Genomic DNA, 142,715 nt, shown 5'->3' with positions numbered 1-142,715 from the left:
CCATGGTTACAAGAGCAACCCCTCCCCCCACAGTGTGCTGAGTTACTATGAAAGGATATTCAGTATGTTGGGTGAACTAAATGCATTTTCTAATTATCTACTGAGTGCATGCATGTGCATGTATGTACAAGGGTGTTTGCATGTGTGTGCACATATATGTGAAGGCCAGAGGACAAACTTAGGTGTTGTTCTTCAAGAGTTGTCCACCTTTCTTGAGGCCTAGAACTCACTAGTAATACCAGATGAGCTAGCCAGGGAGCCCAAAGGTTCCTCCTGCCTCAGCCTCCCCAGAGCTGGGATTATAGATGCACAGCACCACATCTGGCTGTTTTATGTGGGCTCCGGGCATCAAACTCAGGTCCTCATACTTGCATGATCCCGTCTGTCCAGTCCTTCAGTTTATCTTTTTTTTTTTTTTTTCTTTTCAAGGTAGGGTCTCACTCTAGCCCAGGCTGACCTGGAATTCACTATGTAGTCTCAGGGTAGCCTTGAACTCCTTCTACCCCTGCCTACGGAGTGCTGGGATTAAATGCGTGAACCATCACACCTGGCAGTTTATCATTCACATCATGAACTGAGGACCAGAGCTGGGGAGATGGCTCAGCAGTTAAAGGCACTTTCTTGCAAAGCCAGCTGTCCTGGGTTTGATTCCCCAGTACCCATGTATAGCCAGCTGCACAAAGTGGTGCGTATGATGACGGGAGGCAGAGTCAGGAGAAAATGAAGCTCACAGGCCAGCTAGTCTGACATTTAGAATCAATTTTTCATCACTGAGTGTTCAGTAAGCTTACTGTTGCCAACTTTTTTGTATTTGCCCCATTCAGCTAAGTGATTCCACATGGGGCTCTGGCTCACAGTTTCAGAGGCTGGAACTTAAGCCACTGAGTTTTGCTTTTCTTTGTTGGACAGCCCAAGAAAATTGATGCAGGGCATAGCCACCGCTAAACCCAAACTTAATGCTCATGAGCTCTGTGGTGGCTAAAATGTAAAGTGTGCCCCATGTGTTTGGAATACTTGGTCCCTAGACAGTGGCAATTTGGGAAAGGTGTGGAGCCTTTGGAAGGCTGAACTTGCTTGAGGAGGTATGTCACTGGAGGCAGACCTTGAGGTTTATTAATCCAGCCACTGGGTGTTCAGAGCTAGCTCATGCTGACAACTTCCTGCCTGCTACTCTGAAATGTGACGCCCCAGATGCCTGCTCTGCCAATACTTATCCTGCCATGATAAAACCACACACACACACGCACCTCTCAAAACTGTAAACTGAAATAAATCCCTTCCTCCTGTAAGCTGCTTTTGGTCAGGTATTTTGTCCTAGTAACAAGAAGGTAACTGCTGCAGGCTCTATGCTCCATGACATTTAAACTAGTTACTCAAGTAAACAAGGTGCTTTACCAAGAGGATGGTTAGATCCTCATGTGACAGGGGCCTGGATATTTAGAATGTTCACATCACATGACTCATCCTGCTCTTCAGTCAGCTAAGAGCACTCCTAGAATAAATGTCCAAACCCACCAGTCGCCAGAACCTTTCATGGAAAGATGACCACAGCACAAAGCGTTTTTTGCTAATATTAACTTTGATCTTATTTCAGATCAATGAAGGCAAAACCCAGGAGGCCCCATAAATCCCATGGAGCCTGTCCTGGTTGTCAAATTACGCCCTGACAAAGCTTCTGGTGGCTAATGATGTGGCCGTCACCCAGCGTGAATGTGAGGATGGCTTCTGAGAGCATTCGGACCACTGTGGAGACACTTGTCATGCAATGTCACCTGGGGGCTCTGTATCTCTTATGAAGGGTGATGCTTTGAACTCACTTGTCTCTTTAAAAAATTATTATAAGGACAAGTTAAAAATAAACAAAGATTTCCATTTATAGGCTACTTACTGTCCAAGGACCAAGATTGATGGTGAGTGGCAAGTTTTTTGTGAAGATCTTCAGTAGTTAGCCCGATCAGCTGCCCGGGGAGTCTAGAGAGATAATGTCTTTTCACATATAAAAGATCCTATTGATTTCCTGTTAGTATTATCCTGAGAATGTGCCATGTGTATCTATGGAGCACAGACAATCTTCCATCACTTGCTTTATGTGAAGAGAATGGTTATTGTATCTTTTTCCATAAAATATAATCTCTTTTTCTCTTCTAAAAAAAAAAAAATATCTACTCATCCCCCAGGGAATTTCCAGCTGTAATCTATGGAAGTGAATTGATTTTTTTATTTTATATTTTTTGATTGTGCCAGAATTTTTATATTTGGTTTTTCTACATTTTCTCACTGTCCTCTGGAGTCTGCCTTTGCTAATTTATTATCTGAGCTTTTTTGTTTGTTTGCTTGTTTTTGTTTGTGGGGTTTTTTGTTTTGTTTTTTTCTTGAGATAGAGTTTCTCTCTAGCCCAGACTGACCTGGAATTCACTATGCAGTCTCAGGGTGGCCTCCAACTCACAGCAATCTTCCTACCTCTGCCTCCCAAGTGCTGGAATTAAAGGTATATGCTACCATGCCTGGCTGAGCTCTTCTAAAAATAAATTTAGGACTGGAGGGATGGCTTGGAGGTTAAGGTGTTTGCCTGCAAAGCCAAAGTACTCAGGTTCCATTCCCCAGGACCCATGTTAGCCAGATGCACAAGGGGGCATATGTGTCTGGAATTCGTTTGCAATAGCTGGAGGACCTGGTACCCATTTTCTCTCTCTCTCGCTTGCTCTATTTCTCTCTCTCTCCTCTCCCTCTTTCTCTGCCAATAAATAAATAAATAAAAATAAGATATTAAAAATAAATTTAAAAAAGACTCAGTCCCATTGATACAAGCAATCACTTACATGATGGTGGGTATGAGATTGTTTGACTTGGCCAGACTGGAACCTCCCTCCTTAGTCCCTTTTTGAGGTTGGGTACCCAGCAGGATTAAAATGCCCAAGCCAGGCGCTGGATGGAGGGAACATTGTTGGTGCTCATTGGGGTTCTCAGGGCTGTGAACGGACAGTCTTCAGAATAAATTAAGATACAAGCAGAGTTCAAGAGATGGCTCAGTGCATAAAAGGGCTTGTGACATAAGCATGAGGACCTAAATTCAATCCCCAGCACCCACGTAAAAAGACAGTTGTAGCTTCCTATAGCCCCAGCACTGATGGACACAGAGATAAGAGATCAGCCAATCTAACCCCCCACAAAAACAGTGAGTAAGAGACTCTGTCTCAAGAAAATAAGGTGGCACGGGGCGCAGTGGTGCAGGCCTTTAATCCCAGCACTCGGGAGGCAGAGGTAAGAGGATCACCATGAGTTTGAGGCCACCCTGAGACTACATAGTGAATTCCAGGTCAGTCTGGGCTAGAGTGAGACCCTACCTGAAAAACACGGAGGGGTTAGCGAGATGGCTTAGTGATTAAGGCTCTTGCCTTCAAAAACAAAGGACCCAGGTTTGATTCCACAGAACCCATATAAGCCAGATGCACAAGATGGCCCATGTGTCTGGATGCCCTGGAGCACCCATTCTCTCTCTTTCTCTACCTGCCTCTTTCTCCCTCTCTCAAATAAATAAATAAAAATTTTAAAAAAGGGTGGAGAGGTGGCTTAGTGGTTAAGCGCTTGCCTGTGAAGCCTAAGGACCTCGGTTCAAGGCTCGATTCCCCAGGACCCACGTTAGCCAGATGCACAGGGGGCACACGCATCTGGAGTTTGTTTGCAGTGGCTGGAGGCCCTGGCGCACCCATTCTCCCCCTCTCTCTCTATCTGCCTCTTTCTCTCTCTGCCTGTTGCTCTCAAATAAATAAATAAATTTTTAAAAAATTTAAAAAAGAAAATCAAAAGAAGAAGAAGAAAATAAGGTGGAAGAGGGATAGAGGAAGATACCCAGTTTTTTCCTCTGGTCTCTATGGATACGTCCATGTCTGTGCACACACATCTGCATATGTACATGCATACACCACACATCCCACAATACTACACCACACGCATACCAACAACTTAAAAAAATGTACAAAGCAATCAGGTGTGGGTGATAAATGCCTGTAATTCTAGTACTCAGAAGACAGAAGTAGGATCAGGAGTTCAAGGAGTCCCTCAAGTACAAAACAAGTGGGAGACCAGCCTGGGCTACATGACCAAACACCCCACACCACCAACAAAGATAACGTAAACATCATGCTCAAAACCAGGGCTTCCTAAGCTCGAGAGTTTGGCAGTGGAGAACCGCAACAAGATAGTCCCACCCAGTCCTGGTACGTAGAGTTTGTGTACTGTACTTCTGGCTATGAAGTCTGGCCTTGGAATTCTCCCTCCGCCTTTCCACTATACGGGATGCCTCTCATTTCTCTCATCTACAGTTTCCCCTTCAGTCTACACCATGACAGCCCCTTTCATTCCTCCTGCCCTGGTTCTTCCCTCTTGCCTGAAGTCCCATGGCACTTGTGGGCTGTACCATGCCCGCCAGCATAATCTGGGCTTGTTGCCAGAGCGCTCTTTTGCAGCAGTGCAGCGGCGCCTCCTGTCCAGACTCTGCCCTCTTCCACCCTCTTCACTTCCACACTGTGCTTGGTGCCAGCCACCTTCACTTACCACTATTGCCAAACGTGGTAGTTTATGTTGGTTGTCAAGTACACAGAACCTAGAAGAATCACCACTGAGAGATGATCTTTTTTTTTTTTTTTTCAGGTCTGGGTAACTTTATTCAAGATTTTGACAAAAAGGAAAAAAAAAAAAAAAGATCCCCAAAGTAATATAAATTGAGACACTCTTAAAAAGTTGGGATGTGCTGTGCAATTTCTAAAGAAAACTAATTTCAGTTTCAAGTCAGTATTAAGTAAAAAACTGAACAAATTTTGTAAATCATAAATACTGTTTTCCCTAAGTTCATGATATTTTCTGAGACATGTTAACAACTTAGCTTTCTTTTTGTTGATACTAACATTTGAAATAATTTTAGCATGGTTTACATCCATAAGATCTAATTTTATACCTATCCTGAATATCTTATTGTAATTAAAAATATAAATTCAGAGGCTGGTAATTAATAAATTGAAATGACATGAAGTCAGGTGTGGTAGTACATGGCCTTTAATCCCAGCAACTCAGGAGGCAGAGGTAGGGGGACTGTCGTGAGTTCAAGGCCATCCTGAGACTACATGGTGAATTCTAGGTCAGCCTAGGCTAGAGTGAGACCCTACCTCGAAAAACCAAAAAATTTAAAAAATAAAAATAAAAAAGAAGAAGAATTGTTGGTATTAGGTTATATTTAAAAGTGTGATAGAAAAGGAGATATAAAGGGAAGAGAAAGGAAGGAAGGAGGGTACTTAATAGGTTGATATTGTATATATGTAAGTACAATGATTGAGATGGGGAGGTAATATGATGGAGAATGGAATTTCAAAGGGGAAAGTGTGGGGGCGGGGAGGGTATTACCATGGGATTTTTTTTTATAATCATGGAAAATGTTAATAAAAATTAAATTAAAATAAATAAATAAAGTGTGATAGAATTCAACACTGAAAAAAAAAAAAAAAAATTCAGAGGCTGCATCCCAATTATTAAAGGTAGAAGTGAGACTAATAGAAAATTACCACTGAAGCACCACAGTAACTGTCACAAGGTAAGATCTGCCAACAGATAGTAAGAAAAGTGGGCAAATTTTAAGCAGAAACAGGACATTTGCATAGTCTCAAAGTCTCTCTAGTGAATCTTTAGTAATAATATAGGAAAACATGGTAAGCTTATAGCAGAGAATCCTAGCAGACACCTCTTGAGCGTGGTGATCAATAGTAACACAAGAAACACATCACAACATCAGGTATCTAAAAGAGATGATACTTTAAAAAAATTTTTTTTATTTATTTATTTGTGAAAGAGAGAAAGAGGCAGAGGGGAGGAGAGCAAGAGAGAATGGGCACACTAGGGCATCCAGCCACTGCAAATGAACTCCAGGCACATGTGCCACCTTATGCATCTGGCTTATGAGGGCCCTGGGGAATCAAACCTGGGTCCTTAGGTTTTGCACGCAAGTGCCTTAACCACTAAGCCATCTCTCCAGCCCTCCTTTTTAAATTTTTTTTTAATTTTAGAGGTAGGGTGTCACTCTAGCCCTGGCTGATCTGAAAGTAACTACACAGTCTCAGGGTGGCCTTGAATGCATGGCAATCCTCCTACCTCTGCCTCCCAAGTGCTAGGATTAAAGGTGTGTGTCACCATGCCCAGCTTTAAAAAAAAAAAAAAAACATTTTATTGACAACTTCCAGAAATACAAATAATATACTATGGTCATAATCCCATCCCACTTTTTCCCCTCCAAAATCCCCTCCCCGAACTGAATCCTTTTTCTTCCTAACTAATCTCTCTTCTGTTTTTATATAATCATTTTCCTTCCTATTATGCATGTCTTGTGTAGGTAGCATCAGCCACTGTGAGGTCATGATATCAAGGCCACTTTGTGTCTGGAAGTCACTATTGTAAGCACTCCTCCTCTTCTTTGGGCTCTTACATTCTTTTTGTTGTTGTTGTTGCTGTTAAGATTATACTAATATTCCCTCTTTTCTACCCCATTCCACTAAGGATCCTCCTCAGAGGGATTATTGGTATTCATAGTGGAGTCAGTCTCTGTGGGGGATGGGGAAACCATGCCTCAGAATATTCCAACCCAACCTGTGGCTCTTACAATCTTTCTGCCCCCTCTTCCACAATGTTCCCTGAGTCTTGGTAGCATGTTAGAAGTTTGATTTGGTGTTGAGTTTTCTGTAGCTTCTGGATTTCCAGTTTTATGAGTTTTGAGTGACCACATTATCCATTGCCATCTAAGAGATGATCTTCATTAGGGTAATTGTGGTGGGAAGAGTCATCTCAACTGCAGGTAGCACCATCCCATGGGCTAGGACAAACATCCAACCAGACATAGTTTATGGGAGGGAAGGATTTATTTTAAGCATACAGATCCAGGGGAAGTTCCATCAATGGCAGAGGAAGCTAGGTCCCTTTTACAGATCCAAGCACAGAGACCACCAACAGCCAGCACCTCAAATACAAACAGCCAGCGCTCAAACTGCCCTCTCCACACCTTTGGGCTAGAATCAAGATCTGCTCCCAAACACACCTTAGGGCTAAATTCAGATCTGCCCCCAGGGGCTCAAGGGGAAGTTTAATCAAAAAGATTGAGACAGGCCAGGCATGGTGGTGTACGCCTTTAATCCCAGCAGACAGAGGTAGGAGGATGACCAACAGCTTGAGGCCACCCTAAGACTACCAAGTGAATTCCAGGCCAGCCTGAACTACAGTGAGACCCTATCTCCGAAAACCAAAAAAAAAAAAAAGACTGAGGGCTGGAGAGATGGCTTAGCGGTTAAGCGCTTGCCTGTGAAGCCGAAGGACCCCGGTTCAAGGCTCGGTTCCCCAGGTCCCATGTTAGCCAGATGCACAAGGGGGCACACGTGTCTGGAGTTCGTTTGCAGAGGCTGGAAGCCCTGGCGCGCCCATTCTCTCTCTCTCCCTCTATCTGTCTTTCTCTCTGTGCCTGTCGCTCTCAAATAAATAAAAAAAAGACTGAGACAGGCTGGAGAGATGGCTTAGCAGTTAAAGCACTTGCCTGCAAAGCCAAAGGACCCAGATTTGATCCCCCAGTACCCGTGTAAGCCAGATACACAGGTGGTACATACGTTTAGAGTTCGTTTGCAGTGGCTAGAGGCCCTGGCATACCCATTCTCTCTCTCAAATAAATAAATGTAAATAAAATAAAATAAAATAAAATGACTGAGACTATGGAACCAGACATTTAAACTACAACAGCTAGGGTCCTGGACGATATAAAAAGGACAGACACCAGGCATGGTGGCACACACCTTTAGTAGAGATAGGAGGATTGCCATGAGTTCAAGGCCACCCTGAGGACTAGATAGTGAGTTCCAGGTCAGCCTGGGTTATAGTGAGACCCTACCTTGAAAAACTAAAAAAAAAAAAAAAAAAAAAAGGAGAGAGCGAGCAGTCCTTGCTGTCTGCTTCCTCACTGTGGACTGAATGTAACCAGCTCAAACTCCTCACCATGATGGACTATAAACTGAATAACCCTTCCTTCCTAAGTTGCTACTGGTCAGGTATGTTGTCCCAGCAACAAGAAAGTTACACCACATTACACCAGTGAACAGTACCTGACCCCTTGGCTCAGATGTGAGATGATTATATGTTGTGAATTGAAGTGTTTTTACTATACACACATTCTTTTCCCCTCTTACAGAAACATAATGGTTAAAATTATGGAAAACAGAGACTTTTAAAAGTTTTATTTATTTGCGGGGTTGCTTGCTATTGCAAAGTCCAGACATACATGCTACTTTGTGTATCTGGCTTTATGTGGGTACCAGAGAATCGAACCTGGGCCAACAGGCTTTGCAAGCAAGTGCTTTTAACCTCTGAGCCACCTCTCCAGCCCTATCAAAGACTTTTAGTATTTTCTTACTATTTAGCTGGGCATGGAGGCGCATGCCTTTAATCCCAGCACTCAGGAGGCAGAGTAGGAGGATCACCAAGAGTTCGAGGCCATCCTGAGACTTCATAGTGAATTCCAGGTCAGCCTTGGCTAGAGTGAGACCCTACCTTGAAAAACAAAAAAAATATATATATATATACATATTTTCCTACTATCATTCTTTGGGATAAAAGTATCAAGTTAGTATATCATTGATTGGATTATGTTAGACTATTTGGTGTTGGGGTTTTATGATATTTTTGATTCTGAGGGGCGCATTCTAACCTGGGCTCCTGAGAGCTAAGATTAAAAGCATGAGCCACCATGCCTGGCTTTAGAATATTTGGGAATTGCATTGCTCTTTGAGTTTCTGACATGAATTTCACTTAAAAAAAAAATTTTATTCTTTTTAAAAAAATATTTTTTTTTATTTATTACAGACAGAGAGGGAGGGAGAGAGAAAGACAGAGAATGAGTGTGACAGGGCCTCTAGCCACTGCAAACGAACTCCAGATGTATGAGCCACCATGTGCATCTGGCTTACGTGGGACCTGAAGAATCAAACAGGAGTCCTTAGGCTTCACAGGCATGTGCCTTAACCACTAAGCCGTTTCTCCAACCCAAAAAGAAATTTTAAATGAATTTTGAATTAGGATTAGGATAGAATTTCCAACAATTTCTGAAATGGCCCTGCCATTTTATACTACATACTTATTTGAAGTGGCATTTTCTGCTCTGATGAGTATAAAATCAAAATATCAATCAACTAAAAAATGTTGAAGATGCTCGGTATCCTGCAGTGCCAAATTATCAGCCAAGATTTGTTTATATAAAACTAAACAAACACATCCATCTCATTAGTATGCAAATTTACTTTTGTCTTTAATAAATGGTAAAAATCAAATGTATATCCAAGACTGGTTTTAAAATAAATTTCTGCTTTATTAGCAGGAAATACTTGGTTATTATACCTATTTCATATGCCTGTATACTTGGGCTCATTAGTAGAAAAAGTTTAAAAAGCTCTGGCTTTTTTCTTCACTTCCAGTTCTGGAGGCCAGAGCCTGGACATCCCATTCCAGGTTCAGGGGGAGTCGAGCTTTCCCCAGCTCCATGGGAGGGGCCTTCCTGCCTCTTCCAGCTCTAGTGATTACCTGGTGCCATTTGGCTTATGGCTAGATCACTTCTGTCATGAAGACACCTTTGCCCTGAATGTCTTCCCATCATCTTCATTTTCGTGTGTCTGTATCCAAACATCTCTTTTTATAAGGACACCAGACATATTGGATTTTATGGTCCACTCTAATAACTTCATTTTTAATTTCATTACTTAAAAAGCCCCAACTTCAAACACACTGACATTATCAGTCTCTGAATAGGTCTTCCTTCAACATATGAATTTTTCAGGTCCCCAAGTCAACCTATGACAGTCCACCAAAAGCTTACCTTCTTCTAAATGCCAACTAGATCACTCCTAATGTGATCAGGTTAAATCAGGATTCACAGCCTTAATGCAGTTGATATTAAATCCAAAGGATCCTTTGTTTTGTGTTTTTTGTTTTGTTTTGTCTTGTTTTTGAGGTCTCACTCTAGCCTAGGCTGACCTGGAATTCAATATGCAGTCTCAGGGTGGCCTTGAACTCATGGAGATCCTCCTATCTTTGCCTTCTGAGTGTTGGGATTAAAGGTGTGTGCTGGGATTAAAGGAGTGCATGACCAAGCCCAGTTTTAAAGGATCTGTTTTAATGGAGCAGGGGGAGGAGCTGTTCTATGCATTAAGATCTCTGGTTGCTACCCAATAGATGGCAGTAGTCACTGTACTCCCCTCACAGGAACCCCGGATGTCTTCATATAATGCCAAATGCCCTCTGAGGGGCAAAATCAGCTTCAGTATAGAAACCTTGAGTTCAGTGAAATGTAGGCCAAGTTCACAGAGGCTCTACAAATAGACTGAATGCATGTGGGAGGCCACGGTGGTCACACATCGATCAAAGGGTGTTTTCTAAGAGGAATGGACCCTGAGCAATTACCTAAGTGTCTGTACCCGTTCATCAATTTAACAAGTATTTACCGAATGCCAAGTGTATGTCAGAAGCTGATCTGGGCACTACAGGAAAAACAGGACTGTGGAGATTTTCTAAGCCCCTGCCTTCAACATCATACATTTTAATGGGAGAGATTAAAAATACACAAGATAAATAAAATAGTATATTAGGTTGGTGATACATATAAATGAGGGGGGGAAAAAAGTGAAGTATGGAGACCATGAAGCGTTGGGGTGTTGACAGTTCCATACGCTGGCCTGGCAGGGCTCACAGAGAGATGAGTGTAGACCTAAGGAGGAGGGAGCCTCACACCACGAAGGGTTTAGTGCAGAAACACTGTCGGCAGAGGAAACCCTAAGGCAGAGACATCCCAAGTGTGTCTGAAAAGCAGGAGGGACAGCCAGAACAGAGAGGACAACAGAAGGTAGCTGGGAGATAAAGTCAATGAGGTCATGATAGGAAGCAAGTACAGTACCCCGTTATCCACGGGGACATGTTCCAGTACCCCCAGTGACCGTCTGAAACTGCACATACTGAAACCTAAAGACACTATGCTTTTTTTTTCCCCTATACATCCACACATATAGTAAAGTTTGCTTTGTAAATGACACACAGTAAAAGATTAACCACAATCACTAATAACAAACTAGAGCAATTATAGGAAACTGTAGTAAAGGGCTGGGGAGATAGCTTAGTCTGTAAAGTGCTTGCCTTCCATGTTAGTTACTTTCCTGTTTCTGTGACCAAACCTGACAAGAAGCAACTGAAGGGAGGTGTGATGGTTTGAGTCAGGTGTCCCCAGTAGACTTGTGTTCTGAACACTTGGTCCCCAGCTGATGGCCACTTGGGACGTTGTTAAAGGAGGTGTGTGCCAAAAGGAGGTGTGTGCCACTGGGCTGGGGGTGGACCTGGAGGTTTATTAACCCTTAGCTTGCCAGTGTTAGTTCGGGTCACTCTCCTGCTGCTGCTTTCCACTTGCTGTGACAAGGAGGTGATTCCAGCTTCTGTTCTGCCATCTTTCCCCTGCCATCATGAAGCTTGCCCTGGACACTGTAAGCCAAAATAAATTCTTTCCTCCCATCAGCTGCTTTTGGTCAGGTGTTTTGTCCTAGCAATAAGAAGGTAACTACAGAGCTGGAGAGATACCTCAGCAATTAAGGTGCTTACTTGCAATGTCTGAAGGCCTGGGTTCAATTCCCCAGGACCCACATAAGCCAGATGCACAACGTGACGCATGCATCTGGCATTCGTTTGCAGTGACTGGAGGCCCTGGCACACCCATTCTCTCTCTCTCCCTCTCTGTCTCTCTCCCTCTCTCTCTGTGTGTGTTGGCAAATAAATAAATATTTTAAAAGAAGAAGGAAAAGAAGGAGGAGTAGGTAGGAGGATCACCATGAGTTCGAGGTCACCCTGAGACTACCAAGTAAATTCCAGGTCAGCCTGGGCTACAGCGAGACCCTACCTCAGGGGAAAAATAAAGAAGCAACTACAACAGAAAAGAAAGGGTTTATTCTGGTTTACAGTTTCCAGAGGATACTTTCCATCATAGCAGGAAGTCATGGCAGCAGAAGCAGAGCCCATCGCATTGCAGCCAGAGTCAGAAAGCAGAGAGAAACAGGAAATGGAGCCCGGCTATAAAACCTCAAGGCCTCAAGGCCTATTTTCAGTAGCCCACTTCCTACAGCAAGGCTCTTCTTCCTAAATGTTCCACAACCTTCCCACACAGTGCCACCAGCTGGGGATCAATTGTTCAGACACACGAGCCTATGGAAGACATCTCACATTAAACCACAACACCTTGCAAGCATGAGGTCCTCAGCGCCAGCCACAGAAGCCATGTAAATGATGAGCATGGCAGCACCTGTCTATATTTCTAGTGCCGGGGAGGCCGAGAAATGTGGATCCTTGAACTTCACCGGGCAGCCAGTCCAGCCTAATTGGTGAGGTCTAGGCCAATGACAGCTGACTTTCAAATGGAGACAAGTGACCAATAGGGTAGCACATTCAGTGTGGATACACCTGACAGAGGGAGGCTTCATATCTGTCTGGGACAGAGCAGGAGAGGCTCAAGATTTTACCACATTACTCAGGAAAGTGTGTTCTTTAAAACTTGCTTTTTTCTTTTCTTTTTTTTTTTTCTTTTCTTTTGTTTTTGATACACTATTTATTTGAGAGTCAGAGGGAGAGAGAAAAAGAGGGGAAGACAGGGAGAGAGAATAGGCGCACCAGGGCCCCTAGCCACTGCAAATGAACTATAGACGCAAGAGCTACCTTGTGCATCTGGCTTATGTGGGTCCTGGGCAATCAAACCTGGGTCCTTAGGCTTTGCAGGCAAGCTCCTTAACCACTAAACCATCTCTCAAGCCCAAAACTTTCTTTTTTCTGAAACTTCGCATTTAAGATTTTGTACCATGATTGACTTTGGATAATCAAACCATAGAAAGCCAAGCCACTGACAAAAGGGGTTTTGTGTCATGAAGGGTTGTGGTCATAGTAAAAGCAGGTGATGAGTGTTGGCATACCAGAGGAGCTGTGACTAGAGACTTACCTTCCCTGGTGCTTTTCACTCTAGAAGGGACAGAATGGGCAAGGCACAAGTTTGAGCAGAGAGTAGTTACAGTCTCCAAGAGAGAATCAATGATCCATGGGCCAGCATGGTAGGTGTTATCAATTACTTCCTCATTACTGGGACAAAACACCCAACCAGGAGCAGCTTATGAAACCCTACAATTTCATCATGGTGGGGAAGGCATGACAGGTGGACATCACATCTCCACATTAGCAGGAAGGAAGTATAGAAAGTGAGCTGAGTATGGCAAGTGTGGCTGGGTTATACCACCCTGAGGCTGGCCCTCACAAACACACTTCCTCCAGCAAGGCCCCGCCTTCTAAATGCTCAATGAATTTCCCAAACAGTGCCACCAAGTGGGGATTAAGTATTCAAATACATGGGGCTATGAAAGATTTTTACATTCAAACCACTCTAATGGGTGGTGTCTGATGATAGAAACAATGAGATTTATTGATCTTGTCTTCTTCAGCAAAAGTAGAATAACTTTTTAAATATTCATTTATCTGAAAGAGAGAGAGGAAGGGAAGAGAGAGGAAGAGAGAACATGGACATGAGTGAGTCTCCTGCCACTGCAAACATGCTCCAAACATATGCACCATTTTGTGCATATCTAGCTTCACATGGGTACTGACTGGCAAATTCAAACCAGGCATCATGGTTTGCAAGCATGCACCTTTGATCACTGAGCATCTCTCCAGCTCTAGAATAACATTTTTTGTTCTTTTTTAACTTTTATTGACAGCTTCCATAAGGATAGACAATAAAACTATGATAATCCCCTTCTTCCACTCCCATCCCCCCTCCACTTTCAAATCCAACATCCATTGAATCTCCTCCCCTGAAGCAGTGAGGTTCACATTGCTGGTAGAAATCACCCAACCAAGAGCAGCTTGTGGGGGAAAAAAGAAGAGGTTTATTTTGACTAACAGGCTCGAAGGGAAGCTCCATGATGCAGGGAAGGTGATGGCATGAGCAGAGGGTGGACATCACTCCCTAGCCAACATCAGATGGACAATAGCAACAGGAGAGTGTGCCAAACACTGTCAAGGGGACACTGTCTATAACATCCATAAGCCTGTCCCCAACAACACATTCCCTCTAGGAGGCATTAATTCCCAAATCTCCATCAGCTGGGAACCTAGCATTCAGAACACCTAACTTTATGGGAGACACCTGAATCAAGCCACCACATTCCATCCCTGGCCCCCATAAACTGCTAATAATACATGATGTAAAACGCAATACATTCATCCAACTTTAAAAGTCCCTATAATTTTTATTAATTCCAATGATGTTCATACATCCCCATAAACCAAGGTCTTTCAACTCTGACCAGAATAGTCCATCAAGCTATATCTATAGCACTGCAAGGTATCTCTTAGGCCAAGGTTTCAAATCCTTCCACATTCCTCTTGAAAATGAGCTCTAAAAGGCCAAATCACACAGTCAGGTGTCTAGCAGCAACCCCCATCTCGTTACCACTTTACTGTTGCAGTCAGGTTCACATTGCTGGTAGAAATCACCCAACCAAGAGCAGCTTGTGGGAACAAAAGAGGTTTATTTTGGCTTACAGGCTCAAGGGGGAAGCTCCATGATAGTAGGGAAAATGATGGCATGAGCAGAGGGTGGACATCACCCCCTGGCCAACATCAGGTGGACAACAGGAGAGTGTGCCAAACACTGGCAAGGAGAAACTGGATATAACACCCATAAGCCCAGCCCCAACAATACACTCCCTCCAGAAGGTGTTAATTTCCACATCTCCATCAGCTGGGAACCTAGCATTCAGAACACCTAAGTTTATGGGGGACACCTGAATCAAACCACCACATCCCCCTTCCACTTAGTCTCTCTTCTATTTTGATGTCATTATCTTTTCCTCCTATTATAAAGGTCTTATGCAGGTAGCTTCAGGTACTGTGATATCATAAATATTAAGATCATTTGATACAAAAAAAAAGATCATTTGTGTCTGGAATATTGCATTGTAAGCAGTCCTACCCTTCCTTTGGCACTTAAATTCTTTCCGCCACATCTTCTGCAATGGGCCCTGAGTCTTAGAGGGTATGATAGAGATGTCTCATCTGAACACATAGAGTAACTTCTAATGGAGATAGGAAATTAGCAGAAGGAACAGTGAGTTTTGGAAGAAATATCAGAAGACTGATAAACTGGTAAATTATGAACAACATAAACTTGGCATGGTGGCACACACCTTTAATCCCAGCACTCGGGAGGCAGAGGTAGGAGGATCACCATGAGTTCAAGGCCACCCTGAGACTACATAGTTAATTCCAGGCCAGCCTGGGCCAGAGTGAGACCCTACTTTGAAAAACAGAATAATAAATAAATGAAAGAAAGAAAAAGAAAAGAAATAAATATGTATAACATAAAATTTATCATCATTATAGTTTGAGATCTGAACTATCCCCTGAAAGCTTATGTGTTGAGAGCTTGGTCCCCAATGTAGCAGTGTTCAGAAGTGAGACCTTTGGGAGGTGATTGAATCATGAGGGCTATAACCTCAGCAATAAATTGATTCATTGATAAATCCATAGCTTAATGGGCTATTAGAAGGTAGTGGAAGCTTTAGGAAGTAGGACCTAATTGGAGTAAGTAAGTCACTGGAAGTGTGCCATTGAGGGGTACATTTTGTCCCTTTGTCTCTGTCTCTCTTGCTCTTTTGTTATTTTTTTTTTTATTTTTGAGTGAGAGACAGAGAGAGAGAGAGAATGAGTGCACCCGGGACTTTCAGCCGCTGTGAGTGAAATCCAAATGTGTGAGCCCCCTTGTGGTGCATGTGCAACATTGTGTTTGTGTCACTGTGTGTCTGGCTACGTGGGACCTAGAGATTGGAACATGCATTCTTGGGCTTCACAGGCAAGTGCCTTAATGGCTAAGCCATCTCCCAACCCTCTTTTATTATATTTTTTCAGACAATGTCTGGCTATGTAGCTCAGGTGGCCCTGAACTACAACTGATGATCTTGGTGACCCTACTTGTGTCAGCCTCCTCTATGCTGGGCTCTCGTCTCCCTCTCCTCTCCTCTCCTCTCCTCTCCTCTCCCCACGTTCTCTCCTGTCATGCTGTTCTGCTGCACCATGAAGCCAGATGTCTACAGCCTGAAACCCTGAGCCAAAATAACCCTTTCTTTTTTAAGTTGTTTGTCTTAGGTATTTTGTCATAACAATGGGAATCTAACCAACCCAGCCATTCTAAATACATATGCGCCATGGTGCACATGTGGAGGTCAGAGGACAACCTCAGGCTGTTGGTCTTCTCTTTCCACCTTGTTTGAGTCAGGATCTCTGTTGTTTGCTGGTGGGAAGGCCAGACCAGCTGGCCTGTGAGCTTCAGGGTTCTCTGACTCCACCGCCCGTTGCCATAGGCACATTAGGATTACAGATGCATGTGCCACTGCAGGTGCAGCTTGATATGAGTGCTGGGATCTGAACTCTGGTTGGCAGACATGCAGAGCAAGTGCCTTTACCTACTGAGCTATCTTTCCAGCCACTCTACTTTTTAGATATTTTTATGTATGTATTTGAGAGAGAGAGAGAAAGTATGAGCATGCCAGGGCCTCTTGCCACTGCAAACGAATTCCAGATGCATGTGCCACTTTGTGCATCTGGCTTTACATGGGTTCTGGGGAACCAGACTTGGGCTGACAGGCTTTGCAGACAAATGCCTTTAATCACTGAGCCATCTCCCCAGCTCCATACGAGGTGGTATCTCTTAGAAAGTAGGGGAGCAGACTTCAGTGACCTAAAATCTCTACCTGAGCTCTGCCACCAAGTCACATCTCAGTGACACAGAACCAGTTAGAGGAATGATTAAAGCCCATTTCTGTTGATAGCTAAGCCACCTTGGAGAAGCCTACATGTGTAGCATCTGGCAGGAAGCAGATGTGAGTTCACAGTCGTGGAAACAAGCGCATAGCGCATAGCCTAGGGCCCACTTGTCTCCTCTGCTCACTGGTTCTGATTCACTAAACAAATGATGGGTCTACATTGGTAAAGGCTTTGGATGTGGTATTGCCTGCCAGAATTTATATCTCACCTGCCCTGCAGGGACCATCTGCTTATTTACAGCACATCTCTCTTCACCTGTTGACATCTATACACGCATGCCAGAGCTAAGAGAAAGCTTGATGAGGACCTGGGGTGTTCCTGTGGTGCTCCAACCCTACATTAACCAGGTAGGCTGGCATGTGGTTGAAACCACAGAGTTGTGGGTACATATTCCAAAGTCCCTTGGGGTGTCTTCACAATGAATGAAACTCCATGGCAAGCAAAAACAATAGCCCTAGTTTGATTCTAACATTTACATGTATATCAGCATCATTCTATCCCAGCTTTTCGTATCCATGGAAACCATTTATGATCTCACATACACACACACACACAAAGGATATTGGCCAGATTGCAAAAGGAAAGGTGCCAATAGAAACTAGTTTCCCAGTGAACTTCAGATAGAGGGAAAGATAGGAACTGCACCCAGGCTTAGTTCTGATGACATGGCCAGCAAGGTTACCCTTCCAAGTTGGCCTGAAACTCTGTATGTAGCAAAGGATGACCTTAACTCCTGACCCACCTGCCTCCATCTTCCTAGGACTGGTATTACAGGTGGACACCATCATGCCTGGCTGTCCCTTTGTTTTTCATCATTCTTTTTTAAATATTAAATTATTAGATAGAGAAAGGGAGGGAGGGAGAATGGGCACACCAGGGCCTCTAGCCACTGCAAACAAACTCCAGATGTGTGCACCACCTTGTGCATCTGGCTTATGCAGGTCCTAGGGAATCGAACCTGGATCTTTAGACTTTGCTGGCAAGTGCCTTGACCACTAAGCCATCTCTCCAGCCCTTTCATCATTTTTGCAATGGCAAGACCTGATACACACACACACAAACACACACACACACACACACACAAACACACACACACACACACAAACACACACACAACAAACACACACACATTCTGTCTCTCCCCTTGCAAGTAAATAAAATAAAATATTTCTAGTTAGTTCATTTGGGCTGGGGAGATGATGTAGTGATTTAAAGTTCTTGTTTGCAAAGCCAGCATCCACATAGAGCCAGATGCACAAAGTAGTGGCACATGCATCTAGAGTTCATTTGCAAGAAGCCCTGCTCTCTAGCACTCTCTATCTCTCTCTTCCTTCTCCCTCTCTCTGCTCATGAATAAATAAAAAAATATTTTAATTAATTATTCATTTGTATGTGTATGGGTGCACAAGGGTCTCTTGGCACGTCTAAAGAAAGCTCTGAAGCCGGGTGTGGTGGCGCACGCCTTTAATCCCAGCACTTGGGAGGCAGAGGTAGGAGAATCACCATGAGTTCGAGGCCACCCTGAGACTCCATAGTGAATTCCAGGTCAGCCTGGGCTAGAGTGAAACCTTACTTCGAAAAACTAAAAAAAAAAAGAAAAGAAAAAAGAAAGCTCTGAGCTGGGCATGGTGGTACATGCCTTTAATCCCAGCACTCGGGAGGCAGAAGTAGGAGGATCACTGTGAGTTTGAGGCCACCCTGAAACTACATAGTGAATTCCAGGTCAGCCTGGGCTAGAGTAAGACCCTCCCTTGAAAAACCAAAAGAAGAAGGAGGAGAAGTAGGCTCTAAAAAGAAAAAAGAAAACAAAAGAAGGTTCTAGGGACTAGAGAGATGGCTTAGTGGTTAAGGCACTTGCTTGTAAAGCCTGATGGCCTGGGTTTGATCTCCCAGTACCCACTTAAAGCCAGATGCACAATGTGGTGCAGCGTCTGGAGTTCATATGCAGGGGTAAGAAGCCCTAGTGTGCCCATTCTCTCCCTCCCTCTCTCTCTCTCTCTCTCTCTCCCTCTCTCTCCCACTTTCTATTTCTGCCTCTCTCCTTGCAAATAAATAAAAATTTTTAAAAAGAAAGCTTTATGTGGGTGGCTGGGGGACTGAACCCAGGTTGACAGGATTTGCAAAAAATTACCTTTAACTATTGAGCCATCTTCCTAGACCCCTGTCTTTCTCTTACAAAAATACTTGTAGCCAGGCACAGTGGTGCACACCTTTAATCCCAGAACTTGGGAGGCAGAGATAGGAGGATCGCCATGAGTTTGAGACCATCCTGAGACTACATAGTGAACTCCAGTCAGTCTGGACTAGAGTGAAACCCTACCTCAAAAAAAAAAAAAAAAACCACTTGTCATTGGACTTAGAGTCCCCCATCCACCCTAAATTCAGGGTAATCTCATCTAGAGTTCCTGAATTATATCTTCAAAAATCTTCCCCCTTGCTGGGTGTGGTAGCTCACATCCTTAATCCTAGTACTTGGGAGGCTGAGGTATAAGAATTAGAAAGAGTTTGAAGACACTCTGGCCTTCAGAGTGAGTTCCAGAGGCTGGGGAAAAAGCTCACTGAATAAAAGCACTTTCCATGCAAGCCTGAGTACCTGAGTTTGGATCCCTAGGCCCCATGTAAAAGCTGAAAGCCATAGCAGATGTCTGTAATCCCAGCCTATAGAGGGAAAGATGGTGGCAACACAGGAGAATGTTCAGAAAGCTTTCAGAGCAGGGCTGGGGAGGTGACTCAGTGATTAAGGCACTTGTCTGCCAAGCCTAATGATCCGAGTTTGATTCCCCAGCACCCATGCCAGATGCACAGACATACGTCTGAAGTTCATTTGTGGGTGGTTAGAGGTTCTAGTGCACCCATTCTCTCTGCCTTTAATCCCAGCCCTCAGGAGGCAGAGGTAGGAGGATCGTCATGAGTTTGAGGCCACCCTGAGACTGCATAGTGAGTTTCCAGGTCAGCCTAAGATAAAGCAAGACCCTACCTCAAAAAAGAAATAAAGAAAGCTTACAGACCAGCTAGCCTGGCAAATACAGTGATAAACAGCCATGGGACCAATGAGAATGGGAGATTTGCCTCAGAGGAAGTGGAAGGGGAGGCCCAACACTTGAAAGTTGTCCTCTTACATGTGCTCAGTACACGTGCATGCCACACACATGAAGTCACATACACACACAGACTAAAGAAAAACCTTTCCTCAAATTATTCCTAGGTTCTGGACATGGACATATCTTTAGGTTGGCTCCATTCAATCTACCACATTTACTTAACAGGAAACTGCCTGGCAGCTGCATTGATGCCCATTCTGAGCACTGAACAGAAGACCCTTTTGGGCCTTGGGACTTTGGCCAATTTTAGAGGAATGGAAGGACCAGTTCTAAGACCCTGACATGGCAGGAAATCTGGGGCGTTGCCATGGTGATTCCAAACCTTGAAACCCTTGTCCTTTTGTTTGCAAGGAATTGGAAACTCACACCTCATGTGAAAACCATGACTTCAGCAGGTGGGCTAATCCTGGAGGCAGGCCTGGCTCAGAGGAAGAACACCCTTGGTCTTCCTCAAGAAACGCACCTTTGATGTGTTTGGGTTTTTGTTGTTGTTGTTGTTTTTCTCAAATGACCACTGCCGTTGGCTTAGCAACTAGGTTACACTTCCAATATCATCAGACACATTTGGAGCGGGGAGGACGGAAGAGTTAGGAGGGGACAGAAATGCTCTCCCACTTACCAGCCTTCCCCACTTCAATTCAGAAGAGATTTTGAGAGCACGGCACACCACTGGGCGCCGGCAGTAACAGGGACTGCGAGAGGCTTGTCATGATTAATGTGATGCTGCTAGGCCCCCATCTACTGCAGGGGCGGGCGGGGGGCTGGCAGAAGGAGCAGGCAGCAGGCAAGAGCCTGGTTCTCCAAGAAGCTGAACGATCCTGGAGAAACCCACCCTTTGGTAGCCCTTCCCGGGCTTCTCATGTGAGGGAGCAGGTGAACGCGAAGCCTGAGCGGGCTCATCAGCTTGTCAGCCTGGACAGGATTTTGGCGGAGGGCTCTGATGGTAATTTCCTTCTCTGTGAAATAAAGACTGGGGCGACATGTCTCTCATTCATGCATCTATCATCGCCTTCAAGACTCAACATCTTGACTCCAGGAGCATGCTGAGGCCTTGTGTAGCATGCTGTGGCCTGGAAACATGATGACTTTGCATTTGTGGCACTGAGCCCCTGAGAACCTACCAGGAAGGAGGATGTGGAGGAAAACCCTCTCCATCTTGACTGTTTCACAGCAAAGGCACTTTTAGCTCCTGTAATCCTACAGAGCCTATAACGCCATGTAGGTCCATAATACCTATAGATCCCTATGTAGGCCCTAGGAGACTGGGTTTGGCTTAATACAGGAAATAGGGACCCAAGAAAGCAGTGCTGTAGAAGGTTAACATTCTGTTATGTCTGTGGAAGGAGGTCATGCACTTTTTCTCAAACACTTGGACTATCACATACATGTCCACAAAGACTACAAACAGAGCCATCTCTGGACAAGTCACTGAGGCAGGTGCCATTTCCCAAAAAACCTTTCCCCCTCTCTTCCTTAAACCTCCAAGTGCAGTTTTCTTTGCCTACTTCTGCTCTTTGGGACCACAAGTCTGCCCTCTGCTGGTGGAGGGACATTTGAATAGTATGCCAGTTGGGAAGGGGACCTTTGTTGAGGCCTACTCACCAACATTTTACCCCATTAGTAACACAATAGTCTTTGTATCTTCTAACTCATAGCGATTTTACTTAGTAGTCAGAACCATTGAGCCAGGCCATATAATATCCCCTGCCTTTGAGGGTCTAGACAACCTTTCCCCACACTACATACCTCAGCAAATTCTAACATAAAGCCAGCATTATCATCCACAGTTAAGCACACCATGTAAATTAATCCAAAAGAGAATAAACAGGGCTGAAGAGATGGCTCAGCATCTCTTAGTTCTTCTTACTCGAGCATGAGGGCCTGAGGGGGCCTGAGACTGGTGAGTTTGATTCCACAGAACCCACGTAAATAGCTGGGCTTGACCACACACATCTATAACCCTAATCCTGTGGGAAGCAGGAACTGGAGGAGCACTGGAGCACACAAAACCACCAAAGGTCTGGAATCATTGAAGAGACTCTGACTCAAGGAAACAAGTGGATGAATGGTGTATGGGGACATCCAGTGTTCTCCTTTGACCTCCATGTGCACATGTGGGATACCACATCTGCACACATGCACACACACATCCATGTTATACCTAATACATACACACACACACATCATATTACCTAATATATACATACCATGTATCTAACACACATACCATATTATACCTAATACACAACACTATTTATACCTAATACACAGAAGCACACATCATATTATACCTAGTATATACACATACACACTATATTATACCTAATACACATACACACACATTATATTATACCTAATACTCACACACTATATTGTACCTAATACGCACACATACCATATTATACCTAATATACACACAATAAAAAAGAAAAGAGCATAAATAAATAATTGTAAAGTTAGTAAAGAAAAGAAAAAACCCAAGTCTGAATCCCAACTTCTCTATTCACTAGCTTAGTGAGCCCAAGCAAGGACTTAACTTCTCCAACCCTAGCTTGCTTAAATGTAAAATGAGACTGTGCAAATATTCTTTAATGGGTAGTTTCAAGATTTTTCTTTTTCAAGGCTGATGATGTAACTCAGTGGTAGCGTGCCTTCTTCACATGCATGAAGCCCTGGGTTCCAACCTCAGCACTGAAAACAGAAAAAAAAAAAATTGATGTTTCAATTCATTTCATTTTAGAAGCTAGAAAATATTGCTTTGGGCTAGGCAGATGACTTGGTGGATAAAGCACTTGTCATGAGTAAGTGAGTTTGGTCCCAGAGCCCATGAAAAACCAGATGCTATGGTGCCAGGGTCTGTAATTCCAGCATGCCTAGGGCAAGAAGGAGGTGGAGATAAGAGAATTCCCAGAAATTTACAGGCCAGCTAGCCTGATGGGTTTGCATTGGTGAACAATAAGAGACCCTGCTTCAAACAAGATGAAGGGCAAGGACTTGTAACCAAAATTATCCCCTGACCTCCACACATGCACTATGGCACATGAACACCCACAATCATACATGAATATGCACACACACACGCATGGTAGTTAGAATGTAAAATGTCCCCTATAGCCTCATGTGTTTTTGATTAAGCTTGGAACCTTTAAGAGGAGGCGCCTTACTGGAGGAGGTGTGTCGATGGAAACGGACCTTGAGGTCCAGCCCCACGGAGCTTTCTTAGCTGGTTCATTCTCTCTACTTCCTGATGATATGACAACATATGACATTTGCCTGTCCTTTCCCTACCATGATGATGATGTGTCCCCTTAACACTATAAGCTGGGAACAAACCCTTTCCTCCCATAAGCTGCTTCTGGTCAGGTGTTTTGTCCCAGCAAGAAGGTAACTGCTACACCATCTTAACCAATTGGGGGGTTTTTGTTGTTGTTTTGGTTTGGTTTGGGGCTTTTGTTTGTTGAGATTTTTTTAGCGGGAGAGGGGATTCAAGGTAGGGTTTCGCTCTATCCCAGGCTGACCTGGAATTCACTATGTAGTCTCAGGGTGGCCTCAAATTTATGGTGATCCTCCTACCTCTGCCTCCCAAGTACTGGGATTAAAGTCATGCATGGCTTGTTTGGTTTTGAAGGCAAGGGTCTCACTATGAAGCCCAGTCTAGCCTCAACTCATAATCCTCCTGCTTTAGCCTGAATGCTAGGATTACACCATGCCCAGTTCATGTGGTGTTAGAGATGGAACTCAGTGCTTCTTGCACTGTAGGCAGACACTCTACCAACTAAACTACCTCTGCAGCCAGAGCCATACCAATTTAAGTGGTAATTGATTTGTTTAGGTTTCTTCAAGGCAAGATCTCATTCTAGCCCAGGCTGACCTAGAACTCACTCTGTAGCCTTAGGCTAGCTTCAAACTCTCTTCTACCTCAGCCTTCCATGAGCTGGGATTCAAGGTATGCACTACCACACCCAGCTCAAGAGACATCTCTCGCCCCCTGCCCCCCCCCACCCACCCAAGAAGGGTCTTACTCTAGCCCATACTGAACTGGAATTCACTCTGTAGCCACAGACTGACTCCCAACTCACTGCAATCCTTCAACCTCAGCCTGCTTAGTGCTGGGATTAAAAGCATTGACCACCACACCTGGTTTTATCTTAAGCATCTTTGGTATACAGTTCAGTACAACCAACTTCTATAATTTTATTTAATTATTTATTTCTTTTGCTTTTTTTTTTTTTTTTTTTTTTTTTTTTTTTTGGTTTTTCAAGGTAGGATCTCACTCTAGCCCAGGATGACCTGGAATTCACTCTGTAGTCCCAGGCTGGCCTTGAACTCACAGCAATCCTCTACCTCTGCCTCCAGAGTGCTGGGATTACAGGCGTACACCACCACACCTGGATACTGGAATTCTTTTTATAACATGGTGGGGGGGGGGTGCGTGCTCATGCACATGTGCGCGTTCTTCAGGGCCTCTTTCCACTACAAACAAACAATCAAATGCTTACACCATGTCCTGTGTCTGCTTTATGTAAGTACTGGGGAACCCGGGCCAGCAGTTTTGCCAGCAAGTGTCATTAATCACTGAGGCATCTCTATAGCCCCCAGAATTTTGTTTTGTTTTGTTTTGTTTTGCAAGGTAGGGTCTCTCTCTAACCCAGGCTGACCTGGAATTTGCTCCATAGTGAATTCCAGTTCAGCCTGGACTAGAGTGAAACCTTACCTCGGTGAGGGGAGGGGGACAGGAATGGTGGCATGCACTTGTAATCCCAGCACTGGGGAGGCAGAAATAGGAGGATTTCTGGGGCTTGTTGTCCACCCAGGCTAGCCTAATTAGGCAAGATCTAGGCCAGTGAGAAACCCTGTTTGAAAATAATAATAATAATAAATTTAAAAAGAAAAAAATCCCAGAGCTCCTTACCTGGCCTTCTCAGCAACCCCACCACTGAGTCTTACCAAAAGTTTATTAATATAAAGGCTCAACAGAAAGATTCTGCCTTCCTAATACAGGTGTGATGGCGCACGCCTTTAGTCCCAGCACTCGGGAGGCTGGGGTAGAAGTATCACTGTCAGTTTGAGGCCAGCCTTGGCTAGAGTCTACATTGAGGGGAAAAAAAGGAAGATTTTGCCATGCAGATAACAGCCTAGCTAGATACCAGATGCTGTACCAAAAATGGTTATTTTGTAAAGTCTGGGTACCGAGGAGCTATGCCCAGCTTCTTCCCTCTCGTGGCTGTTACCTGCTGACAGGAGAAAATGGACTCCCTTTGTGAAAACCAATTCACCCAAGAGGAAAAAAAAAAAAACAACAACAACAACAACACCCTACCAAGCTAACATCTGCAGGACCCACCAGGAGAGTTTCAAACAAACACATGTTGAATAAATACCCACTTAAGGAACCCCAGAGCTTTGAGGAGATCTCCACCCAAAAAAAGACCAAAATAATCACAAGGGGGAAATTGTTTTCAGAAATAGAAACAATGAGGGAGTAGAATAAAACTTAAATATAACTTCAGAGGAATAGATAAAACATATAGCATCTGTTATGTCTGAATATATAATGTCCCCTATAGCCCATGATTTGAATGCTTGGTCCCAGATGGTGGCATTACTTTTGGAAGGTCTGGAAACTGGATGGTAGGGTCTAGTTGGAGGAAACAGATTGTCGGGGATGGGTTCTTGAGATTATATGATCCCTGATTACTTCCTGTCTCACTCTCTGCTTCCTAGCCCATCACAATGTGAGCTGAACTACTCCGCCATGCCTTCTCCACCATGGTGGGCTCACCCCTCTGAAACTGTGAGCCCACATAAATCTTTCCTCCTATACATGGTCCACATCAGTTAATTTGACCCCAGAGGTGGAAAAGTAACTAAAACAGTACCAGTGAAACTCTTAAAGAAAAATTAATCAAGCCGGGTATGGAAGCACATGCCTTTGATCCAGCACTTGGGAGGCAAATGTAGGAGGATTGCTGTGAGTTTGAGGCCAACCTTGAGACAGCCTGGGCTAAAGCAAAACCATACCTCGAAAAAAAAAAGTCAGGGCTAGAGAGGTGGCTCAGAAGTTAAGGCATTCGCTTGCAAAACCTAGTAACACAGGTTCAATTCCTCAGTATCCACATAAAGCCTGATGCACAAAGTGGCACATGCATCTGGAGTTCGTTTGCAGTGGCTAAAAGCCCTAGTGCACCCATTATCTCTCTCTCTCCTTGGAAACAAATAAATTAAAAAAGAAAAGAAAAGGGCTGGAAAGATGACTTAGTGGTTAAGGAGCTTGCCTATGAAGCCTAAGGACCCATGTTTGACTCTCCAGATCCCACATAAGCCAGACTCACAAGGTGACACAAGTGTGCAAGGTCGCACGTGCACACAAGATGCTGCACACATCTGGAGTTCAATTGTAGTGACTTCCTCTCCCTCTCTCTCTCTCTCTCTCTCTCTCTCTCTCTCAAATAAATTTTTAAAAAAGGAAAATCAGAGGACAGGAGGGGTATGAGAAAAATTTTAAGTATATAGATTTTTTTTAAGGATTAGAAGATATAATTGACATTTCTAACAAAAGGCTAGGAAGATAAATAAGCTAAAAGGACAGAAACAATGGCAATTCAGTCCAGGAGTTTCAATAACACAATAAAGAAAGTTTAAGAAGCAGCCAGGCGTGGTGGCGCACGCCTTTAATCCCAGCACTTGGGAGGCAGAGGTAGGAGGATTGCAATGAGTTCAAGGCCACCCTGAGACTCCAGAGTTAATTCCAGGTCAGCCTGTACCAGAGTGAGACTCTACCTTGAAAAACAAAAACAAAACAAAACAAAAAAGAAGCAAATATATTTTGCAGAAGTTGTAGACACAAGTCTTATAGTTAAAAGAGCATTCTAGGGCTGAAGCAATGACTTAGTGGTTAAGGTGCTTGCATGTGAAACCTAAGGACCCAGGTTCAATTCCTCAGCACCCACACAAACCAGATGCACAAGGATACGCATGTGTCTGGAGTTTGTTTACAGTGGCTAGAAGCCCTGGCACACCCATTCTCTCTACCTCTCCTCCCCCCCTCACCCCCGCCAATAATAAATTTAAAAAAGAAAAGAAAAGCATGCTAAAGTTGGGTGTGGTGGAACTTGGGAGGTGGAGGCAGGAGAATCAAAAATTCAAAGACAGGCAGGAAATACTATTCAACAGTCAAGGCACTTGCCTACAAAACCTAAGGACTCATGTTTGATTCCCCAGTATCCATGTAAAGCCAGATGAATAGTGGTGTATGCATCTGGACGTTGTTTGCAACAGCTAAAGGCTCTGGTGTGCCCATTCTCTCTCTCATCTTTATCTCTCTGCTTGCAAATAAATAAATAATATTTGTTAATTAAAAAAAAGTCAGCTGGGCATAGTGGTTGCGCATGCCTTTAATCCCAGCACTCGGGAGGCAGAGGTAGGAGGCTTACCATGAGTTCAAGGCCATCCTGAGACTCCATAGTGAATTCCAGGTCAGCCTGGGTTAGAGTGAGACCCTACCTTGGAAAACCAGGAAAAAAAGGTGTGTACCACCAAACCCAGCCATACCCATATGTTAATGCTACTCTCGTTTTGGTTACAGAAGCTTCTCTTTTCAGATGGTGGTGACCACTGGGATGATCAAAAGGCACCATAGTGCTGAGAAGTGACAGATAAGTGTGCAGCACTGAGACATCTCTATCACACCTTCCAAGGCTCAGGGTCCATTGCAGAAGAGGTGCCAGGAAGAATGTAAGAGCCAAAAGAAGGGTAAGACTGCTTATAATGCAATCTTCCAGACACAAAGGGCCTCCATGTCCTCTCAGTGCCTGGTATTACCTAGACAAGACCCCCATAATAGGAGGGAAAGATGATGACATCAAAATAAAAGAGAGACTAATTGAGAGGAAGAGGGGATATTATGGAGAGTGGATTTTTTAAAGAATTTAAGCTGGGCGTGGTGGCGCACGCCTTTAATCCCAGCACTCGGGAGGCAGAGGTAGGAGGATTGCCAAGAGTTCAAGGCCACCCTGAGACTACAGAGTTAATTCCAGGTCAGCCTGGACAGAGTGAGACCCTACCTCGAAAAACCAAAAAAAAAAAAAAAAAAAAAAAAAAGAATTTTATTTATTTGTTTGTTTGTTTATTTATTTGCAAGCTGAAAGAGATAGAAGACAGAGGGAGAAAATGGGCATGCCAGGGCCTCTAACCCCTGCAAACAAACACCAGACATGTTTACATGGGTACTTGGAAATTGAACCTTAGTCCTTTAGCTTTGCAGACAAGTGCCTTAACCTCTAAGCCATCTCACCAGCTTTGGAGTGGCTTTTTGAAGGGTAAAGTAGGGGAGGGGAGAGAATTATCACCATTTATTATCTATAATTATAGAAGTTGTCAATTAAAAAAAGAAAAGCCAAAAAAAAAAAAAAATCTGGGCCTGGTGGTGCACACTTTTAATCCCAGCACTCAGAAGGCAGAGGTAGGAGGATCGCTGTGAGTTCAAGGCCACCCTGAAACTACATAGTGAATTCTAGTTCAGTCTGGACTAGAGTGACACCCTATCTTGAAAAAACAGAAAGAAAGAAAGAAGAAACAAAAGTGGGAGGGCCAACACCCTCCCCCCACACCCGCAAAAAATGTAGGCCTAAAACAAACCCTTTCTTCCCATCATCTCCTCCTGGTTGAGTGTTTTGTCCAAGAAATGAGAAGGTAACTGGTCTAGACTCTGTCTCAAAAAGAAAAAGGAGCCTACTTATTGAATGTCACAGTAGATTTTTAAAGATCCATATAAAGTATACAGAACATGGAATTTTAGAACACAAGGAATAAAAATGGTAACCAGAGTGTAGATTAGTGGTAGAGTGTTTGCTTACCATGCAAGAAACCCTAGGTTCCATCTCTAACATCACCAAAAAGGAAAAAAGGGGGAAATAAGTGAAAATAATACTCACCAAAAGAAGACACAGAAGAGGAGCAGAGAAAGAGGAATCTACAAAGCCTTAGTCATTAAGATAGAATCAGTTGCATTACTGACAATACAGGAAAGTTGAAGTGACAAAAATGCCAACAAAATTCTATGGAGAAAAATTTTCATAGCTTAGACTTTTAAAATATTGGGTTTTTATATTTATTTTATTTTATTTTTAGAGAGAGACAGACAAACAGAGTGAGAGAGAGAGAGAGAATTGGCACACCAGGGCCTCAGCCACTGAAGTTGAACTCCAGATGCTTATGCCACCTAGTGGGCATGTGTGACCTTGTGCTAGCCTCACCTTTGTGTTTCTGGCTAATGTGGGACCAGCAGAGTCAAACATGGGTCCTTAGGCTTAACCACTAAGCCATCTCTCTAGCCCTAAAATGTTGTTTTGTATATTGGCAAGCAGAGAGAGATAGAAAGGAGACAAAGAGAATGGACGCAACAGGGCCTCCAGCTACTGCAAACAAACTCCAGATGCATGCACCACTTTATGCATGTGGCTCTACATGGTACTGGGGAATTGAACCCAGGTCATTAGGTTTTGCAGGCAAGTGCCTTAACCACTAAGCATCTCTCCAGCCCCAGCCTAGAATTTTATACCTAGCCCTTCTATCTACCTATCTACCAAATATAATTAGACTAAGGGCGTCCATGGCCTCAGAAACAATGAGAAGATGTGTTCCTAAAACAATAGCACAAAAACATAGGGAATGAAGCATGTAGGAAATAGGGGTGCCAGAACTACAGAGAAGATCTGGGTCACATTATAGTGATAGAGTTAGGAAGATTCATAATGAAGCAGGCTGTATGGTTGGGTTCCATATATAAAATTCCAAAAAATGTACATCAATTAAGAATGGTAGGAGATCAGTACTTACCTGGAACTGGGGGTGATGAGAGAGATAGGTTATAAGAAGCATGATGAAATTTAGGGGGTGATGGGAGTGCTCATTGTTTTAACTATAGTAATGCATCCATGGATGTGTACATATACCTAAACTCATAAAATTATTCACTATAAAGACATGCTGTTTTCACCTTAATTATACCTCAATAAAGCATTTTGAAAAATGGGCTGGAGGGCTGGAGAGATTGTTTAGTGGTTAAGGCTCTTGCCTGCAAAGCCAAAGGACCCAGGTTCGATTCCCCAAGACCCACGTAAGCCAGATGCATAAGGAGCACATGCATCTGGAGTTCATTTGCAGCAGCTGGAGGCCCTGGCATGCCCATTCTCTCTCTCTCTTTCTCTTTCCCTGCCTATTTCTCTCTCTCTCAAATAAATAAAGAAAAATAAAATATTAAAATAAGGGCTGGAGAGATGGCTTAGCAGTGAAGGCACTTGCCTGCAAAGCCAAAGGAGCTCGATTTGATTCCCCAGAACCCATATAAGCCAGATGCATAAAGTGGCACATGTGTCTGGAGTTCATTTGCAGTGGCTGGAGGCCATTCTCTCTCTCTCTCCCCGTGTCTTTCTCTCTCTCAAATAAATAAATAAAAATATTTTAAAATAAATAAATAAAAATTGGCTGGAGAGATGGCTTAGCAGTTAAGGTGCTTGCCTGTGATGCCTAAGGACCCAGGTTCAATCCCTCAGTACCCACATAAACCAGATGCACAAGGTGGCACATGTATCTGGAGTTCATTTGCATTAGCTGGAGGCTGTGGTGCAACCATTTTATCTCTCTCCCTTTCTTTATCTCTCTCTCTTCCTCTCTGCCTTGCTCTCAAATAAATAAATAAAATATTTAAAATAGGAAAATAAGAGAACTGGTGAGAACAAGATTTGTCAGAAGGGACAATTCACAAAGAAGTCACAGATGAGGCTGCAGAAATGGTTCAGCAGTTAAAGGCACTTGCTTGAAAATCCTATCAGCCCAGGTTCAATTCCCCAGTACCCACGAAAAGCCAAATGCACAAAATGTGTCTGGAGTTTGTTTAGTGGTAAGAGGCCCTGAAGCACCCATACTGTCTCACTTTCTCCCTCTCCCTCACCTGTCTCTCATGCTTGTAAATAAATAAAAATTTTTAAACTTTTTAAAAGATGCAGCAGATTTTAAAAGGAGAACGGCTGGGGAGATGGCTCTGCCAAAGCCTTCTAGCCCTAGTTCAATTCCTCAGCCCCAATGTAAATCCAGATGCAATGTGGCACATGTATCTCTGATCCCCATGCTCCTATAACAATAGGAGGTGGAGCTACATGAATCTGAAGCTTGCAGGCAGCCAGTCTGACTTTTGTTTGAGTCTAACAGTTCATTTGCAGTAGCAAGAGACCTCTCTCAAAAAAGGTGGAGCAAAAATACCTCAAAGTTGTCCTCTGACCTTCAGACATATACTGTGGCATGCATGCACATATAAACACATAAATAAATACATACATATATATTTGTCAAAGATAGGAAAGCAAGAGAACTGGTGTAGGGCAAGATTGATTAGATGGGGCTATTCACAAAGAGGCTGTTAAGACTCAAAGAGGAGAGGAGGAAGAACAAGAAAGGGAAGAGAACAAGGGAAAGAGAGAAAGAGTATGGAAGGGGAGAGAAGGCAAAAGAGAAAATGACAGGCTTAGGAAGAGTGCTATGTGGGATTGGGATCCCAGACAAAGTAAAGATAATCATTTTACAACAGTCATCATAGAAACCTGAGGGAATATAATTACATTTCAAAATTTTGGAAAACAAAATAACAGCCAAAGTGAGTTTCTTAACCTTTTAACTTAATATTCTTTACTAATAGAGATCTTCAGGTAAGCAAATTTTGAGAAAGTTCTCCAAGAAGTAAGTCCCCTTCCCCTCCCCCCGCCACAACACAGAGGAATTCCACAGGAATTTTTAGGCCAAAGATCAATCAGAAATCCAGTACAGGATAAAGAATGAAGGTGTAAAATAAAAAAAGAATGAAGATGCCTGGGAAGTATTTTGGACTCAAAGATCCATAAAGGGCTGGAGTGATGGCTTCGTAGTTAAGGCCTTTGCCTGCAAAGCCAAAGGACCCAAGTTCAGTTCCAGAGTACCCACATAAAGCCAGGTGCACAAGGTGGTGCATGCAGCTGGAGTTCGTTTGCAGTGGCTGGAGGGCCTGACGCACCCATTCTCTCTCTCTCTCTCTGCTTCTTTCTCTCTCTGTCTTTCTGTTGCTCTCAAATAAATAAATAAAAGTAAAAGAAGTCATAAGGGCAGAGGAGATTGCTCAGTGGTTAAAGATTGAAGGTGCTTTCTTGCAAAGCCTGTTGGCCCAGAGTTCAATTCCCTAGTAGCCACATAAAACCAGATGCAAAGAAGATGTATCTGGGACCCCCAAACATGTCAGGGACAATTTGTGTGTGGGTGCACACACACAGGTGTGTGTTTGGAAGGCAAAGGACAACCTTGGGTGTCCTTCCTCTCAGGTGCTGTCCATCTTATTGAGACACGGTCTCTCATTGGCCTGGACCTCACTAAGTAGGCTACACTGGCTGGACAGCAAGCCAAGGGTCCTCCTGTCTCCACCTCCCAAGCACTGGGATTACAAGTGTATACCACCACATCTAGCTTTTTCTCATGGGTTTTGTGGGGATGAAACTTGGGCCCTCATGCTTGCAAGGCAAGCACTTTACAACTAAGCTTTCTCCCCAGCCCAGCTCCACCTCTTAAAGGTCCCACAACACCTGCCACTGGGGCCAACCTTCCAACACACGAACCCTTGGGGAACAACCCACACCCAAACCATAGGAACAGGTAGTCTGCGTCTGACCACATTGCTCTTGTCCTCGTCCAAGGTCACCATCATTCCTTCCCTAAGACACTGCAATAACCTCTAATGGCCAGGGCATAGGGGGATGCTTCCATTCCTGGGGTCTACTCCAGTCTCCCGAGAGTGACCTGGTAGGGGGGGAAAAAAAACTAGACCATGTCACTTTCCAACTTAAAACCCACTAATGGTTCCCTGTTGTGATCAAAATAAAATTTAAATTCCTGGGCGGGAAAAATGGCTCAGTAGTTAGGTGTGTTTCCTGTGCAAGCTTGAGGGCCTGAAGGGGTCTGAGACCACCTGAGTTAAATCTCCAGAACCCACATTAAAAAGCTAGCTATACAGATGCACAAGGAGGAGATATTTGCAGTGGCTGGAGGCCCTGGTGCACCCATTCTCGCTCTTTCTCTCTCTGTCTTCCTTCCTCTCTCTCTCTCTTTCTATCTCTCTCTCTCTTTCTCTCTCAAATAAATAAATAAATAATTTTTAAAAGTTTTTTTTTTAAAGGCTAGGCATAAGGGCTACAGCGGTGGCTTAGCAGTTAAGGTGCTTGCCTGAGAAGCCTAAGGACCCAGGTTTGGCTCCCCAGAACCCACATAAGCCAGATGCACAAGGTGATACATGCACACAAGGTCATGCACGCTCACAAGAGGTGCACGCATCTGGAGTTTGATTGCAGTGGCTAGATACCCTCGTGTACCAGTTCTCATTCTCTCTCTCTCTCACAAATAAATTTTAAAAAATTAAAAAGCTAGGCATAGCCACCCCTGTCTGTAACCCCAGGCCTGCAGGAGAGGATAGAATGGGGAATTTCTTGAGCTCATGAAAAATAAAAAAAAAGGAAGGCTGGCATAGTGGTGCACAACTACAATTCCAGCATGCAGGAGGCTGAGGTAGGAGGATCGCTGTAAGTTCCAGGGCAGCCTGGGCTAGAGTAAGACCCTATCATGAATAATTTTTTTAAAAAAACTAACAAGCTCTGTATCATTAAGAGACTCCAATTCAAACAAGAATGAGTAGAAGATGGGCTGGAGAGATGGCTCAGCAGTTAAAGGCACTTGTATGCAAAGCCTGACGGCCTAGGTTCTATTTCCCAGCACCCACGTAAAGCCAGACACATGAAGTGGCCCATGAATTTGGAATTCATTTGCAAAAGTAGGAGACCCTGGTGGGTGTGTGTGTGTGTGTGTGTGTGTGTGTGTGTGTGTATCTGTCTGTCCGTCTTTCTGTGCCTTTCTCTCTCTCTCAAGTAAATAAATAAAAATAGTTTTTAAAAGATTGTGTGGAAAAGCAGGCATGGTGGTGCACGCCTTTAATCCCAGCACTCAGGAGGCAGAGGTAGGAGGATTGCTATGTGTTCATTGCCACCCTGAGACCACATAGTGAATTCCAGATCAGCCTGGGCTAGAGTGAGACCCGACCTTGGGGGGGGGGGGAGGGGAGACTTGGTGGAAGAGTGATGAAGCCCAATACTCCAGCCAATGCAGGTGAGCACACCCTGCCACAGGCAAGCACATAGAGCCACCAAGGGTACATACATACACATACACCACACACACAAGCAAAATTATTTGAATTGCTGTTCAAACATTTAGTTTCCTCCATGACTCACCCTAGTTCACCTCTCAGAAGCTTTTCCCACTATGTTCCTCCACCTTCCCCTTCAGGACCCACGGGGCTCTCTGACTATCTGGTAAGCACGCCAACTCCCCCTCTCTCGGAACTTCTGCACTGGAAGGTTCTTCCCCCAGGTCTTGAAAAGCCAGCAATGCAAAGTTCCATCTGCAGATACACTTTCCCCAATCAACCAGCACTAGGTTCACTTCCCCATTTTGTCTTTTTTTTTTTTTTTTAGTATTTATTTGAGAGTGAGAAAAAGAAAAAAAAAGAAAGGTAGAAAGAGAATAGGTACACCAGGGCTTGGAGGATCTCAGGATGGCCTTGAATTCATGGTGATTCTTCTACCTCTGCCTCCCCAGTGCTGGGATTAAAGGTGTGTGCCACCACGCCCAGCTCCAGCCCTCATCTTGTCTTTTACTTACAGCACTTACTGCCATAAATTATCTGGTGTATTCACTTGTTTCTTGTCTGTGTGTATGACAGCACACACACACACACACACACACACACACACACACACAACGTTAATTCTAAAAGCACAGAATGCAATAGTGGCACTTCTGTCATGATAGAAACCAACTGCCCTCTAATTGGACTGGAGGCCTGCTCCATGGGAGGGAATACATCCCTAATACTGAAAACTTAAAACAGGGGTAGTCATGAGCCCTAGGGGGCGTAACATCTGCTGCTGTTTGGCTATTTTTTGCATTGCTGGCTTTTTTTTATTCTTATCAAACTGCCCAGTAAGCACTTCTCTTAATGTTCATACCCATATGTTAATGCTACTCTCACTTTTGGTAGAGAACCTTCTCTTTTCAGATGGCAGTGACCTTGGGACGACTCAGAGGGCATCATGGTGCTGGAAAGAAGTGACAGGAGTGTTCAGTACTGTAATATCTCGGTCACACCTTCCAAGGCCCAGGGTCTATTGGGGAAAAGGTAGCAGAAAGAATGTAAGAGCCAAAGGAAGGGTAGGACTCCTTACAACGTGTTCCCCCAGACACAAAATGGCCTGGATATCCATGACCTCACAGTGCCTGACACTACCTACACAAGACCATCAGAATAGTAGGAAAAGATGATGACATCAAAATAAGAGACTGATTGAGAGGAGGAGGGGAAATGATAGAGAATGGAGTTTCAAAGGGGAAAGTGGGGGAAGGGAGGACATTACCATGAGATATTGTTTACAATTATGGAAGCTGTTAATAAAAATAAATAAGCCAGGCGTGGTGGCGCACGCCTTTAATCCCAGCACTCGGGAGGCAGAGGTAGGAGGATCACCGTGAGTTCGAGGCTACCCTGAGACTACATAGTGAATTCCAGGTAAGCCTGGACTACAGTGAAACCCTACCTCGAAAAACAAAAATAAATAAATAAATAAAGCCAGGCGTGGTGGCGCACACCTTTAATCCCAGCACTCAGGAGGCAGAGGTAGGAAGATTGCCATGAGTTCGAGGCCACCCTGAGAATTCCAGGTCAGCCTGGGCTAGAGTGAGACCCTACCTTGAAAAACCAAAAATAAATAAATAAATGCACAGAAGCCAATTTCCTCTGTGACTTGCTGAACCTCCATTGTACATCCTGGGACTCTACTTCACACTTGAAGATAAGGAGGACAGACATAGTAGGAGAATGAGACATTATAGGACATTAAAAAGAGGTAGCCAGGAAAGGATTGTCAAGTTACACTAGGCCCAGCAGAAGTTGGAAGTATGGATTTCCTACTTGCAAGACTCTCCATCTACTCTGTCAGCCTGGGGGGAGTGAGAAAAGTTGATGACAGAAACACGCCAAGCTGGGAATGCTGGTGACAGACAGAGCCCCAGGCCAAGCAAGCTACCACAATTGAAGCTACCACTGGAGGTCCCTGCTGGAAAGCAATCGGGCTGCGTCCCGCTAACGGAGCCAATGGATGAGACAGGAATCTTATAGGGCCCAAGGGAGATCCAGTCCCTAGAAATGAAGGATGGATGATATTGCCGATAAACAATTTTGCTGAGATCCAAAGGCAGAAGCTCTAAACCAGAGCTTTGGCAAATGCAGGCTTTGTAAGACTGGTGAGTCTAGATGTGTATCCCTGTGTTAATGTAGTGTCTCAGCTGCCACCCAAGGCCACCTCTGGGCTCAGACTCTCAACCAGTGTGACTCAGCCTCTCCGGGCTGCTGTCTCCGCAGAGACAGGTGCAGCGCTTCCTCTGGGTGACCCTGCTGCAATTATCATTGTGACTAAAGATGTCCGTGACAAGTTGGTGATTGCTTAGGGAGCAGATAACATCAGGAAAATTTAATTCTTGTGTGCCTGCAAATTCTCCCTCCTCTCCTGTAGCTCAGGATTTTCTTCTATCTCTTTGTTAACAGGGCTATCAGCACTCATGAGGGACAGAAAGAATGGACTATGAATGGCAAGCAAGCACTAAATCCCAGCCAAGACTCAGCGACAGATGAATAATAAAAAGATTATAGGTAATTTCTCCTCCTGAATTACAGACAGGGGGTGTGGATTCAGCTGGCTGGAGATGGGGCTGCCCACACCTTCTCTTAGACTGTTGTTCTGGGCAGGGGGAGGAGGAGAGGATGGAAATGAAACAACAGGGTGAGGAGAGGATGGAAATGAAACAACAAGGTGCCCAGTGTGTTAGTCAGCTTCCTGATACTGTAACAAACACCTGAGAGCCAGCCTCAGCTTACAAAGAGGAAAGGTTATTTTGGCTCATAGTTTTGAAGGCTTCAGTCCATGACTGATTGGCTCCATTGCTTTGAGCCTGGGGTGACACATTACATGCAGATGCATGTGGTAGAGAAAGCCCATTGACCTAATGAGAGCCTGGAAATAAAGGAAGTGGGAGGAGACCAGGATCCCACAATCCCTTTTGAGAGTTATGTCAACAAAGACCTATGACTTCCCACCAGACTCGACCACTTTATAAGTTTCTACTGGCCAGGTGTGGTGGTGCACACCTTTCAGCCCACCCCTCAGGAGGCAGAGGTGGGATTACTGAGTTCAAGGCCAGCCTGGGCTACAGTGAGCCCCTACCTAAAAAAAAAAATAAAATTCACTGTTTTCCAACAGTGTCACACTGGGAAACAAGTCTTTAACACATGCAGATGTGGGATATTCCCAACCCAAAGCACAACCCTCTGATGAACTAGAATTTCAGATAAATGATTACTGAGCATAATATATGCCCCCAAGTAATATTAGAATACCTAAGCTAGAAAATTACTTGTTACTAATCTGATATTAAAAGTTCTGGGCTGGGGAGCGGGGCTGGAGAGAAGGCTTAGCCGTTAAGGCATTTTGACTGCAAAGCCAAGGATCCCAGTTTGACTCTCCAGGACCCACATAAGCCAGATGCACAGGGGGCGCATGCATATGAAGTTCGTTTGCACTGGCTGGAGGCCCTGGCGTGTCCATTCTCTCTCTCTCTCTCAAATAAATAAATAAAATATTCTTTTTTTAAAGTTCTTGGCTAGGTATGGTGGTGCATGCCTTTAATCCCAGCACTCAGGAAGCAGAGTAGGAGGATCGCCATGAGTTCGAGGCCACCCTGAGACTACATAGTGAATTCCAGGTCAGCCTGAGCTAGAGTGAAACCCTACCTCGAAAAAAAAAAATGTTTTGGACTGAGGAGATAGCTCAGTGGTTAAAGGCACTTGCTTGTAAAGCCTAATAGTCCCAGTTCACATAAGCCAGATCTCCGAAGTGGTCCATGTGCTTGGTGTTCATTTGCAGTAACAAGAGGCCATGACATGTTCTCTCTCTCATAAATTAGTAAAAATATTTTTAAATTTTTAATAAGGCATCTTGTATTTCATCCGGCAAGCCTGCCTCCAAGACATGCTAGAAGGGAGGGTCCCCAAACTAGACTGATGCATCAAGTCAAGGAACTCCCTGAGTGTCTACACAGAGTGACTAATTGGGGAGCCAAAATATTTAAGGGTTATTCTGAATATGAATGACAATGGAGAAAAATGTCCTTATGTTTACTACTTTAAGATGACAGCCCAGGGCTAGAGAGATAGCTCAGTGGTTAAGATGCTTGCCTGCAAAGCCTAACAACCTGGGTTTGATTCCCCAGGACCCACATAAGCCAGAGGCACAAGGTGGTACATGCATCTAGAGTTCATTTGCAATGGCTAGAGACCCTAACATTCTCTCCCTCTCTCTGTCTCTCTCTCTCTCTCTCTCTGCCTCTCTTTCTCTCTCAAAATAAATAATTTAATTAATTTTTTTAAAAAAGGAAGGGGCTGGAGCTGGTTCAGTGCTTGCCATGCGAACATGAGGATGTGAGTTTGGATCCCCAGCACTCACATAAAATGCCAGGCATAATGGTGTACACTAGTAACCATAGCACTGACTAGAGAGGCAGAGACAGAAGGACCCCTGGGACTTTCTAGCTAGCTAGTCTAGCTGAATAAGTCAGTCCCAGATTCCATGAAAGACACTACCTCAAAAAACTAGAATGGGGGCTAGAGAGATTGCTTACTGGTTAAGGCACATGCCTACGAAGCCTAAGGACCCAGGTTCAATTCTCCAGGTCCCACGTAAGCCAGATGCACATGATGGCACATGCATCTGGAGTTCATTTGCAGTGGCTAGAGGCCCTCTCTCTCTCCCTCTCTCTGTCTCTAACAAATAAATTAATAAAAATAAAAATCTTAAATGTATTCTTTGAAAAAATAGAGTATAATAGGGCTGGAGAAATGGCTTAGCAGTTAAGACACTTGCCTGCAAAGCCAAAGTACCCAGGTTCAATTCCCTAGGACCCACATAAGCCAAATGCACAAGGTGGTGCATGCATCTGGAGCTAGTTTGCAGTGGCTAGAGGCCCTGGTATGCTAATTCTCTATCTGCCTCTCTCTCTCTCTGTTTGTCTGTCTCTCTGCTTCTTTCTCTCTCTCAAATAAATAAAAAAGTAAAAATAACCAGGTGTGGTGTCACACACCTTTAATCCCAGCACTTGGGAAGCAGAGGTAGGAGGATGGCCATGAAGTTACCAAGTGAATTCCAGGTCAGCCTGGGCTAGAGCGATACCCTACATTGAAAAAAGAAAGAAAGAAAGAAATTTCAGCTAGGTGTGGTGGTGCACACTTTTTTTTTTTCATTTTCCACAATAGTTGTATTGAGGAAGTAAATGAATATTCATATTTTGTGTTCATATACAAATTCAGGTTAGGTTCTAGATTCCAATATTTGTAAATATTTTTTTTAATTTTTATTAACATTTTCCATGATTATAAAATGTATCCCATGGTAATTCCCTCCCTCCCCACCCCCACACTTTCCCATTTGAAATTCCATTCTCCATCATATTACCTCCCCATTACAATCATTGAAATTACATATATACAATATCAACCTATTAAGTATCCTCCTCCCTTCCTTTCTCTACCCTTTATGTCTCCTTTTTAACTTACTGGCCTCTGCTACTAAGTATTTTCATTCTCACGCAGAAGCCCAGTCATCTGTAGCTAGGATCCACATATGAGAGAGAACATGTGGTGCTTGGCTTTCTGGGTGGTGCACACTTTTAATCCCAGAATTTGAGAGACAAAGGTAGGATCGCTGTGAGTCCAAGGCCACCCTGAGACTACATAGTGAATTCCAGGTCAGCCTGGGCTAGAGTGAAACCCTACCTTGAGAAGCAAACAAACAAAATTCCCAGCACTCAGAAGGCAGAGGTAGAAGAAGGATCTCTGTGAGTTCAAGGACACCTTTAGACTACATAGTGAATTCCAGGTCAGCCTGGACTAGAGCAAAACCCTACCTCAAAAAAAAAAAAAAAAAAAAAAAAAAGAGAGAGAGAGAGATTTTTTTTTTTTTTTTTCCTGAGGTAGGGTCTCGCTCTAGCTCAGGCTGACCTGGAATTCACTATGTAGTCTCAGGTTGGCCTTGAACTCCCAAGTGCTGGGATTAAAGGTGTGCACCACCACGCCCGGTAAGAGAGAGATTTTGTCGGGCAAGGTGGCATATGTCTTTAATCCCAGCACTTTGGGAGGCAGAGGTAGGAGGATCATAGTGAATTCGAGGCCACCCTGAGACTAGAGTGAAAAAAAAAAAATGAGAGCCTGGGCTAGAGTGAGACCCTACCTCAAAAAAACAAAGAGAGAGAGAGATTGCAATAACAGTTGTAAGTGTGTGTGTGTGTGTGTGTGTGTGTTTACTCATAATACCTTTTATAAATATATTGGGGTTTTTTTCACCCCTAAATTTGCAGGTTGCTTTGTGGCTTTATCGAGTGCAAGAAAACACAAGTTCAAGGTCCTTAGTGAAAGTGGCCTTTTGTCAGCTGCTCTGGCTTGAGTAGTGTGTTAGATGTGTGTTTTTAACTGATAAATTTGTACAGCCCTTGGTTTCCATTACTTTGCTCATCACAGATCAGGGGTTCTGGAGGGGAGAAACAAAACAGCCAATCTCTGAAATAAATACATTCCTCAAGCCTGTGGTATATTGAAGTAAGCCCTCCATTTATCACAACCACTTTCCAAGGAACCATAATACAAAATATTGTAGGCCCAAGAGAGGACAGAGAGAGAGCATCTCTGAGTCATTATTTATTTTGTCTGAATGGTGATAAAAACCAGGTCATTCTCAATCATAGAAACATAGACCTGGGTGTAATGAAACATATGTTATGTGCTATTTATGTAACTTCCAGAAGCTATGCTTTCCAAAGCAGAGGAGGAACAGCAAAGAACTCCTCTCAACAAGTGAGCATTACAGCCCACTGAATGTCTACAAACCTAAGGGGAAAAAAATGTTGCTAGGCTGTAGCATCCTCCCCACCCCTTGCCACCTCTAAGAAATTCTCAGAGACCAGCAAATGTCAGCACGTAGTTTAGAACTAATCACAGCTCTGCAAAAGGAAAGAAAAGCCGATAAAAACTACTGGAAGAACTGATGGACCATGAGTGACTGTGGATGCTTTTGTGGGAAAGCCTCACCTAGCTAAACAAATAGCTCTTCATTTACAGCCTGGCCTGACAGCCTGCTGCAGACCCACGACTGACTCCCCACTTCTAAACAACTGGCCTTGGCACACCTAGGTGCCTCGTGCAGGAAGATCCTAAGGGGACTGGGCAACTCAGAAAGGACGCTACACATATCCAGATGGTGCACATCTGGTCAAAAATTAGGAAGAGAAAGAAATCAACCTCTCAAATCCATGGACAGGTGTTGGGGCTTCCCAGGAGACCAACTTATGAAGGGCAACTCCGATGGCTGTGAACTGATGGTGTGAACAACACAGGTTCTTGAGCAACCATAAAGAACTGCTACAGGTCAGTGTGAACCCACAGGCGGAAGGAGCATGAGCTGCTGCCCACTTTCTCTTTATAACAAAGACACTTCGATTATTTAGATTATTGTAACCAAGACATCTTTAATAATGCACCAAACAGCAGGCACCAGGTTGAAATCAATTAGACTCCACTGCTAAATTATAAGGGAGAAATTTACAGCAGAATGGCTCTAGGTTAGGAACCGCAGGTAGACACGCATGCCAGACACAATTATATTAAGAACCAAATGGGTATTGCCTCCTCATTTACGTAGCAGAAAGGATGGCCAGGTGCTCCTAAATATAGGATAATAATATAAAAACACTAAAATGAGAAGGCTCATTCTCTGGACAGAAAGGGGTGGGCAAGAGAAAAAGACAATGGAGTAGGACAAATCCCATTTTGGAAGGTTTACTGGACAAATACAAGTCTATTAGTTGGGGCCACCTGTAGCCTCAGGCCTGGATGTACCCTCTGCCCAGGTGGGAATATTTAGGCTCCTGGTGCCAGTTCCTTCCCCGGGAGTTGATATTGTAGAGGCCGTCTCAACAGAGCATAAAGGGTAACAGAGTCGGACCTTAGAGATTCTCTTTCGAATCCAGAAAACCCCCTCGGGTGTCGAGCCAACATAGAAGGTCTGCATGAGCGCGGCACGGTGCACGTGCAGGGTCACAGCAGCAGTCCCAGCCTCTTGGCGTCGGTTCCACCTTCCGCCGCGCGGGGGCGCGGTGCGGTTGCCAGAGTGCGCAGGCGCGCCGCCCGCAGGCGCAGAGGCAGCTCCGGGCCGCTAGGGACCGCTGTGCTGCCGTCGTGAGCCTCGCGGTCGCCGCCGCGCATCACCGGGACCTTCTTGATCACGGCCTGGCCGGTTTGGCGGGGTGAAAGGTCGCGAAGATGGCGACGGCCTTGAGCGAGGAGGAGCTGGACAATGAAGACTATTACTCGTTGCTGAACGTGCGCCGGGAGGTGAGACCTGCGGCGGGGTGCTGTCGGGGCCGACGTCCGGCCCGGTAGCTCGGGAGGGTCGGACTAGCGGTTCCCGGCCTGCTCGGACACCGCTCCGCCCGCGAGGCCGCGTGACCCCGCCGCCGTGCGCGCTCGCCGGCCGTCCGGAGCTGTCCTCCGCACCGCCCAGACCCCTCGCGCCGGGATGCGGGGCCGACCTCTGCCCCTGGCTGTGCGCGGCGTCCAGGCAGGACCAGAGGTCCCCGCCACCGCCCCAGGGGACAGGGACCCTGGGGGACGCTTCCCAGTGCCCTCCGGCACTGCAGTACCGCGCTCAGCCCGCGTACCTGCCCTGCATGACTGGCAGCGTCATCGATGGCCCCCGAGCCCGCACCCCGGCACAGAGTCTCAGACACCAAGGTCACGGCCACCAAGGGAACCTCTTCCGGTTCTCTGTCCGACACCCCCCCACCCCCACCCCGTCTCTTCTGGTGAGGATGTCTGGCTCTACAAAGGAGGCCAGTCCGCAGGGGTCGGCGTCTCGTGCGCTCCTTCAAGGTCCTGAGCGCTCCCCAGAAATGGACGGCAAGAGTCTGCCCCTCCCCTGGCCTTGACTCAAGAGGCCGCTGATGATTAGGATGAAGCGCTAGGCCAAATGAGGGGCTTGTGGGGGCCGTGCCCTGATCACGGTTTCAGCATCCAGGCCAAATGCTTTCACCCTGGCTCCTCACACAATAATAATAAGATACGAGAAGGTTCACATTGCCTGGCCCATGTGCATTCCCAATATGTTTTCACTGTTAGTCTGCTATTGAGATCTGGCATGAAGGGCAGAAAGGCTTCCAAGGTCAGGTCATAGGGTACATCAGTTGTGGCTGGCTCCAGACTTTCCAGCCATTGCAGAGAATCCTTAATTCCATCTCTGGAGATTTTCTAGGACCGGAATTTGTCCTAAACAAAGCTAGAAAGCGTGTGTTGTCAGCAAACGTCCGTCTGTGTGCTGATTAGCCAGTGTGTTTGTTGGTTTGGTGTTTTTGAGTGTATTTGTTCTGTGCTGAATTGCAGTGCTAATGGTTCTCTCATTTAATTGTCTCCGCAGCCCTGATGGCAATCCTTGTCTTACAGTGCAGGAAGCAGAGGCTTAGAGAGATTGAAGAGCTCGCTTAAGGTTAACAGTACTAGAAAGTGTAAGAGCTGGAATTCTTCCCTGGGCAGAGACCCACCTCTTGATCCCCCACACTGTGCTGATAGCTCAGTTTACCAGTCCTCAGACCATAAAGTCACTGATTCTGGTACTGAGTCCACGGTGACTCTATGTCAGCCACTGTTTTGTTTTTAATATTTTTTAAATTTTTATGACTGAGAGAGAGGGAGAGAATGGGCCCACCAGGACTTCCAGCCACTGCAAATGAACTCCAGACGCATGTGCCACCTTGTGCATCTGGCTTATGTGGAATGGAACTCGGGGCCTTTGGTTTTGCAGGCAAGTGCTTTAATCGCTAAGCTGTTTCTCCAGCCCTCAGCCACTGTTTTCTACGAAAATGTCTGATAAAATGTTTTGGCAAATTGCAAATCTTGTTAAACTGCCATGAGGCACCTAGGCACTCTCCTCCTCAATTTAACAGCACTAAGGCTTTGAGAAAAGCGGGACTTTGGCCTTTCCTCTCTTACCAGTTGAGTGAAGCTGTTTAGTTCTTGGCAGTGAAGTGGGAATGGAGATGGCTCCTTTCAGATCAATCTTTTGTACCACTCACTCCTGGCTAGCACTTGTATAGACATTTACCTGTTTCCCAGGCTTACTGATCCATTCTAAGCAACTGTAGGTGAACTGGCGGATGAATGGCAGCCAAAGAAATATTTCTCCCTCCCCCTCCAGCCCCCCTGAGGTAGGGTCTCACTCTAGCCCAGGCTGACCTGGATCTCATTCTGTAATCCCAGGCTGGCCTCCAACTCACAGTGGTCCTTCTACCTCTGCTTCCCCAGTGTTGGGATTAAAGGCGTGTACCACCACGCCCAGATGAAATATTTTTTGAAAATAAAAAAGCAGAGCCTAGCATGAAAAAAAAAAAAGCTGGGTAGGGTAGTATATGTCTTTAATCCCAGCCTTAGGAAGGCAGAGGTAGAAGGATCTTTGCAAAGCCAGCCTGGGGCTACTGAATGAGTTCCTGGTCAGCCTGCCCTGGAATGAAACGCTATTCCCAAAGAAACAAAAAGAAGAAAAAAAAATTGGGGAAGGGGAAGGGTTTGAGATAGGCTCTCACTCAGGCTTTGGCTGATCTGGAATTCACTTTGTAGTCTCAGGGTGGCTTCAAACTCATGGTGATCCTCCTACCTCTGCCTCCTGAGTGCTGGGATTAAAGGCATGTACCACCATGCCTGGCAAAAAAAATGTTTTACTTGCAAATATTGGGCTGGGGATGTAGTTCCACCTCAGGTACAAATTGGGCATGGTTGCACATAGGAGGCAAGAGGATCAAAAAGTTCAAGGTCATCCTCAGCCACATAATGAATTCAAAGCCCACATGAGCTACATGAGACCCTGACTTGGGGGAAAAATTATAAACATAAGGGAGTTACACAACTGAAAAAATACAGAAATGTCAGAAATCAGCCCCAAGCTTCACAGGTGTTTTTTTTTTTTGTTTTTTTTTTGTTTTTTTTTTTTTTTGGTTTTGTTTTGTTTTTCGAGGTAAGGTCTCATTCTAGCCCAGGCTGACCTGGAATTCACTATGGAGTCTCAGGGTGGCCTGGAACTCACGGCGATCCTCCTATTTCTGCCACCCGAGTGCTGGGATTAAAGGTGTGCGCCACCAAGCCCAGCTGACTTCACAGGTTTTAAAGTACACTAGCCCCCTGAGTTGCTGATCCAGAGAGTAAGGAAGGCAGATAGACAGGACCACCAAAATTTGCCATAAAGAAGACTTTTTCTGTAGTGAAGCCCTTTCTCTAGTGTTCTAGCTTCCTGCTTACATAGCAGAGCCTCATCTGTTGGGCTTTCTTGCCTCCACAGCTGGGAAAAATTGATCATTAACTGGGCATGCCAGAACCAGGTTGGCTTTCTGGTTTCGTGTCATTAAATGCATGATCCTAGCACCTAACTTACCAAGACTTCTGGGATGATTTTCCAGATGTTACTGGAAAGGATTTCTTAACAGTAGATCAAGAAGATTTTCTAAATCCTTAAGCTTTTTAGTGTTTTGTTTTGTTTTGTTCTGAGGTAGGGTTTCACTGTAGCCCAAGCTGACCTGGAATTCACTATGTAGTCTCAGGTTGGCCTCAAATTCACAGTGAAATTCCTTCCTTTGCCTCCTGAGTGTTGGGATTAAAGGTGCGTGCCACTACGCCTAGCTAGTATTCTTTTTTAAACTTTTTATTGACAACTTCCATAAATATAGACAATATGTTGTGATCATAGTCACCTCCCACCATCTTCCTTTTCCCCATCCCAAGTTCCCTCCCTCCATTGATTCTCTTCTTTCCAACTAGTCTCTTCTATTTTGATGCCATCATTTTTCCTGTTATGCAGGTCTTATGTAGGTAGCATCAGCCATTATGAAGTCATGAATAACAAGGCCTCTTTGTGTCCCAAAGGCAATATTGTAAGCACTCCTTCCCTTCCTTTGGTTCTTATAGTCTTTCTGCCACCTCTTCCATTATGGTCCTTGAGTCTTGGAGAGTATAACAGAGATGACTCACTTAGTGCTGAACACTCCAGTACTTTGATGAATTTTGAATCACCCTATAGGTGACTAGGACTTATGACCTTCCCTGCCATAGACGTTTAATTAGGTTTTCAGTAGCAGGGAGGAATTCCCTCTCATAGAGCAGGACTCAAGTCCAATCAGAGAGCTGTTGGTTTCCCCCGTAACAGACATGACACCAGACCCCTTTCCAGATCCATCCATTTTCCTGAAAGTTTCATAACTTCAGTTTTCTTTACTGCTAAGTAGAACTCCATTGTGTAAATGTGCCATGTCTTCATTATCCACTCATCAGTTGAGGGACATCTATGCAGGTTCTATTTCCCAGCTATTGTGAATTGAGCAGCAATAAACATGGTTGAGCAAGTATCTCTAAGGTAATGAGATGAGTCCTTAGGATATATGCCTAGGAGTGCTATAGCTGGGTCATATGGTAGATCTATTTTTAGCTGTCTCAGGAACCTCCACACTGATTTCCACAATGGCTGGACCAGATTGCATTCCCACCAACAGTGTAGAAGGGTTCCTCTTTTGCTGCATTCTCACCTGCATTTATGGTCATTTGTTTTCATGATGGTAGCCAATCTGACAGGAGTGAGAGGGAATCTCAACATAGTTTTAATCTGCATTTCCCTGATGGCTAGGAATGTAGAATATTTTTTTAGATGCTTATATGCTATCTGTATTTCTTCTTTTGAGAACTTCTATTTAGGTCCATAGCCCATTTTTTAATTGGGTTGTTGATTTCTTTTTTTTAATTTAATTTTTGTTAACGTTTTCCATGATTATAAAAAAATCCCATAGTAATACCCTCCCCCCACACACACTTTCCCCTTTGACATTCCATTCCCCGTGATTTCTTATTAAATTTTTTTTGAGTTCTTTGTATATCCTAGATATTAATCCTCTAGCAGATTTATAGCTGGCAAAGATTTTTTTTTCCCCATTCTGTAGGTTGCCTCTTTGCTTTATTCACAGTGCCCTTTGCTGTACAAAATCTTTGTAATTTCATGAGGTCACAGCAGTTAATCTGTGGTTTTATTGCCAAGATTAATATGTTGAAAGGTTTCCCCTACTTTTTCCTCTAGCAGTTTCAGAGTTTCAGGTCTGATGTTAAGGTCTTTAATCCATTTAGACTTAATTCTTGTGCATGGAGAGAGAGAAGAATCTTATTTTCATCCTTCTGCAGGTACATACCCAGTTTTCCCAGCACCATTTGCTGAAGAGGCTGTCTTTTCTTCAATGAGTATTTTTGGCATTTTTGTCGAATATCAAAACCCTCCCCCCCCCAAAAAAAAAGTGTTTCTTTTTTTTTTTTAATTTTTATTTATTTATTTATTTGAGAGTGACAGACACAGAGAGAAGGACAGATAGAGGGAGAGAGAGAGAATGGGCGCGCCAGGGCTTCCAGCCTCTGCAAACGAACTCCAGATGCGTGCGCCCCTTGTGCATCTGGCTAACGTGGGACCTGGGGAACTGAGCCTCGAACCGGGGTCCTTAGGCTTCACAGGCAAGCGTTAACCGCTAAGCCATCTCTCCAGCCCAAAAAAGTGTTTCTTTAATGAACCATAAGCTAGTTATTACCGTCCTGCTCTGGGCATTTCAAATAACAGCTCCTTGAAAATTTTATGCTCTAGATTTGTACTATATGCACTTGTTTTCTTTGCCTTAAGAGAATTTAGTGGAAAGCTTCTGTATTTGCTGTGGGTTTAGTACTAGAACAACAGGCAAGAAAGTAGGGGCCTGCAGACAGCATGCTTTGCTTGTCTGTAGACTCAGGTGCTTACTTTTATTAAGTTTTCGTTTCACCTATTTTATTTATACTCACCTTGTTCAGCTAAGGGTTTAATGGGGTTTGTTTTTTTTTCAAGGTAGGGTCTCACTCTGGTCCAGGCTGACTTGGAATTCACTATGTAGTCTCAGGGTGACCTCAAACTCATGGCAATCCTCCTACCTCTGTCTCCTGAGTGCTGGGGTTAAAGGCATGCACTACCACTCCCGGCTTTAATGGATATTGTTTTGGAACAGTATACATTTATAAAGGAGCTGGGGACACACATTTCTTTTAAAAAAGGTGACCACTGGGGATATTACTGTTTTATTGCCCCTGCCATGGTCCACATATGGAACCACTCCTTAGAGGAAGCTCACAGCTGGGCTGTAGCCTCCCTTGGGAGGACAGCAGGGGCTTCTATGGGGACCATTTCTGCATGTTAGGAGTGTTCGGCGTGTCATCCCTAGTGTGCATGTGCCACAGGAAAATGCCAGGCCACTGGAGATCAACTTCAAGGGGTCTGCATGAGTGCCAGGGCGGGGTAGGTACATGTGGGGGAGAGAAGATAGAATATCAGTCAGGTTTGGGGGATAATCCACTGGAAAGATGAGTTCTGAAACATCAGTTTTGATGGACCTCAAACGTTTCAAGAGCCTATGTCCTTTTTATTTACTATGGCATCTCAAGGGCACCAAACATGTGACATGACCAGAAAGAATAATAAAAACCAACTTACACCATGTAAGAAGATATTTCCTGCATCCTTGGAATGACCTGTAACAGGTATCAGAATTTCTGCCTTTGGCCCATTTGCTCTCCTGTCCTGTCTATAGAGGTCTGTACTGGAAGACAGGATTCCCCTCTGCCCCATGGGCTTTAAAGGTCATATGTACCCTTCCTTTACTTATTTATTTATATGCTGTACTGGCTGGAGTTTGAGCCTAGGGCCTCTCCTTTGCTAAGCTATATCCCTAGACCTCTTTTTTACTTTTTAAATTTTTTTGGTTTTTTTGAGGTAGGGTCTCACTCTAGTCCAAGATGACCCGAAATTCACTATGTGGTCTCAGGGTGGCCTCAAACTTACAGCGACTTTTTACTTCTGTCTCCCAAGTACTGGGATTAAAGGAATTCACCACCATGCTGGCTTTTACTTTTTGAGATTGTGTTGCTCAGTTGCCCAAGTTAGCCTTAAACTCACTATGTAGTTTAGGCAGGCCTTGTACTTTCAGTTTTCGTGCCTTAGCCTGCCAAGTACCTGAGATTACAGGCTTGTGTCAGTGGGTCTGCTAATGTCATTTGTTGTTGATGTGGGGGTTGGGAGATTGGCACACCAGGGCTTCCAGCTACTGCAATCAAGCGTCAGGTGTATGCACCACCTTGCGTGTATGCACAACCTTGTGCATGTGTCACCTTGTGGGTCTGACTTACCTGGGATATGGGAAGTCAAACATGGGACCTTAGGATTTGCAGGCAAGTTCCTTTAACTGCTAAGCTATCTCTCCAGCCCCCCCCCTTTTTTGAGGTAGGGTCCCACTTTAGCCCAAGACCAGGAATTCTCTATGTCGTTTCAGAGTGGCCTCGAACTCTCAGTGATGTTCCTACCTCTGCCTCCCAAGTGCAGGGATTAAAGGCGTGAACCATTGGCTAATTTCAGATTGTTGTTGTTTTGTTTTGTTTTCCAAAACAGCACGTCTCACTGTAGCTCAGGCTGACGTGGATTTCACTATGTAGTCTCAGGGTAGCCTTGAACCCTTGGAAATCCTATTAGTTTTGCCTCCCGAGTGCTGGGATAAAAGGCGTACTCCACCATGCCTGGCTCCTAATTTCAGTTTTCAAAAATTTTTTAGCCAGGAATGGTGGCACACACCTTTCATCTCAGCACTCAAGAGGCACAGGTGGAAAGATTGCCATGAGCTCCAGACCACCCTTAGACTACATAGTGAATTCCAGGTCATCCTGGGCTAGATTAGGGTCCAACCTCAAAAAAAAATTGGGGGGGGGCTGGAGAGATGGCTTAGCAGTTAAGCACTTGCCTGTGTAGCCTAAGGAAACTGGTTTGAGGCTCGATTCCCCAGGGCGCACGCATCTGGAGTTCATTAGCAGTGGCTGGAAGCCCTGGCACGCCCATTAACTCTCTTTCTCTCTCTCCCTCCTCTCTGTCGCTTTCAAAAGAAATAAATAAAAATAAAAAAAATTAACATTGTATTTTTTTATTTATGAGAGAAAGAGAATGGGTGTGTTGCTGCAAATGAACTCCAGGCACATGTGCCACCTTGTGCATATGGCTTACATGGGTCCTGAGGAATCCTACCTGGGTCCTTTGGCTTTGCAGGCAAACAACTTACCCACTAAGCCATCTTTCCAACTCTGATTTAATTTTTTTTTGTTTTGAGTACTGATTGCCTAATTCTATCTTTGAAATTTGCATTGCCACCTCCCAAGTATTATGTTAGGTAAATTTTGTATGTGTATTCTTTTTTTTTGTTTTTTCAAGGTAGGGTCTTGTTCTCTATTCCAAGCCGAATTCATAATGCCTATGGTAGCCTGGAACTCACAGCACCTACCTCTGGGATTAAAGGCAAGTGCCACCAAGGCTTGTTGATTCTTTAATACTTTAAGTTGCTGGGCGTGGTGGCGCATGCCTTTAATCCCAGCACTCGGGAGGCAGAGGTAGGAGGATTGCCGTGAGTTCGAGGCCACCCTGAAACTACATAGTGAATTCCAGGTCAGCCTGAGCCAGAGTGAGACCCTACCTTGAAAAACCCAAAAAAAAAAAAAAAAAAAAAAAAAAGAATACTTTAAGTTAAGTTAAAGCTGTTTTAAACCGGGTGTGGTGGTGCACGCCTTTAATCCCAGCACTCAGGAGGCAGAGGTAGGAGGATCACTGTGAGTTCGAGGCCATCCTGAGACTCCATAGTGAATTCCAGGTCAGCCTGGGCTAGAGTGAGACCCTACCTCAAAAAAAAAAAAAAAAAAAAAAAAAAGCGGTTTTAAGTGTCAAAGATTATTTATTCCTTACTGTAGAAACTTAAGTGTATGGTCAATCTTCTGTTTTGCCTTCCTGTTTAATTTTTGTTGTTGTTCCTGCTTATTTTCTGACTCATGATTGTTTCTCTCCTGAACTGTTAGTTTTATCAACGCAAAAGTCCTAGACTGGCTATAGAAGGCAGGTTTCTAAGTTCAGATGAAATGTTACGTACCTACCTGACCACTGACCTCAGCAGAGATGCAGTGGAGCTCAGAAGCACAGGGAGGGACATCTGAAAGGAGGCAGTCTGGGGCCTGGCACTGGGCACCTGGGCAGTGGTTGGTAATGGCTGAAAATGACCATGGCCTATGGCAGCACTGCTTCAAGGGTATGTGAGAAAAGTAGCTTTTTTTTCTCAATTTTTGTTAACATTTTCCATGATTATAAAAAATATCCCATGGTAATACCCTCCTACCCCCCACAACTTTCCCCTTTGAAATTCCATTCTCCATCATATCCCCTCCTCATCTCAGTCTCTCTTTTATTTTGATGTCATGATCTTTTCCTCCTCTTATGATGGTCTTGTGTACGTAGTGTCAGGTACTATGAGGTCATGGATATTGAGGTCATTTTGTGTCTGAAGGAGGAGCATGTTGTAAGGAGTCTTACCCTTCCTTTTTTTTTTTTAATTTATTTGAGAGCGACAGACATAGAGAGAAAGACAGATGGAGGGAGAGAGAGAGAATGGGCACACCAGGGCTTCCAGCCTCTGCAAAGGAACTCCAGACGCATGCGCCCCCTTGTGCATCTGGCTAATGTGGGACCTGGGGAACCGAGCCTCGAACCAGGGTCCTTAGGCTTCACAGGCAAGCGCTTAACCGCTAAGCCATCTCTCCAGCCCCCTACCCTTCCTTTGGCTCTTAAAAGTAGCTTTTTGCCAGGCGTGATGGTACACACCTTTAATCCCAGCGCTCTGGAGGCAAAGGTAGGAGGATTGCCATGATTTCGGGGTCAGAAAAAAAGAATAAATAAATATAAAGCTACTTTTTTGTTGTTTGTTTGTTTGTTTGTTTGTTGGGGGGGGTCTTTGGAGGTTGGGTCTCACTCTGGCTCAGGCTGACCTGGAATTCACTATGTAGTCTCAGGGTAGCCTTGAACTCATGGTGATTCTCCTACCTCTGCCTCCTGAGTGCTAAGATTAAAGGCAAAAACTAGCTTTAATGAGGGCAGCAGCTTCGTCCCAGCAGATACCTTAGCCTTCCTGAACCTGTTTCTTCCTCCTGCGAGTCCAGACCATGTACTTTCCAGATGACAGTAAGGTGGCGAGAGGTGGGAGTGCAGGTGCTTTCCTAGTGACCAGCATGTTGTGGATTTGCAAGTGCCAGCGCGTGCTCATTGGGCTCATGGGCATAAAAGGAAGGAACCAGGCATGGTGGCACATGCCTGCAGTCCCAGGCAGAAGGATCATGAGTTGAAGAGACCCTGGCCAGGTGTCACTGTGCATGCCTGTAATCCCAACATTCAAGAGGAAAAGGCAAGATCCTTGTGAGTTCAAGACTAGACTGATCTATGTAGCAAGTTCTAGGCTAGCCAGGACTACATAGCAAGACTTTGTCTACAGTGGGCGAAAGCAAACTAAAAAGTGAGAGAGACTCAGGAAAAGGAAAAAAGAAGGGAAGAATGCCCTTATTGACTGTTTAAATAAGGAGTCCTGAGGACATGTTTTGTAACCCTTTGTTGTCTCTCTATAGATTTCCTTTCATGAACAAAATTTGTCTGGAGCCAAGCCACACAACTTACTAGTTTCTAGCCAGACTCCTGTTCAAGAATCCAGAGCCTGACAAACTTTCTTTAAGAAAGAGGCAGAGGGCTGGAGAGATGGCTTAGCGGTTAAGCGCTTGCCTGTGAAGCCTAAGGACCCCAGTTCGAGGCTAGGTTCCCCAGGTCCCACGTTAGCCAGATGCACAAGGGGGCACACGCGTCTGGAGTTCGTTTGCAGAGGCTGGAAGCCCTGGCGCGCCCATTCTCTCTCTCTCCCTCTATCTGTCTTTCTGTGTCTGTCGCTCTCAAATAAATAAATAAATAAGTAGAAAAAAAGAAAGAGGCAGAGGCCAAAGAGTGCACATGGTGGGCACAGAGTAGACCAGATTACTCTTCCCCAGGGCTCCTCCCCAGTTTCCTGGCCGTGAAGGTAGCAAGGCCAGAGGAGATAAAGAACCCTTCACACTTCAGCCAAACCACAGCTGCATTCATATAGTAAGGGGGAGACAAGCAAAAGTGCTGCTTCCATGCTGCTCCTGATAATCAGCACCAGGGTGTAGAAGACAGACTGAGGATACTCAACACCTACCAAAGCAGAGATCCAAAGGCTCCTAAGAGCTCATCACTGAAGTAGACTGAAAACTCACCCAGCATGGCTCAGCGAATTTTATGGAAGAGGGGGCAGAAAGATTGTAAGAGCCACAGGTTAAGACATCATGCCCAGAGGTATTCCCCCACCCCAGAATAACATAAACTACAACCCCATGGAGAATACCTGCAACCCCACTGAAGAGCGTCCCCAGTGGAATGGGGGCAGTGGCGAGAGGGTACTAACACATGATGTATCCGTACAAAACATCTTGTTAACAATAATAAACATTAAATAATCAGTACTAGGAGATGGGGGGGGATAAAACTGTATGGAGCAAACACTGACAAGAAATGTTGGTATACTTTAAACAAAAGAGAAAGAAAATGAGCACACCAGGGCCTATAGCCTGCAGACAAACTCTAGATGCGTGCACCACCTTGTGCATCTGGCTTATGTGGGCACTGGGGAAATGAACCTGGGTCCTTAGGCGTTGCCTTAACCACTAAGCCATCTCTCCATCCATCCCCTTCCTGCATTTTTTATTAAATATTTTGTTTTTATTTACTTGACATAAGGAGGGAGAAAGAATGGGCACTCAAGGGCCTCCAGCCACTACAGATGAACTCCATTCACGTGCATCCCATTATGCATCTGGCTAACGTGGGTCCTAGGAAATTTGTTGGTGCTGGCAATTTCACCTAGGGCATTGTGCATTCGAGGCAAGAGTCCTACCACTGAGCTATTTCCAGCCCACTGTTTACTGTTTTGTATTCTGAGACATGGTCTCACTAAATTGCCCAGGATCTCTCTCTAACCCAGGCTAGTTGAACTTGGCAGTTCTCCTACCTCAACCTCCTAAGTATCTGAGAGATTATAAGTCTGCACCAACATGCCCAGCTTATTTGATATTTTTCTATCCTTAGTAATTTTATTTGTAAGTTGAGGATTCTGCTGCATCTGCCTCCCAAGTGCTGGGATTGCAGGTATGACTACCACACACCCAGCTTATGACTTCCCCTTATTTCCTAAGTAAAGGTCAAGTTCTGGCTCTAGTTTTAAAAGATCCTTTGAAATCAGATGTCTTCTGTTTTCTGTCTCCTCTGTAGTGATTTTTTTATGCCTTCCACAGCAGAAGCAGCTCCATGTGGTCGGGGACTGCAACTCTCCAGCACCGTTGTGTGCCCTGCACAACACTGAGAACATTTAGAGGTTCAGTCATGCATTGCTGGACCACCTTCCCATAAGGTGCTGTCAACGCCTTAGCTTGTCTAACCAAACACATTTCTCAGATAAGCTGCATAGGACTATTCTTTTATTTTTAATTTTTTTGTTTATTTTTATTTATTTGAAAGCAATGGACAGAGAGAGAGAGACAGATAGAGAGACAGAATGGGAACACCAGGGCCTCTGGCCACTGCAAAGGAACTCCAGACACTTGTGCCCCCTTGTGCATCTGGCTAAAGTGGGTCCTGGAGAATCGAGCCTCGAACCGGGGTCCTTAGGCTTCACAGGCAAGCGCTTAACCGCTAAGCCATCTCTCCAGCCCAATGCATAGGACTATTCTTAAAAGTGTTTGCAAAAGGAACAAACAGATGAATAGATGTCCAGATTAATTTCCTGCCTGCATCTTCTCTATGACTCTCACCAGTATGCTCAGTGACCCAACCTCAGCCTGCTTCTACTTCCTCAAGCATCTTTTTCTGTGAGATGTCCCAGCCTCTGGTACCTTTTGTTCCCCTTTTGACCGCTGTTCTTGCCTGCAGACTGCCCTGGGGCTTTAATCTGTATGTGCGTGGTATTTAGGGGGAAACCACCTCATCTGCAGTCTCCTGAAGGCAGAGACTAGTTTGTGTTTATTGTGTCAGATAGTGCCTAGACCCTGGCTGGCATCAACAAACCCACTGAAGGAGCACACATCTGCTGGTGCACTGCTTGCTTTTCTGGGTGCATTTTACTTTGTGGGATACCTGTGTTCTTGAGGGGCGCCACATATTTTTGCATTCAAATCATTCTGGAGGAACTGGTTATTGGAAGGAATGGCTTCATTTTCAGCTTGGTAAATCTAAACTTTCACTTAAGGAAATGGTCTGAAGTCAGGTACAAGAGGAAAAGAGCAACTTCAAGCACACATGATGCTTGGGCCCTGGCCACTCTCGGATGTCTTGCTCTGCTAGAAGGTAAAACACGGCGGCTCTCCCCCGCCAGCCCATTCTTCCTCTCAGGCTTCTTTATTGTGGCAGCATCAGTTGCCTGTTCATCATCACCTGCACACGCACCAGGAGTGATGTTTATAGAAGAAACCACTCTTGTGCATGTTATACAGTTGTTTTTTCCTGTCAGCTGCGCAGTTGCCTGCCTGCAGCGGATGTAGGCTAGTCCCACACTGTTCACTGCTGGCCAGGCTCCTCACAGATTGCAGTGAGCTGGTGCTATCTGCACTGGGTTTGGGTTGCAGGATGCGTCCCTCCAATAGAAACTTATTTCCAGCCTCCCCTCTCCCCCACCAAGACCTTGCACCTGTAAGTGAAAAGGGAGAAAGCTGTGTTAAGCAGAGAAATGGTATCCAAATAGGACAAGGCTGTGTATGAGAGAAGTCTTATTGGGTAAAGGGTCAGATCTTTTGGGGAAATGCTTACCATGTCAGTCTCAGGGTGGCTTTTTAGGCCCTGAGTGTCTTAGCACAGTCAGTATCTGCTGAATGACACCAGATGACATGAGGCCCCGCTCTGTGAAATAACTCTTACTCAGCACAAAGCATCCACTCTGGCTTGGTGTTCATTAGCTCCAAAATCTGCTGTTCCCTCTAAAGTGCATGAGCACCAAGTATCATTTCAGAAGCCCAGATTGCTATTAGCTGATGCTGTTTATTTCAATCAGATTATTGTAGAACATATGGATAGTAATGAATCTTCAATTGTGGTAATTAGGCAAACTTCCCAAAATCCAGTAGACTATAGTTTGTGGAGTCTTAGTTGCTGAAACTCAGCAATGGAGATACAAACAGGAAGCTGAAGTTGAAACTAGATAGAGGCTTTAGCAACAGCAAACCCAGTCAGTAGCTTTACTGTTGTAAAGTGAGGATGATCATGAGGTGTTACTGAACTGTACCTTGCATCTGTATTCAGTCTTCAAGGTATTGAGTCAGAAGCACAATTGTGGCCATTGGAAGCCAAATATTACCGGCTCACTCCTTGCCTGGCACGCAGGACTGCACTTCCCAGTATGCTGTTGCTCTTGCAAGGCCTGGCCACTGGTTCTAGAGCCCATTGTGAGCAGAAGAGATATGTGTCACTTCCAGCCTCAGGGTTCCAAGTGCCACAGGTCTTCCCTTTGCCTTGGTAGTGGACACTAGTTCTGAAAATAGTGGCTGCTCTGTCAGCTGCATAGAACACTGCAAAGTGTGGCATGAGCAGACCTGGGGTAGGCTTGGAAGATGGGGGAGAAACTTGCCTTGGGAATTTCTGGGTGTTTGGTACCACAGTACCAGCCCAGCACTTCACAAGCCTTTGAAGCATTAGGACCCTTTATGTTTTTCAGTTACTGGGAATTGCTAAGTGTAGAATATGGCTTTATTTTTTGTTTGTTTTGTTTTTATGTTTTTCAGGGTAGGGTCTCACTCTAGCCCAGGCTGGCCTCAAACTCATGGTGATCTTCTTATCTCTGCGTCCCAAGCCTTGGGATTAAAGGTGTGTGCCACTATGCCTGGCTGAAATGTGGCTTTTGATACTCAGCTAGAAATTAAAGCCGAGTAGGTATGAAGTGTTGTTGGAAAACACAAATACAAGTTGAAGCCAAAGGACCCAGGTTTGATTCCCCAGTACCCACGTAAAGCCAGATGCACAAGGTTGCACATGAGTCTAGAGATTGTTTGTGGTGGCTAGAGGTCCCAGTATGCCTATCCCCCCATCTGCCTCTTTCTCTCCTCTTTCAAGTAAATAAATAAATTGTTTCTTAGAAAAGAAACACAAATACATGTCCACTTCTTCTTTTAAATATTCTATTTTTCTTTATTTGAGAGAGAGAAATAGGCAGGGAGAGAGAATGGGCATACCCCGGCCTCCAACCACTGCAAACAAACTCCAGATTTGTGCATCTGGCTTACGTGGGTCCTGGGGAATTGAAACTGGGTCCTTTGGTTTTGCAGGCATGTGTCTTAACCACTGAGCCATTTCTCCAGGCCACAAGTCCACTTCTTATATGTCAGTGCAGGTAACAAAGAATGGAAGACTGCCAAATACTGCCGTCAGGTTGTGACCATGGGGTTATACAAATGTAGATGTCACTGCAAGTACAACCCACAATAGAAAGAACACAGTAGAAAAGCTGAGAATAAGCTCAGTTGATGTCTGAATATTTTTAAATTTATAGCCTAAAATTAAATGACCACTGTAAGCTTGTAAATAGACAAATCCAAATTAATCCCTACCACATTAGAACTTCCAGAAAATGTAGGATAAACATATGCACGCCATTCACCTTTAGAACAAAAATGTTACCACCTGCTGTGGATCCTAAAGAAAACTCTACTGGGCAGAAATGAGTAGGAGGTGTCAGTGTCCATAGATTGAATGTGTCAAGAGGTCCTCTGTGCACTGTGAGAAGTGAGGAGGAGGTGTCAGTGTCCATAGACTGAATGTGGCATGAGGTCCACTTTGTACCGTGAGGAGGCGGCGGCAGTGGCCATAGACTGAATGTGACATAAGGGTGACTGCAGCATTGTCTCCATTCCTAACACATAGCCAAGTAAAGATGTAGCATCTACACTTGCCTGGTGCTTTATGGAAGCAGATACGGTGAAGTTGGTCTTTGGAGACTTAGTAAGGATGCCATCAGAAATCATAAAAGAGATTTGATTCTTTAAAAGTAAGAAACCAGACTAGAAAGAGAGGTAGTTCCGTGGCAAAATGTTTGTCTTGTAAACTTGAGGTCCTGAGCTCAGTCCCTAGTATCCACATAAAACTTGCATGTTATAATCCTAGCAGTGTAGATTCAATGACAGAAGGATCCTTGCTGCTCTCTGACTAGCCAGTCTATTGTCAGTGGTTAGTTAGAGAGTTGGGGTCTCTTTTCATTTATTTATGTTTTCTTAATTTCTTTTTTCAAATGATTCACTGTTAGTGGGTAAAAATGCCAGTGATTTTGTGTGGGGGAGGTTGGCTACATATTCTGTACTTTGCTAAATTCATATTTTCTCTCTTTAATAGGTTGTGTTTGCACATGCATGTGTAATCTTTAGGACAGTCTATATATAAGTACATCACTTGAGGACAGAGTTCATTTAAATTTTTTCCTTCTCAATTTAGATATTTTTATTTCCTTTTCATGCCTAATTGCTGTAGCAAGGACTGCAGTACTGTATTGAATAGAGATAACAAAAACAGACTGTTCTGCTGTTGGATTTTGTTTGCTAGCATTTTCTTGAGGATTTTTGTATCATTAATCATAAATCTTTGTGTCTGGTTTTTGCATCAGAGCCTTAGAGAATGAATTTGAAAATTTTTGAGAATTACTATTTGTTCTTTTTTTTTTTTAATTTTTTTTAACTTATTTGAGAGCAACAGACAGATAGAGAAAGACAGATAGAGGGAGAGAGAGAATGGGCACGCCAGGGCTTCCAGCCTCTGCAAATGAACTCCAGACGCGTGCACCCCCTTGTGCATCTGGCTAACGTGGGACCTGGGGAACCAAGCCTCAAACCGGGGTCCTTAGGCTTCACAGGCAAGTGCTTAACCGCTAAGCCATCTCTCCAGCCCTACTATTTGTTCTTTTTCAGATGTTTGATAGAGGGGCTAGGGAGCCAGGTCAATGGGTAAAGTGCTTGCTGCACAAACATGAGGATCCCCAGCACCCACATCACATGCCAGACATGGTAGTACATGTTTGCAATCCCAGTTCTGGGGTTAGGGGCCACTGTAGGGTCCCCAGGACTTGATAACTACCTTGTCTAGACGAGTTGGTGAACTCTGGGTTCAGGTAAGACACCCTGTCTTTAAAAAATAAGGTGGAAAGTGATAGAGGGAGAGAGATCCACAATGTCAACCTCTGGCCTCCACACACACAGTGATTGGTAGACTCCCCAGTGAAGCCATGCCCCCATAAAAAGGAAAGAAAGGCTTGGGTGGTTCAAGGGTCATGGCACTGCCTTCTGTTCATGTCTGGTAAAGGACTGTGGTAAATGGTAGGTACCACAGTGCCTGGCACATGTATATGAGGAGAGGGATCATTTATGAGAACTGTTAATCTAAGGATATGCGCACCATGACCTAATGACCTCCCACCAGATCCCATTCTTAAAGGTCCCACTCCCTGTCACATTAATTCTGGGAACCAAGCTTCTAATGCATGAACCTTTAGGGAACACACTTGAAGCCATGTCCGGACTATAGCACTCCTGGAGTTAGTTGGATTGTTGGTGTGACATCTTTCTTGCTATTGTTGCTGTTGTTTTGTGGTGTGAAGGATTGCCCCCAAGCCTTGTGCATGCTCTGAACTAAGTCCCCAGACCTCTGTTGGGCTGGATAACTGGTTAACTAATTGGTTGGTTGATTTTTTTTTAAATAGTTATTTATTTGAGACAGTGTGTGTGTGAGAATGAGTGAGTGAGTATATGGGCATGCCAGGGCCTTGTGCCACTACAAACGAACTTCAGATGCATGTGCCACTTTGTGCATCTGGTGTGGGAACTGGGGATTCAAAATAAGGCCATTAGGCTTTGTAAACAAACTCTTTTAACTGCTGAGACTTTTCTCCACCCATTAGTTGGTTTTATAGGCAGGTTTTTTTTTTTAGCTAAAGCTGGCCTCAAACTCTTTTTTTTTTTTATAATTTTTTTTTAATTTTTAGTTTATTTATTTGACAGCGACAGACACAGAGAGAAAGACAGATAGAGGGAGAAAGAGAGAGAATGGGCGCGCCAGGGCTTCCAGCCTCTGCAAACAAACTCCAGATGCGTGCACCCCCTTGTGCATCTGGCTAACGTGGGACCTGGGGAACCAAGCCTCGAACCGGGGTCCTTAAGCTTCACAGGCAAGCGCTTAACCGCTAAGCCGTCTCTCCAGCCCTGGCCTCAAACTCTTTATGTAGCCAGTTACCTTAACTTCTGACCCTCCTGTCTCCACATCTTCCCAGTGTTAAGAATCTAGGCATGTGCCACTGGTTTATGGTTTACGTTTATGGTTTATGCTGTGCAAGGGATCAAACCCAGAGCCTCAGGTATGCTAAGCATGCACTCTACTAACTGTACTACTATCCCAGCCCCCTTTGGTTTTTCCGTTTGTTTTGCTTTGCAGAGAGAGAGAATGGGCACACCAAGACTTCAGCCACTGCAAATGAACTCCAGATGCATGTGCCACCTTGTGCATCTGGCTTACATGGGTCCTGGAAAATCATACTTGGGTCCCTAGGCTTCACAGGCAAATGCCTTAACCACTAATCCATCTCTCCATTCCCCACCATCACCACCACCACTTTGGGTTTTTGATACATAGGATCACACAATGTAACTCAGTCTGGCCTGGAAATTGTGATATAGGTCAGGCAGTCTTGAATTTGCATCAATCCTCCTGCATTTGACTCCCAAGTACTGAGATTACGGGCATGTGCCACCATGCCTGGCTCCTTGTTTCTCAGCACTGCCTTTGTTTCATCCCTTGAGTTTGGTTTGCAGTCTTCTGTGTCCGAGTTCTAACTTGCTGCTGTGCTTTGTATGACATCAGTCTTCCTACCCATTCAGTCTTTTTGTTTGTTTGTTTTTTATTTTCGAGGCAGGGTCTCCTAGCTCAGGCTGACCTAGAACTCACTCTGTAGTCTCAGGGTGGCCTCGAACTCACAGAGGTCCTGATCCTCCTACCTCTGCCTCCCAAGTGTCTGATTAAAGGCGTGCACCACCACACCCAGCCTGCCATTGAGTCTTAGCCTAACATATAGTCAGTCTGTCCCATGAATATATAACCAGATTTCAGATTTAAAGCATGAGACATTTCTTAATTTTATTACAGAAATTTAGAAATAAAATGTGTAACTTTAGATATCATTCTTAATGATATCTCATTACATTTTGAAATGATATTAGTAGTTTTACAGTTGTGAAAGAGGTTATCATTTATGAAGTATCGAACCAGTGACCTTAGCTATTCACTTGTGATGAAAGACCCAATCTAACCTTTTATTGAATGTGATATTTATTAAAAATGAAACTCTCATTTCCATTACTTAATCAATAGCATATTAAGCCATTTATTAATATGATTAAAAGCGGCATTGCAGAGAAGATATTCTGCTCCCCAGTCATCTACTTTAATTTTAATAATCAGGAAGTGGCATTCTAGCCTAGAGCCAGTCAAATTCATCTAATCCTGTATTTGTAACTTTTATAAGACCAGAAAGAACAATTAAAATTTGCAGAAGATGGGCTGGAGAGATGGCTTAGTGGTTAAGCACTTGCCTGTGAAGCCTAAGGACCCTGGTTCAAGGCTCGGTTCCCCAGGTCCCACGTTAGCCAGATGCACAAGGGGGCACACGCGTCTGGAGTTCCTTTGCAGAGGCTGGAAGCCCTGGTACGCCCATTCTCTCTCTCTCCCTCTATCTGTCTTTCTCTCTGTGTCTGTTGCTTTCAAATAAATAAATAAATAAATAAAATTTAAAAAAAAAAATTTGCAGAAGACTCCTCCAGACACAACATGGCCTGGATATCCATGACCTTGCAGTGTCTGACACTACCTACACAAGACCATCATAATAGGAGGAAAAGATGATGACATCAAAATAAAAGAGACTGCTTGAGAGGGAGAGGAGATATGATGGAGAATGGAATTTCAAAGGGGAAAGTGGGGGGAGGGAAGGAATTACCATGAGATATTGTTTACAATTATGGAAGTTGTCAATAAAAATATAAAAAATAGAAATAAATCCTAAAGGGGGGAACCTGAAAAAAATAATAAAATAAAAAATTTGTAAAATAACAAAATTTTCAGGAAGAAAGCCAAGCATGGTGACTCATACTATAATCCCAGCACCAGGGAGATTAAAGCAGATAAATCTGAGGGCAGCCTGGGCTATATGGCAAGACTTTGTCAAAATAAATAAATAAATAAAAAGTACAGAAAAGCCTATGTACTGGCTATTGAGACAATAATCGCTCCTTTAACATTACCACATAAGTAAGCAACCAGGAGCAATGTCTTGTTTCCCCATTACTTACTGTTGCTCATACCTGAACCACCAGGGGTTAGTACAGATGACATGTTGCAGAGCATGGCAAGAAATGTCCTGCATAATTAATGCTGGTGGTGAAAGCGTCTATGGCAGGAAGAAGAAAAGAAGCAGAGAGATGTGGGTGTGGGCGCCTGTCCCCGAGGCACCTGTGCTGCTGGTGAAGTAGAAGGAGGTTTGTGTCTTCAGCTCAGTGATGTCATGCAGGACAGTTTCACCAAGTAGTGCCCCTGCTGTCCATGTACCAGGGTGCAGAGCCCTCTCATGTCCCTGTTGTCCTAAACAGCGATGCCTATGCATGCTGAGCCTCACCCAGGAACTACCTGGGAGGGACAATCCTGTATACAGCCTTCAGGTCAGGAAGCCACAATGTGTGACTTTGTGTGTGGTGTCCACCATGTGAGCTGTTATAGCCCCTATCTTCTTGCATTCTTACAGTTCCTGGGAGGTGTGTTCTCCCTTTTCAGGGGAGAAAGAAACATCAGAAAGCTCACTTCCCAGCATCTCAGAGTTTGGAAGTGATAGGTCCTATGTCCAGACATAGGGTATTTGACTTCAACACCCACATTATGGAAGGCCACTGTAGAACAATCAGTAAGTCACACAAATAACCAGATGGGGAAGAAGCCAGCTAAAAATTGATTCCCAGCATCATTCCCAAGGCTTCCCCAAAGAGCTGGTGAAGGACCAAGACTAGTGGTCACAGGGAAGAAGTCCCCCTCTTCTTGGAGGCGTGGGAGCTCAGGCTCAGAGCCTGGCCCTGTTCTTTTGGTGTGAGTTGAGTCAGTCTGTGGTGGTGCTGTCGTCACCCAGCCCAGCTGTTGCTTTTCCCAAGAGATCAGCTGCCCAGCCCCTGCTCAGATGCAGGACTATCCTGGTGGGGAGGAAAGGACATGGTGACCAACAGTCCTGTGTTGGTCACATGTCTTCTAGTCACATTTATTGCCCCAGCACTTCTTCTGTCGACCTCTATCAAGCTTGTGCACTCTTTCTGGCTTTCAATATCTGAACAAGGTAGTTCTGTAGGAATATGGAAATGTCACATCAGAAATTATTGCTAAGCAAAGCAGAGTCTTAATTTTTTTGGATGAAAAAGGTTGCTTAGTTCTGGAATTGAAGTTGTAGAAGTCAGAGAAAAATACAAGGTAGCATGTTCCTTTCTATCCTCAAACCCTGAGGTCACCATCTCCTTGTGACCTCCTTGAGGGGTTATGGTGTCCAGGATGTGACCCTAAGGCACTCTCAGGCCTTGGTTGCCCCTATGCAGATCTGGGTCCATCTTTGCCTAGATAGAATATTTATTTATTTATTTATTTATTTATTTATTTATTTATTTATTTATTTTAGGCAAGCCCAACGGTCTGCCTTTTTTTTTTTAAATGCACACGCAGGGGAGAGAATTGGCATGCCAGGGTCTCCAGCCACTTAATCAAATGCCAGGTGCGTGTGCCCTGCTGTGCACATGTGCAACCTTGTGCACTTGTGTCACTGTGCATCTCTGGCTTACGTGGGACCTGGAGAGTTGAACATGAGTCCTTAGACATCATGGGCAAGCGCCTTAAACGCTAAGCCATCTCTCCAGCCCCAGATGGCTGATTTCTGAGGCCCCTCTGCTGTATTGTCCATGACCCAAAAGTGTGCTTCACTTACCAGACTGGTGTAGCTATCCCTTCAGCACCACGTTTGATAGATCACAGTGGTCTCAGAGTCCAGTGCTAGAATCTTCCCACAGATAGACCCATGGGCCAACTAGCCAGACTGGACAGGGCTCCTAGGGACTCTGGGTTGAACCTTCTTAGTGGTTGTGAGGTATGGTTACTGTAGTCAGTGCTGTGTACCACCCAGGAGAGTGGAGAGTTGTGAGTCAAGGATGCTTCTAAGCCCCTGGGGGCAGGGGAAGGGGGCTTCATTAACCTGGTTACTGCAAGTAGGAAAGCATTGGCACAACTTTTTTCCATTTTTCTTTTTGAGGCAAGCCCAAGGGCTGGCTTTTTCCTTCTTTCTTTTTTTCTTTTCTTTTTTTTTTTTTTTTTTTCTTTTCTTTCTTTTTTCTTCTTTTCTTAATTTCTTTTTTTTTTTAATGAGTGAGAACAAGCAAGAGAGAGAGAAAATTGGAATGCCAGGGCCTCCAGCTACTGCACTACGAACTCCAGATGTGAGTGCAACCTTGTGCACATGTGCAACCTTGTGCATGCATCACCTTGTGCATCTGGCGTACGAGGCGAGTCAAACATGGATGCATAAGCTTCTCAGGCAAGCACCTTAACTGCTAAGCCATCTCTCTAGCCCTTTTTCACTTTCTTATTTTTTTCGAGATAGGGTATCACTGTAGTCCAGACTGACCTGGAATTCACTATGTAGTCTCAGGGTGCCCTGGAACTCACAGCGATCCTCCTACCTCTTCCTCCCGAGTGCTGGGATTAAAGGCATGCACCAGTCTCTTATCACTGCAAACTACCAGATTTCAAATAAAGGTCAGCCTAGTTGGGCTTTGCTCTTCAAATTCTCCTGGCTCCACCTCCCATTATCATAAGCATCTTGGGATCACAGATGCATGTGGCACTTTGCATCCAGCCTCACAAAGGTTCTGAGAAATTGAACCCAGGCTAGGAGGCTTTGCAAGTAGGCACTCTTAACTGTTGAGCCATCTCCCCAGTTCTGTTGTTGTCACTATTATAATTAGAGGCTGAGATAGAGGTGTGCATTGGTTTTATTTGTCTTTTGTTTTGAAGAGTTAGTATGTAGCCAGGCGTAGTGGTGCACTCGGGAGGCAGAGGTAGGAGGATCACCGTGAGTTCGAGGCCACCGTGAGACTACATAGTGAATTCCAGGTCAGCCTGAGCTAGAGTGAGACCCTACCTCAAAAAAAAAAAAAAGAATACATGTTGTCTTTGTAACAAACTGGTTGAATGGATGTCATTTCTGCCTAATGACATGTAGCGTTTTTCTCTCTGAATGTTCTTTCTGGTTCGGTGTACTTCACATAGCCTAGGTGGGTTGGGAGGAGCAGCTCTCTGGCATTTGGCTTGGAGCATATTGAGCCAGTAGAGACAGAAGCTTCTATTCCTTTTGAGAGCAGTGTTCCTCAGCCAAACAGTCTCTGCTGATGTACATAGTTGATTACCTTATTAACTGTGAAAGAAGCAGTCTTTCTGGGGTAATAAAGCATAACTTCATTATATCCTGTATGCAGAGGGCAAACATGGTGGAGTGTGGCTGACAGGTTCCCATTTCCAAGCTGATTCTGATAATGATAGTGTTTAAGTACCATTGATTGTCCTCTAATTGAATTTTTCTTTCTTTAGGCCTCTTCTGAAGAGCTAAAGGCTGCCTACCGGAGGCTGTGTATGCTTTACCACCCAGATAAGCACAGAGACCCGGAGCTCAAATCACAAGCGGAACGGCTGTTTAACCTTGTTCACCAGGCTTATGAAGGTCAGTGAAGGGCTCAGCTTCACAGGAACACTCAGGTAGCAGGTACTCGATTTTTAAGAGACTTGATTTGTAGAGGATAGAGAAAGAGAGTCCTTAGAGATGTATAAAAGAGGTGGGTTAGTTCAGTACTTTTTACTGGCAGTGTCCTTTGAAAGAGTAGTATTTTGCTTTGGAAATCAATATGTGTCCAGTAAGTAGAAAATGAGAGTCCGGGTGAAATAATGGGCCAGGCTCGGAATTGCATGGGAACACTCAAGTTCTGAATCGCTTACCAGTGTCTTCTAAAGGGAGCTCGTGGAGGGAAAGGGCTGGTGGTTGCGTTGCTTTCTTTTTTATTTTTGTTCTTTTTTTTTTTTTTTTTTTTTTTTTTTTTTTTTTTTGAGAAGCTACAAGGACTTTCTTTTTTATCCGATAGTGATTTTATTGGTTCTGAAGCATTCAGTGAAAGAAAGGGTCTAACAAAAGAAAGAAGATGGGTTAAGAAGGCTGACAGGACACAGAACCTAGTAATTCAGATTTTCATACCTACAGCTTATGGGTAACAGGAAAGAAAAAAAGCCTTTGATACATTTCTCAGTGTGAGAGTTAGAGAGCTTCTCTGGGGTGACAAAAGGCTCTGACGGTGATGGTGAAGGTGGTTTCCTGACACCAGGAATGTGCTTCATGCCACTCAGTGGCACATTTCAAAAAAGTTGAAATGGCCCGGCGTGGTAGCACACACCTTTAATCCTAGCACTCAGGAGGCAGAGATAGGATCATCACTGCGAGTTTGAGGTCACCCAGAGACTACATAATGAAGTCCAGGTCATCCTGGGCTAAAGTGAGACCCTACCTACCTAAAAATGAATAAAGGTTAAAATGATCATTCTACTCTTGGGAGGCAGAGGTCGGAGGAGTGCCATGAGTTCAAGGCCCCAGTGAGATCAGCCTGGCTAGAACGAAACCTTACCTTGAAAAACAAAAAGTCAATTCTATTTGTGCATTTTACCACAATTTAAAAATAAAAACTAGGGCTGGAGAGATAGCTTAGCAGTTAAGCATTTGCCTGCGAAGCCTAAGGAGTCCAGTTCGAAGCTCGATTACCCAGGACCCACATTAGCCAGATGCACAAGGTGGCGCACATGTCTGGAGTTCATTTGCAGTGGCTGGAGGCCCTGGCACGCCCATCTCTCTCTCTCTCTGCTTCTCTCTGTCATTCTCAACTAAATAAGTTTAAAAAAAAATTTAAAAAATAAAGACTAAAACTATATTAAATCACTCTTATGACATACCAAGTGAAGTCAGTTATTCATTCAACAATCCTTTGTGAGCTCCTTAACCTGAGGCTAACACATAATGTGTTTCTTACAAAATAATAGTGATGTCTCGTTGTGGCATAATGGCATAAGTTAGATCTTAATGACAGTAAAACCAAGGACTAGAGCATGATAGATGAGGGGTGGGTAGGTAGTGTGTCATGACTGAATTGTAACTGTTCAGACCACTTCATTTACTAGTTATGACAAAAACTTTGGCTTCTCATTGTATTCTGTTGTTTAAAGGCTGCAGCAACTTCACGGTTGTCTAGTTAACCCCCCCCCCCCTTGCTTGTGTTGTTTGAGGGGACAAGTCAGTAGAAAAGCTTGTGTGCTTGTGAAACGCTGCAGCTGCAGACCTGCCATGCTTCATAGTAAGCAACATGTCCTCAGTAAGTCCTAGAGTCCAACTCAAGAAGTTGGCTCACATGTTTTACAGGGGTCAGCATTTCTTTCTTCCTCGCTAGATTTGAATATGGATAGACTGGTTTGTATCGTTTTTAATTGGTCCTAAAAATATATGGGAAACTCTCAGGAGGAAAGATGCAATGCATGCAGCACAGGAAGGAAGTAATGACTTGGCCTCACTGCTGGTCCAGCTCAGGGGTAGGCAGCCTGTGAATTAATTGTCACCCTTGCTGAGGAATCCTTTTCTGATTAGATGATGTGGTCAACAACTCTGTGAAAGGTATTCATGGGGGGGGGGGGTGTTGTGCATGGGATGCATCTTTGTCCTCCTCTATCGCTCTTCTATCTTATTTTCCTGAGACAAGGCCTCTCCTAAACCTGGAGCTTGCCATTTTTTTAGTAGATTTGCTGATCAAGGCACCCCAGTATCCATCCCCACTAGCCCTGCCTTTTACATGGTTCTGGGGTTCAAACTTGGGTCCTGTGCTCTTACCCAGGGAGCCATCTCCCCAGCCCCTATATTCATGTCTTTTAAAATGATTTACAAGCTGGGCATGGTGGCACGTGCCTTTAATCACAGCACTTGGGAGGCAGAGGTAGGAGGATCACCATGAGTTCAAGGCCACCCTGAGACTACATAGTGAATTCCAGGTCAGCCTGATCTAGAGCGAGACCCTACCTCAAAAAACCAAAAAAATTAAAAAATAAAATGATTCACAATGCCAGGCCTAGAGGCACATGCCAGTGATCCCAATACTTGAGAAGTAGGGGCAAGAGAATCAGGAGGGAGTTCAAGGTCAGCCTTGGATACATGAGACCCTGTCTCAAAAAAAAATGTAAAACAAAAGCACTCATTCTTTAGTGCTTAGAGCCAAGATGACTTCCTTAGACCTTGCACTTTGGCCCTCTAGTTAAGAGAAGGTTGGAACCTGGGAAAATCCATTTTTCTTAATCTGTAGCCTCCTTGGAACACATCATAGGTTAGTTCATAAAAGCACTTAGGAGGACAGAGGCAAAGGAAATGAAGAGCATCTCCAAGAAGATTATGGTCAGACAAGGGAGATGAGAGATGGGCTTACCTAATGACATCACAGCCAGAGTTTTCAGAAAGGACTGAAAGGTAAAGTGCGTATTATATAAACATGTTTGTTTGTTTGTTTGTTTTAATTACAGTGCTTAGTGACCCCCAGACCAGGGCCATCTATGACATATATGGGAAGAGAGGACTGGAAATGGAAGGATGGGAGGTAAGAGAAATTGAATCTGGTGACCAGAAAACACGTGAAACAGCTTCACCTCACAATTATCCTTTAAGGACCTGTGATAAGGTCTTTGAGAATATTGGAGACCCTAGGCCCTCTTCCTTGCCTTTTAAGTTCAGAGGTTGAATTCTAGACATGACTTTGCCACTTTGTAACTCTAGGATTTGGACAAGTCTGTCGTCTAATTTGTTCATGGCACCCTAACCTGCCAGTGCAAAGGAAGAGGAATGATAGTGCCAGTGATGCTTAGCCCAGGCGCAGAGGTGGGACTGCTGGTGGTGACTGCTTCAAGGGTGCAGTTTTCTCCACAAACTCCTCCCCCCACTGTTGATGCCTGTCACACCATCTTTGATGTGAAGGCTACATTTCTGTGGGAGTGTTACATGTGTAAGCAAAAGGGAAGTTGAAAACAGCTGAGGGCTACTAGATCACGTCATTTGTGATGACCCTTGCAGCTGTAAGGCACTGGAAAGTTAGAACTACTAGATTATAGCAGCTGGGGGAGATGGCTCAGTGGGTAAAGGCATTTGCTAGCAAAACCTGCCAGCCCAGGTTCAGTTCCCCAGTACCCACAGACGGCCAGATATACAAAGTGGCATGTGCATCTGAAGTTCACTTACAGTGGCAAGAGGCTCTGGCACACCCATTCTACCCCCTCAAATAAATTAATTTTTTTAAACCTGCTAGATTACATCATCTATGACAATCCATCCAGCTATAAAGCACTATAAGAGTGCTGTCAGTATAGTGAGGAAACCAAACAGCTGGCCAGTTTCTATGAATCTGGCTGCCCTTGGCAGTCCTGCTGTGTGAGAAGAGCCACAAAAACTCTGGTGCCTCTGATTTTGTTCCTTCCCTCTGCACAGCTGACTAGCAGAGAAATGGGCAAGGCATTCTCCCATTTTATACTGAAAAATACACATGAATGAGTAGAAAAATAAACATGAAAACAAATTACAACAGAAGTATATAGGTATTATTACTTGATTTCCTCGAGTTCTCATGACATTTTGACAAGTTGTTAACATCAGTTTTTAAATTCTTTTGGTGTTTGACCTCAAGCATGTGTCTCTTCAGATCCTATCAGGAACCCTTACTAAAGGCCTGTGGGCATAGGATGGAAGAGATTCAGAACTGATCCTCTTTCCTTTTTGCCTGACATTGGTGTTTTGTGGGCCACATTCCACCAGTAGCCTTGATTGCCACACACAGTGAATTATGGTTGCTAATGTTCAAAGCCCAGGAGATTTTGTGTAGGCAAGTGTCCAGTCAGCTGTCTTTTGTTAAAGCACCAGAAGAAGTAAGCATTGGATCTGAATGTCCTTGTGGGCAGCACTGCCCTGTAGAGAGGGCCAAGCTTGTACCTAGTCCCAGTCCCCACCCCTGATTACGTCATCAGACCTTCCACTCCTCCATGTGGTTCTGGTAGGCAATTGATTTGTAACGTGTGGCTTGAAATAGCAATGCCTCATGCTATAGTCAAGCCTCAGTGGTTCTCCCTCTGCTCCCTGCAGAGCAGGCTTTACAGGTGTGTGTGCCATACCTGGTTGTTTATGTAGGTGCTAGGGAATCTAACTGGCCCTCATGCTTGCATAGCCAGCACTCTTTGGTTTTTCAAGGTAGAGTCACTGTCTATCCCAAGCTTACCTGGAATTCACTATGTAGTCTCAGGCTGGCTCCCAACTCACAGCCAACCTCCTACCTCTGCCTCCCAAGCAAACACTCTTAACTGCTGTGCTATCTCCTGTTCTGTTTACAGAATTTCTCTTCATACTTTATATATGATTTAAAGTTCTCTCGCTTTTGTTGTTTTGCTACTTTGAGCAGTCCCACTCTAGCCTCAAACTCATGGTGACCTTCCTATTACAACTTACAACACAATACCAAATATTGGTAATAAAAGTATAAGCCACCATGCCTGGCTTTCCGTTTTGTTTTTTTTTTTAATAAATTTTATTTATTTATTTATTTGAGAGCGACAGACAGAGAAAGAGGCAGAGAGAGAGAGAATGGGCGTGCAAGGGCTTCCAGCCACTGCAAGCGAACTCCAGATATGTGCACCCCCTTGTACATCTGGTTAACGTGGGTCCTGGGGAATTGAGCCTCGAACCGGGGTCCTTAGGCTTCACAGGCAAGCACTTAACCGCTAAGCCATCTCTCCAGCCCGCTTTTTTTTTTTTTTAAACTAATGTAGGATCTCATTGTAGCCCAGGATGACCTGACACTCATTCCATAGTCCCAGGCTGGTTTTTGGTTTTTTTTTTGGTTTTTTTCCAAGTAGGGTCTCACTCTGGTCCAGGCTGACCTGGAATTAACTCTGTAGTCTCAGGGTGGCCTTGAACACATGGCGATCCTCCTACCTCTGCCTCCCGAGTGCTGGGATTAAAGGCGTGCGCCACCACGCCTGGCTCCCAGGCTGGTTTTAAACTTACAGTGATCCTCCTGCCTCTGCCTCCCAAGTGCTAGGGTTAAAGGCGTGCTCAACCACACCCATCTCCTTTGATTGTTAAGACATGGATTAGTTAACAGTGTTGGAGGCAGCAGTCAGGGGCACTAAAAGCTCTGGGCACCTGTTACATAGCCCCACTTCAAAGGGTTCTTATGGGTCAGAATTGGCTTTTTTTTTTTTTTTTTTTTCTCTAATAAGTCTATGAAATAAAGCCAGCCAGGTGTGACGTCCACTCATATAATCCCACAACCTAAGCTATATATTGAGTTCTAGGCTAGCCTGATTCCTATCGATATGCAATGCTATCTCAGAAAAGCATACAGTTAAATAAGCAAAATGATAAAAAGCCACCTCTGGGGCTGGAGAGACGGCTCAGCGGTTAAGCGCTTGCCTGTGAAGCCTAAGGACCCCGGTTCGAGGCTCGGTTCCCCAGGTCCCACGTTAGCCAGATGCACAAGGGGGCGCCCGCGTCTGGAGTTCGTTTGCAGAGGCTGGAAGCCCTGGCGTGCCCATTCTCTCTCTCTCCCTCTATCTGTCTTTCTCTCTGTGTCTGTCGCTCTCAAATAAATAAAAAGAATAAAAAAAAGAAAATGTTAAAAAAAAAAAAAAAAGCCACCTCTGATGATTAGTGCTTAATCTACGGTAGGAGGGCTGGAGGTGATGGCTTAGTAGTTAAGGCGCTTGCCTGCAAAGCCAAAGGACCCAGGTTTGATTCCCCAGGACCCACGTAAGCCAGGTGCACAAGGTGGTGCATGCATCTGGAGTTCATTTACAGTGGCTGGAAACCCTAATGCACCCATGCTCTCTGTCTTGTTCTCTCTCTCTCTCTCTCTCTCTTTGTCTCTCTCAAGTAAATAAATAAAGAAGCCCCCCATTTTTAATCTACAGTAGGAATCCAGTGCCCATTGTTGACACATGGTTCCTGAACACAGTCCTTCAAGGAATCACTACAGTAGGTTGGACTCTCCTGCCACAGTAGCTTTTACTCCAGGCCATCTTTTCATTGTGTTGCTAGTGTTTTCAGACCATCAGTCTTTGCCAGCTGCTGAATGGTATCTATTTACAGCCTGTTGATTATGATAAACATATGGGTAGTCGGTGATGGATGAAGGTCACTGTTAATATCATGAGTGTCTAAAGTGCCTTTAACTCAACAGTCTCAAAGTACTCAGTCCCAGCTTTAGTGTGCAGTATCACTTCCACACTGGTAGATATAAAATGGGGCTTTTTTTGGTCTTGGGTTCTGTCTCTCTCTCTCTCTTTTTGCCTGCCCCCCACTCCCTCTCCCTCCCTCCCTTAAGAAATTAATGCTCAGTATACCTTTAATCCCAGTACTTGGGAGGTAGAGATAGGAGGATCCCCCTGAGTTCAAGGCCACCCTGAGACTACATAATGAATTCCAGGTCAGCCTGGGCTAGAGGGAGACCCTACCTTGAAAGCAAAAACAAAAAGGCTGGGAGTGGCTTGCAGCCACCCTCATTCTGAAACACCACTCAGCAAAAGTGAATCATACTGGTGGCAGAGGTCAGAGGGAGCCAGGAGAGAAGTTCAGTCCAGGAAATGGCCTTCCCATTCTGGGTGTACTAGCCATTTTACCTTAGCAAGTGGCTCTGATTAATGTACCAGCTGTGTGCAGACTATGTGAAGTATGACTAGAAATGGAAGGACCTGGCACCTTCACATGACTTTCTAAGTAGCTTATCACAGACTGGAGCAGCTATAAATTTGCAGCTATAAATTCAGACTGCCATAATTTGATCCCCAGTACCGTACTTTTGCTGATCTCCCATGCTCTCACAAGTACCTAGAACTGTACAGTTGTAAACAGGACCCTTAGAAGTCCTGTGCTGACTTTGGCAGCACATATACTAAAATTGGGATGATACAGAGAAGATTAGCATGGCTCTTGCACAAGGATGACACACAAATTGTGAAGTGTTCTGTATTTTTGTTTTTAATAAAGCTTTTAAAATAAAATGTTCAACCATTTCACTTAAAAAAAAAGATCCTGTGGTACAGTGTCTTCGTACAGGTGGGGTACCTGAGGCTCATAGTGGTCTTGCCCTCACATGTTTCTTACAACCTCCCCCTCTTTGAAGTCCTAATGAGTTTGTCTTCTTCATGGTGAACTAAGAAAGACTCATGGAGTGAGTGCCCTAGCACCTCAGACTTGACCTCCCTGTGCATCCCTGAACTTCATGTGGTCTGCTGTTTGACTACTGAGGGCTGCGGGACTAAGACTAAAGTGTTGTGGCATGCTCTGTGCTAAGATTCACATTATACTGTAGGAGAAAGGCTGACTCTAGAGCACGCAGCCCTCACAGCCGAAGATCTCTTGAGTCTAGTGACTTCCTCTTACGGTCTAGAATCAGAGGTCATTTGAACTGTGGGGTTCTTTGTGAGTTTCCTGCAGTTGGAGGGAGGTTACTGAATCAAGGGACCACACAAGCCAGGAATGGCCTCCAGGGGAACAGAGTTTTGATCCTTTCACAGTGCTGATGTCGTAGAGTCTACAGAGAGACCTGAGTGGAACCCGGGCATCAGTACATGTATACCAAATGATTGCTTTCAGCACTCTGTGAGTTTTCCTCACCTCCCAGGTCCTCAGCTGTCTCACTCACTTCTGTTCACAGGTGGTGGAAAGGAGGAGAACTCCAGCCGAGATCAGAGAAGAGTTTGAGCGGCTACAGAGAGAACGGGAAGAGAGGAGACTGCAGCAGCGAACCAACCCCAAGGTAGCCAGCACCATCTCAGTGAGACCTGTTAAAAGCCACATTGACACTCATTAAATGGGGTGGACTTTTTAACCAACCATGTCCAAAACTAGGCAGACAAGACTTCACTGTTACACCCCAGTAGCTATCAGCAGAACTGATGTTGGTGACCCAAAGGCAAGCATTTTAATCCCTGTGGGGAAGACAAAACCACTGGTTTACCCAGAAGTCAGGCTTTCCCAAGCAGAAACTCGTGCTAGTTCTCTAAGACCTTCTCCAGTTAAGCTGCCCAAGTCCTTAGCATCGAAAGTCATTGAGAGGCAGTATCGGGAAAGGTCAGCCAGCTAGCAGCTTTAGCATTGGGGCCGTGGCTATGGTATGGAGGCCTGGTAATGCAGAGGATTGAGGGCATTTCCAAGTTTCATTGAGCAGGGGCCTCTGCTTTCCTCACCCCAGGATGTCAGTGCCATGAACCCTAGTCACTTGATTGTCTCAGCAGCCACAAGGTGACTGGAGTCCCCAATGGAGTGAAGTTGTTTAACCCAGTGACTCTACAGAATTGGCCCCTTGTACGGTATCTTTTTCCCATTTGCTGTGCCCAGCCAGGTAGCAGATGGATATCTCAGTAAGTTTGAGGAGCCCATTGTACTATAGCTAATAGACTGTGGCTTGGTGGCCTGTTCAGCCTTGGTGAGTGAGAAGACTCAGTTCCTGGCCCTATCAGTGTGGCCAGGAGGGCCTGGCAGGCATCTGGTACCTGTCCTGATAAGGAGCTAGTAGCCTTGCTCCACCCTTCCATTGCCTCTTCCTGAAGGGTGCCAGGATCTGCGTTCACTCAACGATGTTGTTGGAAGGAAAGGTGAAGCCATGCAAGCAGCATCTTTACGTCTTAAAAGAACAGTGCCAGCTTAAACTCAAAAGTACAATACAGTGATCAAATTTATTCTAGAGTGTTTTTAAGCCCCTATAGCACTTAAAGGACCTTGTTTTCACAATGGAACTACCTATTTGAATTTTTCATTTCAAAGTATGTATCAGCTGAATGTAGTAACTCACACCTGTAGTCTCAACATTTGAGAGGTGGAGGGAGGAGTATCACTGTAAGCTTGAGGCCAGTCTGGGCAAGACCCTGTTTCAAAAACAAAACCAGCCAGGCATCATGGCGCACGCCTTTAGTTCCAGCACTTGGGAGGCAGAGCCAGAAGGATCACCATGAGTTCAAGGCAACCCTGAGACTACATAGTGAATTCCAGGAGCTAGAATGAGACCCTATCTGGGGCGGGGGGGACAATAATTAGGGCTGGAGAGATGGCTTAGCTGTTAAGGTACTTTCCTGCAAAGCCAAAGGACACAGGTTTGATTCCCCAGTATCCATATAAAGCCAGATGTATAAAGTGTCCCATGCATCTGTAGCTCATTTGCAGTGCCTGGAGGCCTTGGTGTGCCCATTCTCTCTGTCTCTCTTTTCTCTCTCTCTCTCTCTCCTTCTCTGCTTGCAAATAAATAAAAATGTTTTAAAACCAATAATTAAACTTTATATAGTCAGCTGGGACAGTGGCTCAGCAGTTAAAAGTGCTTGCTTTTAAGCCTGCTGGCCCAGATTCAACTCTTCAGTACCCGTGCTGGCACATGCATCTGTGATTCCAGTGTGCCTATGGCAACAGGAGGCAGAGCCAGGAGAATCCAGATGCTCACAGGCCAGCTAACTGGCACTCAACAAAGTGAAGTGGCAAAAACAAAATGGCAAGGGAAATTCTGCCTCAATCAGGGTGGAGGAAGAGGACCAATATCCCCCAGTCTTCTTATGCCTCCATACATGTGCTCTGACACACATACACACACACACACACACACACACACACACACACACAATTTTTTTTAAGTGTATACTGTTTAGGCCTCAGCATATGTCAGTGGTAAAGTGCCTAACATGTGCAAAACCCTCAGTTTGAGCCCTAGCACCTTGAAGGAAAAAAAAAAAAAGAAAGATGATATAAGCCGGGCATGGTGGCACACACCTTTAATCCCAGCACTTGGGAGGCACAGGTAGGAGGATCACCATGAGTTCGAGGTCACCCTGAAACTACATTGTGAATTCTAGGTCAGCCTGGGCTAGGTTACCCTACCTTGGGGAAAAAGGGGAAAAAAAGATGATACATAGTCACTGGACCTAGTACCACAGGCCTGCTATCCCAGCTCCTTAGGAACCAAGGAGCAAGATTACACATTTAAGGGCTATCTGAGCTATATAGCAAATTCAAGACTAGCCTGGACAGCTTACTGAGATCCCCGTCTCAAAATTTTCTTAAAACTGGGCATAGAGGCCACTGGGAATATAGTTCAATAATAGGTAGAACACTTGACTAGCATGTGTGAGGCCTTGGGTTCAGTCCCCAGCACTGAAAAACAAGTGTATGCAGTTGTTGTCAGTACTACAGAGTGATTGGTTTGAGGACTTCTAAAGATGCCCAGTGCCACAGATACTCTGGTCCCTTATATAAAATGGTATGGCATGTACTCATAACCTAAACTCATCTTCCTATAGACTTAAAATTAAAATCATCTGTAGGGACAGGGTTACAGCTCAGTGGCTAAAACATTTGCCTAGAATTAATTCCCTAGCACACCCCCACATCATCAGTGGAGGATAAGTATTGTTTGAGGAATAATGACAAAGAAAACAAGGAGTTTTTTTTGTTTTTGTTTTTGTTTTTTTTTTTTTTTTTTTTTTTTTTTGTGAGGTAGGGTTTTGCTTTAGCCCAGGCTGACCTGGAATTTACTGTGTAGTCTCAGGGTGGCCTCAAACTCACAGCAGTCCTCCTACCTCTGCCTCCCAGTGCTGGGATTAAAGATGTGTGCCACCACACTCAGCTATTTATGTAGCATTTTAGTTTGGTCAGAAGGAGGTGGAGCCAAAATGCAAAACTGACCAGGGTCTAGGGTACACCAGCTGTGCCAGTGGTTCCCCACAGGGATCTTTTGGTCAGGACACTGGAAAGAGCTACTTTGAAAGTCAGTGTTGGCACATGGGGGTGGGTTGGGCAGACCGTTGTGTTGTTAGCCTGCCTGTTTTGTCTGTGGTTTTGCTGCACCCAAGCAGTGAAGCTGCAGGGAAAGAGACACTCGTCTTGACCTGTGTCCTGCAGTGAAGTGACCATCTGGGTGTGTGTAGTAGTTGCTAACACTATTCTGCAAATGTGTCTGCTGGCCATGGCTTTGGGCAATGAACAGAGCACAGCTGGGACCATTTCCTACAGTCATACAAGATCTTTTTAAATTTCCAACATTTTATTACTTCTATAAACTGCTTTCAAATAAATAAAAACATTTTCTAACCAGAAATACTGAGTAATAACCAGATGTTGGCTCTGCAGCATTTTGAGGACTGGGTATGAGCTGGATCTTTTGTGCCATGTCCAAGGAGCTTATAAGCAGGAAGGCTTGGAATATCCTTTTCCTAAGAAGAGTCTCCTCCTCTTGATAAGACCACAAGGAAGCCAGGCACAGTGGCACATGTTTGTAATCCCAGAATTTGGGATGCAGAGACAGAAGGATCTTGGATTTTAAGGGTAGTTTGGGCTATGTAACAAGACTTTGTTTCAAAAGATTTTTTTTTCTGGGTTTTTTGAGTTTTCCCCGTAGGGTTTCACTCCCAGGCTGACCAAGATTTAAAAAATAAAATAAAATAAAAAGACCACAAGAATAATAGCTTGTCAACTGCTCTCCCATTCCCTCTAGTGGGAAGCTGGATGTGCTTGCGCATGCCTTTAAACCCTGCACTCCAGAGGCAGACATAGGAGGATCACTGTGAGCTCAAGGCCTCCCTGAGGCCAAATAGTGAATTCCAGGTCAGCCTGGGCTAGAGTGAGACCCTACCTCAAAAAAAAAAAAAAAAAAAAAGAACAAACAAACAAAAAAAGTTGTTAGAGAGGATTCTGCAGTGGGTGTATGTACTGAGCAGAAAGGCTTTAGTAGTATAGGTAAGAAATAATGACTGCCGTTGGGCTGGAGAGATGGCTTAGCGGTTAAGCGCTTGCCTGTGAAGCCTAAGGACCCCGGTTCGAGGCTCGGTTCCCCAGGTCCCACGTTAGCCAGATGCACAAGGGGGCGCACGCGTCTGGAGTTCATTTGCAGAGGCTGGAAGCCCTGGCGCGCCCATTTTCTCTCTCCCCCTATCTGTCTTTCTCTCTGTCTGTCGCTCTCAAATAAATAAATAAATAAAATTTTAAAAAATTCCTTGAATAATGACTGCCCTGGGCATGGTGGTGCACACCTTTAATCCTAGCAGAGGTAGGAGGATTGCCATGAGTTCAAGGGGCCACCCTGAGACTACAGAGTGAATTCCAGATCAGCCTGAGCTAGAGCGAGACCCTGCCTCAAAAAAACAAAACAAGAAAACAAGAAAAAAAAATAATGACTGCCATAAGAAGGGCAGGGCACAGGGCAAGCTGTTTGCTCTATGTTTAGTTTCTCATGTGTGAAATTAGGATAGCTGTCCAACCTACCACACCAAGCTATTGAAGGATGGAATAGACACAAAATAGATGTTAATTCACAGGAAGATAATCCTGCTCTATAGATGCCAAACGATACTGGTACCAAGTTGAGCTTCAGAGCCTAATTTGGGGTGTTTAGCTCAGATAATCCCTTTGCCTATGGAGACTGCATTAGATGTTACCTGTCACTTGGATATGGCCCTCAGCCTCCTTTTGTGGACAGGACCTGACCTGTAAGAAGTTTCTGTGGGGCCAGCAGTGCTGGAGGATGCACACATTTAGATACTGAAGGTAGAGTTTTGGGCTTGGACTCAGATTCCACCTTCCAGTCTTTGCTTGGTCAGGTCTCCTTTCCAGCCTCAGGTGGCTTTTCTCTATGTGAAATATATTTGCTCCAACCCTACCCCATGGGTCTCTATCTTTGGACCCCACAATCCCCAGTTTTCACTGCCTCTCTTCTACCATCACTCTGCCCTGTTCAAAGAGACTTATGTCTGTGTTTCCTGCTAAGAAACTTGAAGCTCAGTTGCTGTTATCTCAAGGTCCCACCACAGTGAGCATTGTGGAAGAGGGCATTGGTGGCTGGGAGGCAGAGATGATACTGTTGGCCCCCTCCCTCCATATGACTTCCATGAAAAGTCCACAGGTCTTGCCTTTATAGGCTGAGATCCTGAAACAGGATTGCTCGGTGCTGTGCTCACTCCCACTGGACCAGTTTCACTGCTTTTTTGGGGGGTGTCCATAAATCTCTCTGAGTAGACAGCAGCCTTGCTTCTTTGAAGATCTGGTCCCAAGCATCTTGTTGGCTTTCTACTGCCTCCTTTACAAGCCTACATAGGGGTGCAGTGGCTTGCAGGGCTTAACTGTCTCCAGGTGTGGTGGTGGTGCACACCTTGAATCCCAACACTCAGAAAGCACAAGTAGGGGGATCGCTGAGAGTTCAGGGCCACCCTGAGATGACTACACAGTTAAGGGAGACTGTTAAATTGTTTCCTGGTCTATTGCATTTTCCCCATGTTCCATGGTTGATATAAACTTTGTGAGTTTAGAACAGCTTATGAACTAGAATTCCTGAAATGCAGTTGTATCTGCCCTGATCAAGCCTGAATTACTTTAGGCTGTCTTTAGCCTCTTACTTGCCACTTACTGCCCACCACTATGTCTGGCCTAACATCGTTTCCTTATGACTATCAGGTGAAACCTTTTTGGAATACACTAATAGACCACCAGTTTTCATCAATTCAAAGTCTAAGTAAGAATGGCATCAGATAACATCTGAGGCCTGTAGCAGAGATTTCCCTACTTTGTTGTAACCTGCCTAATTCATGTTTCCATTAATATATTTGAAAAGTGCCTTGGTTTATGACTTTATTTTTTTAATATATTTTATTTATTTGAGAGAGAAAAGGGCAGGGAGAGGGAGGGAAGAAGAGAATGTGCGCCCCAGGGCCTCTAGCCACTGCAAAAGAACTCCAGACACATGTACCCCTTGTGCTTCTGGCTTATGGGTCCTGGGGAATTGCAGGCAACGCTTTAACAGCTAAGCCATCTCCCTAGCCCATGCCTTTTTTTGTTAACACATTGGAACATGGTGTTTGGGGCCTCCTGAATCTGTGTTGCCAGGCAATGGTCACTCATATTTGCCTTCAGAATAAATCTATATTGTCTTTGAAGTAAGAGCTGTGTTTCTTATTGAGAAGCTCCACTGCCTTTGCACACATAATAGCTTATTCAGCTTTATCAGAAAAACAATTGAATTCTGTAGCAAAGAATGTATGTGACCATGCTCATGTTTTAAATCCAAGAATGTTTTCAAAAAGATATATGAGGACTTGACTCACTTGTTTTTTAAAGATTTGTTTTTGGTGGCCAGTCTGAGCACAGCTATCAGAATGAGCTTGTGGTTATGGCTTCAGTCTGTTCCGTGAAATGCTTCTGGTGTCATAAACTGACTCGTTTGACTGCAGGATAATAGTGTGGGAGAAGAACCGTTGGAACCCATATGTTTGCTGTACTCAGTAGCAGACATGGGCAGCCACTGAAAATGAGACCCTGTCATGTAAGGAGAAGGGACAGAGCCTAGCTGACCCAGTCTGGGAATGTGCTGTAATGTAGAATGGGATTCAGAGAGAAAGCTGTTTCCCCATTGCATCTTCATAGTCCCTTATCAACAGACTTGGGAATTGAAGACTGCTGTGGGGCAAGGCCAAGAGGAGAGCAAGTGGTGTTTGGGCCAGATTGTTCTTAAACCATTAGTAAATTTGAGTTTGATCCTCCCCTAAAATTAGAGAGTATGGTCCTGACTTTCATATGCGATAAAATGATCCTGTGGCCATCATAGCAAGAGCTGTCCTGGGCTCCTTGGCGGAAAAGCAGGCAAATTTCACTCTGCTCTTTGTTGCCTTTGGGGGAAATTATTCAGTTATTAAAGTCATTGCTGAGATGACATTTGATAGAAATTTCTCGTATTCTCCTTAAGGCCAGAAGCAGAAACACAAGCTTGAAAACAATTCAGCAGATTGGGGGTAGAGATGGGGCATTGAATTCTCATGCGAATCAGACTGTCCTACTGCAATCTTTATTTACATATAGTTTTTATCAACAATTTTAATACTTATTTACTTATTAGAGAGAGAATGGCACACCAGGGCCTTAGCCACTATAAACAAACTCCAGACATGTGCCACCATGGTTACAAGGGTTCTGAGGAATCAAACTTGGGGCCTTAAGTTTTGCAGGCAAACACCTTAACCACTAAGCCATCTCCCTAGCACAACAAAATATCTTGATAATCAAGGATGGACAGATGGCTCACTGGTTAAGGCAGTTGCTTGCAAAACCTGATGGCCCAGGTTCAGTTCCCCCAGTACTCATGTGAAGGTAGATGCACAAAGCGACGCGTGCATCTAGAGTTGACTTGTAGTGGCAGGAAGCCCTGGTGCACCCATTGTCTCTTCTCTTTCAAATAAGTTGGTTACTGTCGAGAGAGAGAATGGGCTCACCAGGGCCTTCAGCTGCTGCAAACAAACTCCAGACGTGTGCACCCCCTTATGTGCATGTGCAACATTCCGTGTTTGCATCACTGTGCATCTGGCTTACGTGGGACCTAGAGATTCAAACATGAGTTTTTAGGTTTTGCTGGAAGCACCTTAACTGCTAAGCCGTCTCTCCAGCCCAGCTATGTTTTTTTTAAAGATTTGAAGCCAGGCATGGTGGTACATGCCTTTAATCCCAGCATTCAGGAGGCAGAGGTAGGAGGATCGCCATGAGTTCAAGGCCACCCTGAAGACTACACAGTGAATTCCAGGTCAGCCTGAGCTAGAGTGAGATCCTACCTCAAAAGACCAAAAAAAAAAGAAAGAAAGAAAGAAATAAGGGCTGGAGAGTGAGCGGTAAAGGCACTTGTCTGCAAAGCTTAAGGACCCAGGTTTAATTCTCCAGGTCCCAAGTAAGCCAGAAGCACAAGATGACACATGTGTCTGGAGTTCGTTTGTGGTGGCTAGAGACCCTGGCATGCCCATTTTCTCTCTTTCTCTCTCTGTTTCCCTCTCTCTGTCTCTAATTAATAAATAAAAAGTAAAAATCTAAAAAAATGTAAAAACTTGAAAAAATTTTTAAAAATAATTTTGACCTCTGTACATGCCCCTCACATACATACACATTCACACAAATAAAAATTCTGTTTAAAAAATAATTAAGGTAGCTGAGCATGATGGTGCATGCCTTTAATCCCAGCACTCGGGAGGCAGAAGGAGGAGGATCACCGTGAGTTCAAGGCCACCCTGAGACTACATAGTGAATTCCAGGTCAGCCTGGGCTAGAGTGAAACCCAACCTGGGGGTAGAGAGGGAGGAATTGGGCTGGAGAGATGGCTTAGAGGTTATGGCATTTGCCTGCAAAGCCAAAGGATCCTGGTTCAACTCTCCAGAACCCATGTAAGCCAGATGCACAAGGGGGCACATACATCTGGTCTTTGTTTGCAGTGGTTGGAGGCCCTGGAGTGCCCATTCTCTCCCTCCCACCCCCCTCAAATGAATAAAAATATCTTTAAAAAAGTTAAGGAAGCTGGGCATGGTGGCACATGCCTTTAATCCTATAGAGAGGCAGAGGTAGGAAGATCACTGATAAGTTTGAGATGAATGTGAAAATATGATTTAGGGCTGGGGAGATGGCTTAGGAGTTAAGGCACTTGCCAGCAAAGCCAAAGGATCCAGGTTTGATATCCCAGGACCCACATAAAGCCAGATGCACAAGGAGACACATGCATCGGGAGTTCATTTGCAGTGGTTAGAGGCCCTGGCATGCCCATTCTCTATCTGCCTGTCTCTCTCTCAAGTAAATAAATAAAATATTTTTAAAAAGAAATTTAACCATGCTCTAAGGACAAAGCAAGCTCTAATGTGTGGAAATGGATTAAATATTTCTGTTTTCTGAAGAGTTATTTTGTATTTTGTTTTCTATTAAAATGTATTTAGTTTCAAAAAAAATGTAAGTGTGATTGCCAGTAGTGGTGGCACATGTCTTTAATCCCAGCACTTGAGTTTAAGGCCAGCCTGAGGCTATATAGTGAATTCCAGGTCAGCCTGAACCAGAGTGAGACCCTTCCTCGAAGAAAAAAAAAGTGATTGAGTAACAGTTTAATGAGATGATCCTACATAGATTTAATTAGAAGCTATTGGCAAACTTCTAACCCATTTGGCTTATCCAATGTTAGAGTCCCATCTTTATTTTGCTTTCTATGTTGGAGTATGTCAGAATTCAAATCTTAACTTTTCATTCCTCTCATACTTGTGGTTTTTCATTATATAAAAGCATCTTGTCTTGAAAGTGAATGGTAAGCTGCAGTCCCACCTCTCCCTGTTTGGCACATAGAGAAGAAATCCATCTATTCTGGGTTGTGACCATGCCATTTTCAAAAGGTTATTTCCCTGAAATGGCGCAGAAGGGAACATCTAGGCCACTCTCTAAAATAAAGAAATGTCCTCGTCAACTCAAAATGACCTGACCAGTCATTTTCCAGGACAGTTAATTTCATCAAGCGAGTTGGCACTTTGAGCCTAACATTCTCCTCTCTCACTGTTACTGTTCCGGTTTAGTTGTTTTCCATAGATTTGGGTCAGCACCAAAGGCTGTTGAGTCAAGACTCACCAGCTCGTTGGAATTTTCAATTATCGTGGCTTGTTTAAAGATACAACAGTGTGGGCTGGGGAAATGGCTTAGCGGTTAAGGTGTTTGCCTGCGAAGCGGAGGCCCTGGCGCATCCATTCTCTCTGCCTCTTCCTCCCTCTCTCTCTCAAATAAATAAATTATTGGGAACAAAAAGAAGAAGAAACAACAGTGTGGTTGAAAACTGATGACTGGGCTACTCCAGCCCCTGGTAGTCACTTGTCTGCCAGCATGGGGTTAGTATGAATGCGTATGTTTTTGTTTGTGTGGGTGCCTATTTGTTCGCTTGTTTCTTTTTGACAGGGTCTAGGCTATCCTGAAACTTGTGATTCTCCTGCCTCAGCTTACCAAGAGCTACGATTACAGGGATATACCACGATGGCCCCCTGAATACCTATTTCAAAAACTTTCTGAGACAGATATGGTAAAGCCTCAAAAGGCTGAGGCAGAAGGATTGCCACAAGTTGAAGGCTAGCCTGGACCCTAGTGCACAGCAAAAGCCTATATCAGAAATTTTTAAGCTGGGCATGGTGGCACATGCCTTTAATACCAGCACTCGGGAGACAGAGATAGGAGGACCACTGTGAGTTTGAGGCCACCCTGAGACTACAAGTGAATTCTAGGTCAGCCTGAGCTCAAGTGAGACCCTACCTTGAAAAACCAAAAAAAAAAAAAAAAAAAAAAAATTTTGTTGTTTGAGTTAGGATTTCACTCGAGCCCAGGCTGACCTGGAACTCACTATTTGCAAGTAGAAATTGGACACACTGATGCCTATTACCACTGCAGATGAACTCCAAACACATGTGCCACTTTGTGCATCTGGCTTTATGTGTGTATTGGGGAATCAAACCCTGGCCATCAGGCTTTGCAAGCAAGCACCTTTTAACTGCTGAGCCATCTCTCCAGCCCCAGGAAATTACACTAATTATGTAAATATAAAAAGCATAAACAGCTGGGCGTGGTGGAGCACACCTTTAATCTCAGCATAGTGAATTCTAGGTCAGCCTTTTTTTTTTTTTTTTTTTGGTTTTTCGAAGTAGACTCTAGCCCAGGCTGACCTGGAATTCACTATGGAGACTCAGGGTGGCCTCAAACTCATGGCAATCCTCCTACCTCTGCCTCCAAGTGCTAAGATTAAAGGCATGTACCACCACACCTGGCTAATATTACTGTTCTGATTCTATGTAGTGTTATTGTGTAACAGACCATCCCAAGACAGTATCTTATGACAGCAACTATTTCTTTTTCTTTTTTATTTAAATCTTTTTATTATTATTATTAACATATATTTCATATGGGTCATGTGTTGTGCCCTTTTTCCCTTGTCCCTGCCCCCATCCCATTGGAGACCCTCTTCAATGGGGTTGCAGGTATTTTCTATGGGGTAGTGGGAGCAGCAGTTATTTTGGGGGGAAGGAATGCCTCTGGGCATGATGTCATAACCTGTGGCTCTTTCTGCCCCCACTTACGCAAAATTCACTGAGCTGTGCTAAGTATGTTTTAAGTGTACTTCAGTGATGAGCTCTTAGGAACCTTTGGAACTCTGCTTTAGTAGGTGTTATGTTAAGTATCCTCAGGGTCTGTCTCCTACGCCCTGGCTCTGATTATCAGGGCCAGCATGGAAGCAGCGCTCTTCCTTGTCTCCCCCTTCTATGTGGATTCAGCGTGGTTTGCTGAAGTGAGAAGAGTAGTTTATCTCCTCGTCAGATCTCATACCTTTTGAAAAGGAACAGATTCTCCAATGGAGAGTGAAGTCAGTTGATGCATATAATTCTTCTTTTAGCCATGTTTTTCTTTTTGATAGTTGAGGCTTTTGTTTGTTTTTTGAGATGGATCTTATGTGGCTCAGGCTGGCCTCAAACTTGACCTGCTAAGGAGGACCTTGAACTCCTGTTCCTCCTGCCTCCACCTCCAGAGTACTAGTATAAAAGCATGTTCTTGGGCTGGAGAGATGGCTTAGCGGTTAAAGCACATGCCTGTGAAGCCTAAGGACCCCGGTTTGACTCTTCAGGTCCCACGTTAGCCAGATGCATAAGGGGGCGCATGCGTCTAGAGTTCGTTTGCAGTGGCTAGAGGCCCTGGCACACCCATTCTCCCTCCCTCTTTTTCTCTCTCTCCTCCTCTCTCTCTCTCTCTCTCTCTCTCTCTCTCTCTCTCTCTCTCTCTCTCCCCCCCCCCCCGCCTTCTCTCTGTCTCAAATAAATAAAAATAAAATCTTTAAAAAGAAAAAAAATACATATTCTTGAAAACCTGGTTTTTGTTGGTGTTTTTGGTGTTCTATCTCAGAACTACATCCTCAGCCTACAGCAGCAGTTAGAGTTTGTGCTGGTTTGAATGTATTTTTTAGCTTTTTTTAATTGATAGCTTCCATAATTATAGACAATAAACCATGATAATTCCCTCCCTTGCCCCACTTTCCCCTTCACATATCCACTCTCCATCATACCCCCCCCCATCAATTAGTCTCTCTTTTATTGATGTCTTTTTTTTTTTTTTTTTTTTTGGAGAGAAAGAGAGACTATGCATGCCAGGGCCTACCTGGCATTGCAGATGATCTCAAACTCCAAGGAACACTGGGAATCGAGCCTCAAAACAGGTCCTTAGGCTTCAAAGGCAAGCGCTTAACCCCTAAGCCATCTCTCCAGTCCCTCTGCAAGTTTTTTTTTTTTTTTTAATGTTGATTTATTTATTTGAAAGAGACAGACAGAGAAAGAGGGGCAGAGAGAGAGAAAGAATGTGCACGCCAGGGCCTCCAGCCACTGCAAACAAACTCCAGACACATGTGCCCCCTTGTGCATCTGACTAATGTGGGTCCTGGGGAATTGAGCCTCGAACCGGGGTGCTTAGGCTTCACAGGCAAGCGCTTAACCGCTAAGCCATCTCTCCAGCCCTCTGCAAGGTTTTTTTTTTTTGGAAGGGGGGGTTGAGGTAGAGTCTCGCTCTAGCCCAGGCTAACCTGGAATTCACTATGGAGTCTCAGGGTGGCCTCGAACTCATGGCATTCCTCCTACCTCTGCCTCCCAAGTGCTGGGATTAAAGGTGTGCACCACCACGCCCGGCTGTAAGGTATTTTTGATTGAACTTTCTACTTTAGTCTCCAGTAGACGGAGCCCTGCTGGAGGAGGCACGTCCCTGGGGGCAGATCTAGGCTACTGTGTGTTCCAAGAGAAACAGTGCTTTCTTTTCTCTTTCTGCTATGGATGTGTAATGTGGTAAGCCAGTTGCTTTTCTCCACCATGATGACACTTGCCCTTGAAACTGTAAGACTGAATTCGGTGCTTTCCTCCCATAAGCTGCTTCTGATGAGCTCTTGTATCCCAGCAACAAGAAGGTAACTGCTAAAAAGTTCTGGTTCTGGGATTGATTGAACTCTACTGGCTGGCTCTGGATGGCATCTGCTGCTTAGCTATAGTCAGATGTTGAAGAAAGCTTGTTTGGCTTGCTTTGCTGAGAAAGGTCTTCCTAGTTAGCCCAGATTAGCCTCAAACTTGGAGCAATCCTCCTGCCTCAGCCTCCTGAACGCTATATTAAAGTGTTTAGCACCATGCCCTATTTTGACATCGGCTTTGACACATAGCTCTTCCTGGCCACCTGGGAAGTCCTCTCAGCACATCAGCCTCTGGGTAGTTATTACACAGCTAACCTTTACATAGGTTTTACATAGACTTTACATGGGTACTAGAGAATCAGATCTGGGTCCTTAGGCTTTGCAGGCAAGTACTTTTAACCATTGAGCCATCTCTCCAGCCCATTTATTTATTTATTTGAGAGAAAGGTAGAAAGAGAGATATTGAGTGCACCAGGGCCTCTAGCCATCCCAGATGCATGTATCACCTTATATATCTGGCATTACATGGGTACTGGGGAAATGAACTTGGGTCCATAGGCTTTGCATATTTTTTATTATTATTTATTTATTTATATTATTTATTTTTGGTTTTTTGAGGTAGGGTCTCACTCTGGCACAGGCTGACCTGGAATACACTATGCAGTTTTGGGCTGCCTCATGGTGCTCCTTCTCTCACTGTCTCCCGAGTGCTAGGATTAAAGGCATGCATCACCATGCTCAGCATTTTTTATCACTTTGTGTGAGTGTATGTGTATAAGTGTACAAGTGTGCATGCATATGGAGGCCAGAAGACAATCTTTGTTTGTTTGGTTGGTTGGTTTGTTTGGGGTAAGGTCTCACTCTATCTCAGGCTAACCTGTGGTCTCAGGGTGGCCTCAGACTCAAAGCGATCCTCCTACCTCTGCCTGCCAAGTGCTGGGTTTAAAGACGTGCGCCACCTCATCTGGCCCAGAGGACAATCTTGTATGTTATTCCTCAGGTACAAGGTCGACCTCTTTGTTAGACAGGCTCTCCTTGGCCTGGAGCTTGTCAAGTAGACCAGATTACTATCCAGTGAGCTCCAGGGATCCTCCTGTCTCCACCTCCCCAGTGCTGGGATGTCAAGTGTGCACTACCACATTCAGCAAGGCAAGAACTTTATTGACTGACCTGACCTGTCTCCTTAGCACCTGCATATCATGGTTTTGTTGTTATTGTTGTTTTGGGGGTTTTCTGGGCGGGGGTTGATTTTTTTTTTTTTTTTTTTTTTTGAGATAGGGTCTCACTGTAGCCCAGGCTAACCTAGAATTCACTATGTTGTCTCATGGTAGCCATGTACTCACAGTGATCCTCCTACCTCTGCTGTTTGGTTTGGTTTAGTTTGGTAGAGAGAGAAGGAATTGGCACACCAGGGCCTCAGCCATGCAGTCAAATTCCATTTGCTTGTGCCACCTAGTGGGCATGTGGAACCTTGCGCTTGCATCACCTTTGTACATCTGGCCAACATGGGATCTGGAGAATCAAACATGGGTCCTTAGGCTGCCCAGGCAAGCTCCTTAACCACCAAGCCATCTCTCGAGCACTAAGGAAGTCTTTTGAATTAAGCGACCCTTAGAGTTGTCCACATATATATTTTTTAATAACTATTTTGATATCTATGATTTTTTATTGTAGAATTAGAACTATTAGGAGTTAACATGCCTTAAGGCCTTGTTTGTTTCCTCTTTTGGAAAGCTTTTGTTGTGTACTTGATAGGCCATTTATATAATACTTGGAGTATCCCTTTATCTTTGGTTATGTATTTCTCTCTGCTTTTTTCAAGGTAGGATCATGCTCTCACTCTGGCTGACCTGGAATTCACTATGTAGTTTCAGGCTGGCCTCAAACGCACAACAATCCTCCTACCTCTGCCTCCCAAATGCTGAGATTAAAGGCATGCACCACCACACTGGCCTTAAAATATTTTGTTTAATGTTTACAAGAAGATCTTTGTTTAGAATACTCTTTGATGATTTTTAAATAGTCTTTTGAATGAGCCATGACTATAGGTACTATAGAACTGTGGCCTTTATATTCCACCCCAGGATGGAGGTCAGTTTCACCAAAAATGGACATGCTAAAATGCCACGGGATTTCAAATCTATTTCACAGACCATCTGAGCATTTCAAAATAGTACTTTATTTTCAGTAATTGCAAACCTGTGAGAGTATTTTGTTTTTGGTGTTTTTGTTTGTGTGTTTTTTTGTTTTGTTTTGTGGTAAGGTCTTGCTCTAGCCTAGGCTGATCTGGAATTCACTATATAGTCTCAGGGTGGCCTTGAACCCATGGTGATTCTCCTACCTCTACCTCCCGAGTGCTGGGATTAAAGGCATGCGCCACCATGCCCGGCTGAGAGGGTTTTTTGTTTGGTTTCCGTTTGTTTGTTTTTTTTTCTTGTGTATGTGGTATGGGCTCACCATATGCTCATCAGTGGTGGCTGGAATGGAACTCAACAGTGAGCTCTGGGTTGAAATAGAAGGTTTATTTTTGCACCTGTCTTTAAGTCTTTGTACATCAGTTCAACAAACACAAGCAAGTGGTAAACACTAAACACTCTTTTTGGTTTTTTGAGGTAGGGTCTCACTGTAGCCCAGGCTGACCTGGAATTCACTATGGAGTCTCAGGGTGGCCTCAAACTCACAATGATCCTCCTGCCTCTGCCTTCCCAGTGCTGGGATTAAAGGCGTGCGCCACCACGCCCGGCTAAAACTCTTATTTAATCCACCATTTCCTCTGAAATGTTTCTAGATCCTGGCAGATATAATAGGAATGACTTGTCTAGTGTGAGGCACTTGCCCTTATCTTCTTTCCTTAAATATATATATATATTTAAATATTTTTAGTTATTTTCAAGCCGAAAGAGAGAGAGAAGATAGACAGAGAGAATGGGTATGCTAGGGCCTCCAGCCACTGCACATGAACTCCAAATGCATGTGCCACCTTGTGCATCTGACTTACATAGTACTGGGAACTAAACCTGGGTTGTTAAGCTTTGCAGGCAAGTACCTTAACCATTAAGCCATCTCTCTAGCCCTCCATAAGTTTTGTTTGTTTGGTTTTTCAAGGTAGGGTCTTCCTGTAGTCCAGACTGGCCTGGAATTCACTGTATAGTCTCAGGGTGGCCTTGAACTTGAGGATCCTCCTACCTCTGCCTCCCTAGTGCTGGAATCAAAGGCATGTGCCACCACACCTAGCTCTCCTTAAGTATTTGTTTAATGTTTTTATTTATTTATTTATTTATATGAGAGTGACAGAGAGAAAGAGATACATATAGAGAGAATGGGCACACCAGGGCCTCCAGCCACTACAAACGAACTCCAGATGCATGCACCACCTTGTGCATCTGACTTACGTTGATCCTTGGGAATCAAGTGTCAAACCGGGGTCCCTTAGGCTTCACAGGCAAGCGCTTAACCACTAAGCCATCTCTCCAGCCCTCCTTAAGTGTTTTTAAGACTGGAATTTGTATTTCTGAGAACTAAGCATAGTGGCATACACTTGTGATTCTAGGATTCTGAGGTGGGAATATTGGTTGAACCCAGGAGATTGAGGCCAGTTTAAGCAATACAATGGGACCCTCATCTCAAATATAATTGCCAGGCATGATGGCGCACACCTTTAATCCCAGCACTCTGGAAGCAGAGGTAGGAAGATTGCCATGAGTTCAAGGCCAGCCTGAGACTACATAGTGAATTCCAGGTCAGCCTGAGATAGAGTGAGACCCTACCTTGAAAAACCAAAATAATAATAATGAGGGCTAGAGAGGTTGCTTAGCGGTTAAGGCACTTAACTGCAAAGACTAACAACCTGGGTTCGATACCCCAGTACCTGTGTAAAGCCTAATGCACAAAGTGGCACATGCATCTGGAATTCGGTTGCAGTGGCTAGAGGCCTTGGCCTGCCCATACTCACTCATTCTCTCCTTACAAATAAATAAAATGTCTAAAATTAAATTAAATTTAAGAATAATAAGTCAGGTATGGTGGCATGCACCTCTAATCCCAGTATTCAAGAAGCAGAAACAGGAGGATCAATGCAAATTTGAGGCTACTATGGGTACATATAATAAGACACTGGAAACAAAAACCTGAAAAATAAAAAATAGTAAACAAATGTTTAAAAGAGAATGCTGAGAAATGGGAAGTTGGCTCATTCAGTAAGGTGCTTCCTGCACAAGTATGAGGACCTGAGTAGGGCTCTCCAGTGCCCACGTAAAACCAGACACTGCTGCCATGGGCCTGTAAATTCCAACACTGGGGAGGCAGTGACAGAAAGTTCCCTGGGGTCCTCTGGCTAGCTAGTCTAGCTAGATTCATTGAGACCTTTCTGAAAGAATAAAGCAAGAGCCGCTGAGGAAGATCCCAGACATTGACTTCTGGTTTGCACGTAACACACATACATACATGCATACTGACACCAGTGTACCCATACACATAAACATGCCCACCAAAAAAAAAGAAAGGAATTATGATCAGGCTTTGTAGCATTTGTAGCGCAGGCCTCTTGGGAGGCTGAGCAGGGGACAGAAAGCTCAAGGCCTGTTGTGCAACTTAGTAAGACCCTGACTCTTGAGAGCTTGTTTGGAGGTTCTAGCAGGAGAGCACAGCTGCTTGTATACCCTTGGCCAAAGACCACTCCTCCTCTATTCAGGGGAGGTCATCCTCTTTGACCAAGTGTGCAGCTTTGGGAGGGTTACACATGAAACAGTGAGGGAAGAAGGGGACACCCGCCCAGTCAGCCAGACCGTCCTCACATCCAAATCCCTGACTCTTAATACAAAACAGGCTAGGGATATAGCTCAGTGGTAGAATACTTGCCTACGTGTATTAGGAAAGAGGGAAGGAAGAGAGGAGGGAGTTCAACTTTCTCAGAGAAAGTGAAGCTTGCCTGAGAGTCTGTTGTGAAAGCAGGCACTGCCAGACAACAAGACTGGATGGCTCAGGGACAGCCATTTACAGCTAGTGCCTCATGTGCAGCCTGTGAGCTAGGAAACAGTCAGAAAACATCAAGACTTCTACGTAGTGACATGTGAAGGTCACGTGCAATTCAGGTTTCATGCCCGGGTGTTTGATAATATCCACCGTTCTCCCTCAATGTAGCACTGTTGGACAGGTGGGACAGAAACCATATGGCCTGCATCACCAAAATTTGCCCTGTGGCTCTGTGAAAATGACCATTCCTGATTTACATCACCCACTGAGTGACAAAGACTGGTAGCAACAACACTTAGAACACTCGGGTTCTGCTACGCAACACACCCACCTGTTTCCCTCCAGTTGTCACACGTAGCCAGTGTCCTGTGATTGTGGCTGGCAGTAGCTTGATAGCTTCCTGCACCCCACAGCCAGCACACTTCCCACCTGCAACAGCATGTGTAAGATGGCTCCACCGCTCATTGAACATGGAAGGAGCTGGCTTTGTCATCTTGTCAATATGAAGCACATGAGCCATCCTAGGACATGCTGCTGCCTTTCATCCTAAAGGAGATGGCAGAGAAGAAGTGGGCTTGCTGGGTGTCTCGTGCCCTGTGGGCCTCACTCCCTGACATGAATGAAATATTGCAGATGCTGGAAGTGCAGAGGGATGTGTGATCTGTTAAATCTACTCTGGTATCTCCATTTAAGGCACCTATTGCTGATGATAAACTAGAAAGAAAAAAAAAATGAAAAATCTAGGCTAACTGCCAAGCCCACAAAAACAACAGGCTTGGTAGGTAGAGTGCCCACCTAGCATGCACAAGCAACTGAGTTCAGTCCCTAGCACCACATAAACGGGGCATGGTGGTATACTCCTGTAATCCCAAGACGCAGGAGGTGGAGGCAGGAAGATCAGAAATTCAAGGTCATCCTTGGCTACATAGCAAGTTTGAAGACAGCTGTTACATAGTAACCTTGTACAAAAAAGCCAGGATATAGTACAAGTGTACTGTAATCATAGTATGTAGGAAGCAGGAGGGTTGGCTCAAGGAAACTGACTCAAAAAAAATGCTGGGTGTGGTGGCGCACACCTTTAGTCCCAGCACTCAGGAGGCAGAGGTAGGAGGATCACTGTGAGTTCAAGGCCACCCTGAGATTACATAGTGAATTCCAGGTCAACCTGGACCAAAGTGAGACCCTGCCTTGGAAAAAAACAAAAGGGGGGGGCAGTCCTGGAGAGATGGTTAAGGCATTTGCCCACAAAGCCAAAGGACCTTGGTTCAACTCCCCAGGATCCACATAAGCCAGATGCACAGGGGGCGCATACATCTGGAGTTCGTTTGCAGTGGCTGGAGGCCCTGGTGCATCCATTCTCTCTCCCTCTCTCTGCCCCTCTCTCTCTCTAAATAAATAAACAAAAATAATTTTTTTACAAAAAAGGAGGTCTGTAGAGAGGCTCCGTAGTTAAGATGTTTGCCTGCAGTGCCTAATGAGCAGTACCCATGTAAAGCCATATGCACAAAGTGATACATGCGTCTGGAGTTCATTTGCAGTGGCTAGAAGCCCTGGTGCACCCATTCTCTCTCCGCTCCTTGTAAATAAATAAAGTATTCTTTTTAAAAAGCACAGAGAAACCAGGAGTGGTGGCGCATGCCTTTATCCCAGCACTCAGGAGACAGAAGTAGGAGGATCGCCATGAGTTTGAGGCCACCCTGAGACTCCACAGTGAATTGCAGGTCAGCCTGGGCTAGACTGAGACCCTACCTCAAAAAACAAACAAAAAAAAAAGAAAGAAAGAAAAGGAAGCTAGGCATGGTGGCACACGCCTTTAATCCCAGCACTCAGGAAGCAAAGGTAGGAGGATCGCCATGAGTTCAAGGCCACCCTGAGACTACCTAGTGAATTCCAGGTCAGCCTGGGCTAGAGTGAGACCCTACCTCAAAAAAAAAAAAGCAAAGTAAAGAGAAGCCGAGCATTGTGGCATGGTAGGAAGATCACTAGGAGTTCGAGACCATCCTGAGACAACATAGTTAATTCCAGGTCAGCCTGAACTAGAATGAGACCCTACAATGAAAAAGAAAAAAAAGAGAGAGAGAGAAGGCCAGTTATGGTGGTGCACTCCTTTAATCCCAGCACTCCAGAGGCAGAGGTAGGAGAATCACTGTGAGTTCAAGGCCACCTTGAGACTACGTAATGAATTTCAAGTCGGCCTGGGCTAGAGTGAGACTCTTCCTTAAAAAAAAAAAAAAAGGCAAAAAGAGAGGGCTTGAGAAATTGCTTAGTGGTTAAGGTGCTTGCCTGCAAAGCCTAAGGACCCATGTTTGATGCTCCAGATTCCACATAAGCCAGACACACAAAGGTGAGGCAAGCAAGCATAAGATCACACATGCCCACTAGGTGGCACTAGCGTCTTGAGTGCAATTTCAGTGGCTGAGTCCCTGGCACACCATTATTCTCTCTCTCTCTTTGTCTCTCAAAGAAAAAAAGTAGGGCTGAATGAGTGACTAAGGCATTTGCTTGTAAGGCCAAAGGACCCAGGTTAGCCAGATGCACAAGGGGTCGCATGTGTCTGGAATTCTTTTCCAGTGGCTGGAGGCCCTGACCCATCCATTCTCTGTTAAATAAATAAGTAAAAATAAAAAATTAAACAAAAAAAAGATAGCACTGCCAATAATAATGCAATAATCCCACTTTTGGATCCATGTCAAGAGGAAATGAAATGAGGATTCTGAAGATCTGTCTGCATCCCATGTTCACTATAGCATTGTTCACAGTAGACAAGAATCAACCTAAGCATACACTGATATATGAATGGATGAAGAAAATGTGGCCCAGATGTACAATATAAGGTTCAACAATAAGAAGCAATCTTTTATTTAAAAAAATTAGGGCTGGAGAGATGGTTTAGTGGTTAAAGCACATGTCTGCGAAGCCTAAAGCCCCAGATTCAATTCTCCAGGTCCCATGTAAGCCAGATGCACATGGTGGCACATGCATCTGGAGTTAGTTTGCAGTGGCTAGAGGCCCTAGCGCACCCATTCTCTCCCCTCTCCATCTCTAATAAATAAATAAAATATATTTAAAATTTTAAAAATCTAAAAAGCAAAGAAAATAATTTTTTTTCTGGCTCATACTTTGGGAGGCTTCAGTCCATGGTTGGTTGGCCCAGTTGCTTCAGGCCTGTTATATCAGCTTTTCCTAGGAGACATAAACAGGTGCTTATTCCATCTCAGATAAAACACAGGTGACAGACCAAAGTCACAACTTGGAACTGCGCATGATGGTTCATGCCTATAATCCCATCCCCCCAGAGGCTAAGTTTGAGGCTAGCCTGGGGCTATAGTGCCAGGTGGGCCTAGGTAAGAGTGAGACACAAATCTAACTTGGGGAAGCAGAGTTTAATGGGGTTATTTACAGTAACATCGTTGACTCACAGGCAGGTGCATCACCAAAATGCCCACCCCAGCAAAAATATCCGCTCACAGAAGCTCATCTCCGGAGGCATTGTATGGCCTACAGGCAGCTGGCTGGGAGTCTCCTCCCCAGCAGTCTTGGTGTAACCTTAGAGAGGAGCCTCCTGGATCTTGCAAGGTTGGGAACTGCCTGAGTCTTAAGGATATTGTGCGGGAATGTGGAACTTACTAAGAACCATCCCTCCAGGATGGAAAGTTTTAGTTGGAAGGAAATGGCTTCTTAGGAAAGCTTGGGAGCAGCACATCATGATTTGAAGTATAGCAAAACTGCCCCACCTTGTGGCCAGAATAAGGAAGGAAGAACTGGGTCCCACAGTGCCCCTAATTTCTACCACCTTCTAACAGCACAAAGCTGAGGCCAATTCTTCTGGGGGGAGCATCAAGGAAGACTCACCATGTTGCCTAAACCAGCCTTGACTCTGGGGCTCAAACATTCCTGCCTCAGTCTTGGAAGTAGGTGGGACACTGGTGGTGTATGTGTGCCTTGGCACCAGACTTAAACGGTAGGACTTCTCTTTAGCCTGCCCCTCTCCAGTGGCCCTAGTGGCCTTTTGGCTCTTTCCTGAGGACCATTGCTCATTCTGTCACAAAGCTTCATTCACACATCCCCTTCTCAAAGTTACCCACAGTTACTTGGAGTGTGACTTGGGAGGGGTTAGTATGTTCATCTGACAGAACAGGCACATTGTGGCAAACGTAGTGGGACGTACCCGTAACTCCAGAGTTTGGGAGGTGAGGGAGAACAGATAGTTCAAGGCATCCTGTGATATCCTATCTCAGCACCACCCTCTCCCCTCACAAAAAGGGGGAACTGGGACTGGAGAGATGGCTTAGCAGTTAAGATACTTGCCTGAGAAGCCTAAGGACACTTGTTTTAAAATAGCCAGTCTGTTGGGCTTGCCTCAAAGAAAAGGGGGGAGAACTGCAGAGTCAGATGTGTGGGTTTATGCTTGATCCCAGCACTTAGGAGGCAAGGCAGGAAGCATGTCTCAGGAACAAGTCTACCCTGAGCTACAAAGTAAGCCTTACCTCAAAAATAAATAAGCCGGGCATGGTGGCACATGCCTTTAATCTCAGCACTTGGGAGGCAGAGGTAGGAGGATCACCACAAGTTCGAGGCCACCCTGAGAATACATAGTGAATTCCAGGTCAGCCTGAACTAGAGTGAGACCCTACCTCTAAAATAAATAAATAAATAATAAGAGCCAGGCGTGGTGGCTCATGCCTTTAATCCCAGCACTCAGGAGGCAGAGGTAGGAGAATCACCATGACTTCAAGGCCACACTGAGACTACATAGTGAAATCCAGGTCAGCGTGAGCTAGAGTGAGACCTTACCTTGAAAAACTCAAAACCAAAAATATATAAATAATAAGGGCTATAGAGATGTCTTAATGGTTAAGGCGCTTGCCTGCAAAGCCAAGGACCCAGGTTTGATTCCCTAGTGCCCACATAAGGCCAGATGCACAAGATGGCACATGCATCTGGAATTAGTTTGCAGGGGCTGAAGGCCCTGGCACACCTGTTCTCTCTTTGCCTCTTTTTCTTTCTCTCTCTCTCTAAAGTATATGAAATATTAAAAACAATAAAATGAAAAAGGATTATAGAGAGCTGAATGAAAATGTATATACTCATTTTTATACATTTGGGTTAAGATACATGCCTATGAGAAAAATCCTAGAACTATGAAAGAAAATGATAAACACTGATTTTTCTGAGCAAGGAACATTTTACCAGTCAGCAAAATTTTAGTTTAGTGTTTCTTGAAAAAAATATAATCTCTTGTTTTTCATAACTCAATTCTCATGTTAATTTTAGAAGGCAAGCCACTTCAATATCTCTTGTGTGTTCATCTTCTTTTATCTGGGCTGCTTTGTCTTGGCAGGTATTTTTATGTTCTATACTGTTTTGAAGTAGTTTATAATATAAGAATGTACACTGGGGGAGCCGGGCGTGGTGGCGCACGCCTTTAATCCCAGCACTTGGGAGGCAGAAGTAGGAGGATCTCCATGAGTTCGAGGCCACCCTGAGACTACATAGTTAATTCCAGGTCAGCCTGGGCTAGAGTGAGACCCTACCTCGAAAAACCAAAAAAAAAAAAAAAAGAATGTACACTGGGTCCGGTGGCACATGCCTTTAATCCAGCACTTGCAGGCAGGAAAGATAGCTTAGTGTTTAAAGTGCTTGCCTGCGAAGCCTAGGGACCCACGTTCATTTGCAGTGGCTAGAGGTCCTGGCATGCCCATTCTCTCTCCCCCACACACACACTCTCTCTTGTAAATAAATAATCCAGCACTCAGGAGGCAGGGGTAGAATGATTGCCATGAGTTCGAGACCAGCCTGGGACTATAGAGTGAGTTCTAGGTCAAACCCTATCTCGAAAAAAATATATATATTTTTTTTTTTTCACATACATACATGTATAGAGAAAAATAATTGATTCACTAGGCAGGTTTCTAAGTGATGCATCCTGAGGTCCTGTTTTATTCCCTGTAGACCAAAATGTGGGCCTCATTCCTGCCCCTTTTCTCTGGTGTGTCATTCTTGTGTAGGTGTGCAGCTGTCTCCTGTGGTCAGATTGATGCTGCCTAGCTCTGGCAATCTGGCGCTCTGCAGCTCTTTCATTTGAACTATGACATTCATGCTGCATGGGCTTCATGGTGGAGTGTCCTTCCTGAGCCCAGGGACCATGAAGTCAGATGCCTGCTTGAGTTAAACTGAGCATGGGCTTAAATGTACTGTTGTTTTTCATTCCACAAATACCACGGCTTGTGCTGACTGCTGCTTTTTCTACCCCAGGGAACCATCAGTGTTGGAGTAGATGCCACTGACCTTTTTGATCGCTATGATGAGGAATATGAAGATGTATCTGGAAGTGGATTTCCACAGATTGAAATTAATAAAATGCACATATCCCAGTCTATCGAGGTAAAGCACATAACCTCTCCACATTCAGCTTGGGCTCAAGTTAATGAGGCACAGCACCAGAGCAGCTGGAATGCGTCTGCTTAGGGTTTCTCCTCATCTTTATTTATGAAAGACTGCAATTAGCCACTTTTTGAAAAAGAAAGCGAGCTCCAGTCACTGCCTTGTTTGTTATTGCTCTGCCCACATGCAAGCCAGCAGGAGTGCAGGCATTCAGCTCCCAAGGTCCCAGATCTTGCCAATTAGTAAGTGTTAATGGTCTGAGAGAAGAAGTCCAAGGTCATGGTGATTTTAAGAGTGAAGGCAGACCTCTGTGGACAGTCCTTGATACCTGTTTTAGTTCTAAGGCCTGCTCATTTATGTAAAGAAAAGTTCTGGGTCACCTTTCTGCCCACTATTGAGAAGCAGCACAGTCAGGCCATTCTTCTGGGGACCGCAGGTCTCCCCTTCACAGCACATTCATTATCAGATGCCTAAGTCTAATGACAGCATGGTGTTAACTAGCAGAAACTTGCCCCACTCTTGTTGTTTTGAGGTAGGGTCTCACTGTAACCCAGGCTGACCTGGAATTCATAATGTAGTCTCAGACTAGCCTTAAACTCATGGTGGTCCTCCTACCTCTGCCTCCCGAGTGTTGTCATGCACCACCACACCCAGCAAAAAAGAGAAAGGTTTTTAGGCCAAGATCACATGTATAATCCCAGCACTCAGAAGGCTCAGGTAAGATCACCATGATTTTGAGGCCAGCCGCCTGGGCTAGAGTGAGACCCTGCCTCAAAAAGAGGGAGGAAGGAAGGGCCATTTGAGGTGGGTGGCTGCCTCCTGTACCGTGGTATATCTGTGAGGCTGCTGACTTGGGCTCTCCTGCACCCTGTACCTCTGGTATGTTTATGAGGCTGCTGACTGGCACTTCCTCTTGCTTCTGTTCACTTCTTTTTTTTTTTTTTAATTTTTTTTTTCTTTATTTATTTGAGAGCGACAGACACAGAGAGAAAGACAGATAGAGGGAGAGAGAGAGAATGGGCGCGCCAGGGCTTCCAGCCTCTGCAAACGAACTCCAGACGTGTGCGCCCCCTTGTGCATCTGGCTAACGTGGGACCTGGGGAACCGAGCCTCGAACCGGGGTCCTTAGGCTTCACAGACAAGCGCTTAACCGCTAAGCCATCTCTCCAGCCCATTCTGTTCACTTCTTATTAGCCCTTGTCTTTTCCTAGGCACCCCTGACAGCAACAGACACAGCCATCCTCTCTGGAAGCCTCTCAACCCAGAATGGCAATGGAGGTGGTTCCATTAACTTTGCTCTCCGGCGAGTCACTTCTGCAAAGGGGTGGGGAGAGGTAAGACTCATGGGTGGTTTCCTGTTGTCTGTGGGCAATCTTATTTCTGAACACTGACCCTCTCAATAACAGGGATGGCCATCTCCCAATGAGACTACTACAAATTACGAATTTCCAGACCCTGACTGGCCTCAAACAAAATGTCTCATACCTGAGGGGTCCTGTCACTCTTCTGAACAGTTGATCGTCAGGATTAGATGTCCTTAATATCAACTCCAGAAATCCAATGTCTGGAAAGTCAACAGCTTTCGTTCCCTGGGCTGCCATTTCCGGCACATGTGAAAGATGGTGCTGATCTCAGTGCCCTGGTCCATGTTGGTGGTCACGGCTCTGATCTTGGTGCCCTGGTCCACACTGGTGGTCATGAAGAGCTGACTCTGCACAGCAGATGAAGCCACATCAATCACTATACATGGCTTTCTTTTTTTGTTTGTTTGTTTTTTGTTTTTGGGGTTTTTTGTTGTTGTTTGTTTTTCGAGGTAGGGTTTCACTCTAACCCAGGCTGACCTGGAATTCACTATGGAGTCTCAGGGTGGCCTCAAACTCATGGTGATCCTCCTACCTCTGCCTCCCGAGTGCTGGGATTAAAGGCGTGCACCACCACACCCAGCTTCATGGCTTTCTTTTTTGTTGGTAGTGGTTTTTGGTTTTTGAAGGTAGGGTCTCACACTAGTCCAAGCTGACCTGGAATTCACTATGTAGTTTCAGGGTGGCCTCGAACTAACAACAATCCTCCTACCTCTGAGCCATTGATACCTTCTCTGTTTCTTTCTCCAACAGTTGGAGTTTGGAGCAGGAGACCTCCAAGGGCCTTTGCTTGGTCTCAAGCTGTTCCGAAATCTCACACCAAGATGGTAGGTAAAGCATCCTCTTCAGTGGTCTATGTTGGCTTGGAGCCTGGAGCCTAGGGATGATTGTGACCAAGGTCACTGAGCACGATGGGGCACGTGGCATGAGCAGGCTGGGGAGAACTCTGCCTTGAGAAGCAGGGCTGACTCTGGAACCCACCCTGCCAGGCCTCACCTCTGTACTGAGACATTTCCTACATGGGTGTTGTCTGCCTCATGTAGTCGTGTGGGGACCATGGAGGGAAAGTGCCTTTGTGAGCACACTAGACAATGGTCTGTAGTGTTTACAAACCTGTGGAAAATGTGGTTCGCCTGGGGCAGGTAGGCTTACCCACATCAGAGCTTGCCTCTCCTCTCTGCTGCTGCAGTGATGTCACGCTCCCAGGACTATGTCACTGTCCCTTCTAAAGCAATAACAATGTCTTTTCCATTATGGGAGCCAGGGTCTGTGTGAGCCCAGATCAAAGAACTGGAGGGGAGGTGGTCTGGAGAGATGGCTTAGCCATTAAGGGAAGGGGCTTGCTTACAAAGCCTAAGGACCCAGGCTCAATTCCCCTGTACCTGCGTAAAGCCAGATTCATAAAGAAACACGTGCATCTGCAGTTTGTTTGCAGTGGCTAGATGTGCTGGAACACTCATTTTCTCTCTCTCTCTCTCTCCCCCCATCTCCTTGCGAGTAACTATATAAATAAAATAGTTAAAGAACTGAGGGGGGTGTAAAGCTGAGGGGTCCTCAGTGGGATGTATGTTGATAAGCTATTTCAGGGCTGGAGAGATGGCTTAAAGGTTAAGGTGCTTGCCTGCGAAGCTTAAGGACCTATGTTCGACTCTTCAGATCCCACATAAGCCAGATGTACAAGGTCACACAGGCACACAAAGTAGCACACGCATCTGGAGTTCTACTACAGTGTCTGGAGGCCCTGGCACACCAATTCTCTCTCCCTCCCCCCCCCCTCTCTCTCTCTCTCTTGCTCTCATAGTTTCTCATTTAAAAAAAAAAAAAAAAGCTATTTCACTTCCAAAATGCATATGTCTACATATCTGCATGCCATGTAGTCCCTGCCCACCAGGCTGGTCCTTAAATCCAGTGGAGTGGTTAGGGTGGCTTAATGAGAAGCAGTGTCAGCACAGAAGGAGACACAGCAGAGCCCTCGGCTTAAACAGCATGAGCAGCTCTTCCAGGCAGGAAAGGGAAAATGAAGGTTGCTGCTCACCTAGGTATGCTCGAGCCCTCCTGCGAGTCTGCTCTAAGGGCTGGCACACAAACACGTTACTGGCATGCTGAGTGATTCCCTGTATATAGATGTCAGTAGTGTCAAATACAGCAACCTCCGTTACTAGTGAAAAGCTAACTGGGTCTTCTGTCAGGGAGGAAGCTAGGAATCTAGTTGTCAGGCCCAGGTGACCCCTTTTTAAAAAAAAATATTCATTTATGGCTGGAGGGATGGCTTAGCAGTTAAGGTGTTTGCCTGCAAAGCTAAAAAACCCAAGTTTGATTCTCCCAGGACCCACATTAGTCAGATGCATAAGGGGGTGCACACATCTAGAGTTCATTTGCAGTGGCTGGAGACCTTGGGGCGCCCATTCTCTCTCTCTTTCTCTCACCCTCTTTCTCTGTCAAGTAAATTAGTTAATTAATAAACTTAAAATTAGCAATAATTTTTTTTAATTTTTTATTTATTTGACAGCAACAGACAGAGAGAGGAAGAGGCAGATAGAGAGAGAGAGACAGAGAATGGGTGTGCCAGGGCCTCCGAAAGAAGGCAAGAAAGAAACATATAGGCAATGTAGTTTAGTGCATGTATTTGGATTGAATCCTACAGAAGCAAGCTGAGCTGGTGAAGTGAAATACACACTGTAGCCAGAAGGTGGGGCTGTGCTCCCACAGAAGCCAACTTCTGAGCCATTTGTGGCAGGTGGCTTTGTAGTCAGTACATCAGTACACCAGAATCATCTGGGTAGTTTTAAAAACTTATTCATGCTGGTGAAGGGGGTCCCACCCCAGAGTTCTAGCTTAATTGGCCCTGGGATATGCTTGATGTGTGTGGTTCTAATGCACACTAGCGTCATCTGAGAGGGCTGTTCATGTGCAAAGCCTGTGCTAAGAAGCCAGGATGCCTGTATGGGAGCTGCAGATCAAGTGAGTGACTTGAATGCAGTGCAGTGCAGTTTGGGAACCGCTGTCGTGGGCCACTTTTTAGAGGGTGGTGCCAGCTTATGCTAGATTGCTATAGTAGCTTAGGAGTACAACATGCAGGTGCCTGAGTTAGGATGGATGGGGGAGGGGCCTAAATTGGTTGCCTCCCTTTCCTTGCTGAGAGCTGGCTGGAGTGGTGTGGGAGTGATAGTGAGCAAGGCAGAGAGAAGTTGACAGCAGCTGAAAACAGTGTCATCCCCACCATTTCTGTCTGTGTCCCCACAGCTTTGTGACGACAAACTGTGCTCTGCAGTTTTCTTCCCGTGGGATCCGACCTGGCCTCACCACTGTCCTAGCTCGAAACCTGGACAAGAACACTGTGGGCTACCTGCAGTGGCGATGGGGTATCCAGTCAGCCATGAACACCAGCATTGTGCGGGACACTAAGACCAGCCACTTCACTGTAGCCCTGCAGGTGAGCCAAGGAGCCGCAGCCTCCGGAAGAAGCAACCCACGGCCCTGCCGGGCAGCTCTACATTTGGCAGTGACCTTTGGGCTGCACCAGGCAGCATGCTCAGAGCACCCTAAAGTAGAATGGCATTTTAACCTCCTCTGCTGAAGATGAACTCCACATACATGTTTCACTTGATGCATCTGGCTTTGCATGAGTACTGGGGAATCAAACCCAGACCAGTAATCTTCACAGGCAAGCACCTTGAACCACTGAGCAGCCATCTGCCAAGCCACAATACCTTAGTGGTATCTATTTGTTTGTTTGTTTTTATTGACAACTTCATAATTATAGATAATAAGCCATGATAATTCTGTCTTTTCCCCTACTCTTCCTTCACAAATACATTCTCCATAATATTCCCTCCCCCTCACAACCAGTCTCTTTTAGTTTGATGCCATCAACTTTTCCTCTTTAAAAAAAAAGAGAGAGAGAGAAAGAGGCAGAGAGAGAGAGGAGTGATACTCTAGGGCCTTCAACCACTGCAAATAAACTCCAGGGGCATGCACCCTTGTGCATCTGGCTTATTTGGGTCTTGGGGAATTGAACCTATGGGTTCGCAGGCAAGTGCCTTAACCACTACGCCATCTCTCCAGCCCTTTTCCTCCTATTATGAGGGTCCAGTGTAGGTAGTACCAGGCATGGCAAGGTAAATACTTTAGTTTTGTTTTGTTTTTTTTATATTTTTATTTATTTATTTGAGAGTGACAGACAGAGAGAAAGAGGCAGATAGATAGAGAGAATGGGCGCGCCAGGGCTTCCAGACACTGCAAATGAACTCCAGACGCGTGCGCCACCTTATGCATCTGGCTAATGTGGGTCCTGGGGAGTCGAGCCTCGAACCAGGATCCTTAGGCTTCACAGGCAGGCACTTAACCAGTAAGCCATGTCTCCAGCCAATCCTTGTTTTTACAGTCTATTTATGTTGACAGTGTACCACATATAGCTGTGTCACGGAAGATCATACCTCCTAATGACTTCTTAGCAATCCTGTAGTTTGCAGGTTTGCTGAGGCCTGCACAGTGGCAGAATCACTGTTTCTCCATGTACCATCACATGACTTGTGTCTATACTGGCTCCTGGTAAATGTTCACCCACCTGTGCAAAGCAGGCCCCCAGCAGCTAGGAAAAGGATGGGCACCACCTTCCCAGAGTGGTGAAGTTAAACCACATCCTTTTACGTGTCTCCTCAGCTGGGGATCCCTCACTCCTTTGCCCTGATCAGCTATCAACACAAGTTCCAGGATGATGACCAGACACGCGTGAAAGGGTCCCTCAAGTAAGTCTCAGCCTTGCTGACATGGAAGTGTGGAGGGTTCTCTAGATGTGGGGTACCTCTGTGACCTCTTTATACCCATGATGCTACCTGAGTGCCTCTTGCTAAGTGGTAGATTTGCTGCTCTGTGGCCCACCTTAGGAGCCACACATCAGGGCATCCTGGTGCTGTTGTTACCCGGGGCCAGCATCATGACTGCTCCCATGGGTGAGGGCCTAGTGTACTGACTGCTGTGCTCCACTCCCACAGGGCAGGCTTCTTTGGGACAGTGGTGGAATATGGAGCTGAGAGGAAGATCTCCAGGCATAGCGTTCTGGGCGCAGCTGTCAGCATTGGAGTCCCTCAGGGAGTGTCTCTCAAAGTCAAGTAAGTGGAACCTAGCTCTGGTGAGGTGTGTAAGTCACTGAGGCGAAGGGCCTGTGATTCAGGCTGTGCTCCAACACTTCCGTGCAGTGGTAGAAAGACAACTTGAATGCTTGTCTCGAGGATGTTATCTGAGTTTGCTGAGACAGTTGTTAAACTGTCCACATTTTTTACACTGTATGTCCTTTGTCCATAAAGCTTGTGCTTTGGACTCCAGATCTTTCCATGTTTGGGATAGTTTTGTCTATATCATAGGTATTTTGGGAGTGGACCCAAGTCTCAAGGAATTCAGTTTCCTTTATGAATACAGAGCTTTGCCTGCTGTATTGGTGCGCGCCTTTAATCCCAGCACTCAGGAGGCAGTGGTAGGAGGATCGCCATGAGATCAAATCCAGCCTGAGACTCCATAGTGAATTCCAGGTCAGCCTGGGCTAGAGTGAGACCCTACCTCAAAAAAAAAAAAAAAAAAAAAAAAAAAACTTTCAAGGCCTGCTGAAGCCACACTTTTTACCAAGGATATGACTTCTGTGTATCACACTTGTGCATGAGGACCCTACCTCAAAGCAACAAAAAAAGTGTGTGTGTGTGTGTGTGTGTGTGTGTGTGCGCGCGCGCGCGCGCATGTGTGGATATATATATAGAGAGAGCCCTTCTCAAACTTGTTTTATCGTATGTCAACTTTGCTATTTTGTGTTTTTCAAAAAACAAAAGTAAACTGAGCATGGTGGTGCACACCTTTTATCCCACCACTCGGGATGCAGGAGGTAGGAGGATCACCATGAGTTCAAGGCCACCCAGAGACTACATAGTGAATTCCAGGTCAGTCTGAGTTAGAGTAAGACCCTACCTCAAAAAACTGAAATGTAAAAAGCTGGGCATGGTGGTGCTCGCTTTTAATCCCAGCACTCAGGAGGTAGAGGTAGGAGGATCACTGTGAGTTCAAGGCCACCCTGAGCCTACATAATGAATTCCAGGAGCTAGACTGTACCTTGAAAAAAACAAAACAAGAGCTAGGTGTAGTGGCGCATGCCTTTAATCCCAGCACTCGGGAGGCAGAGGTAGGATTGCCATGAGTTCAGGGTCACCCTGAGACTACATAGTGAATTCCAGGTCAGCCTGGACCAGAGTGAGACCCTACCTCAAAAAAAAAAAAGTATGTATCTGTCAAAATTGCCAACATAAATTTGCTCATAGCATCTGCTGGGCCTCTTTACCTTGATAAAGGACTCTTCCATTCCAGATACTGGCAATGTTTCCTTTTCATCTCTTTCACAGTCTGCCTAGAGTACTTATCTTTTTTTCTTTTGTTACTTGTTTTTGTATTTATTTATTTGGGAGAAAGAGGCAGATAGAGAAGGAACGTAGGGGTCCCTTTCTTCTATCACACACACCAACTCCTGCAGCTAAATTATTGAACGGGGAACCAGGAAAGAGAGTGAGTGATGTGTCAAACTAGCAGGCCCCAGGTTTCTTGGAACTGGTGTTTGAGAGATGTCCCTTAGGTGAGGACCCAAGACCCTTCTTCAAAAACCTGCTTATTATCTCAGGTGTTTCATCCTCTGCTTTCTCTCAGGCTGAACAGGGCCAGTCAGACCTACTTCTTCCCTATTCACTTGACGGATCAGCTTCTCCCCAGTGCCGTGTTCTACGCCACCGTGGGGCCTCTCGTCATCTACTTTGCTATGCACCGTCTGATCATCAAACCATACCTCAGGGCTCAAAAAGAGAAGTGAGTTTAAAGTGTCATGGAGATATCTCTGAACAACCTCTACCTCAGACTCCTCTTTAAGCAGGAGACTATGGAAGGAGCTATTTCCTGGGAAAACTATACTAGTCAATGCCAGTAAAGTGCTTAGCATGGCATCAGGTCCTACAGAACACAGATAGTATTAACTAGCAGAACAGGCAACAAAATTGTTGTCTCTTCATTGGCCAGTCCTGCTTTCCAACACTGATGCCATTTATAAAATCAATGCTCCAAACCAGGGCCACCAGAAAAAAAAATTTTTTCATGCACTAACCATAGTCATGGAAGCCGCAGGAAGGAATTTACTTTGCAGTTTCCTGTAGGTAACCTATTGAGGCCCACCACTGAGCTTAAACTCTGAATGTGAGCACCCCTCAAAAGCCAGGATAGTGTAGGTGCCTGTGCAAACATCTAAGTAAGTTTAGGTGAAGGGAAGGATGTGCCTCCTCTGACCAACTATGATCTCTGACATTACTGAAGCCCAGGGCTCCTGTTTCCCTGTGGAATTGAGGCTTGGGATGTTTCAGATCAGGTCTTCTGACAAGGCTGGTGAAGCTGACCCAAGTCTCTGTTCTTAATACAAGAAAGTATATTTGTGTGTATCTAAAGTGGTGTGAACTGTTCCTGCCCAAAGTGGACTCTAATGATGCCGGAAGATTGGCAGAATCTCCTGAAGTTCGCCCATGCAGCTCAGGAAATATCTTGTAAAATTTTAGAGTAAGCCAGGCAGGATCGTAATCCCAGCACTCAGGAGGAAGAGGCAGGAGTCTTCTTGTGAATTTGAGGCCACTCTGAGACTTCGTAGTGAATTCCAGGTCAGCCTGGGCTAGAGCAAGATCCTACCTTGGAAAAAAAAAATAATAATAATAATAATAATAATAAAGTAAAATTCTAGAGTAGAAATTTAAGATCAGATTGTACATTAGGCTCAGGTCCACCAGGGGGCCCCATTGACTCACTGCCTGTGACAGTGGCTGTGCTTCTCTATGAAAGGGAACTGGAAAAGCAAAGGGAGAGCACCGCCAGTGACATCCTGCAGAAGAAGCAAGAGGCAGAAGCTGCTGTAAGTGCCACACATGGGCCCACCCCACATGTGCCTCCTTGGCTCTGCGAAGCTCAGAGCTCTTCTCTGGACTCCCTGCTCATGTGGGGTCTAGGAAGGCAGCTGCTTCCTCCCTGCATTAGGCTACGTGCCTTACTTTTTTTCTTCCCCAACAACCTCATTCATCTTTTGGCCTTTCTGTGGCCTGTGGGATGCAATTCAGGAGAATTCAGTCTCCACCTATAAAATGAATTCAACCCTCCAGAGGCATAACAAGGTTTTAAATTGGTGGGTACTGTCCTCTTTACATCCTGCCTTCAGTGGGACATGAGGGAGGAGAAGCATCCTGGGTAAACAGCAGGGTACCACATGGCTCCTTGTGGCCATGTATGCAGTTGGAAGCATACTGGTGGCTGTGTGTGCCAGGCAAGCACGTGCTTATTTGCAAGGAGGCACGCAGGCTAGCTGAATGGTGCCACAGAGGATACGGGTTCTTTCCAGGAGGGGTTGGACGTCCAGCTGCTTTTTTTCAGACATTCTTACTATTTAATCCATACTGTCCCAAACTCACTATGTAGCCCAGTCAGGTCTCTTGTCTCATTGTTAAATCCTGACAGTGTGTTTAGTAGTTTCTCATCAGTTTAGGAAACAGAGAGGTACTGCTCTCCCACTGGGGTCTGTGGGGTCATGCCATGTCAGGAGACTGCGCCAGCTGTGCCTTCTCAAAGGTTGTAGGCTTCAGGCCTCCCTATTGCAGAGCTGAGCTCAGGGTACCTGCTTCCTCCCTGCTAGACCATGAGCAGTGCCTTGGCCTGCACACAGACTTCATGTTGTGGCCCTCTGACCAGAATAAGCCCAGCACGTTCTGTGAACACTGTCATCTTGTTCTCTCCCAGGTTCGGTTGATGCAGGAGTCTGTCCGAAGAATAATTGAAGCAGAGGAGTCTAGAATGGGTGAGATTATCCTCTACTGGGCTAGGCTAGATTGGGGAGGGCACTAGGGTTCTCAAAGCTTGGAAAAGAACTGTTTGAAGCACCCTCTGCCAGCCTGGCTGTCGCATCTCTTCTCAGGGCTCATCATTGTGAACGCCTGGTATGGAAAGTTTGTCAATGACAGGAGCAAGAAGAGTGAAAAGGTGAAGGTGATCGACGTGACAGTACCCCTGCAATGTCTGGTGAAGGACTCAAAGCTCATCCTCACTGAGGCCTCCAAGGTACAGCTGCCTGGGCACCTTGCCATGTGTTCATAGGATTAACAGGGAAAGGCCATTTGAGGCCAAGACAACCTGGCCTGGCAGTGGCCTCCATATTGCCAGCATCCGCTATATGGACGGTACCTGTTGACATCCATGCTGGAGCCACTGCCTGCCTTCCCAACGCTTGCATTCAGTTTATCTCTTCCGTGTTCCAGAGCCTCAGTGAGGACTCTCCAGAAGTCCTGGCTCCCCAAGACATCAACAGTCTACCAGAGCTGTGTCTGGGTGGATTTCCCATGAGGATGGGGTGGCGAAGAGATGTGTGGAGGGGAGGAGCAAGTCTAGCACTGCCCAGGCAGCTCTTTGGGATTCTCACTTCTCCAAGCCCCCAAGTGTGCATCTGTCTCCACAGTGTTCCCAGGTGGAACAGCATGGACTTGAGTGACTGACCCTTGGTACGTTGCAGGCAGGGCTGCCAGGGTTCTATGATCCATGTGTGGGGGAGGAAAAGAACCTGCGAGTGCTTTACCAGTTCCGAGGCGTGCTGCACCAGGTGATGGTGCCTGACAGCGAGGCCCTGAGGATACCAAAGCAATGTGAGTGGCTACCCCTTTGTGTCGCATTTCTTGTGCACAGGAAGGTTGTTGGTGACTTCTCGGCATGTGGCATGACAGTCACCTTTCCACTAGGGTCCCAGGGGCTTGTCTGGAGCCCCAGAAAGCAGGATGAGCTGTGTCACAGATGCAGTTAGATCACACTTTTTGGTCAGAGTGGTGTCTCATGCCTCCAGCACTTAAGAGAACAAGGCAATAGGATCATAAGTTCTGAGCCAGCCTAGGTACTGAGATTCATCTCAAAAACAAACAAAAAAGGGTGAAGAAAAGAGAGAACATAGCCCAGTTGGTAGAATGTTTGCCTGGCATACATGAAGCACCACATAACCTGGTCCTCTGATCTCAGCACTCAATCAGGAGAGACCAGAAGGGTCAAAAGTTCAAGGTCATTCTTCACTGCAGAGAGTTTGAGGCCAGCCAAGGATCTATGAGATCCCATCTCAAAACACACAACCCCCCCCCCACACACACACACACACACACACACACTGCTCTTGGTTGGCAGCTGCCAGTGTGAGCCTCACACCCAGGCCACAGAAGCAGGTGCTTCTCAGCAGCCTGTCGCATTGCTGAACCCTCAGGCAGAAGGCAGCTTTGGAACCACTGCTTTTGGTAGCTCAACTTGTTCTTTTCTTTCCCAGCTCACAGGATCGATACAGATGGATAAAGAACTGCCTAGGAACCTGATTAAAAGAGGCTGCAAAAAAAAAAACTTTTCCTGGGAGTCTTTAAATTTGGAAGCAGGGAAAACCCAGACTCAGATGTTTTTAGTTTATTCTTCAAGAAGGTGGCACCATATCAATTATGTGAAGGGACATGCAGACACTCATGGGTGCTGTGGGTAGGACTGAGAAGCCCCACCAGGCCAGACCACAGCACAGCCATGTCTTTCCCCAAAGATCATGTTCCTGAGGGCAGGGCCCAGGCCAGCTCTTGGGAATTCCCCACACCCTGGGTCCTCAGCACACGTGCCTGAGCCCAACAGCTCCTTCTCAGTTGTGTAGAGGTGTCGGTGAACATCCTGCCCTCACACACAGGACTGCTTTCCTGAAGCCCACGCTGCAGTTGGGAAACGCCGAAAGAAAGGAGTAAAGGGTGTCATCTGCCGGGGCCACTGCTCAGCCGACTTGCCACAAGCCACCTTTCCTCTGCTGAAATATTACTGAGTGAACTGGAGAGGACTGTGGGTTTATAAAACTGCTTTTTATCTGAGAACAAACATGTTTGGAAACTGGTCTCTTTTTTCCCTAATTCCAGAGCTTCTCAAATCATTCCTGTGGCCCTGGGCTTGGGACAGAGTGGTATAACCCCAGGTCCCATGGCTGGCCCTGTCATGGTGTGCTGTCTGTGAGAAGAGGTCCTGCTGTCCCTTTCTCACCCCACTAGAGGATGGGGTTGGAATGAAGGGAGCTTTACAAGCAAAAGGGCAACAAAGCCCAGGGCCAGACGTGCCAAGCCCTTAAGTGTGGACCCAGGCTGGTGACTGTGCCTCTGGTGAGTGTCCAGCAGGTGACACTGGTACTCACTAGGGCCTCCTCAAAGGGCAACTTGAGGGGTGTCTCACCTCCGAGATTCCTTCTCTTGCCCACTTGCTGTTTGGTGAGCAAGAGACATGTTGCACAGGTCCTGGAATAGTCACTGCTCACACACACCCCCAAGCACATGCTGCTTGGGACGTGGTGTGGGCCTGAGCGCCCTTGCAGCCATTGTTAAAACCAGTGCTGGTTTACCAGCTAACTGTAATGACCCTATTCTCCAGTTTCTAAAAGGAGTTCAGATTGTCCAATTCTGTAATATTTAATTTCCATTTTCAAAGAGAATGTTTCTTTGCCCCATGGACTGACCAGTTCACACCATGTTGCATGAGCCTCAGTTCCCACGGTGCTGCTCCTCGTTAGCCTGAAGCCGACTGTATGGCAGCACTGCCCACAATAAACCTGTCCTGAAAGCCCAGGCTGCTGCTTCTGTCATCTGTGCGCATTTCAGAAGTGAGCAGTAAGCAGGTACCCTTTCCCAAATGCCTTTGTTCCTCACTGTTTGGACATTTTGAACTATGAGATGGAAGGGAAAACTGCTTCCATTTCCTTTGCCTAAGAACTAGATCCACATCTTAGGAAACTAGTTAGCCTAACATTTTGTGTGTGTGTGTGTGTGTGTGTGTGTGTGTGTGTATGCACACACAACCCAAAACATGTAATCCTCCTGCTTCACCCTCTTGAGTGCTGGGACTAGAGATGTGTACCACCACAGGTATTTTCTCTTTTTTTTTTTTTCTTTTTTGTTCTGTTTTGTTTTGTTTTTTGAGGTAGGGTCTCACTCTAGCCCAGGCTGACCTGGAATTCACTACGAAGTCTCAGGGTGGCCTTGAACTCACAGCGATCCTCCCACCTCTGCCTCCCGAGTGCTGGGATTAAAGGCGTGCACCACCACACCCAACTCCTTTTTTTATTTTAAACCATTTTTTCTATAGTCATGGTACTAACAAACTTCCTACCCTTTGTTGGTGGAAGTTAGCCTTAGCAGCAGCAAACCAAAAACACTAAATGGGAGAAAAGCCTGCTGTACTTTATTCCATATTAGTGTAAACCAGGCCGAGGAAGGAGTCACCTGGAAAATGGCCACCTGAGCCACAGGCTGATGAAGGGCCCCATCACCATGCTACTGTCATTGCTCCGGAGATGCACTGTGCCCTCAGGGAGCATCTGACACCGGGGACAGCTCCTCGTGCCAAGATGTGAACTACTCTTCGGTCATTGCCGCCAGCCTCAGCCTGGGGTCCAGGAGACCTGAGCTTGTCCTCACAACCTGCTCTCCTGACCTGAGGCCACTCAACTCCCCAGCACATGGGCCTACCTGATGGCCTCAAGTAGCAAGGTCACTTCGCCAGCATTGGCAGCAGATGGAAATACCCACAACACAGCACCCAACCAACTGGAGTGTTACTGCCACCAACATCCTGGAGCCAGCTCAGTCTCAGCTGCGCTGCACTGGCCGGTGCCTGGCCCGCAGCCCCCCCTGTCCCTGTCTACGGGCTCGGAGGTGGCTGCACATCCTCTGTATCATCAGCCTCTGGGCCTTCAAGCGCTTTCGCAACTTCTCATTTTCCTTCAACGTAAGGAAGAGTTTTCTTTTTAGGGCATCCAAGTCCAAAAGGGCATAGCTGTGATCAGATGGCTGTCCAGGAAGGGATCTTCCCGGCCCCAGAGGGTTGGTTGGCCGACCAGGGACCTCCATTGTTTCTGGTCTCTGTGGTAAGACCTGAGGACAGAAGTGAATGAGCTAGGAGCTGGTCAGAGTCAAAGGACCTGGATGGCCCTGTGTCCCCAGCAGGAAGGGTTCTGCAAGAAGCCCTTCAGCAAATCACTGGACTGGTTCAGCCCAGCCCTGGACAGCTGGACCCATTTACTCTGCTGTCCTGAGAAATGCCCAAGGCTCAGGTTGCTTACTAGGAAGCCGTGAAATTCAAGACCACCTACCCTGCCGTTCCATTTCTGTTTTGTTTGAGCAAAACCCATCTTGTGATAAGACTGCCTCAAAGCCCAGGTCTTACCTGTCTCACAGGGCCGTCGGGGACCAGCTGAAGCTCCTCAAGTGAGACAGCCATGTTCCTTGTTGAGCTATACTCCCCAGTCACTGTGTCATGGCAGACCTGAAACGGGACACACGGTCAAGCTAGCTGAGCTGAGAGACACTGGATCCTCCCACACCTGCCACTGTCCATCCAAAAGTTATCTCTACCCAGGGGGCTGCAGCCAGGCACTGCCACAGGGCCTGTGCCAATGCCGCGACATCCCATCCCACCCCCCCACACACACCACCTCCACCAACTTAGGAGCCTTCAGGAATCGGCTATCAGCCTGTTACCTACTGAGCTCTGAGCCACTGAGGCTTCCCTCCAGAAAAGACAGCATCCTAAATTCACATGGGACAAAGTTCACAGGCAGCCTGGCAACGAAGCTGCTGCCCGTGCATGCTGTCTCTGCCCCATGGCATCACAGATGTGTGGGGAACACCCAGGACAGGCTCACCTCTCTCTCTGAAGCAGCCTCTCTCTCGCCAGCAGGGTCTGTGTTCTCTCTCACCGGCTGCAAGTCAAGACAGAGCTGTGCAGATGATATGGTAGCCAACCTGCCTCTCCCCAAAAAAGGTGCCTCCCCTGGCTGCAAAACACCTGCATCCCCTTGTGGGACACACCTAACAAATACTTGTTGGCAGGCGGCTCAAGTGGTAGATTGCTTGTCTACTTGTCCATCCTGCCCAAAGCCATAGGTTCCATCCCCACCACTGCATAGAAAGGGCTGTTAATCCCAGAGATTGAGAGGTAGAGGCAGGAGGAGCCAAAGTTCAACATTGTCTTCCTCTACATATGAAGTCTGAGGCCAGCCTGGGCTACAAGAGACTCCATCTCCAAAAAATAAGATGGGCATGGTCATACATGCCTTTAGTTCCAGCACTTGGGAGACTGAGGTAGGTAGGGTTGCTGTGAGTTTTGAGGTCAGACTACAGTTAAAGAGTTCCAGGTCAGCCAGGTGTGTGGCACATGCCTTTAATCTCAGCATTTGGGAGGTAGAGTTAGGAGGATTGCCATGAGTTCAAGGCCAGCCTGACACTACAAAGTGAATTCCAGGTCAGTCTAAGCTAGAGTGAGACCCTGCCTGGGGGGAGGGGAAGAACGGGGCATGGTCTCACAAGCCTTGAATCCCAGCACTTGGGAGGCAGAGGTAGGAGGATCACTGTGAGTTCGAAGCCACCCTGAGACTACATAGTGAATTCCAGATCAGCCTGGGCTAGAGCAAGACCCTGTCTCAATATATATATACGTATATATACATACACACACACACACACACATACATACAGGACTGGGAGGATGGCTTAGCAATTAAGGTGTTTTCCTGCAAAGCCAAAGGACCCAGGTTCGATTCCCCAAGACCCATGTTAGGCAGATGCACAGAGGGTGCATACATCTGGAGTTTGTTTGCAGTGGCTGGAGGCCCTGGCACGCCCATTTTCTCTCTCTCTCCCTCTTTCTCTGTCAAATAAATAAAAATAAATATTTTTAAAAATTAGGTAAGCCGGGCGTGGTGGCACACACCTTTAATCCCAGCACTTGAGAGGCAAAGGTAGGAGGATTGCTGTGAAAGGCCACCCTGAGACTCCATAGTGAATTCCAGGTCAGCCTGGGCTAGAATGAGACCCTACCTTGAGAAAAAAAAAAATTTGGACCAGCCCAGATCCCTTTCTTTTAAATCCTGGGTCAGCAGTCCCTGAACAGATCCCTAGAGAGCCAACGACCCTGCATCTTCCTCAGTGTGTGCCGAGTGACAGTACACAACGGGAAGCCTCTGTCACTGCTCCAAGGTCCAGACAGTCTGAAGTCCTACCAGGTGTTGATGGAGTCCATAGGGGTCATAAACAGCTTCTCACCACCAACCTGGCACAGGAACACTAGGAATAGCAAAGTACAATGCTCAGCTCTTATTTCAGAGGCAGACATCTTAACATAAATTGCTAAACAGGACAAAATGTCTAACAACTCACAAATACACTAAAGCCAGATATAGTGATACACTCCTTGGAAGGTGGAAGCAGGACACTTGGGTCAAGGCTAGCCTCTTCAGCCACATGGTGAGTTCAAGGCCAACTGGAGCTACATGAGACCCTGTTCTTAAAAAAAAACATACACCTAGTGGCCCACTTTGTGCTCTCACTTCAAGAGAGAAGATAAGATGAAGGAAATGCAAAGTAAGACCAGTGGGTGGTACAAAGAAGGGCTCTCTGGGGAGCCAGCAGAGGAGTGGGTGATGGCACTAGAGGCGCAGACTCAAAGGAGAGTAACCGAGAGAGCATGTGGAGAGACCACAGGTGAGAGGCCCTTCCTCGCCCTCCTCCTCCACTCTAGTCCACTGCTGCTCTGCTCATGGCTCCCTTCACTCTCTCCCCATAAAAATCAAGCAGGTCAGCCTTGTGTTTGTCCCACCACCACTGTGCCTTCCAGTAAAAGTGAGCGAACCCCCGAGGCCCACACTTCCTCTGGGACTTGGTGAACCAAACCATTAAGCTTGATGAAATTCACCTGGGTTTCCATGGCAATAACTGAGTGCAAACCCAAGTCATACCACCTCCATGTCCCATCAACACATCAAAGCCCACATGCACAAAACCCAATAGGTAGTCTGAACCATGTCCCAGCACGCTCTGCTCTTCCTGACTTTCCCCTGCTTTCTAGACTCAGCTCAGTCCACTCACCCAGGATATGGCCTCCTTCGCTGTGAGCTTCTTACTTCCAAGCCATTTGCCCATAGCCAGAAGGAGCCTTCCAAAGCTATGTGTCTTCCTACAACCTTCTGAAGCCATGTCTAGAAGCCTAGGGAGTTAACTAGGTCATGAGGGTAGGGCCCTCATGACATCAGTGGCCTCACAGGAATACATAGTAGAAAGTATGCTCCCTCTTTGCATGTGCCTCACCAAGACATGCCCATATTGCCATCCTGACCTTGGAGTTCAGACTCCATGACCCTGAGAAATACTTGTCTTCAGAAAAGATGCTATGTAGGCAACATGAATCCATGTCCCTCGGCCACAGTCACTCGTTGGGCTATGACAGTTCTTAAAAGACGAACTATGGCTCACCAGTTCACAGCACTTCCTGTGCTAGTGATGAGGGCCTGAGGAGGCCTAAGAGTTCCATCCTCAGACACCACATAAACAGTTGGGCATAGCCATGCACATCTGTAACCCCATCCTGTAGGGCAGCAGGGGCTGGAGCCCCAGGATGAGCAAGAGACACTGGCTCAAATAACACATAAGCCGGGCATGGTGGTGCACATCTTTAATCCCAGCACTTGGAAGGCAGAAGTAGGAGGATTGCCATGAATTTGAGGCCACCCTGAGACTACATAGTGAATTCCAGGTTAGCGTGGGCTAGAGCAAGACCCTACCTTGAAAAGCCAAAATAATTTTTGGGCTGGAGAGATGGCTTAGGGGTTAAGCACTTGCCTGTGATGCCTAAGAACCACGGTTCATGGCTTGATTCTCCAGGACCCATGTAAGCCATATGCACAAGGTGGCACATGCATCTGGACTTCGTTTGCAGTGGCTGGAGGTCCTGGTACACCCATTCTCTCTCTATCTATCTACCTCTTTCTCTGTCTGTTGCTCTCAAATAAAAAAAATTAAAATTTTTTTAAAAATCTTCTCACCTCTTGTGCAAATGAGTAGATAGATGATAGACACTTTGGGGGAGGGGTGTTTTGAGGTAAGGTCTCACTATGCAGTCTCGGGGTGGCCTCAAACTCATGATGATCCTCCTACCTCTGCCTCCCAAGGTCTGGAATTAAAGACTTGTGCCACCACACCCAGCTAAATGGTAGATATTTTTTTTTTTTTTAAGTTTTTCAAGGTAGGGATTCACTTTGCTCTAGGTTGACGTGGAATTCACTGCATGGTCTCAGGGTGGCCCCAAACTCACAGCAATCCTACTTCTGCCTCCCAAGTACTGGAATTAAAGACATGAGCCTTATACATACAGGCCTTTTTCTTTTTTCTGGTTTTTTTCCAACATAGGGTCTCGTTCTAGTCCAGGCTAACCTAGGATTCACTCTGTAGTCTCAGGGTGGCCTTGAACTCAAGGAAGTCCTCCAGCCCCTGCCTCCCAACTGATGGGTTAAAGGTGTGAGCCACCACACCCGGCTGTTTTCTTTAAAAATAAATAAATAGGGCTGGAGAGATGGCGTAGCGGTTAAGCGCTTGCCTGTGAAGCCTAAGGACCCCAGTTCGAGGCTCGGTTCCCCAGGTCCCACGTTAGCCAGATGCACAAGGGGGCGCACACGTCTGGAGTTCGTTTGCAGTGGCTGGAAGCCCTGGCGCGCCCATTCTCTCTCTCTCCCTCTATCTGTCTTTCTCTCTGTCTGTCACTCTCAAATAAATAAATAAAAATTGAACAAAAAATATTTAAAAAAAAATAAATAAATATATATGTGTGTGCGTGTGTGTGTGCCTGGGCTAGATAGAGTGAGATCATATCTCAAGAAAACAAAACAAGCTGGGTGTGGTGGCACACGCCTTTAATCCCAGCACTGGGAGGTAGAGAGGTAGGAGAATTTTTGTGAGTTTGAGGCCACCCTGAGACTCCATAGTGAATTCCAGGTCAGCCTGGGCTACCTACCTCGAAAAACCAAAAAAAAAAGAAAACAAAACAAAAGTGATGGGGAGACCCTGAGGTGGTAGTGCACAGCTTTAATCCCAGTACTTGGGAGGCTGAGATTGAAGGATCTCTGTCAGTGTGAGTCCAGCCAGGTAGAACCTGGGTAGTAAAGAGCTCATTACACAAGCACAAGGGCCTGGTGCTACAGAAGCTTGAGTGTTACACAGCATGAGGGCCTGAAGCCTCCAGAGTTACAATTCCCAAGCAACCATATAATCAGCTGGGTATTTCCAAACACACCTCTAACCCTGTTCTGTGGAGAGGGGAGACATGTGAGTGGGTGGGGCTCACTCATCTGTCAGTCTGACCAAAAAAGTACTTCTGGGCTGGAGAGATGGCTTAGTGGTTAAGGTACTTGCTTTTAAGGCCTCACAGCCCAGGGTTCAATTCCCCAGTACCCAGGTGCCCAAAGTGGATGCACATGCATCTGGAGTGCATTTGTAGTGGCAGGAATCTCACGTGCACCCATTCTCTCTCTCTATGTTTGCAAACAAAAAAACTAAATACTGTTTTTTTGTTTTTTTGTTTTTTAATTGCAGCTCAGGCTGGGGCAATGGCTTAGTGATTAAGGCGTTTGCCTGTGAAGCCTAAAGACCATGGTTCAATTCCCCAGGGCCCACGTAAGCCCTATACACAAGGGGGCGCATGTGTCTGGAGTTCATTTGCAGTGGCTAGAGGCCCTGAAGTGCCCATTTTCTCTTTCTCTCTGTCTGCCTCTTTCTCTCTTCCTCAAATAAATAAATACATTTAAAAACTGCAGCTCTAAAAAAAAAAAAAAAAAAAAAAACTGCAGCTCTAGATGGGTTTGGTGGCACATGCCTTTAATCCCAGCACTTGGGAGGCAGAGGTAGGAGGATCAGCATGAGTTCAAGACTACACCATGAATTCCAGGTCAGCCTAGGCCAGAGTGAGACCCTACCTCAAAAAAAAAAAAAAAAAAAAAACCTGCAGCTCTGGATTCAGAGACTCCCTATCTCAAGGAAACAAGCAAAAGTACAATTAAGGACATGTGGCAGGTGTCTCTGGGCTCCACTGTGCATATCTGGGCACTTTCAAAAATGCATGCATGCACACCCATACACAAAGTGCCTCTGAGCCCCCCAAAACATTGTAAGCCATTGACTGCCAAGGACTTTGGTTTCCCACCAGAAATAAAGACCGTATTGCTGAAAATTCCACATGTTTGGCTGCAAGATCACTGAGAAATCAAGCTGGGGCTGAGCTGAAAACCTCCTCCCTGTGGACAGCTGACAGAAAGCTGGGAAAAGCTACGCTGCATGCAGCCCTATGGGAGGGAAAAGTCATCAACAGTGATAAACAGCAGTGGACTCTGCCAGCCTTAAGTTTGCCCATCCAGGCCAAATGAGCCAGTGGATGCAATAGTAGCATGTCTGTTATGGGGGAAACCAACTGCTCTGTAACTAAACTGGAGGACCACTCCATGGGAGGGAATATATGCCTGGTACTAAAAACCTAATCAAAAGCCTATGGCAGGGGAGGTGATGAGTCCTAGAAGAGCAACACCTGCTGTTATATGGCTAAATGCGTATATGACACTCACCAAACTGCCCTGTGAGCACTTCTCTTAATGTTCATACCCATATACTAATGCCACTCTCACTTTTGGTTAGAGAAGCTTCTCTTTTCAGGTGGCAATGACCACTGGGATGACTCAGAAGGCACCAGAGTGCTGAGAAGAAGTGACAGAGGAGAGCTTAGCACGGAAACATCTTTATCACACCCTTCAAGGCTCAGGGTCCATTGTGGAAGAGGTGTAAGAATGTAAGAGCCAGAGGAAGAATGGGACTGCTAACATTGCAAGACTCCAGACACAAAATGGCCTTGATATCCATGACCTTGCAGTGCCTCATACAAGACCCTCATAATAGGAAGAAAAGATGATAACATCAAAATAAAAGAAGGGCTGGAGAGATGGCTTAGCAGTTAAACACTTGCCTGTGAAGCCTAAGGACCCCGGTTCGAATCTCGGTTCCCCAGGTCCCACGTTAGCCAGATGCACAAGGGGGCGCACGCGTCTGGAGTTCGTTTGCAGAGGCTGGAAGCCCTGGCGCGCCCATTCTCTCTCTCTCCCTCTATCTGTCTTTCTCTCTGTGTCTGTCACTCTCAAATAAAAAATTTAAATAAATAAATAAATAAATAAATAAAAATAAAAGAGAAACTGAAAGAGGAAGGGGATATGATGGAGAGTAGATTTGTGAAGGGCAAAGTGGAGGAGGGGAGGGAATTATCATGCTTTATTGTCTATATTTATAGAAATTGTCAATAAAAGTTTTTGTCTTTGTATTTTAACCTTCTGGGCTGGAGAGAAGGCTTAGCAGTTAAGGTGCTTCCCTGCAAAGACCCAGGTTCAATTCCCTAGTACCCACATAAGACAGATGCACATGGTGGTACATGCCTCTGGAATTAATTTGCAGTGGTTAGAGGCCCTGGCACACCCACTCTCTCTCTGCCACTTTCCCTCTCTCCCTCTCTCTCTCTCTCTCTCTCTCTCTCTCTCAAATAAATAAAAATAAAAATGTTAAAAAAATAAAATCAAATATTTTGTTGGGCGTGGTGATGCACGCCTTTAATCCCAGCACTCAGGAGGCAGAGGTAGGAAGATCACCATGAGTTTGAGGCCACCCTGAAACTACATAGTGAATTCCAGGTCAGCCTGAGCTAGAGTGAAACCCTACCTTGAAAAACAAAAACAAACAAAAATGCCTGTTACAGCAGCCTAAGCCAACTAAGACACCCTAAAACGTCACTACTTATCCCCACCTCTCACCATCTGGCACTATTCAACCCTCCAGCTCTCAATGACCCTCCAGCCTAATTCACGCTCCTGAATCTCAAAGCCTGCCCATATATCTCTTCCAGCCTCTGCTATGCACTTCACTCTCCTGACCAAGCTGTTCTCCTACTATGTAAGGACCTCACAAAGCACACAGTGACAGGCCTAGCTGGCTTCCAGGACAGGAACACAGGATCAGAAAACAACACTGAGCTGCTGTTGGGCTGGAAAGTTTCATGACCAGCCAGGATAAGATGTACATGGCCACACTCCAAGCACATCTACCAGGAGAGGCTTCCTGTTACAAAGTGATGGCTTCTTTCTTTCTTCTTTCTCCATATGTATGTACATGTGCATGTGGTATCTGTGTGTGTGCTCACATATGTGGGAGCAGATAGGGGCACATGCATGGAGAGGCCAGAGTGGACATCAGATGTCTTCCTTGATCACTCTATTCTTTGAGACAGGGTCTCTCACTGAACCTGACACTCACTGACTAGACTACACTAGCTTCTCCCTCCCCAGTGCTAGAATTACTGGCAACAAAGAGCCACTATACCTGGATTTTACCTGTGTGCTGAGGATCCTAACTCCAATTCTAATCCCTGTACAAGCACCTTACCCACTGAGTCACCTCCCCAGCCCTTTTTCTTTTTTCTTTCTTTTTTATTTTTTTTATTTTTTTTATTTTTTTTTTAATTTAATTTATTAGTTTTCTTTTCAGTAAATACAGGCAGTTTGGTACCATTATTTAGGCTCATCTGTGATCTACCCCCTCCCATTAGACCCTCCTTATTATTGAAAATGGGTCGTGCATTGTGGAGTTAGCCCCCAGTTATTAGTATGGTAAATGTTTCTTTCTTTTTTAAATTTTTATTTATTTATTTAAGAGAGAGGCAGAGAGAAAGAGAGGGAGAGAACAGGAGTACCAGGACCTCCAGCCACTGCAAACAAACTCCAGATGCATGCACCACCTTGTGCATCTGGCTTACATGGGTTCTAGGGAATCGAACCAAGGTCCCTTGGCTGTGCAAGGAAGTCCATTAACCGCTAAGCCATCTCTCCAGCTCCTCTTTCTTTTTTTAAGATTTATTTATTTATTAGAGGGTGGAGGAGTGAAAGAGAGAGAGAGAATGAATGTGTGCCAGGGCCTCTAGCCACTGAAAACGAACTCCACACACATGTGCCACCATGTGCATCTGTCTTACTTGGGACCTAGAGAATAGAACCTGGGTCCTTAGGCTTCACAGGCAAGTGCCTTAACCACTACGCCATCTCTCCAGCCCTCCTCCCTTTTTTTTCAAAGTAGGGTCTCACCCTAGCTCAGGCTGGCTTGGAATTCACTATGTATTCACAGGGTGGCCTTGAACTCATGACAATCCTCCTACCTCTACCTCCCAAGTGCTGGGATTAAAGGCATTCACTAACATACCTAGTTCCAGCCCTCTCTTAAAATTTTTATTCATTTATTTAATTAATTTATTTTCAGTTTTCTGAGGTAGGGTCTCACTTTGGCGCAAGCTGACCTGAAATTCACTCTGTAATCTCAGGCTGGCCTCAAACTCACAGCTATCCTACTACCTCAGCCTCCTGAGTGCTGGGATTAAAGGTCTGCCCCAGCACTCCCAGCCTATAATTTCTTTTTTCTTTTTAGTATTTTATTTATTTATTTATTTGAAAGAGAGAGGAAGAGAGATACAGATAATATAGAGAATAAATTCCAGATGCATGGGCCCCCTTGTGTATCTGGCTTACGTGGGTCCTGGGGAATTGAACCAGGGTTCTTAGGCTTTGCAGGCAAATGCCTTAACTGCTAAGCCAACTCTCCAGCACCTACAATTTCTTTGGAAGCCTCCCCCCTCACCATAAACCTATGTTCCCCTTTGACATGCTGCCTCCACCCCCATATGACAAAACAGCATGTGCTGCATGAGAACACCGTCCTACCTGTGTTGGGTCCTGAAAGGCAAACACGGTGGGCACAGCATTATGCTTCAGGTTCTTGCGATTTCCAAAAGCACTGAAGCACTCAGGCCGGAAATGCTCTGAGCAGATGACTGTGTGCTGCTTGGGCTTGAAGTTGGCCCGGCCAATATTCAGCACCCATTCCTTCAGCAGCTCCGGGCGGCTAAATGGGAACCTGTGAGCACAGCAGATTATGGGACAGTTCTAGAAACTTTGTACACCACATAAAACATCTAGAAGTGAGCCGGGCATGGAGGACCATCATGGAGTTCAATGCCACACTGCAACGACATAGTGAAATCCAGGTCCGCCTGGGCTAGAGTGAGAACCTCTAGGTGACATGAAAATAAAAGGCACCCAGAAACCCAGCACTTGGGAAGTGGAAGCAGGCAGATTAAGAGTTAAAGGCCAGGGCTGGAGAGATAGCTTAGTGGTTAGAGAGTTAAAGACCAGTCTTGACTATATAGCAAGTTCAAAGCCATCCTGGGGTACAGGAGACCCTGTCTCCAAAGGAGAGGGGAAAGGAGAAACAAAATTATCTGGGAGGGGCTGTAAAGATGGCTCAAAAGTTAAAGGCACTTGCTTGTAAAGCCTATGGCCCGGTTCAATTCCCCAGTACCCACATAAAACCAGATACACAAAGTGGTGCATGCATCTGGAGTTAGTTTGCAGTGGCTAGAGGTCCTAGCATGTCCTCCCTGCTTCCCTCCTCCCTCTTGTTTTCTCCCACTTACCCTGCAAATTAATAAAAATAATATTTTTTAAAGATTTATTTTTAGCCAGGCATGATGGCATATACCTTTAATCCCAGCACTCTATAGGCAGAGGTAGGAGGATCACCATGAGTTCAAGGGCCACCACAAGACTACATAGTGATTTCCAGGTTAGCCTGAAAAAACTTAAAAAAAAAAAAAAAAGATTCATTTTCATTTATTAGAGACAGAGAAAGGGAGAAAGGGAGAATGGGCACGCCAGGGCCTCCAGCCACTACAAACAAACTCCAGACTCATGTGCCACCACATGCATCCGGCTTACATGAGACCTGGAGAATCAAACCTAGGACCTTAGGCTTTGCAGGCAAGATCCTTAACCACTAAGCTACCTCTCCAGCCCCCAGATAATGTTTGTTTGTTTGTTTTAATTTTTTTAGGACTGGAAAGATGGCTTAGTGGTTAAGGCATTTACCTGCAAAGCCTAAAGAACTATGTTCGACTCTCCAGATCCCACATAAGTCAGACACACAAAAGGTAAGGCAAGCACAAGGTCACACATGCCCACTAGGTAGAACAGGCATCTGGAGTTTGATTGCAGTGGCTAAGGCCCTGATATGCCAAGTCTCACCTCTCTCTTTTTCTCTCTCTCTCTCTCTGTCTCTCTAAAGTAAAAAAAAATAATAATAAAATAAATAATTATCTGGGCTGGGTTTGGTGGCACATGCCTTTAATCCCAGCACTCGGGAGACAGAGGTAGCAGGATCGTAAGTTCGAGACCACCATGAAACTACATAGTGAATTCCAGGTCAGCCTGGGCGAGAGCAAGACCTTACCTTGAAAAACAAACAAACAAAAAAGACAAGGGGGCCAGGCATAGTGGTATACACCTTTTTTTTTTTTAATTTTTTTAATTTATTTATTTATTTGAGAGCAACAGACACAGACAGAAAGACAGATAGAGGGAGAGAGAGAGAATGGGCGCGCCAGGGCTTCCAGCCTCTGCAAACGAACTCCAGATGCGTGCGCCCCCTTGTGCATCTGGCTAACGTGGGACCTGGGGAACCGAGCCTTGAACCGGGGTCCTTAGGCTTCACAGGCAAGCGCTTAACCACTAAGCCATCTCTCCAGCCCAGTGGTATACACCTTTAATCCCAGCATCTGGAAGGCTGAGGTAAGAGGATTGCTATGAGTTCAAGGCCAACCTGAGACTAATTCTAGGTCAGCCTGGGCTACAGCAAGAACCTACCTTGAAAAACCAAACAAAAATGAAAAAGGCAAGAGGGGCTGAAGAGATGGCTCAGTGGTTAATGTGCTTGACTGCAAAGCTATGGACCCAATTTTGATTCCCCAATACTTATGTAAAGCCAGATGTACAAAGTGGCACATGTGTCTGGAGTTCCTTTGCAGTAGCTAGATGTACCTTGTACCTGATGTACCCTTTCTTCTCTTTCTCTCACTCTCTGTCAAATAAATAAATAAGACAAGGGGTTGGAGAGATGGCTCAGCGGTTAAGGCGCTTGTCTGTAAAGCCTAATGACCTGAATTTAATTCCCCAGTACCCACATAGAGCCAGATAGATACACAAAGTGGTGCATGCATCTGGAGTTTATTTGCAGGGGCTGGAGGCCATGGTGATAGCACACACTTTCTTTTTTAATTTTTTTTTTGTTTATTTTTTATTTATTTATTTGAGAGTTACAGACAGAGAGAAAGAGGCAGATAGAGAGAGAGAATGTGTACGTCCGGCTAACGTGTGTCCTGGGGAAATTGAGCCTTAAACCGGAGTCCTTAGGCTTCACAGGCAAGCACTTAAGCACTAAGCCATCTCTCCAGCCCAATAGCACACACTTTTAATAGCAGCCCTCAGGAGTCTGAGGTAGGAGGAGCACTGTGAGTTGAAGACCAGCCTAAGACTACACAGTAAATTCCAGGTCAGCCTGGGTGAGACCTTACCTCAAAAACCAAAAAGGAAGGAAGGAAGGGGAAAAAGAAAGGGGAAGGGAAAGAAGGAAAGGAAAGGAAAGGAAAGGAAAGGAAAGGAAAGGAAAGGAAAGGAAAGGAAAGGAAAGGAAAGGAAAGGAAAGGAAAGGAAAGGAAAGGAAAGGAAAGGAAAGGAAAGGGCTAGAGGTGTGTGTACAACTCAGTGGTAGAGGCAGAGGACTTGCCTACCCTTCAGGAGGCCTTGAGTTCCATTCCCAGTATTGAAAAAAACAAGGGTTTGCCAGGCATGTTGTAATCCTAGCACTTGGTCGACAGAAGCAGGAGGAATGCTGGAAATTCAAGGCTGGCCTGGGCTACAGTGAGTTCTAGTTCCACCAAGACTACAGACAGAACAAAGCCTTGTTTCAAAAGGAGAGAGGGCAGAGGGAATGAATATGGTATCTATCCATGAGTACCTGCTCAGTGGAAATATCAGAATACACGTTCCACAGGCCCTGAACATTATTCTATTGCAGAACAGATAAATTCTAGTATTACATGTGTTTGGTGGAGTACTATGTACTGGTGAAAAGGCACCAGTTTAGCTGTTGAGTGTAGCAAGGATGACTCTCACAGACAGGAAAAGTACATGGTGTAATTCCGTTGCTGCCCAACAATCCACTGACAGGCAAGATACATCCCTGTGAGCCACAGGGAGGAAGAACTGAAAGAGCGTGCAGTTCTTTGGGGGGACGAGGGGAGGTGCTGCGTACCGACTGCACTTTTCTTTACCTTGTTACCCATCCATAAAGCATGGACACCCAATGTAACCCGTACGGAGAGTTCCCAAGATGCAAGCTGTACTCTAGAGGGGCGGGCTGCTACCCGCAGGGCCTGGCACGTGGCGCTTTAGGAAAGGATGAACTGCAGGACAGACTCAAGTATCCACCACGATGTTACTGCCAGCCGGCCGGGCCACCCTGGAGGGCACTCATTTCTCCAGCCCGCGCCCGGGCTCCCCTGGAGGTGATGCAGGGCAGAGCCGGGCATGGCCAAACGCGACCTACACTGGCTCAGTGAATGCGGGCACCTGCTGCGTCCCAGGCAAGGTGAACCAACACCAATGTCTCCAGGAGGAGCTGTGCAGCTACGGACGGGCCGCTCACCCTCTCCAGCCGTCCCCTCTCTCCGCCCTCGGGCCTTGCAGCGTCACCGACCCGGAGACCTCCGCGAAGACTTGGGGTCCGTGCCTCCCGCGCCCCACTCCTCACCGGTGGAAGGTGAGCTGCTTCTTGCAGCTGCTGTAGCGATTGCAGCACTGCCGTGCAGCGCACGACTTCGGCATCTCTGAACTGGGCGGCTGCCCCTAACAAAGATGGCGGCAGCAGAGACATGGAGGTGAGTGGCAGTAGGCGGGGCTAGCGGGGGCGGAGTGTACAGGCCGGCCAGAGTTGGGCATGGGGCACTCTGGGATCCCAACTCCACTCTGAAACCTCAAACCATAACCTTGGGGGCCGTGCAAGCATTACCCGGTTTGATAAAGCCCATGACCTCCTTGCTTAGAAGCCTCTCAAGGCGCACACCATCCGCCTTGGAAATCTGGAAGAGGATAAGCTTCAGAGGTGTTTGTTACGGTTGTTCTAAGCTAGCCAGGAACTCATGATCCTCCTGCCTCAGCCTCCCAGATAAGGAATTTTTTTTATCCCATTGACATCACTAGAGGTAACAGTTGACCACTGGTGGTCTAATGAACAAAAAAAGCTAGGCCTCGGGGACTCAGTGTAAGGATGGAATGAGGACCCAGCAGAGGTTCCAAAACTATGCTTCAATCTCAAGAGGCTGCAGCTCTCACAATACAAGTTCTGCCCCCCGTGAAACATGAGCTAAATTCCCATACAGGCTCACATTAGAGGATTTCTCTCTAAAGAAATCACAAGTATATCCAGACACTGGCATCTTCATCCAGCTAAATGCCAACTTGGACTAGACCTTGCCAGAGCCTACCTGTCATCGTGGTTTGGGGAGGTGGTGGTGAAGACCACCTGTACGCTCATCACAGAACACTGGGAGTCAGACAACCTCAAAGTAGCAACATCTTTATTTACAGAATATACAGTTTCACAGAAACGGCTGGCTTTATACACATCAACTTTTGTGTCAAACAGAACCACAGTAAACGATGTTGAGTGTCTGGCCTGCCAAAGCCAAGGGAGGGATCTACTTTGGGGGTGACACCTTTCCCTCCTCGATTCATTAGCCACCAACCAGGAGCCCGTGGATGGGTCATGCCTCAGTTGCATAAGAAGCTGATTGCTGCTGCCCAACTCTATCTACCCCCAACCAATCCACTGGGATAGATCTGCTCAAACAGAAAGAAAATCAAGCAAACAAAACTGAGATGAGTATCAAGTACAGAGCAGAGATGGCAGTTCCACTAAAGCACACCCATTCCTGGGTGCAGTTATAACACCTATGGAGCTGGTAATAAAAAGGAAACACACTTTGGAGCTTTGGTCTCGTGGCGAAGACACTGGACAAATATTGTCATGGGGCAGATCTTTGGCAAATTTCTCCCCAACTTGCCCTGAACGTTTGCCCCAGTCACAGCCAGACAACAGCCTAGGGTTTTTATAGTAGAATCCTCCCTCAAGATCTTCACAAAAAAAAATTGAGTTTCAAAACTATTTAGCTGTACTTTTGTACTTTAATAGAAGCAACGGGACTTTTAAAAACTAAAGACAGTTAACTGGACAAGTTTGAAAGATACCAGGACCAGAAATAAAATTAAAAGGGCTCTGATTAGCCAAACTACAGTCCAAGCCCCTTGGTGTTTTATATGTAAGAATGTCTGGTGGCCCAGCAAAGGTGCCACAGGAAGGGGTAGCCCCGAGCGGGGAGACTGCAGCCTATCTGCCACTAATAACATGCAAATTAAGTATGATGACCAACTTGAGCGTTTTTCCCTTTCCATGCCTAACAAACAATAACTATGAACATACCCATCACTTTGCCAAACTGGAACTGCTGAAGAGCATTAACACTTTCAGAGCGAGCCAAACAAAGCCTTCTGGTCTTCCTCCGAGCCCCAAGATGCAGGGGTTCCTGTGCAAACTCCCTGGCTTCAGAGCTGGCCTTCATTGGGGTCCCTAGACCAGCGTCTTTATTCATGCCAGTGTTACCACACCACTCACCAATCCAAACAAAAAGGATTCCAAGTCCTGGGGAATCTGACCAGCCTGAATGGAGGACACTGTAGGAGAGACCCCTCCCCCTATTCTTACCCCATTATTCTAAAGAACAGAGCACATGTCCCAAGCACCACCTCACCTAGGTTGCTACTGGGACAGGTGAAGAAAAGACAAGAGAACCCAGTGCTCCCACGCTGCAAAGCAGCCTGACATATACCAACCAGAGAGAAGGGCTTCACCAGAACCTGACCAATACTTTTGGCTGTATCTTGAGAAGTTAGATTTTTATATCGTGCAAAACAGGAAACTGAGTCATGAACATAGGCCACCTGCACCCCCAACCAACCCTCTTCCCACAGAAGTGGCCAAGTACTGTCCCTTTTAATGGGGAAACCAGTATCAGCTCACCCACCACCCAAGGTTCCTCTCACCACCACCACAGGGCTCCTACAACAGTTCCCGAGCCCAGCAGGTATAACTGAGGCAAGTCAAATGTGTACCACAGTGGACAGGGCAACTTGGACGGGTAGACACACTGATGAGAGACTAACAATGAAGACTCACATGTATGGCTGTTCACCATGGGAGCAGGATGAACAGCTAGCACTGGCTCCCAGTGGTGAGAACTGGTTAATGAAAGTGAAATGTCACAAGGACTATGTGCCCTCACTCTCAGCCAAAGCAACCTCAGAAAGAAGCGGATGACTCTGTCCACCTCTGCTGCGGAGAACACAGCTCTGGCAGCACTTTGGCCAACAAGGTTTTATTCACTCGCTGCCTGGGAACAGTCTCGACCTTGGACAGCCTGTCCTTTTGCTTAGGCACCTGAATAGCAGGCTCAGCCTGCACCAGAGCTGGGAGTTCTGTGCTCAACTAAGGAGGGCCAGAGCCCCCATCCCTTCCAGTCCCTCGCCTGTTGTGTCCTCGCTAGCTCGCAGTCAGTCCAGAAACAGCTTCCGGGACCCCATTCGGGAACGGTTGGAACGACGGATATCAAACTTGGAGTCCCGGCACTTTTGGCAGACAAACACTTCTGGAACATTCGATTTCCGGATCTTGGCACAGGACAGGTGGATCCAAGTGTGGCACTCGTTACACTCTATCATGGGGCGGCCAGCAAACGGCTTCATGCAGAAGCAGGTGACAAGGTCCCAAGAATCATCATCTGGAAGGGAAGGAAGCAGAACTGGTAAAGGGGAAAGAACTTCTCAGAGCTCTTCTCTCCATGGAAGCTACAGGTCTGATGGACAGAGCCACTGAGCGTAACCAAAGCCACAATTCCAACTTGACACAATGCTAACCCTCCTCTCTGAACATCCATTAAGCACACCCAAATGGCAGAGGTGAGGCAGGAACAAGTACAACCCATAAGGAGTGCACTCATGGGCTACATGATTTTACATGATTGTTGGTAGTGGCAAGGGACCCCTTCCCAAGTGACTCATGCCTTCCTGCACTATTTCCTCCTGAGGTTGTGGGGTATGCTCTAATTCCACTCCATGGGCCAAGACTTTCTGCTCCAACCACTCCCCTCTACCCTCAGCCAGCTACCCTTGGGGACCACTCACCTGAGTCCACCATGATGTCCTCATCGTTGCCAGTGCTGTCCTCATCTCGGAACACCACCTGCTTTCCCTGCCGGACAATAGTCCGTTTTCCTTCAGTTTTTATTTCTTTGACCTGATCAGGTGACACAGCGGCACAAGACCCACTTGAGGGAGTGTCAGAATCCCAGCCGGAGCAGGGATCACCAGGAGCCTGGGGGCTATCTTGCAGGGTGGGACTTGTGGGGGTCTCCCCGTAGGGATCAGCAGTTTCCAGCTTCAACAAGCCCTCCCTGTATCCCTCCTTCACAGGCACATCGCTGTCCCTTCGCTTCCTCTTCTTCTTCTTCTTCAGCTTGTCCGTCTTCTTTCTGTCCAGCAGAAAGTTACTGGGCTTGGCTCGCTGCAAGAGGGTGGGCTGCAGGTGGCTGAAGCAGCGGTCGGACACAGGCAAGGGCACAGAGGATGCAATATCAGAGAAGCCAGTGTCCCAGCCATCACTGTCAATTGTGCCAGCTGTGCTATTGGCCGGGCTGGGGCTGCTTCTCAGAGGAAACTCCTGAAAGACAGAGGAACACAGGCATGATGTGGGTGCTTTCAACAGCCAACAATCAAGTTCCACTCCGCAACTATTTATGAGCCAGTACAACTATAGGCCTAGGTTCTCCTCAGGCAGCTTCAAAGGCACCTTCCCTCATGAAACTCTTGGCCCGTACTCCGGAGCCAGCACTGGGCTCACGTTCAGGTAACATGGGGAAGGGGCTGGGGTGCAGCTTAGTGGTAGAGCAGCAGTGTGCTTGCCTGGAATGCAGTCTCCCATATCCCACAAAAGAAGGCTGCAAACACCCTCTCAGACTTCTTCCCCTGACTGAAGGCTCCCTCTTCTTAGCTAGGCGTGGTAGTGCACACCTTTAATCCCAGCACTCTGGGAGGCAGTAGGAGGAGGATTGAAATGAGTTCAAGGCCAGCCTGGGGCTAAAAAGTTAGTTTCAGAATGGATGATCTGGAAAGGATTATACTAAGTGAGGTAACTCAGGCCCAGAAAGCCAAGTGCCACATGTTCTCCCTCGTATGTGGATCCTAGCTACAGATGATTGGGCTTCTGCATGAGAAGGAAAATACTTAGTAACAGAGGCCAGTAAGTTAAAAAGGAGATATAAAGGGAAGAGAAAGGAAGGGAGGAGGGTACTTAATAGGTTGGTATTGTATATATGTAAGTACAATGATTGAGATGGGGAGGTAGTATGATGAAGAATGGAATTTCAAAGGGGAAAGTGGGGGGGAGGTATTAACATGGGATATTTTTTATAATTATGGAAAATGTTAATAAAAATTTAAAAAAATTAAAAAAAAAGAAAAGAAAAGAAATAAATAAAAATAAAAGAGTGAGTTTCAGGTCAGCTTGGACTAGAGACCTTATCTCAGAAAAAAAGAAAAGAGCCCCCTTCTATATATGTCTGTCTTTCCAAGTGATGTGGGTTTTAACTAACTGTATTTTAGTTTCAAGAATTTTTTGATACTCTTGAAAAACTGTAGAAGGCAAACATTGCAAAATCCAACTAGGTAAATACTATTCTCAAGCAGCAAATAAACACCATGCATGGTTCTTATGATGGAAGCACATCGCTGGTAACTGTGGTGACATTCTATGTGCTATTCCAAAGCATACAACTTATCAAGTGAGGAAAAATAAATAAATCAATGCCATGATTTGTGCCTCCTAAGAAGCAGATTCTTTTGTTTGCAGGTCAGTTTGACACAAACAAGGCCCCTGAGGTCTCAGCCCCACAATGACTCTGCCCCACAGTTGTACCCTTTTCTTGGCAAGGAAACTCTTTCATTTATGAGAGATTTGGGGCATGGGCAGGAGTCCTTGAAGACTTGGTTATGTGGTCTTTACAGCAACCAGAAGGCTGTCTCAGAGGCATCCTCTGTGCCTCTGGTGTCATCCTCAAAACTTGGGTTGAAAACATCCCATCTACCTCACAGCAACATAAACGTCAAGAACAGGGTATGGCCAAAGAAAACACTTAGCATTTTTTAAAAGAGCAAACAGATTTCAGCACAGTACTTACAAATGATTTTTTTTTTTTTTTTGCTTTTTCTTTTGTCTTTGTTTTCTTGAGACAAGGTCACACTGCCCAGGAACTTACTAAGTAGTTCAGACTCGTCTCAAACTTGTGGCAATCCTCCTGCCTCAGCCTCTTGAGTTGCAGAAATGAAAGGTATGAGCAGCTAGACTAGGCACAAATGAACTTTCAAAGTTTGTCCAATCATTTCTAGACAAGCCTGCATTTTCTACCAGAGTTTAAAGAACCACTTCCCTAGCTGGGCTGATCTAAGTACTGGATAAACAGACTGCTGCAGCACCACTGCCTGAGGTCTTCATAAGCAAGCCCTTTTGAGATGTAATGCCCCCCAAAACCGTCTCTTAAAGACCTGTGGGTTATTACCTCCTTCGGATAGGGGATGTAACCAGCATAGGCCAAGACAAAGGTGCAGAACTTGTTGAAGTCCTCCACAGTCCTGCGCCTCTTGCAGCCGGGCGAATATTCCTGTGAACAAGAACAAAAGGAGTGTGAAGGAGAGACCACAGAGGATAGCCAAGCACTCACAAAACACACTGCTGGATTTACAGTCTAGAAACAAGATAAAGTAGGTTCAGGTCAGCAAACAAGGTTTTCTGAAGGTGGTTAGAGGGGTAGTAAGATTCTGAGCCAAGAACACAGGGAAACTGGCTAGGAGATAAAAGCTTGTCTAAAAGTCCACCATCTGGCGCTGGTGGGACTTTTCCGACGTTATCTATTTTGTCCCAGCAGGCCTCCCTAGAAGCTCTACAATCTACACTTTTGCTACAGATTTTTTTCCATTTCGGAACTAAACTGCTGCTGTTCCTTTAACTAAAAACATATTAAGTGATTTCAAAAATGGGAAACTTTTTCATTCCTTGATCTCCGGGCCTGACTCCCACACGGCCACGGACGCAGCGTCTGCCCACTCCAAGTTAAGAGTAGGAAGCAGTACGGCTCCTGCCCACTTTGGATGCACACTTAAGACGAACGCTAGAGAAGCTAGCTCGGGAGCCATTCCCATTGGCCATGGCAGCACCCATTACAAGAAGCGATTTTCTCCTGGGGCGGTGCCTCGGTGGCTCCGGACAACACAAGTCTCCTCCTCAGTTCCTTTCCATACCTCGCGGCCACCCCGACCCACACCCTAGCTCAGGTGCTAGAGCACGGCCTGATAGGGAACCAAAGGACTGGTGCGGGGCTCCCGCAGAGGCACTCCCGCAGAGGGGCGCACACAGCAGCCCACAGGTTTCCTCTGGAAAACTCCACTTTTGCAAACGTTCCCAACTTGCTCTAAGCAAGCCTCTCCCTCCCGATCCGAGGCCACGGGCAGCGACAAGCCGGCCGCGCGCTGCGGGCAGCCGGGGGACGCCCTTCGGGCCTCAAACTCGGGGAGAACTTTTCACTTTGCGGTGGGGGATTCCGGCGCACCAGTGGCCAGACCCGCGGACGTGAGTGCGGGGCGGCGCCGCGGCGGTCTGGGGACCCAGCCGACCGCCCTCCCCAAGGCAGATGGCGCTCCGCGCCCGCCTGCCGGCCCCGGAAGGTGCGGGGCCCACCCGTGGGGTGCAGGCACGGGACTCCGGCAGTATCTAGAGGGGTCCCGGCAGCGGAGGAGGTCACGAGAGCTCCCCGAGGCCATAGCAAGCTCCCGGGTGGGTGCAGAGCACCAACCAGACCGCGGTCCCCTGCGCCCGCCCCCCGCACACGACCCGGGGCCGGAGGGGAGCGCACGGGAGACCGATCCCCGGAAGAAGGGGGAGGGCGCGGGGCGGAGCGAGACGAGCCTGAGGGCGGGGGGCTGGGGGAGAGACGAGGCTCCGGTCTCCGGGGTGTGGGGGACCCCCAAGGACGCGGTGGGGGCGGGGACCGAGGGCCGCGAGCGGAGCAGGGTGGGGGAGGGGGAGCGGGGCGCAGCAGAGCCGGGGAGGGGGCGGCGGGGCCGCGAGGCGCCGAGCCGTTCCGAGGGGGCCCCGCCGCACCGAGGAGGGGGGAGGGGACGCAGCGGGAGCCGGGGCGGCGGCGGCGGTCGGGCCCGGGGCCGGGGAGGACGACGCAGGCCAGTGGGAAGGGGCTGGGGGCGAGGACAGGTCCCCGCGGCTGACGTGAGGACGAAGAGGGGCATCCTCGGAGCGTGGGGTGGGCGCGGCGCCCCGGGGTAGGGACGCGGGTGTCCGGAGAAACGCCGGCCGGGAGCACCGGCGCGGGCCCGAGCTGGGGGCGGAGGCCGGGCCCCGGGGGGTGGGGGGTGGGACGACGAGAGAATGTTGGGGTGAGAAGGGAGGCCGGGCTCGAGATGGCTTGCCGGGGGTCCGGCTTCCCCGGCGGGGGGACACAGGACAGACTGAGGAGAGGCCAGGGAGGGGGCGGCCGGGACGCCGCTCGCACTCACCTCAGGGTGGAAGGCGGCGGCGCAGGAGTCGGAGTCCATGTTCCGGGTGGGGGGCGGCGGCTGTGGGAGTAACGGAGACGGGAGTGCGGGAGTAAGGCCGCGGGGAGGTCGGAGCTGGGGAAGGGGGGCGACTCCGGCGGCCAGCAAGGCGAGGGCTGACCGGGGAGGGGTCGCCCGGACTGGAGGTGACGACGAGGGGTTCGGTCTGTCGCGTCGCTGGCTCGGTGATCCCGGACTGTCGACTCTACAGCAAGCAGAGTGGGCGATGCAGCTCCCGCGACCCGCGCCGTAGAGAGGCGGGAGAGGCGCTGCGGGGGGCGGCGGCGGCGGCAGCGGCGGCGAGCGGGAACCCGACCGGCTCCCCGACCTGACGCCCAGTTCGGCTCGTGTCTCGGGAGGGAGGGCGGGAGTGCCGCGTAGGCAGTCGGGATGTGTAGTCCGGAGTGTCCGGACTCCGCGGACGAGGGGGTGTGGCGGCTACAGCGTGATGCATGACAGGAGTCGTAGTCCGCCAGCGCTTCGCCGCTGCGCACAGAGGCTGCGTCAGAACTCCAACTCCCGTGAGGCTCCGCGGCTGCCACTGACGACGGAGGCGGTGCCTGCGGGAGTCCTGGCCGCCTCAAGGGGGTGGGGGTGGTAGGTGGGGGTGGGTCGTACTGGCTCGGCTGTGGGGGGAAGGGCGGCCGCCCCACGGCTGAGGCAGGGGCCGGTACTGAGGGTAGTCCAAGAGGCGGAGCGGAGCCGTTGGCTGGGAAGGTGGAGGGCGGTGGCCTGGGTTCCCCTTTCTCCCGTGGGGCCTGGGTCTCGCCCTTTGTGGGGTGTTGGGGGGGGGTCCCCGCGTCGCGGGAGGGGGCGGGCGGGCATGGGGGCGGGCTGCTGACGTCCCCGCGGGCGGGCGCAGCGAGCTTGTTTTCGCGGCCGTGGCTTTTCAGTCAGGGACTCCTCCGCGCGGGTGGCGGCGGCCGCCTCAGGACGAGGCTGGCGGGGTCACTTGTGGGAGTCGGGCTGGTGCGGTGAGAAACGCCGCGGGACCCGGGGCCGGCCAGCGGGGCTCTGGAGATGCCTTCAGTCCGCTTTGTGTTTTCCTGAAGGCTGCTGGTGCTTCGGAAACTCGGGGTTTTTTTTTTTTTCTTTTTTTTTTTTTTCTTGTTTTCTGAATGTTACATTCCTCTCGGGAGCTGAGCGATGGAGGAGGTGAAGAGTCGGGGTGCGACGAGGGCAGGGAGGGTCTGCTGTGCAGTGTTCGCTGACAGCCAGCGGGCAGTGCTCGGAGACCCCGCGGCAGACTTTCTCAAACACTACTGATGAACGTGACCCGAACCCATAGTGGAACGCCACAATGGCTGCCTGCTTTCTGTTTGGTTTTGTTTTTGTTTTGCTTTCTCGATAGGGCTCATCTAAGCTCAGGCTAAACCGGGAGCTCACGCTGTAGTTCCAGGCTGGCCTTCAACTCACGGTGATCATCTGCTTCCCCAGTGCTGGGATTAAAGACATGAGCCACCACACCGGGTTGTTCTTTAACATTAATCATCGTTGGGAAGGGAAAATATTCACGAACAAAACGCCGTGTTCCATAATCTGAGGTTTGGTAGCTTTAAAGACAAACTGTCAAGGGAGTGACAGGATTGTAAATTCAAATCAGAAAACCAACTCCACTTGCTAGAAAGAGAGATTGTTTGACAGGTTATGACTATTGCTGATGTAATTCTGACGTAAATATTTAGCTATTAAAAGACTGGGTTTATTAGGAAGTGGAAGGAAGATTAGGAGTTAAAGACCAACCTAGTCTACATTGTTGGAAGCCAGTCTGGGCTGTCTGAGATCCTGTTTGAAAAAACCAAAAGCACTCCGGAGGCAGAGGTAGGAGAATCGCTGTGAGTTCGAGACCACCCTGCAACTACATAGTTCCAGGTCAGCCTGGGCTACACTGGGGGTGGGAGGGAGATAAACTTACTGTCACTGCTTTTTTGGTTTTTCCAGATTAGGGTGTCACTCTAGCTCAGGCTGACCTATAATTCGCTATATAGTCTCAGGGTGGCCTCAAACTCAATGATCCTCCTACCTCTGCCTCCCATATTATCATTGTTTTATGATTTCTACAATATTGAAACCCATTAGAGGGCTCCCAAAGAAAAAAATTATTAATTATTGGGCTGCAGAAATGGTTTGGCAGTTAAGGCATTTGCCTGCAAAGCCAAAGGACCTCCGTTCAATTTCCAGGACCCATGTAAGCCTGATGCATAAAGTGGCACATGCGCCTGGAGTTCCTTTACAGTGGTTAGAGGCCCTGGTGTGCCCATTCTCTCTGTCCCTCTTCCTTCCTCCCTCCCTGCCTCCCCCCGCCATCTCTCTCAAATAAATAAATAAATAAATAAATGGCTTAGCAGTTAAAACTCGTGCCTGCAAAGCCAAAGGACCCAGGATCAATCCCCCAGAACCCACCTAAGCCAGATGGGCATTGTGGCACATGCATCTGGAGTTCCTTTGCAGTGGCTGGAGACCAAGGCAATATGTAAAAATAAAATATTCAAAAAAATATTGATTATTGAAGCCCAGTATGGGGGCGCACGCCTCTAATCCCAGCAGAGGTAGGAGAATCCCTGTGAATTCCAGGCCACCCTGAAACTACATAGTGAATTCCAGGTCAGCCTGGGTTAGAGCGAGACCCTAACTCAAAAATTTTAAAAAAATTAATTATTGGGGACTTGGCCTGTAGGGCTTTGTTTACAATTTTTTCCCAGGGTCAAATCCAAGTGTTGGTGCTACAGAATTAACGTGGTATCTGATGTCAGTGAACAGAGCAAATGCCCTGAGGGTAACCAATTTTGTCCAGAGCAACTTGCTTTGTTTTGTTTTCTTTTTATTCATGAATACAAAATAGGTTTAGAGTTGAGTGTGGTGTAATCCTGGCACCCCAAAAGCCTCAAGAGGACTGCAGAAAGTTTGAGGCCTGCCTGCTAGCCTGAAGACTGAGCAGGAGGATGGCAAATTCAAGACCTGTCTGAGCAGGGAGACCCAACTTTCAAAAATAACAGAGAGCCGGGTGGCAGAGGTAGGAGGAGAGCTGTGAGTTCGAGGGCACCCTGATAATACAGAGTGAATTCCAGGTCAGCCTAGACTAGAGTGAAACCCCACCTCAAAAAACCAATAAATAAATAAATAATAGAGAGATGACGTAGCAGTTAAGCCTCTTACCAGCAAAATCAAAGGATCTAGGTTCGATTCCCCAGTACTCACGTGCAGCAAGATGCACAACGTGGTGTGTGCATCTCAGGATCCTTTGCAATGACTGCAGTACCTGGTGCACCCATTTTCTCTCTCTCCCTCTCCTGCTGTCTGTCTGTCTCTCTTATAAATAAATATTTTGAAAACATTAAAAAACAATAGTAAAAAGCCAAATATGGTGGTGCACACCTTTAATTCTAGCTGAAGTAGGAGGATCACTGTGAGTTCTAGGTCAACCTAAGACTGCATACTGAATCCAGGTCAGGGATAGATCAATACTCTGTCTCAAAAACCAATAACAATAAAGGGATTGGAATGTAGCTCAGTGATATATTGGTTTTTCAATCCTCTTGGTACTTAAAATTACCAGTAACAGGGAGGATCAAGGAGTATGATCCTTTGGTTGTTTATAAACAAAACCAGGGGTGGGAGAGATGGCTTAACTGTTAAGGCATTTGCCTGTGAAACCTAAGAACCCAGGTTTGATTCTCCTGGGCCGACATAAGCTAGATGCACAAGGGGGAACATGGGACTGGAATTTATTTCCAGTGGCTGGAGGCCCTGGCACACCCATTTGTTCTCTCCCCACCCCTTTTTCTGTCTAATAAATATATATATTAAAAAAAAAAAAAAACAGGAGCCATGTGTGGTGGCACATGCCTTTAATGTCAGCACTTGGGAGGCAGAGGTAGGAGGATTGCTGTGAGTTCGAGGCCACCCTGAGACTCCATACTGAATTCCAGGTCAGCCTGGGATAGAGTGAGACCCTACCTGGGGGGGGGGGGGACCAGGAAGCCAAGTGGGGTGGCTCATTCCTTTAATCCTAGCACTCAGGAGGCAGAGGTAACGGACTCTGAGTTTGAGGCCACCCTGTGACTACATAGTGAATTCCAAGTCTGCCTGGGCTAGATCGAGACCCTACCTCGAACAAAACAAACAAACAAAAACAAAAAACAAAAAACCATGGACTGGGAAATATCTCAGCACTTCCCATTCAAGCATGAGAACCTGAGTTCAAGTCCCTGCACCCACATGAAAAAAAGAGCAATAGGCCAGGATTGGCAGCATACGTCTTTTATCTCAGCACACAGGAGGCAGAGATAAGAGGATCACAATGAGCTCAACACCACTACATAGTGAATTCCAGGTCAGCCTGGCCTAGAGTGAGACCCTAAACCTCAAAAAAAGAGCAATAGAGTTTCTATATGTGTACACACATGCATAATCTATATGTTTAATGTTTTTTGTTTATTTTTATTTATCTGAAAGTGACAGAGAAAGAGGCAGATAAAGAGAGAGAGAATGGGCATGCCAGGGCCTCCAGCCACTGGAAACGAACTCCAGACGTGTGCGCCCCTTGTGCATCTGTCTAATGTGGGTTCTAGGGAATCGAGCCTTGAACCAGGGTCCTTAGGCTTCATAGGCAAGCATTTAACCACTAATCCATCTCTGCAGCACACATAATAAATCTACAGACCAACCACTAAAGATGAAACCAAGCTGAACATGGTGGCACACCATGTTGGTCAGGAGGTGGGAACAGGAGTATCAGGAGTTCTAGGTCATCATCAGCTGCATCATGAGTTTGAGGCTTGTCTCAAAACAAAACCCAAAAATCACAATTACTACAGGTGAAACCCAAGGATAGTTTTTTTTTTTTTTTAACACCTGTTCTTATTCCCTGTAGTAAATAATTCATATACTAAGTATTAGGTCCTTCTCGTATATACATATCAAGAAACCAGATTAGGGGCTGGAGAAATGCATTAGCGGTTAAGGCCTGCAAAGCCTACGCATTTTATTGAACATTTTCCATGTTTTCCAAGTTCGAATCTCCAGGTCCCATGTAAGCCAGATGCACATGGTGGCACATGCATCTGGAGTTCGTTTGCAATGGTTAGAAGCCCTGGCACACCCTTTTTCCCCCTGTCTCTAATGAATAAAAACAAATTTTAAAAAAGAAATGTCCAGTAAACGGTTCTCTTAATATTTATACCCTTATATTAACACTACTCTCACTTTAGGTAGAGAATCTTATCTTTTCAGATGGCAGTGACCTTGGGACAACTCAGAAGGTATCATAGTGCTGGAAAGAAGTGACTGCAGTACTGAGTAACATCTCGATCACACCTTCCAAGGCTCAGGGTCTAATGCAGAATAGGTGGCGGAAAGAATGTAAGAGCCAAAGGAAGGGTAGGACTCCTTACAACATGTTCCCTCCAGACAAAAAATTGGCCTCGATATCCATGACCTCATAGTGCTTTACACTACCTACACAAGACCATCATAAGAGGAGGGAAGGATCATGGCATCCAAATAGAGGAGAGACTTATTGAGATGGGGAGTGGATGTGATAGAGAAGGGAATTTCAAAGGGGAGAAGGGGGGGAGGGGAGGTACAACCATGGGATATTTTTTATAAACATGGAAAATGTTCAATAAAATTGAGGAAAAAAAGGAATACAAACATGTTTTCGAGGGATGGCTTAGTGGTTAAGGCACTTGCCTGTGAAGCCTAAGGACCCAGGTTCAAAACCCATGTAAGCCAGATGTACAAGGTGGCACATGCGTCTGATTCCCTTTGCAGTGGCTAGAGGCCCTGGTGCATCCATTATCTATCTTCCTCTTTCACTCTGTTTCATTTTATTTTTATTTATATATTTATTTATTTGGTTTTTCGAGGTAGGGTCTCACTCTGGTCCAGGCTGACCTGGAATTAACTCTGTAGTCTCAGGGAGCCCTTGAACACACGGTGATCCTCCTACCTCTGCCTCCTGAGTGCTGGGATTAAAGGAGTGTGGCACCACGCCAGGCTTTATTTTTACTTTTATTTTTAGAGAGAGAGAGAATGGGTGCTCCAGAGCCTCAGCCACTGCAATTGAACTCTAGACACTTACACCACCTAGTGTGCATGTGCAACCTTATGCTTGCATCACCTTTGTGCGTCCAGCTTACGTGTGATCTGGAAAGAGATTGAACATGGGTCCTTAGGCTTCACAGGCAAGCTCCTTAACAGCTAAGCTATCTCTCTAGCCCCCTCTCTCTCAGATAAATAAATACAACAAAGTAAAAAACACACAAGGCTGTGGGAGATATTTATATTCAAGCCACCACAATGACTTTGATCCTTCTGCTTCTACCTCCTGAGTGCTGGAATTATATGTATGCATCACCAGACCCAGTTTATGTGGTTGCTAGAGATCCAACACAGAGCCTCATGCAGGCTAGACAAACATAACTGAACTTCATCCCCAGCCCTTTGCTTATTTATATTATTATTATTATTATCATTTTGTTTTTTCAAGATAGGGTTTCACTCCAGTCCAGGCTGACCTGGAATTCACTATGTAGTCTCAGGGTGGTCTTGAACTCACAGTGATCCTCCTACCTCTGCATCCCGAGTGATGTGATTAAAGGCTTATGCCACCATGCCCTGCTACTTATTATTTATTTTTTTTGAGACAAGGTCTCACTATATAGTTCAAGTTGGTCTGGAACTCTGTAGCTCAAGCTGGCCTCAAACTTGGCCATTCCCCTTCTCTGCCTCTTGAGTGCTGGGATTACAGCCACAATGCCCAGCTTCATCAGTGACTTCAAACCTTCATTCCCAGGCCCCCTGTTCCCACCCTTGATGCCTGTCTGACATGATAATCACCTGAAGTACACGGATTCGGGAAGTGCATGGTCATCATTCAGTCCTGAGAGATGCTCTGAGATACCTGCACTGTTCTTGGAGCAGGATGAGGGTGAGGCTGTACCTGATAGAGCTGCTGCTTGAGCTGAATACAGCAACAAAGTGTGCAAGTCCTTGCCACACGTTACACACCCACGACCCTGCTAACAATTGCAGAGTTTGTTTCTGTGCCTTCATCAGCTCCATGAGGTCTGGGCTTATGATCCCTTCCTCCATTCTGAAAGCCAGCAGCATTGCTTCTTACAATCTTTGTCTCTCTTCAGATGTCATCATCATGTCTCTTGGGACTCTGCCCCACCTGGCTCAGCGTTATGAGACCCTGTGATCACACTGGGCCTGGGACTAATCCAGGTGTGGTAGTTTGAATATGATAATATGAATGTATGTATGGCCCCATAGACACAGATGTTTTATGAAAATGGAGTTTGCAACTTCAGCCTCTTGTAGGCAGATTCCTGCTACTGAGGGGCGTGTCACTGGGGAAGGACCTGAACTCCAGCCCAAACGTATGGTGAGGAGAGAGCAGCTTGAGCTCTGGTGGTGCTTGGGGTGCATGCCGTCTGCTGGTGTTGGTGTTTGCTTGTATGGAAGTAAGTAGCTTTTTCTGCCATTGACGGAACTTCCCTTGGCGCTATAAGCCTGAGATACACCTGTAACCTTCCCTATACTGTGTCTGGTTGGATGTTCATCCCAGCAACATGGAGCTGACTACAACACCAGGTGATCTTTTCATTTAGTTTTATCTGTGAAGATCCCTTTGATACGTAAGGTGACATAGTCACTCAGGGATAAGGACATGAAACATTGCTGAGGGCACTATTCCATCCATTTTTGAAAGGTTCCATTGTCAGTCTCGCTTTCCAAGTATAATTGTTTCTCTCTCTCTTTCAAATAAATACATCAATAAAAACATTAAAAACAAGCAAAAGCCAGATGCACAAAGCAGCACATGTGTCTGGATTTTGCAGGCAAGTGCCACTTTCACTGCTGAGCCATCTCTCCAGGACATGACTGAATTTTGTATGCAGTGGCATGAGACCATGGTATGCCCATTCTCTCAAATAAAGACACTAAAACAGGAGCTGGAGAGATGGCTCCCAGCACTTTGGAGGCAGAGGTAGGAAGATTGCCATGAGTTCAAGGCCAGCCTGAGACTACATAGTGAATTCCAGGTCAGCCTGGGCTAGAGCAAGACCCTACCTCGAAAAAACAAAAGATAAGAAAGGAAGAAAACAAACCAGTTTAGTCCTGGCACAGTGGCTCATCACCATAATTCTAACATTAGGAAGGCTGAACCAGGAGGATGGAGAGTTAAGGCCAGGCCCTGCCTCAATGAAAAAAATTAATAATAAAATTGGTTCTCAGCCTTCAAATGAATTTAAGGACCTACTCTGAAAGAATTGTTTTGGCAAAACAACTTAGAATTAAGAGACCTAGCTAAGACTACTAAGGAAAGACTACCCCAGATGCGAAACTAGATC

General features: G+C 45.9%; 3 protein-coding genes and 1 non-coding gene across 6 annotated transcripts; 2 read left to right on the top strand and 2 right to left on the bottom strand.

Annotated features, from left to right (window-relative positions):
* The first annotated feature begins 42,428 nt into the window (after positions 1 to 42,428).
* Dnajc11 (DnaJ heat shock protein family (Hsp40) member C11) lies at positions 42,429 to 111,478 on the top strand. Of its 3 annotated transcripts, XM_045150427.1 has the most exons (16): positions 42,429 to 42,564; positions 65,855 to 65,984; positions 68,861 to 68,934; positions 74,032 to 74,133; positions 98,329 to 98,457; positions 99,669 to 99,791; positions 100,572 to 100,645; positions 103,062 to 103,251; positions 104,481 to 104,566; positions 104,813 to 104,929; positions 106,500 to 106,655; positions 107,667 to 107,736; positions 108,612 to 108,669; positions 108,787 to 108,929; positions 109,378 to 109,507; positions 110,167 to 111,478. In XM_045150427.1, exons 1-16 carry the CDS (start codon positions 42,493 to 42,495, stop codon positions 110,190 to 110,192), a joined length of 1,680 nt encoding a protein of 559 aa, XP_045006362.1. In that variant the 5' UTR covers positions 42,429 to 42,492; the 3' UTR covers positions 110,193 to 111,478. The 3 variants fall into 3 exon arrangements, with proteins under 3 accessions (XP_045006362.1, XP_045006363.1, XP_045006364.1); XM_045150428.1 differs by lacking the exon at positions 110,167 to 111,478 and having other exon boundaries at positions 109,324 to 109,444; XM_045150429.1 differs by lacking the exons at positions 42,429 to 42,564; positions 68,861 to 68,934 and having other exon boundaries at positions 65,853 to 65,984.
* On the top strand, positions 73,243 to 73,348 carry LOC123461125. The gene has a single exon (XR_006637443.1). It is a non-coding gene; the product is annotated as a U6 spliceosomal RNA (small nuclear RNA).
* Positions 111,479 to 112,069: 591 nt separating the features above from the next.
* On the bottom strand, positions 112,070 to 126,516 carry Thap3 (THAP domain containing 3). The gene is made up of 5 exons (XM_004657681.2): positions 126,395 to 126,516; positions 122,473 to 122,665; positions 113,554 to 113,610; positions 113,076 to 113,174; positions 112,070 to 112,783 (listed from the first exon to the last, which is right to left on the bottom strand). Exons 1-5 carry the CDS (start codon positions 126,466 to 126,468, stop codon positions 112,499 to 112,501), a joined length of 708 nt encoding a protein of 235 aa, XP_004657738.2. The 5' UTR covers positions 126,469 to 126,516; the 3' UTR covers positions 112,070 to 112,498.
* Positions 126,517 to 127,203: 687 nt separating this feature from the next.
* On the bottom strand, positions 127,204 to 134,646 carry Phf13 (PHD finger protein 13). The gene is made up of 4 exons (XM_004657682.2): positions 134,317 to 134,646; positions 132,309 to 132,410; positions 129,880 to 130,414; positions 127,204 to 129,476 (listed from the first exon to the last, which is right to left on the bottom strand). The coding sequence occupies exons 1-4, from the start codon at positions 134,353 to 134,355 to the stop codon at positions 129,250 to 129,252; spliced, it is 903 nt and encodes a 300-aa protein (XP_004657739.1). The 5' UTR covers positions 134,356 to 134,646; the 3' UTR covers positions 127,204 to 129,249.
* Between the last annotated feature and the right edge of the window lie 8,069 nt (positions 134,647 to 142,715).

This window comes from Jaculus jaculus, chromosome 5 (assembly GCF_020740685.1).
Source record: "Jaculus jaculus isolate mJacJac1 chromosome 5, mJacJac1.mat.Y.cur, whole genome shotgun sequence".
In the NCBI taxonomy this organism is placed as follows: domain Eukaryota; kingdom Metazoa; phylum Chordata; class Mammalia; order Rodentia; family Dipodidae; genus Jaculus; species Jaculus jaculus.
The sequence above is the reverse complement of the archived record's forward strand: the minus strand, read 5'-3'. Positions and strand labels throughout refer to the sequence as shown.

What these genes read in the sequence shown, in the direction of transcription:
- Phf13 (XM_004657682.2), bottom strand. Translation starts at nt 134,355, where the DNA reads ATGGACTCCGACTCCTGCGCCGCCGCCTTCCACCCTGAG. An exon ending in CCGCCGCCTTCCACCCTGAG is followed by an intron (nt 132,411 to 134,316) that starts GTGAGTGCGAGC and finishes TCTTGTTCACAG; the next exon opens with GAATATTCGCCCGGCTGCAA. An exon ending in GGACATCATGGTGGACTCAG is followed by an intron (nt 129,477 to 129,879) that starts GTGAGTGGTCCC and finishes CTTCCCTTCCAG; the next exon opens with ATGATGATTCTTGGGACCTT.
- Dnajc11 (XM_045150427.1), top strand. Translation starts at nt 42,493, where the DNA reads ATGGCGACGGCCTTGAGCGAGGAGGAGCTGGACAATGAAGACTATTAC. An exon ending in CGAAATCTCACACCAAGATG is followed by an intron (nt 100,646 to 103,061) that starts GTAGGTAAAGCA and finishes GTGTCCCCACAG; the next exon opens with CTTTGTGACGACAAACTGTG. An exon ending in ACTTCACTGTAGCCCTGCAG is followed by an intron (nt 103,252 to 104,480) that starts GTGAGCCAAGGA and finishes GTGTCTCCTCAG; the next exon opens with CTGGGGATCCCTCACTCCTT.
- Thap3 (XM_004657681.2), bottom strand. Translation starts at nt 126,468, where the DNA reads ATGCCGAAGTCGTGCGCTGCACGGCAGTGCTGCAATCGCTACAGCAGC. An exon ending in CCTTTCAGGACCCAACACAG is followed by an intron (nt 113,611 to 122,472) that starts GTAGGACGGTGT and finishes CTTGACTTGCAG; the next exon opens with CCGGTGAGAGAGAACACAGA. An exon ending in CCGACGGCCCTGTGAGACAG is followed by an intron (nt 112,784 to 113,075) that starts GTAAGACCTGGG and finishes TTCTGTCCTCAG; the next exon opens with GTCTTACCACAGAGACCAGA.